Source organism: Anabas testudineus, chromosome 4 (assembly GCF_900324465.2).
Source record: "Anabas testudineus chromosome 4, fAnaTes1.2, whole genome shotgun sequence".
Taxonomy (NCBI): Eukaryota; Metazoa; Chordata; class Actinopteri; order Anabantiformes; family Anabantidae; genus Anabas; species Anabas testudineus.
Genome location: NC_046613.1, coordinates 7,596,601 through 7,710,438, shown reverse-complemented (window position 1 = coordinate 7,710,438; position 113,838 = coordinate 7,596,601). Strand labels below are relative to the sequence as shown.

Genomic DNA, 113,838 nt, shown 5'->3' with positions numbered 1-113,838 from the left:
GAGGCTCACTCCCACAGTCATGCAACATGGAGGATGATCTCTTCAATGGATGATTGCACACGACCTGGACACAGACCTTAGACACACGCACGCCTTCCACCTTACCCTCATGTCCTGTCTGTTGGTTTCGGCTTCTCTCCTACACTGATTTTCCTCGTGACTCACGTCTCACTTCAGTGTGTGGTCAGAATCTAGGTCCGTCCCTCTCTGATGACCTGCCAGGTGACCCCTAACCCTAAAACATCATCTGACACAGATGGCCCGCTTTGAGGAGGCCAGAGAGCAAAGGGTGCAGGGAGGAGATGCCGGACTCTCCTGTTTCTGCCGGCTCTTGTATACAGACAGCTGGTGGCACCTGAGGCGCTTGATGAGTTAAGTACTGTACGTGATTGATTTTGAAAACAATGCACAGTCTCTAACTAGAAAAAGCTCGGCAATAACAAAGTGAGGCTGGATGAAAGGTGGGGCACGTGAAATAAAGGGCCCAATAGAGCAGAGTAGGAGGAACAGCTGAGTAAAACCACATGTAAACACACATGTGCAGTATAAAGTAAGTGAAACAAGAAGCTCCTGGGAAAATATGACTGAGAAAGAGTGAAATTACAAAGAGGGGAAGGAGATGAGGTGCGTTAAAGCGTCTTCATTTTAAACCCTACTTCCTCCAGCTACTGACACATCCACATCTGACTGATCCATTTCCACTAGAGACGCTGAGCGCGTGTGTCTGACTAATGCTGGTTGGCACAGTGTCCGCTCTTCTCACTTTTACGTTTTATTCACTTTAATTTGACTCAAATAACCTCTGCTATGCCCGGAAACTGAAGTCATCTAACATGAGCCCGTAACGGACGACCAAAACATCTCCTGCTGCCAGCTCGGGTGTGTCTTCAGAGGGAGAGCGAATAAAAATATCTCCTTAAAGCACAACAATATAGTAAAGGTTTTTCCCGAGTTCTGATTTAAGGCGAAAGTCAGGTCCTAGTTTGTAATGAAAGCAAATGACAACAACGACAACAGCACGAGCTGTAACATTTTACAGTCATTTGTCCAACCAGGACTTTACTGCCCTAATTTCACCGCAGTTAAACAGGACTCAACTAACGGCACACAGGCATTCCCACTGCAGCTATATCAACTTTTAAACAAGAGTAAATGACACGAAACGACCTCCGCCTGCTTCTTCATCTTCAAAGCTGAAATAAAAGCCAGGCCAGTTGAATTTATACTCTGTCAGAAGGTTTAGGCAGTGATGGCTGAGCAAAGGGCAAAGCTGTCGCTGTGTGTTTGCATCCACCGCCCTGTGAGGACAAGAGTAGCAGCTCTGTCAGAATAATAACGCTTTGTCTGCTCCATCCCCTCCAACGTCAGGACCACCTTAGGATTCAGCCCAGCCAGTAAAGTCACTGGCTGATAACGTGGTCGGGTAATTAGAGGAGGGCGAGAACGGAGGGACGGCATTACCATTTGTTTTCTTCACCTCTGTCACTCCTCTCCCTCAGTTCCCCTTTCATCTCAAATCTCTGATTTTTCCATTTTTCTCTAAACTAACTGATGAAACCAGACTGAAGCCGACAAGCACACTTTAAAATCACTTTATTACAGAGCCAAAAGGATCAGTATATCACAGTCTTCCAATGCAATGCCAGAGTATTGTACATCATTACAGAGTCAATATTTACAGCTAAAATAAATTACATTAAAAAGAATAAAATGACCATGTATTATACAGTTAATTAATTCAGACATAATAACATCTAGTTTTGTTTCACAGCTCGACTTTAATCTGGCACTACTTAAATAACCCCTCCTTAAATGCAAAGTAACAGCACAGCGGGATAAAGTTTCCCTTTTGTGTTGATGAAAATGCCAGTTTCCATACAGAGCATCACACTGAGCAGCAAAAGTAAAAACTTAGTGAAAAAAAAAGAAAGACAAAAGCGGTTTTAAAACCATACAGAACCGTCTGCAGGGTGACAAACGGTTTAATGTCACTAGCAGGAAAGTAGGACAGCCGTGACCAAACCGGCCCAGAGCTCAGCACAACCGAGGAGGAAGGTGAGAGGTTCAGAGAGGAGAGCTGTGAGGAGACATTCATAACCTGGACGTTTTGGTATGACGGGGTCCTGCTGCACAGTATAACAAGCTATCAGGGGGCATGTGGAAATGGAAAGCAGTGATTGTATGTAGCAGAATCAAGTCTGAGCCGATGGCATTCAGACCACAATCATTTGCACTTTAGAGGAAGTGGAATCAGCTTCTGCGAGATGGTCTTATTAAATGTAAAAGAAGCCACTCTTGACTGTGCAGGTGAGCCTCAGATGTTGACCTCTCCTTGTGTCAGTGGGACGAAGCACACTAGGAATCGTGTGTGGACATCTGAGGTTCACGTGGTGCAGCGTCTTTGTGTGAAGGGTTGAGGCAGCTGGGATGGATTCACTGCCTTTACAGTATCTGGAGTTTTCCTATTATGGATGGCAAAGCCGGAGCTCTACGTGTGATATGCACCATGGGATGGAGTACTCCTTCACACTGACTAGAGGGCTGAGAGTCAGCGCTTTCTGCTAAGCTGCATGAAAACATCTCCCCAGTTCGGTCTCCCCTGCTCCTTTTCTGTAGCTTAGTTTTAAGCCAGGGATCAAACTGAGCCTTAGTACCGACCTCACAGAGCATTTGAGTAGAAATGCCAACAGTAAGATTTGTACTAAGGGCAAGTTGAGGTCAGATCCTTGAGGATACACAGGCTGACACTGAGGAGGGTGTGGGAAACTGGCTGGCGCCCCCTAGCTGGAGTGGAGGACTGTGTGCAGAGGACAGACAGAGAGGATACAGCCTATGTCCTTGTCAGACATTAGCGATATCGCAGGATCACCGGAACTGAAAGAGAGAACGCAGAGAGAACGTTAAAGGAGAAGTTCGGCATCATTGTGCGAATATCACCAGTGCTCATGTGTTTAGTCCGGTACTCACTTATGATAATGAGCAGGAGAGCGACCACGACCAAGGCGATAATCATCTTCATCTGTGGAATAAGAGACACACATAGTAAACACATCCAGTCATAATCCTAATCCCACCTCTGGCTCTGGAGACGACACCAAACACACCCCACCTTCATGTCTCTCCACCACATCCTCCTGTGCAGCTGTTTGGCTCGGCTACTGAAGGCGGACGCGTTGTCCGATAGGCTCTCTGGAGCATCACGTGACGGCGGCAGCAGGCGGACGAGGACACGTGAGGGGAAAAAAATCATTTAAAGAGCATGTTAAATTTAAAAAAAAAAAACATCTGTTCATCTTAAAGTAAACAATGACCCGGCAAACGCTTTCGCTTTGATGAGTGATAAGGCCGACCCAACGGCCTGGCTCTGCGCTGTGCATGTGCACGCTGATGCGTTCGAGTTATGTAAGTCTTAGCTCTGCTGCTGAGATCATTCCCATGAACGCCCCCTGTTTTCAAAAAGTTAACTGTTGGCATGAAATGTTGAACAACAAATTGTCATATGTACACACAATAGAGCAGAAACACGTTTCTTCCAGCTTCCTCTCTTGTGTCCCTGTTGTGTCATCACTCTCCAAACTGCTCAGCACCCCACTCTGTGTCTTTCTGTTTCTTGGATACTGTTGTTAACTGGATGCTTATGCATGTTAACAGGTTTCAGCTCCTGAGCCTGCAGAGCTCTACTTGTCCAAGCTCTTGTCCCTCCATCATGTGTCTGCAGTTTCCATGTCCACGTGCCGGTTAACGACCTGACACTACTCCAAAGAGGTGCGCCCAGACGGGGCTTCTGAGAGGCTGGAATTTAACAGGAGGTTGCCCACACACTGCAAGTGTCAGACACAGGGGCGTATATTGCTCACATAAAGACAACTATTAAGAATAACAGGGGCTGCAGAGACACGTAAATACAACAAGACCCGCAAAAGCCCAAAGACTCTCGTCCTAACATGCCACGCAAACGTGTTCCAGATGTGTGTCATTGTCTCGGTTAGCTGCTCGACATGACAGAGACAAGCTGTTATATAACTCTGTGCGGATGTCAGGACGCAACAAACACGAGCGCCTCAGCCTCGTCGCTTCCTCTGTGCAGGAGATGAAGCAGACGGGTGGGTGCCTTGTTGCATGTGTGTAAAGCTGTGTGAGGGAGCGATGTCCGACACACCTGCTTCGTATTCACAGACTGGAAAAGGAAAGTGCGCTTTTAAAAAGCTCCAGACACGCACACCTGGTAAAACACTAAACCTGGGTGTATCATTTACACCTTTAAAGTGTTTCGACGTGGCCTACATTCACAAAGTCTGTACAAGATCGTTTAAGTGTTGGACTACACCTGGAAAAATGAGTGGTGTTAATGTGACGTGTAAAACTCCAAATGCTAATATTGGATTTTTGTATGTTGGTAAATGGAACATCACTGGGTCTTGGTCTGTTGGTCAGGCTAAACAAAACACTGGAAGACATCACACTCTGGCAGTCTGGGAAATCATAACAGCATTTTTCACAACTTCAGGACAATGTGGCGTTTGTACTGTAGCTGCAGTTAGATAAACATGTCGGGTTATGATTAATTTACAGCCTGACAAAGAAACGGTATATGCAGAAAAGCTACAAAGCCAGAACACATTGGACAGAAGCCTCCAAATACAGTATTTCATGCAGATCATTCGCCTGGTCTTGCTTGAATCTGGAGTTTCCATGACGGAAGACGCTTTGAGACTGATGCCAGTGATCCTGGCAAGTTCCCAAGAGTCATATTTATTGATTTAAGTAGGAACAATCTCTGTCCTTCACTAATAATCACACTGAATGCTACGGGCGTTACAAATACGTTTTCAATGCTGCTTCTGTTGTGTTACTTGTTAAACTTCATTTTAATTTGCACATGAGGACAGAAACAAGCACTCGCTGTTCCACTGTGACCCACCTGACTTGTCCTGCAGGTCGTCAAGACGTTCGCCCCTCTCTATCACCTTGGAGATGTTCTCCTGCATCACGTCGATCACCTCATCAACCTGCGACTGCACCCTGAGGACACACGATTGGCGTGAGACAGACAATCAGAATTAACAGAGGTAAAGTATTAATAGGTTGAATTTGTCAGCGATTCTTTTTTTTTTCTTTTGGTAACCGAGCGCAGCACAAAGCACCTGTTTTTCCACTATATCCTCCCGTCTATATCCACTCTTGTCCAGTTGGCAAGTAATAAAAAGCCTGTCTAATGGCTTCAGCCTCACTGTGACCTGTTTGCAGCTGTTGAGTATCTGGAGAATTATGCTCAAATTTTTGTTTTGCTCACATTACCCATACCTGAGCATGATATGACTAGTCCAGATTTGTATAGTCTAACAAACGGTCACATTTTCCAGCACCGTTTAACTGATTGTTCCAAACAAAGGGCTCCAGGAAGGGATCAGTCTTTTAGCTTCAACTTGATTACATGTTGAAAGCAGCAATGTTAAACGTGCACAACCACGGCCGGAGCATGAGCTGCCACAAACACATACAAACACACTTTGAAGACTTGGCCACAGAATGACGGCAGTACAGACCCCGAGCCCTGTGCACAAACCACTCCTGGAATCCGTCCTGGTGGCTTCTAGTTTCATGTGCTCACAACAATGACAAACAGTGAGGTATGAAGGGAGAATGGAGAACGACTCTATGTGCCAGACGGCCTCAACAATGATCTCCTCTGTTCCCTGTCTGTCTCTGACCTGAGGGTTAATGTGGAAACAGACTGTGGAGGGACCGAGACGTCCTGAGAAGGTTGCACAACAACCTGCACGCGACGCATTCTCTTTTACAGCTTCTGGTAAACACGGCGGCTCACAGTTACATAACCCCATCACCAAAACTCACGGTGCTGGTAATACAGCTCTGACCTCTGGCTGTTAGCTGTAATGAGGCATGTGTTAGTACTTACTGCTTTAGTTTGTCATTCTGTGGTCCAAACCTGGGTCCTGAGGGCCCTCTCCTAGAAAACAGACGTTCACGAAGCCAAAGTTACCAAAACTTTATTTTCCTGTTGATTTTGTGTTTTTAGGTTTGTGAACTTATATATAAGTTCACAGTTTTAATATTATTGCACAATATTGTTATTTTATGAATGATGAACTGTAACGCTGCTATTTTTGTGTTATTGGGATGTTTCGTCACAAACTCACAGGAAGAAGTCCTCCTCTTCGTCAGAGTCCTCTTCCAGCAGGTTCCTCTGTAAATAAGAACAAGGTCAGAGGTCAATCAAGGATTAGCTCTCCCTGCAGACAGAAAGCTTTTCTGCTGTTATGGAGCGAGTTCTGTGTGTGTCCACATTTCCATTGTTCTTTCAACAATTCTGGACGCCTGATTACAACAACTTCAAGCTCTGGTGAAGATGAAACCAACCTGATAAAGACCAACAAGTTGAAAGGGTCAAACTAATGGATGTGAGGGATTGAACTGTTTCGAGCACCAAAATCGTGTCCATTTTGATGAGTTTTGGTCAGTCAGGGTAGATTCCTGGCATTCTTGACTAGGTATAAAAGAGGCTGCGCTGACTCCACCAGAGGCCGTTTTGTTTCTGTACTAATGCTTTTTCCGTCTGTCTTTGAAAGACTGATAACGGTCTAGAACTCCTGAACATCTAACCCTTACAAGGACAATCGCTTTATTAAGAATCCCTAAAGGATCTGAACAGATTCAAACAAAAGAACAGATCATTCCTTGTTCTTCATTGAAAACACCGCAGCGATTACAGCCATGTGTGAAGCTCCGATGGCTTTAATAAGGGCAAAAAGCACCCTGCTTAAAATGCTATTCATAGAGAATAGCATCTGCATTGAATTCTCACAGGAGCAGTGGACCAGGAGGAGCAGGAATTAATCTGTTTCTCATTGGATGGCAGACAGCTGGACTGCAGGGGGCAAGAAATATACTGAATCTTTGGGAATTATGTGCATTTATGTATAGATTTGGGTCAGATCCTCATCTAGTAACAGTTATAAAGAAACTATTCTAAAATTCAGTGTACTCTAATATAACATACATAGGTGAAATCTCCACCCTTTCATTCATGGTAACTGTCTCCATAACATCCAATCAAGACCACTGGCTATTCCTAAACATTTATTTTCTAGTAAATACACTGTTATCAAAAGACAAACGCTGGGAGGATGGTGGCCACATGACCATAAACAACTTTATACGTTCTGGCAGCACCAGCCTCAGACTGTACAACCTCTATCATTCTTTCCACTGCCTAGGATGAGCGACGTGAAGGGAACTGTTAGCTATTATCAGAGGACAAGAGGCAGAGAAGAGAAGCATGGAGGTGGAAAACAGCATTTCATGATCCTAGTCTGCCCGTAAGCATAGCTTTGATCCTAGTTCAACACGAGAGCAAAAACAAGATCACACGGTGGAAACAGAGTACTGAACGAAGAGTCGGAGGGAGGAAATCAGAGGTGAAGGCATGTGGGAGGGATGATCACACTGATGAGGTCCAGATCATCTGCCCACAGGAGTTTCTGGAGTTTATTCCATTTATCTTTTTGAATACTCACACCTCCTGTTTTGTTCTTTGTTTTACAGCTCCACTGTCATTAGTCAGTAATGAAACACTGGTTACTAGGGATGTTTTTAACAGGATGTGACACTGCTTTCATCTGTGTATCTCTCACCCTCTCACTGCGAATGGATCCCGTGACCTCGTCGTCATTGAGATGTCGTTTAAACTTGGGAGGCATGTTGTCTTCAGGCTGCTCCTCCCGATCTGGTTCCCTCTGTAGGAGAGGAAGAGGAGAAGGCCATCAGTTGGGATGTGCAGCAATGTTGAGTGCTTCAACACAGCCAATCAGACACCTGCACTGAGCCACAGTGGTCCTGTTGTTCTTGTGTGTTACGTATGGTAATTTGGTTTTTTTGAGTATTAATGAAAGGAAAGGTCATCGTTGCTGTTTGTGCCTTTGGACAAATAACTGAACTGGGATGTCGAATGTAAAAAACATGCCTCCAATTACACCCGCCCAGAGTCTATGTTTGGGTGTTACAATATGTTCCAAGCAACTCAGAACATAATGGTGCCTCAATAAAGTGCCTCTGTGACGCTGAACTAAACAACATGTGATCCTCAGGCCCCGCTGTAATGAACAGGGGGAAACACAGAGCTCTGATCTTTCATTCACACACACAAACTAATCCCAATCCAACAGTACAACTTATACCATTGACTCCAGTTCGCTCTGACACTGTGGGTTTCTCAGCAGCGTCCTTTTCTGGCACTGCAGTTGGAAAAAGGCCTTTCAGCGGCCCGGAGAGGAGGAGAAGTTTCCAATAAACAGAGGAGAAGGGAAGCAGCGGACAGGGCTGTACGTGAAGCAGCAACAGCATGAAGAGACACAGAAAGAGAAAGAGGAGAAGCCAAGTCTAACATGTTAAGAGTCGCAGAAGGAATATGTGGAAAACTATTTACAATAGAAATGAAAAAATAAGCTCAGTAAATAAAAAAATACAGCATTATCTCCACATCGAAGTGGTGATTTTCAGGACTGGATATAAACAGAAATCATGGAAACCAAAAGAGAGGACAGTAGATTATTAATAACCACAATCAATTCATGAATTGGACCTTAAGAGAATGATTTTTTATAGAGGATTTCCTATTAATGTGATGTTTAAAGTCAGAACATTATGTATTTAGAAGAGGAAGTAACGTTGTTGTTTGAAGCTCAGCTGTGATTATATCACAGCCTTTGACTGGTTGGCTGTATATCTACATTTAAGCACATAAAACACGGAAGACAATGTTATCTACCAGACGTAGCTTTAACCAACACTACACCACAAATAACTGATATAAAGGAACCGATGTTGACTCCACCGTCTCCAGCTACTCGCTCCTTTTACTGTTTCTGACAGGCCGCTTGGTCCATTGACATATTCATCTACCCTGCTAAGCTAAGCTAAAGCTAATGGTGCTAACGTTGCCAGCTACCTTCTGTTTCCGACAAGATCCGATGCTCGATGCAGGCGAACACTAACACACAGAAACTCGAGTATTAAAGCGAGCTTTTGAATGGCTTCCTGGTGTTATCTGATTTATTTTAAGCGCTGTCCGGACGAGGAGACGGGATTATCATTATGGATGCTAGGTGGATGCTGATCCGTCCTCCGTGTCTGAATCAGCTGACCAGGAAATGGTCACAGAGACAGCTGGAGGAGGAGACACGCTGCTACAGATGCTTGGCAGCGTCGTATATGTATATGTATATGTTCATCGTCCTTTTTATTTGTCGTGCAGCAAATATCCAAATTCCTTGTATAAAAATATGCTAACTCGTTAGCAATATAGCCTAAATAAATTGGTACATGAATTGAAGTCCTTGTACTTACCTCGATTATTTCAATTTTGTTGTTTTTTCCGCTTATTCTGATTTTACATGTGAGACCCGATCAGTTAAAATCTAATATATGAAAATATCTAACATTATTATAGAGTATACTCAGTATAGTTTAGTTATACTCAGTTTATTACCACTCACAGGCGCAATTTTCTGTACTTGTGCTTCTGATACTTTAAGCAACTAGACTAATAAATAAAAAAAATATTTTTTTAAAAGTTACTCAAGTACATTTAACTTTAGCAGATTTGCTTGGGATTAAACATTTTATTCTGCTGAAGCTCGTTTCACCTGAGTGGAGTCTCTGCTCTCTACCACCGCTAGTTTGGGCAGTTTGTTTGTTTGCCTGTAGGTGGCAGCAGTGCGCCCGGCGTGTGTCTAGCGCGCTGGAAAATTGACCTGAAGAAGAAGAAGAGGAGCAACTTCGGAAGAAGGCACACGCTGAGCATCAACGGGGTAAGTTATTTGTTTGTAACACTGTTTCTACTCATTTTCTGCTTTACTTCTTACACAGGAAGGGCTTATGTAAATACAGATAATCGCCAACAGCCCCTGTGTTTGTTGCTGTTTCTTCAGAGCTGGTGATAGAGATGCAGAGTGTAGGAGGCAGCGCTGATCAGGCTCGTCCCCTGTTCGGAGGAGCGCTGTCAGCCGTCATCCCCCACAGCGCCACAGACATCAGTGATCTGAGGGAGATCCCAGACAACCAGGAGGTGTTTGCCCATGCACACACGGACCAGAGCCTCATAGTGGAGCTGGTGGAGTACCAGGCTCAGGTGGCAGACCAGGATGCTGTCAAATACCACTTTGAAGACATCGCAGGTAGCAATAAAGCTTTAGAGCCTGGTGCTTTTGAAGTTACCAGTGTAGTGGCTGTGCCCAAATCTGAGCTGTCACTGTCACAGTGCAGCTCAGCATGGATGCTGACTGGGACACAGTGTGTATCCAAGTTCAATGAAGAGGCGAGGAACACAGTGACCCTTCACCTGGGTCTCCTCCGCCTGCCACAGTACTCCACAGATGTCCTGATCACCTTCAATGACCCGCAGAGCATCAGCCCCGACAGCAGCAGTGCCGCTGCTGTGGGGATATCCAGGGAGCCCTGGACGGTGCAGGACTTCCAGCGCTTGTTGCAGACGCTGACTCTGCATAACCCTGGGCTGTTTGGATAGAGTAACTACTATCCCCACTTGATCACACTTAGTCTTTCTCTATTAAACTGGGAAATTAAAACATGCTGGACATTAATTTGCTGTTTCTCAATAAGAATCTGGTCTGCAACATGCTTTGGGAAGTTATTCCCTAGACCAGCAGTTGTTCCCCTGCCCTAACAAATAAGACTACATGCTCTGTTCTTGACTGATGTTGTTGACTTTGTACTGGCAATTAAAAAAGAACAAAATCTGTGAGGACAATCCACATTCGACTTTGATTCTTCGCTCTTCTCTCTTTCTTTTCTTTATTTTACTTAAACAGTAACCACATCCTTAAGCGTCTTTATGCTTACACAAGTAGGTAAACACAACACACAACTTGCCAGTATATGTAATCCATAAATGTGTTCTTACAGACCTACAGTGTTCATATCTCCGATTTGTTTGTTCAGTATGATCATGATGAAAGCATGCAAGTAATGGAAAAGTTCAAAGCAGGAGTCTGAAGGTTAAAGGTGTCATCCCACATATAACTTCCCCCTGGAGCAGTTAAAATACACGCAATGGTCACAGAGCCTTTAGGGTCTTCAGAGTGACTTGAGTTTGGTCATAAACAGTGAAAACTGAGAGGACAAGCTCCAGCAGGGACAACCATTAGGTCAACTGTTTCTGTCATTCACTGGAGTGGCCTCATGGTTTAATAATTCATTAGCCTGAACCTTGAAAAGTCTTAGAGAGACTTCATTCATGTATGAGTTTGGTGAAATACTAAATTTATGGAATGTAAAATGACCCTCATTACGAGCTGCTTTGAAGTTAAAACCAAACCTTTAACATTTGGAAGTCATAGGTCATACAACATGTAATGGAATCTGTTTTTCTCAGTTACATATTTCAAGGAAGGAAAACATCTGAGGTTTTAAGCTGAGAGTACCGTTTAATAAGACTCATCACAGCAGGGGAACTCAGGTAAGTCCATAAGAGGAAGCATAGTCTGTCTCCGCCAAAGCCACATCAAACTCTTCTCATCCTGTGGTGCAAGCACAAGGGATTAAGATCTCATAAAATCAGGCATCCTTTCCACTCAGAGATACCATCACATTCCTTCATTAACCACAGCATTTAAAGTGTTGCAACAGCAAAGGAGCCTTTCAACTACCTTGTTGTTGTAGGTTCTGTTCATAATCAAGTCTGAAAACATCCTGTCTTTTAGACCTGATAAGAGTTTGGAAAAAGTCAGACAGTTTTCCTAACACTGTGGACTTAAAGCTTTTTCCAGGTCCAGAAAATGGACTATTATAGAGAGCCCCCTGGGGAAGTAATAGTGCTGTGGTCTCACAAATGCTTTGGCTTGTGATACTGGTCATATGCACATGCATATGTAAAAGTAGTAGTAGAGTAATGGCAGAGAGATAAAAAATAAATGGAAATGAAAAAAACAAAACAAGATTGATACTGCAAAACAAAATATAAAAGTTGAATTTGATCACTCTTCTAAAATATTCCACTAACTAGAGTATGACTAAAGTATGACAGTATTACAGCCCAGCCTTATTCTTAAATAGAATAAATTGATTATTTTCCTCAAAATTCCACAAAAACATTTGTTTGAAATCTTTGCAAATTCATTCAAAATAAAAACAAAAAATTATCTTCCCCTTGATCCAGACTAGTCTCCCAGTTCCTGCTGCTGAAAAACAGGGATGGTATTGGCCAGATGCTGAGCAGTACCTGGTTTTCTCAAGACATGACGCTTGACATTCAAGCCAAAGAGTTCAATTTTTCCTTATAAAGCATGTTGTCCTCTCTCCACAGAGAAACACTGGAGCTCTTTCAGAGTGATCATCGCATTCTTGGTCACCTCCTTGATTAAGGCCCTTCTCCCTCGATCACTCAGTTTGGCAAGGTGGCTCTAGGAAGAGTCCTGGTGGTCCCAAACTACTTCTATTCATGGATGATGGAGGTCGCTTTGCTCACTGGAACCTTCAATGCTGTGCCCTTTCCCACAATCATATATTGGAGGTCTACAGACATTTCCTTAGACTTCTGTACTGACGTGCACTGTTAACTGTGAGACTTCATATATTGGAATAAGGCTATAACATAGATGGAAATGTGGAAAAAGCACTGTGAATACTATCTGGATGAATTACACTTAACTATATTATATATCTGTCAAGAAAGGTATCACAATTGCCACAAACATATGTTTTTTTCTTTAATCCAACTCCCTTTAAGACATCCCCACCGAATGCTACAACGCTGACAGTAACTGTTTACTCTTAGTCACAGAGGAAAGAGGACGGACGCCTCCTCAGCAAAGCTTCTGACCTCTAGTGAACTGAAATCTGGCATTACGAAGTCTCAGTGATGAAGACAAATGCAGCTTTCCTGTTTCTCTTCACGGGAGCCTGCTGCTTCCTGACAAGTCCCTAAACAAAGCTAGAGGTCCAAGTATGCACTGAGTGGTACAATCATTTCATGACCCCAAGCTGTTTTTTGTGCAGAATTTGAAAATCTTCAAAGAATATGAATATATATATGTATATATATGTGTATATATATATATATATATATATATATGTATATATATGTGTATATATATATATATATATATATATATATATATATATATATATATATATATATATTTATTAATATAATAGTATGCACTTAAGTTCTACAAAATGTGTGTTAAATAGACTCAAATATTTGACTTGTAAAACTGATAAGTTGTTTCTTCTGGTCTTAGGCAGAGGATGTGAGACATCTTCCCCACATCTGGGAGGCATCAGTTACAGGTGTATGCATAGTTCCTGCTCAGAGACTTTAAGCTCCAGGGTCATTTATTTCCTGAACTCCCCTGTTATCAATGGTCTCTTCCCTCCTTCAGAGGCCCCCTCCTCCCACACCCTCTCTCTTTAGACAGTAACCCTCAGCTTTCCTTGCCAACTCCTGGAGCTATTCTCAGCCACAGAGCACAGAGTCTGCTGCTCTCATCAGGACCCTGGAGCTCATCTGTTTGTTTTTTTTTTATAATAAATGCTCTTCTACATGTCTATTTTCAAGCTTGGATGCAGACAAAAGGTTGTCTTAGAGATACCACTGAAAGCTGAATAGACTTGCAACAATTTTTATATCTTTCCATTTTACCTTATTATGATGCTCAGTTCCTAAAACGTACAGCTACACACACAGGGGAAATCTACAGCCAGCATAAAGGAGAACACTGGAAATGACTTACAAATTCACAAGAGGTTTATTAAAAAAGGTTTAAACACGCAGCACTTTTTCCACTGCAGTTTCTATAAGCAGACACAAGTAAGCACAAATCTGTCTCCCTGGTTTTATAGAGAATACCATTGGCCTAAAATGACAGTTTAATCCTCCTCCTCCTCCTCCTTCTTCTTCTTGCTCTGTGGTGAGGTATTGTTGGTTTGACAGAAGTGCTCAGACATGGCAGCCAGTGCTCGATAACGATGAGAGATTGAATTCTTCACATCCTTTGGCAGTTCAGCATAGCTGCATATCAGAGGAAAGTCAGTAGTTAATAGGGAATGTAAATGTAAAATAATAGAAAAAAGGATAAAACCCAGATGCACAGCACATGGAAGGAGTAAGAGGAATAAGCTAAATCATGGTGAAACCCTTGCAACACAGTGTGTTAACGTCTGGCTCCACCTTGTGGTATGAAGAGGAAACTTTAGGCATGGTCTTACGTTTTATCATATCCGTCTGGCTGGAAACATGGATCCCATCCAAAATCTCGAGGTCCCCGAGGTTCCACTATGTGCCCCTTAAAATACAAAGAGAAAAGTGTGAACAGAATATAAAAACACACACAAACACAGAGACAGTGAAAAAGATCCACTCTGACCTCGGTTTTTCCTCTGAAGAGCTGTACTGGTTCATCTTTCCCAGCACAGAAAGCAAAAGTGCAGAGAGCCCATGCTGATTTATCCTCAAACCCAGTTAGGAGCTTATACAAGCCTACAACAAAACATTTGACAGATTAGAGATGCTGGACAGGTCACTTCACTTTTTCTATCCAGCTCTAATACAGTATCTCAGAAGTTTTTCACTGATTTCCTACCTTCTGGCTTGAGTTTATCCAGGAACCATTTTCTATGAAAACAGAGTGGGGATGTATGTGTTGCAGTTTATTACCACTAAAAAAAGATTATGAAGCAAAACACATTCCTCAATGGATGTAAAAGTGGGTATACTAACATGTAAGGACCAGGCAAGCCTCCTAAAGCCTTGAAACACAGGCAAGTGTCCTCTACTATGACTGGTCCTTCAACCTGTAGGTGAAACACACACACTACATCGGTTTCAATCATTCAACAGAGGTGTACATATAGAATATTTTGTTGGATGGCAGTATAGTTACTGTACCTGCCGTGCAGCCTCTTTACACTTCTGAATGGAAATCTCATCTGGCTCCCCCTGATACTCAGGCACTAGAAGTGAAAATGTACAGTCCCTTCATTTTTCTTTTTTTTTTTCATAATTGTAAACCAACAAAATGTTTGCCTGAAAATCTAGACTTAACGACATAATTAAAAACAAAATTAAAGAAATAAGACCACTGTACAGTACACTGCACTCGTGGTCTGTCCTTTTCATACTTACAGTCAATCTTTTTAGACACTAATTTGTAGGGAAACCTGTCTCCCAGGATCTGAATCACCTGATGGATATAGAACACAGAGAAAAGCATAACACTTACTGATTTGGTTTTTTTGAATGAATGAGAGCTGTTGATTAGATGAGAGCTGTTGATTAGATGACATGTGTTGCTCACTGCCTATTTTTAGCAAGTGTAGTCTAGAAAAGCAAAAAGAAAATAGGGGTATAAGTATCCTCCCTGAAACTATTTACACAGAACAGCACCACCGTACACACTCCATGTGTCTCGGTCAATGTTTGTCTCTTACCTCTTCGAGTTTCTTTGCGTTTCCAGTCACAAACACCACAGTCCTTCCTGAAGGTACTGCCATGATGAACGAGGAGCCCGGGGGACTAATGACGAACCGAATACTTCCGGCTCAGCAGCGACCAATAAGAATCAGCTGTGAGAGCTTCAGCGAATCACAAAGCAGGACGTAGCTCCTCCTTCTGTAAATACACCAATCAGGTAGCGGTGCTGCCAGTAATGCTGTCCGGGTTGGGATATCGGTGCAAAGTGCCATGTGGACAAGTGGCTGTAAACAGACTCAGTCAAAGTAAAACGAAACGCTTTGGATATTAGCTACAGCTGACAATGAGTCTTTTACCTCGTACTGCCGAGGAGTTCAGCTCTGCAGAGTACTGGGAGAGATTTTTTAAGAAGCGTGGAGAGAAGGCGTTTGAGTGGTATGGAGACTACAACAAACTCTGCGGCGTGCTGCATAAATACATCAGAGTGCAAGATAAGGTAAAGATGTTGTGTAGAGCGATACACAAAAGGTCAGGTTGAATCAATTTGTAATTAATATGTGTCAATTTCATATAGCCGTATTTTACTATCGCCAGTGCCAATTACTCGATATATTTCTGTCTGTCAGGTGTTGGTAGTCGGTTGTGGTAACTCTGAGCTGAGTGAACAGCTGTACGATGTTGGCTACAAACATCTGACTAATATTGACATCAGTGAGACTGTGGTGACCCACATGAACCAGCGAAACGCTGGGCGTCGGCCAGGCCTGACCTTCCAGCAGGTGGATGCTACACAGACTCCATATGAGGATGCCAGCTACCAGGCTGCTCTGGACAAAGGCACGCTGGATGCCATGGCATCTGAAGAGGAAGGAGCTTTGGCCAGGAATATGCTCACTGAGGTAAGAAACCAGTTAGTCAGGGTCTGTACAGTTGATTATCCATATGCATCTTAGCAGTCTCCTCACAGCAGTTTACTTATATCTGCAGGTGGGTCGTGTGCTAAGTGTTGGGGGGCGGTACGTCTGTGTAACGTTGGCTCAGGAGAGTGTGATCAAGTTGGCAGTGGAGCACTTTGTCCAGCTCGGGTGGGCGGTGAGGCTCCACTGCCTGCAGGACGAAAGTGGGAAAGAAGAGGACTCGTTTGCTCTGCCTGTCTTTGTTCTGGTCTGCACCAAGTTTCGTCACCCTATGCCCGTGCCTTTTCTGGAAATGTGTCTTGGGGAGGATGGAACCCCAACGCATCTCACAGAAGTTTCAGAGTTGCTGTCAGCTGTGAGGGAGCATCAGGCCTACTCTGTTTTGAGAAAGAAGCTCCGCACAGGAACAGATGCCAGTTCGAACCTGTCACTTGTTCTCTGCCACACCAAGACTGGACTTCCCAGATACACTCTTACAGTGCAAGACTGTCCCCCTGGTGCCAAGGTGCCAAGATCAAACCAGTTTGCTGTATTTATTGGTGAGCTATTATGTTCTGTCATCATGTTTCCGCCTTCCTACACAAGTGACACTACCTCTACTGTGTTCTTCTTTGATGATTTTTGTTGTCTGATTCCTTCTACCCTGTGCTTCTTCTGTCAGTGCCTCAGGGCAGTGAGACAGCTTGGCTTTACAGCTCTAGCGAAGGGCGAAGGCAGCTGGCGGCTAGTGCTAACTTTCGGCGCCTGCTTATTGTGACAATGCACAGAAACCAGGAGTACACAGACATGCAGGCTGTCCAGTCTGAACTCTCACCAATGGTGATGGACTTGGCTCCCCCGGGTATGCCGGCCAATCAGCAGGTAAACACAAAAACACTGTTTACATTTTTATCTCACACTATAGGTGCAGCGGTGCCTTACTTTGAACTCTCCCTTTTCAGGTGCCATTTTTATCAGTTGGAGGTGACCTGGGTTGGCGAGAGGAGATCAGCAGGGGTGTGAGTGAGCTCAGTGGAGAATACTGCATAGAGAATGTCAAAGGAGAAGATGGTGAAATGTATCGCAGACTTGTATTTCTGTCCAATGCAGCCCTGGTCCAATCAGAGAGCCGCCTTGTCCCGTCAAATACCAGTGCGTTCTTCATTTAATTTAACTTGTTATGCCTTCTTTTCTTTGAGTTGATTCTATTTTCTTTATGATTACTATTTAAATAACTAGATAATTGTTACTAATGATGTACATTGACTACATATACATTTCAATGATGTTAAATGCTTTTTAAATTTATATACAAACCAGAGCAAGTACAGCTGTCAGTTGTACTAATGCATAAAGATAATAACTGACCAAATATAGCAAAAATCAACAAGGACCAAAATAAAAAATTAAACACAAAAGGGAAATCAATGACATAAACAATAAAAGGAGAGCATTATAATTATTTAATTTGCAGTAGATGTTACAATATGGCTGTAAATGGGTAAAATTTGTTTTTCTGTAGTGTCAAGTCACAAGAAGAAGAACAAAAAGAAGACCAAGTCAGCAACTCCTCTTACGACATCTTCTCTGTCAGTGGATAGTGGATTCCTCTGTTGTGCTCACCATGAGGTCATGGTGGCTGGTCTTACCATGCTTGGTGTTGGCATGCCACAGAATAAAGGTGTGTGTGCCAGTTTTGTAGTGGGTAGAGGCAGATGACAGAATGAAGAACTTCAAACTAGGAGTTCATATTAAGCACGTCATATAAAATTTCACCTTTCATTGAGTTTCACCTGATTATTTGTGCGTACCTCTTTCTTCTTTTTTTAGACACTCCAGTGTCAGTGCTCCTGATAGGACTCGGTGGTGGAGGCCTGCCTCAGTTTCTGCGGGACTTTGTGCCTCATGTTACTGTTGAGGTTGTGGAACTAGACCCTGTTGTGCTGGATGTGGCAAAGGAATGGTTTGGGTTCAGACCAGATGATCGTTTGACCGTCACACTTGGAGATGGCCTTGAACACATCTGTACCCTTGAGAAAAAAGGTCAGTGAAGGAGGAGTGGAAGAAAAGGCAGTTATATACACTGCCTGTCCCAAAAAAGGTCACAACTCCAATATTTTGTAGGACCGCCCTTAGGTTTGATTATAGCATGCATTTGCCGTGGCATTGTTTCAATAAGCTTCTGCAATGTCTCAACATTAATTCTAGTCCAGAGTTGCATTCATTTTTCACCAAGATCTTGTATTGATGATGGGAGAGTCAGACCGCTGCACACACTCTTCTCCAGCACATCCCAAAGATTCTGAATGGAGTTAAGGGATGGACTTTGTGGTGGTCAATCCATTTGTGAAAATTATGTGTCATGCTCCCTGAACCACTCTTTCACAATTTGAGCCTGATGAATCCAGACATTGTCATCTTGGAATATATCTGTGTCATCAGGTGGAAGAAAATATGCATTGATGGAATAACCTTCAGTATATTCAGGTAGTTAACTGACCTCATTCTTTGGACACATAACATTGCTGAACCTAGACCTGACCAACTGCAGCAACCCCAGATCATAGCACTGCCCCCACAGGCTAGTATAGTAGGCACTAGGCATGATGAGTGCATCACTTCACCAGCCTCTCTTCTTACCCTGATGTGTCCATCACTCTGGAACAGGGTAAATCTGGACTCATCAGACCACATGACCTTCCATTGGACAGTTCTTAACCCAGTTTTAGTAGTTTCATAAGTCTCCTTAGATTTCTTCTTTGTTTGATTCAAATGAGAAGCTACGCACTGCATCAGTTAAGGTTAAATAACTTGTCAGCTGAAAAAAACCAAAAAAAACAATTCATGCACAAATTATGTGGGAGGCTGTTACTTATTTGCTTAGTTTAAATCCAGGTGGTTTCTCTGCATGGGCAGTGTATTAGCAGAGATATTTATGATGCCACATAGAAACCTTTTTGTTTTCTCTGTAGGTGATCGTTTGATTGATGTCATCATGTTTGATGTAGACAACAAAGATAGCACTGTGGGTATGAGCTGTCCTCCTGCTGCCTTTGTAGAAACCTCCATCCTGCAGAAAGTCTGCAGTCTGCTAACTCCAAGAGGTAAAGAATGATTCATAATTTTTGTAGTTGTCAGTCTGCTAGAATGTGCCATTCATTCTCTACAGAAATATTATGTGTTGTATATCCCTTATAAGAAAGTTTCACTAAAACATAAATATAAAAAATGCCTGCTTATAAATGAATTAGAAAACTTTAAGGCACTTACTGTTAATAAACTGTTTTTATTGGTTTGATTCCATATGTAATTTATAATTTTTTGTTAGAAATATATGTTATGTTCACTATTTTCTTCTCTTTCCATGTCTCCCTGCCATTCAACTAGGTATATTTATACTGAACCTAGTGTGTCGTGACTCAGTCTTAAGGAAAGAAGTGCTGGAGCGCGTCAGTGGTGTGTTTCCCACCATTCTCTCTCGAAAGATTGAAGGGGAGGTCAATGAAGTCCTTCTTTGCGCTCGAAGAGAAAGGGAACAATCTAATGTCGCTGACATCCTTCCATCCCTGAGTGAAGCGGCCAAGAGTTTGCAGAGTGCACTGAGCTCTAAAAGGACTGGGACCAACTGCAGCCCACATATAGACATTGTGGAGTTGTTAAAAGATCTGAAAGTAGAGTAAAGTTTGTTGGACATTAATGAAATGAAGCAATAACCACATTTACTTTGCCAGTCAGTGCAATGTAATGAGTGTTATGATGTATATCACATACAATCACAAGTAAAGAACATTTTATCCTTACATCTTAATGTAGTTCCTATGCAGAAATGAACATGTTGAAGTTGTTGGATCATGAGTTGGTAGTTGGTAGTTTTGAATGCAGCCTTTAGTTTCCCTTTCACTTGCATGTAGTATCCTGTGAGCTACATGCTGCTCCCTCATTTCTCATTGCTTAAGAATGCAGCTGCGTTTTTTCCAGTGGATGAACCCTACACTCTGGTTCCGGTTCCACTGTTTATAGGGCTGCAGTGGAGCCCTACCCACATTGGATGAGTGGGATTTTAAATAGCTGTGAACTAGAGGAGGGAGAGAGACTGTTTGCCAGGGGCATGATAGTCGGGCTACTTCCAGAAGTGGCTACGAAGTCTGTCCGTCTCCTGCAAGAGGGGAGGTGAAGATTTTCAGCGCATGCGCACCAAACTTGATTCCGTTAGCTGTCAAAGTTGAATGTTTTCCTCCCAAACAGGGACCAAAGTCGGCGCGGGCAGCAGCTTCTAGCTGCTAAACTGTATCCAGAGTTTACGGGACACTACACATTACGGACGTTTCAAGTTTTAAAACGGCTAAAATGCCCACAGCGAGCAGTCTTCGGAGACGGGAGGTCTGTAAATACACAGCTGGACTCTTCCACACACACTAACGGTAACGTTAGCGTAGCTGAGGCTGCGGACCTGTAAGAGTTGGCACCGACCTCCAAGAAAACCTTTATTTATTTTACCTTTGTACGTTTCAGTAATGAGAATAGCACATTTCTGATTAACCAGAAGCTATGGTAGCTACTCCATATACGGGTGTAGTCAAGAACCGGAGTTAAACAGGATTTAAAGGAGCTGAACAGGCAGCTAAACCGCCTGTCCCGTTGCGATGGGCAACCGCGGGATGGAGGATCTGATCCCGCTGGTCAACAGCCTGCAAGATGCTCTGAGCAGCGTGGGACAGAGCTGCAGCCTCCAGCTGCCGCAGATCGCTGTGGTGGGCGGCCAGAGCGCAGGGAAGAGCTCCGTGCTGGAGAGCTTTGTGGGCAGGTAAGTCGCACAGTGAAGTCGGGGTGGACTGATCAGGGAGAGCAGGAGACTTTCTCAACTTAGCTTAGGTTATATTAACTCCAAGAGGATCGTGTTTAGATGTCATGAAGAATGTTGGTCCAACTTTCTAAGTAATGATCAAAACCCATTAACCACATATTACACATTTGCAAGTAATCCACACATTTCTATTAATGAGTTACTAACATTTGTAACGACATTATTACTTATACATTACAATTACATTATTTCCAAATACAAATGTTGCATGCTCATAGCATCTTTTACAACTTGACAGAGTCTGTATAAATAGTTATAACAAGTGGCGAGGAGGCAGATGGGTATTCTACACACTGTTGGCAACCTGATCTATGTCACTTGTTTAATGCACAGTAATGTAATGTGGGACTCAATTATTTGAGTATTTTGACAGCTTTTTACAGTTCAGATTGAAATATTGTACTTTTTATTCCACCATATTCATTTTGCCTCTTTAGTTGCAAATTTCTTTACAAATTAACATTTTATGTAAGCAAGAACATATGGTAAGAGAAGGTGCAGACATAAGGAGACAAAGGCCCCTGGGTACAGAAGCCCCCCCACCCCTCCTACATAACAACAAATCGTACATATTGAAAGAGTCTCTTTGTGGCTGTCTCTTTTAGCCTTTTTCTCCTCATGGTAATTATTGTCTATTTTTGCTTCTTTGAGTGTCTTTGTATCAGTATGTTGGTTGTTCTTGGTTGGTTCTTATTTTGTGTTTCTTTGGGGTTGTTTTGCATCTCTTCATGTGTGTTTTGTGTCTGTTTGTAATTCTGAAATCTGAATTTCCAGCATTAAATATTAATACTTTATACAGAGGCTCTAGTCCAGAGGGCCCCGTGACACTTTGGGTCCCTGAGCCTGCACCAGTAGTCTAACCATGAAGGCAAGGAACAAAAGCCTCCTGTTTACAGTAAATGTCACCACTTCAACCAAAAAAGGTTGTAGCAAACACACATTTTCACATTTTTACTGATGTCTGTGGGACATTAGGATACATTAGTAGCTGAATATGTAATATTGTAAATTTCCTGTTAATCAATGTCAACTCTGATGAATTGGAACATGCATAATACTCAAATACTGTATCTCTGTGCAACTGTATTAAATCCAGGATTTACAGCAACTACTAATGTATTTACTGCAATCATTTCATATATCTTGGTTGCCATCCAACACCAATGATATGGCTATATTTACTAGTCTGAAGTGGTGGATACCAGGGGTGGGAGTGTCTCAATGATAGTACCCAGTAACAGCTTATCACACTGACAGGCTCTGTAGGTGTTTATAAAGGGCAATAGATTAACATAGCTCTTTAAAAGAAATGTGAACCCCAAACTAGTCAGGCCAACCACAACTGAGCATAAACAGAGCTTTGTTGAGGTGCATTATCCTTTAAAAGATTCTGAGCTCCCAAAAATAATACAGTCCGCTTATGAATGACAGTATTGTTTGGGTAAAAAATGTCAGTGCAAGTAAGACACTACCAACCTTTCAAAGGAAAGTTGGAGGGTTATTCAGTAGTTTCCTATCTTTCTCCCAGCCGTTGTTGAGACAGTGAAGCTCTATAAACCGGAGGATAGATACGCTAGTTATTGTGCACCATAGACTGTTCAGGCCTTAATTTGTAACACTGCCAGTAAGTCTGTTGCCTGTTGTAAGCCTGAGTGTGTATCGATAATTTTTCATGTACATAAGTTCTTTGTCTCAGCCATGATTGTGTTATGACACTCCTTTTGTGGAATGGAGTACTCTGCCAGCTGTTTCATCTGGGACAGGAAGCATTAAAATAAACGTCCGGAATCTGATTTTAGCAGGAAAGAGGATGTTTATTGTTATATTGTACAGTCTTTATAGTTACCCCTACATTTACCGTTAGTCTCATACTGTATATATCTGGTAGTACTAATCATATGGCAAAAGGTTTCTTAGCCTTGCTGATAAAGTTGCTGATATTTTGCATACTCCGGGGCCTAATCAAAAACTAATCTACAACTGACTTTTAGTTCCTATAGTGCTTTATTTTGCCAGTTTCTACTAGAAAATTATATTGTTTTAATATAGCGCAACATAGTGTGTGTGTGTGTGTGCGCGCATGTGTGAATCTTCAGTTCACTCTTTCTTAATCAACAGAGACTTCCTTCCACGTGGCTCAGGAATTGTCACTCGCAGACCTTTAATCCTCCAGCTGCTTAGTGCTAATACAGGTATATAAAACACTGTCATGTTTTATGTTCAGAAAGTAAATGTCAATGTAATTCTGAAAAACAAAGCTGCCACCAGATGGCAGTATGATATTTCACATTGATTAAGTCCTACTGGCGAGAGAGTAACTCCAGATATATCTAAGACAGCAGGGTTTAGAACTGAATTTAGAAGTATGGGAACTGGAAGAATACAATTAGAATATATATGTACTTGATTAAATAAAGTAGAATATATTAATCCTGCGGTAACCTCATGTTGTGTTATGTCAATGTTGTGAAGATTAACCGATATTCACAGCATTAATTTGTCACTGGGTTGAAAATGTCTTGTATTTTTTCAGAGTATGGTGAATTTCTTCATTGTAAGGAAAAGAAGTTCACAGACTTTGAAGAGATCTGCAAGGAGATTGAGGCAGAGACATGCAGAGTTACAGGATCTAATAAGGGCATCTCTCCTCTCCCTATCAGCCTTCGGATCTATTCACCACATGGTAACAGTGTGCAGCTGTGTGTGTTCCACATTACACATACATTTAAAAACAGTCTATTTCTCGAGAGCATCCATGACGTATGTGGTTGTGTTTATGCATGTATGTGTATGTTTGCAGTGTTGAACCTGACTCTTATAGACCTGCCTGGAATCACTAAGGTTCCCATTGGTGACCAGCCAGCTGATATAGAGTACCAGATACGAGACATGATCATGCAGTACATTTGTAATGAAAACTGTCTTGTCTTGGCTGTGACACCAGCCAATACTGACCTGGCCAACTCTGATGCGCTTAAACTGGCCAAAGATGTTGACCCACAGGGTAAGTTGTGTTTTGGAGTTATCATGTCTTAAAATGTGGGTCTACATTCCGGTGTCCTTGTAAGAATAAATTTTCAGAAATATTTGTGATTATAGGTTAGCAAGATGTTTTTTTTTTTTCACCTTACCTTTTCATTGTTATTCCTACTCAACAGGTTTTAAAGTCACTTTTGTCCACAAAACTTCCTCTTTTTTTCTGTCTCCTGTAGGCCAGCGTACTATTGGTGTAATCACTAAGCTAGACCTGATGGATGGAGGAACAGATGCCCGTGACATACTAGAGAACAGGTTGCTTCCACTACGCAGAGGTGGGTTACTTGTCTGTGCTCATGTGTGTGTATGTTGAGTCATTTTGCTGCAAAAAAGTAGTCACACCGGGACCTTAATAATGGTTGACACTGTATTATCTTCATCTCATGGCCAGCCGAAAGCAAAAAAGGCTATTCTCTTAATATGACACCACAGTAGGACCATTGACAATGTGTGGATTTTGTTGTGCATTTGTTTTGAATGTAAGTGATGCAGACAAAGACATGTATATTATTGGCTGTATTAGTCTGTTTAACAGGGATACTGGTAGGTAACTGCGTGGCCGATTGCTAGTGAATGTTTGTGCTGTGTGTGTGTGTGTGTGAGAAAGAGAGACAGAGAAACAGAGAGAGAAACAGAAAAAAGGCAAGGAGCCAGCATGTTCCCAGTGCAGTGTACAGAATGGGTGAAGCACCACCAGATGCTGGCTCCTTCATGCTTCTCTAACAGTTCTAATGCATTCGCCATGGAGGCCCACTGAAAGAGCTGCCTTAGTAGCAGCTTAGAGGTGAAGCATTAGATATGGAGTCTAGTGCTATACCATCTATTGCTGTATTAAATAAGGGGTTTGGCCCACCCTATACCACATGCTCTGCTGTTGCACAAACACACTAATTTCCTGCTTGTATGCTACAGTCTTAATGGAACAAATGGCAGTCTGGGAAGAGTTCCCAAGGACACGTCACGAAATGCAAGTTGATTCTGTCTTATATCAGAGTCCTTGATTGTTCCTTTCTCTTGTTGTAAATTATCTTCCTTACAATAATCACATGTTGTTCATTTCTCTCTTCCCCAACAGGTTACATAGGGGTGGTAAACCGCAGTCAGAAGGACATTGATGGAAGAAAGGACATTAAAGCAGCTCTGCTTGCAGAGAGGAAGTTCTTTCTATCTCACCCGGCCTACAAACACATGGCTGAACGCATGGGCACACCATATTTACAAAGAATACTCAACCAGGTTAAAATGCACGCAGACACGCAAGGAAGTAAATAATGTGTTTGTATGTATTACTATTGATAATGTTTGTTTGCAGCAACTGACAAACCACATCCGGGACACTTTGCCAACCTTCCGTAGTCATCTGCAGAGCCAGCTCCTGGCCTTGAAAAAAGAGGCTGAAGAGTACAAAAACTACAGTCCCGATGACCCTGCACGTAGGACCAAGACTTTGCTACAGTCAGTCATTCTGTGTCTGTTCTTGTCCATTAAAGCTTTTTGAATTTGTTTATTTAGAGTGGCAAGAAAAAGTACAGTAAATAAGCAATTTTTAATTTCCTGGTTTTCCACATTAATTGTTCATGAAATGTGATCCGATTTTCACCAAAGTCACAAATATAAACGAACATTTTTCTAAACTGATAAAACACAAATAGCCCTGGTCTTTCACGACCATGACTATATTGTGTTTGTTTATACAGTATTTGTAATTTTGGTGTATAGACATATACACATATTTCATGCCATCCAATTTTATGAAACCAATTTATGCGGAAAACCACTGTCTCAGTGTCTCTGCTAGTCAATCTGTCTCTTCCTGCTCTCTAGGTTAGTTCAGCGCTTGGCTGTCGACTTTGAGAAGCTAATTGAGGGCTCAGGTGACAAAGTAGACACAGTGAATTTGTCAGGAGGTGCTAGGATCAACAGAATCTTCCATGAGCGGTTCCCTTATGAGCTGGTTAAGGTGTGTGCTATTTTGCATATGATGTTGTCTGTGAACATACATATAGTATCATAGTGCTACTCAGCCAAATCTTTAGCTCTTACTGACAGTGCACTGTGCTCTGTGCTTGTTTTCAGATTGAGTCAAATGAGGGGAACCTGCGGCGGGAAATCAACTATGCCATAAGAAACATTCATGGTGTCAGGTGCAATATAGTGTTCTGAACATATCAGATGTTTAAAGATTTATGATTTATGATTTTGTTATGAGATTTCTTTTACCCCACAGGACAGGTCTGTTCACTCCTGACATGGCCTTTGAAGCCATAGTGAAGAAACAGATATTGAGACTAAAGGAGCCATGTATGAAATTTATTGACATGGTCAGTCAAGAACTAGTGACCACTGTGTACCAGTGTATTAACAAGGTATATATATATATGCATACATATGTATGTGTCATGTACTTATACTGTACATTTCAGGGTATTGAATGAACATAGATTAAATCTGACATTTGGTCTTTTTTGTCTGTAGCTCAGTTCCTTTCCCACACTGAGAAATGAGACAGAGAAAATTATATCCACCGAAATCCGAGAACAAGAGAGTAAATGCAGAGAGCAGGTCATTAAACTTTGCTTTCATAGATTAATATCACATAACTTGAATGATTTCCTTTTGGTGGTTTATTTCTCTCCACTTAATGTATGTCTGCACTTTTAGGTCATGTTGATTATTGACATACAGCTTGCCTACATAAATACTAAACATGAAGATTTCATTGGCTTCACTAAGTGAGTAACATTTCTAAAATTAAGTATAAATTCTAACATGCTGACAGTAAATAATATGACCTCTGTCTCCCTCTCAGTGGCCAGCAGACGTTCAACCAAAGCAATAAAAAAGTAGTTGCAGGGATGACAGGAAACCAGGTGAGACTTTCAACTGCAGTGCATTCATTAACAATAATATGAGAAGTGAGCACACAGCAACATAATGCAGTATAGTTTTAACAAAGCCTACAGTATTGCATAACTCCAACTCTTTGATCAGACTGAAAGATTTTGGCAAGAATTTTATGACTTGCCAATAAATTAGAGACGTTTAACTGCTGACTACAGTGCATAACCCAACTATATCCCATAATCTAGCATCCTCAGCCTCTGTCTTATTTAGTATCACTTTGGGACAATCAAGCAAGACATTTATGCATTTTGTGCAAGTGTTCTCTTCATAAATGATGATCTATGAAGATCTATATGCTTAAAATGTATATTTTGCTGCCAAAAGTTCTCTGTATTACAAGTGTGCATGATAATGAGCTAAACCTTTCTCATCAATCTTTTTATTTTTCAGTGAGCTCTCTGTCCCATGTGTTATTCATTAAGCAACATTAATCAGCATTCATAGCTGCAGATAAATGGAAGATCTCTGTTGTTCTATGTTTTTTCAAGGGGATTTTGGGTCCAATCATGCAACCAGAGTTGATCTTGGCCTTTTGCAGGAATGCAGTCATGCAGTAACAAGGGATTTTTTGTCTCAATTTGTTATGATTATAGTGTAACATAATATTTATGTGACACATTTGAAAGCAGAGATAATTAAAAGCACAATCCTACTATAACTGTGTTTGCTCAGCCTTGATATGTGATGGTCATATTAAGAGAACAGTAGTGCATTTTACCCACAGCTTAAAAGGTTGCACGTTATTTACACAATTTCTCATGTTGTTTTGACAGTAGTTCTCCAGTAAATAATCAATACAAGTGTCACCCCCAAAAATATTAGATATATTTTTAATATGATGAAAAACTAAATTCAACTTTAATTTACTCCTTTATTTGTTTTTCTCCAGGGTGTGGCCCCTCCCTCAAGTCTAATAGTAGGAGACCAATCTCTTTAAACCTTCTCACTCCCTGCTGCCTCTATTGGAAATATATGTGATTGCTTGGGTCAGGCTTAAGGGTTGTGGCTTGGCATGCTACTTTTGTTGCTCATTGTAGCTTTATTAATCACTTATTTCATAATCTCTAACTGATACACGTTTCCTGACTGTTACAGATTACAGTTTTCTCTGTATACATCACCCTAATCATATTCAGTCTTCAGGATCTATATGTCACATCTTGAGAACATATTGTTATGTCCTACTGTTCTCCTACTCAGCACACATTTTTCTTTCCAGCCTCTGCCATGCTGCTTCCACATGTGTTTGATCCCATCTTTTCTATGCTAACGTTTTATACTTTGTCTTTACATTTAGTTTTAGTCTTCATCTTTTTGACCAGTTATGTCCACTGGTGGTCAGAAATTATTTTGTCATTGTCCTGCAGACTGCATAATCTGTGCACACTTCCAAAAGTCTTGTTTCTCCTCCAGAATCAACTGTTTCTCACTTTCACTGTTATATTCATCAGGAAAGTCCACTCTCACTGTGTGACCAGCTTTGCACATGTTCACATGATTTATACTTCTATCTATTTTCCATAAACATGTCCTCTCTACAATACCATTGTGATGATCCTGTGAGTCCTGCCATCTGAACTCTTTACCCTTGGCTGTTGTGCAGGTAATACGCAAGGGCTGGCTGACAATCAGCAACATCAGCATCATGAAAGGAGGCGCCAAGGAGTACTGGTTCATCCTCACAGCAGAGAGCCTGTCATGGTTCAAAGACGATGAGGTGAGGTATTCATGTTGATTCCCTTTTCCCCTCATATTGCAATCAAGATATGTACACATTATTCCAAAAAAGTTGTAATTTGGACTGCAATTTTAGTTCCAAAATGAAGAGACTGAAATAAAAACACAGCAATTGATATAATTAATTTCAAATTTATTAAATCACATTTCTGATTGAAACCCCCTAAAAAATCAAGAGCTAGTTCAATAAAAAGAATAATCTGATATCTCCATCAATATTCAAGTAAAGTCACTTGAACTTTATTGAAGTAAATGGAAAGATAGTCGCTTTTTGTTTTGGTGTCAGTGGGGCTGCCATCTGTCTGCCTGTCTGTGCCTGCTGTACAGGAGCAGAAGGTCTGCACAGCAAGTGTAGACAGGCAGACACACCACAACAGTCTTATCCTGTCTCAGCTGATGTCATGGGAAGAAGGAAGGGCAGACTACAGGAAATGAGTTCAGAAGAGGAAAGCACATTGCAACATTTGTATATGGATACAAACAAGCACCTGTCAACATTAACATCTTGATAAAAAAAAAAAAACTGTAAGCAAAGCAGTTGTGGATGAGTTGAAGTGAGTTGGGTATTGTTTGGCAAACATAATCCAGTGGTTGGTATTTTACATTCTCCAGTATGTAGAATGAATTTGCAAATAAGTTATTATTCTTGGTAACCACACTGGAAGAGCTTGAAGGCCATGTTGTGGCTAAAACAAAACAAATTGAGCCTTTCTGTATAGAAGCTTCGTGACGAAAGACACCATTAAATGCATAACTAAAGAGTGTCTTTAAAAATTATCTCTGTATCCAGCTAACCATTTTCTTCGCTTTTCTTCCCTGCCACCTGGACATGCAACGGAGCCCCTCCATTTCCCCCATTCATTCCTCTGACACCCCCCTCCCCATTCGTCCCGCTCACTGCTCACTCTTCCCCTTCTACTCCCCCTTTTCTTCCTCTTCTGGGAGTTCAGGCATTTGGAGTGTCTCACTCTGACACAGCTGGAGCTGCCCCAAGCCAAACTAAGACACACACACATGCGCACGCATGCACGCACAAACACATGCAGTGGACAAACTTGTATATACAGTATACAGTACACATGCGGACTCTGATGTAAACAAACTTGCATGCAAATAGTGGAGAAAAATATACACTCGTTCAGACAGACACACAGTCATTTTTCAGATAAACAATGGATCACTTGAACAAACTGTTCCCAGACACAGCCCCAGGCATGCATATTGTACACACGAAGTGTTATAGGTTTCCTCCTGCTGTCATACCCTTACTAAGCATTTACAAATCAACTAGCACATACACACAGACTGAGCACATCTGTAACAAAAAATACAAAGAGAGGCAAGCAAATATCTTGTAGAAACTACAGAACAACAAACATTTTCTGCCTGCAGATAAAGAGACACGTATGTTTCACTACATAGATTAAAGCTAAAAGTCCTTCTTGGATCAGTTGGACTGATGCCACAGCCTGACACAATTGGATATATTGTCATTGAGTAATCTTCCACCCTGATACTTGGCTGTTCATGTGTTTGAAAGGCCAATTACAGTGATCTATATTATTAGAGAAGTTCACATCTACAGCTCTTCTACATGTATGTGTGCATGTATCTGTGTGCAAAAACACACACGAATACAGTCAGACAAGCCGAGCTTCTGCTTCTTCTCTCTTACAGTTCCCGCTCTCTCTCTCTCCCCGCCCACACCACCTCCATAGACATTTCTTTTTCTGCGACTGCTGCCACCCCCCTTTATTTTCTTTTTCTTTACCTCTGTTGCCTTTTCCTTCTCCCTTTCTCTGTCTCTTTCTCTCTTTCTCTGACCCCCCTCTTTTTTTCTCTCCCCCTTTCTGTGGTTGGCACTCTCCCTGGGACTGTGCACATTCCTGGCTGGAAAATCTGAAGCTTTGTCCAAACACCATCTTCCAAGGTCTGCCCAGAGAAATCCCACATGGCTGTTTCTACACTGCAGACCTCCCCTTTTGACTCCCCCACTCTCCTCTCAACTCCTCCACAGTCTCTCTCATGAATACCCCTCTTCCCCCCTCACCCCCTATCAACTCCCCTTTTAACCTCCTTGCTTCTCCTCTATGTGGATTGCTTCCATGCAGTAACATTTTGTAACTCCTTCTATTACTACAGTTGTATCCAGCACTGACTTTATAATGAGAGTACATAATAATTCAGAGTTTAATCTCAGTAGCACACTGAACAGACATACATTCCTTCATCCCTCGACTGCCAGAGCTCCGCCAGGCACCCTGAAGAAAAACAGACTCATGCCTATACACTTAATCTACACGCTCCCCTCACTGTGTATGCGTATGTGTGTGTGTTTATGTGTGTGAGGCCTGTTCCATATCTCAAATCCATTAGTATGTATGAAGGGCACAGCTTTGGGCATCATACATCAACTCTGATGTATGATGCTCCACGACCTCCCTGACAAATGTAACACACACACAGATGCATGCATGGACAAAGCAGTGCCATAATGTATGTGAACATAACAGTCATATTGCCGCATAGATGCACATGCAGAAACTCAAGATACCCAGTGAGTGAAGCACAATATGAAAAAAAAAAACAAAAAAAACAGTTAGTTTAGAAATTGGCTAGTTTGTATCTTTTTTGCCTTGAATATTAGTAAAACGTCAGACTCACAAGTTGCTCACTTGGATATAAACCTCTCAGCCTTAAATGTAGCTATCACTTTCCATTAACAGAGACACTCAGACAAAATGCTACAAAATGGATCTCATAGTGAGTGACTTAGTATAGGGTGTGCATTTTAAGAGCCAAAAGCTGGCGACAGTGTGTGTACGTTTAAAGACATTTGCAAGCTAGAAACATTATTAGAATATTAGACCCTTGATTTGCCTCAAGATAGAGTACATGCAGATTTTTATATTGTTTTGAGCCTTGCTGTGGAAGCACTTCCTTGCACAGTCTAACCAATGTGCAGACTACTGTACACCAATAAGATCCTGAACAGGTAGTCTGAACACTGGGATGACGGAGCAGGACCCTTTCTCACTTTCTTGTCAGTCTTGGGTCTTCTGTCTCTGGTTGTTCACTAGCAGTCCTGCCCATGGGGGAGAGGAGTCAGCAAAAGGTTTCCGTTGTTATTCTCTTCTTTCTTGTCCTATTTCGGTGCTATGGTGCAGGGTGAGGGGTTGACGTGCGCATCAGACATCCACTCCTATGGGTGTCCCTTCTCCAGAGTTGTTCATGTATCTTGAATTGGGCGTCCGCAGGGCTGTGTCCCGGCGTAGTATCCAGTCTTGACGTGGCACATTCAGTCATTCAGCTAGGGATCTGCCTGTTCACTCGGAGAAGGCATAAGGAAATAAGGGGAGTGAGAGAAGGAGAGAGCGTTAGGGAGGAACTTAGCAGCCATATATGGGTTGATGGGACCCATGGGGAATCAACTTTGGAGTTGTCTTCAGTTTCTCTCCACTTCTCCTGCACACTCTATCCTGCTCTCTATGTTCCTCAACTATTCCCCATCTACTCTAGCAAAATTCACCTCCCTCTATCCTTCTATCCACCTCTATCCCTCCTCTTCCTCTCTTCATCATTTCTACTTTCTATTTCTACCCATCAGAACACCCTATACTCTCCAGTCTCCTCCCTCTCTGTCCAAAGCGATCCCAGATGTTGCTGTATGAGCGCCAGTTGAGTTCTGTAATTTTTTTCAGACTCTGTTACAGGAAGTGGGCCCCTTTGGAAAAAAGGAAAGAGGTACGAAGGAAGAGAGTCGTAGGGTTCAGGGGAGCACTGAGAGAGAAAAGACCAAAATGTCCTACTAGCTTACATCCCATATCATGAGTGTGCAAATGCTGTAATGCAAGCACACACACAGGTGCATCCATATGTACAGATAACATCCAGGACTTATCCCCACCTCATCCACGGTTGTTCCTATAAGCATCATTTTTGGAAGCCCTTTTGTCAAAGGTTAAAAAGAGGGAGCAGGCCGTGGAAGAGAGTTGAGGGGGAAGGGCTTCACTTGTGGAGAAATGTTGTGTTAGAGCTTGAATCTGAGTAATGACTTTCACATGTGGGCCCGGCCTCTCTTGCTGTTTTTTTTTTTCATACTCCTTCTCTCATTCCCTGCTTCAGTTCTTTGTACCCTGCCTCCGTACTGTCTGGTTCTCCTCACTCTGGCCATTCCACTCCTCCAACTGTTCTCTATCATTCATAAGTCCCCATGGTGATGACAGACTGTAGTCTTATGGCATCTCTTTTTCACTTCTCTCTCTCTCTATCACTAGTTAGTGGGTTGTTAATGTCAGTCAGTCTGATGTGCAGACACTTTTGATATGAACTCAGATGTACCTTTTGCACCTTTTCTGTTCACCTCACATTCTTATGCTTTTCCTAATACAGTTCAAGCCCTTTGGTCCCTCTTTCTTCTCTAGACGTAGGCTAAAATATCTTCACTACCGGTGAACTGTCTCCAGTCTCTGTTGTTTTTATTTTTTTTTGCTATCAACACCTGTGTTACCTCTCTGTGATATCATATTTTACTCTGTACTTCTGTTTATCTTCTCTGTATTCCATCTTTTCCAGGAGAAAGAGAAGAAGTATATGCTTCCCCTGGACAACTTAAAGCTCAGGGATGTGGAGAAAGGCTTCATGTCCAACAAATGTGTCTTTGCGATCTTCAACACAGAGCTAAGGTTTGTATGTGCGGCTGACGGCCTGTGTTTGTGTATGTGCATGTTTGGTGAGTGAGCGTGTGACTCAGAAAAGGGAGTTTTGCTCTTGTCACCTGCTTGTTGAAGTTATAGTTATATTTTACAAGGGTGGACATATTGAAGGAAGAAAGGGAGGAAATATCAGACTTGTGTTTTGCCCTTTCTTTGACCTCTTCCATTTAACTTTGACACAGGAAGTGAAAGGATATCCAATGAGTACTGCAGTGGGTGTAGTTTTTTTGTCTCCGAGTATATGCCAGACCTTTGAGGGCAGGGCAGGGCAGAGCTTGACTGTGCTGGCTTTAAGTGTGTGAAGCAGATTGAGAAAGACAGAGAGACAAAGAGGCAGCATAACAGAGCAAGTGAGTGTTTAGGAGTTGGACCTGACCCAAAACCTGGTTGATTGTACCAGACCATGTGGGCTTTGTTTATAATTCTGTGTTATGTTGCATTCGGACTCACACTGGATCTGTGCGTGCATGTGCATGTGTGTACATGTATGTATGTGGCTTTGTGTGTGTGTGTGTCTGTATAGACCACAGCATACCGACGGCAGGCTCATTAAGCAGCTAATCAAAGCCAGAGAGCTTGGATCAGAGATGAGGCTGCTCTTGTTTGGAAAGAATTGCTCGACTCGCCACAAAAAGGAGGGAGAAAGAAGAATTGGAAGGGTTGAGAGGAGAAAGAAAGGCGGGAGAGAGAGTATCAGAGCCATCAGCCAGGAATGTGTCAAAGTCTGTCCTATGGCGCCCCCCTTTTCTCTGCGCCCTCACTCTCTCTGTTTCTCTTTCTGTATTTGTGTGTGTGTGTGTGTGTGTGTGTGTGTGTGTGTGTGTGGGGCAGACATTGCAGTGGTCTTGTCCCTGTCTGACAATAATCAAAAACGTCAGGAAACTCTTTAAATCTAAAGCACCCATGGTTCTACAGAGGTTCTACGATGAGCAAAAGAACTAAGACTGCATGAGCTGACAAGAGGACAGCAGAAAAGATGAGGAAAAACAATGTATACAAGTTATAAATCAGTAGAGAAATTAGTTTGACTGTGTACTCACTGGTGTATACGAAAGCTAGTGTCTTGATCCTAGAGTAATATCGCTGTAGTATTGTCATTGTTGGCCTTGCTCCCTGTCTGTTAGCCACCACGCCCTAACTTATTAGCCTCACCCATTCTAGCCTGGCCATAAGCTGACAAACTGACAGCCTATTTCTTGATCATCTGTAGAGCCCTGTGTTGCTGCAATCTTTTTTCTCTCTCTATTTCTTATGTCTCTCATCACACACAAAGGTTTCACATATTTGAGGTTAATTACTGTGTGTTCTGAATGTGAGAAGGGAACAACAAAAGGAGGAAAGAAATGACGAAGTGATTAAAGAAAAATGCTTAACAGATGGACAACAGTGTGCTCCAGATCCTTTGCTTGTTTCCTACTTTGCTGTGCTGCCTCCACAGCTGAAGCACAGAGTTGGTATTACAGCATGCAGAGGAAAGTGTGAGGAAAAATAGAAGGGAAAAACAGGGAAAGTCAGAAAATAGATGATTTATTAGGTTATTAGTTGCAGTGAATGTAAAGTGTAATTTTTTAGGTAAGTCTGCCTATTTGAAAGTTCTTATGTTTGTGTAATCAACATTACATCGCAGCAAATCCCTCTATATCATATATATATATATATATTACGTGAGAAAAATTTTGAACCAGCTATTTTGTTTTCCCATAACCTTATATTTAATCTATATTTCGTCCATGACAACAAAATCCATCAAAAAGCATAATTATTTGCATTTCCATAAAGAAAAGTATTGATTCCTATCAGCCTCCAGGATCTTATACAGGTAACAAGCTGACATTGGCAGCCCTCTCAGCTCGTTACCTGTATAAAAGAGACCTGTCCACAGAAGCAATCAATCAATCCAGATTCCAAACTCTTCACCATGGCCAAGACCAAAGAGCTTTCCAAGGATGTCAGGGACAAGATTGTGGACCTACACAAGGCTGGAATGGGCTACAAGACCATCGCCAAGCAGCTGGGTGAGAAGGTGACAACAGTTATTATTATTATTCGCAAATGGAAGAAACATAAATTAACTGCCAATCTCCCTCGGTCTGGAGCTCCATGCAAGATCTCACCTCGTGGAGTTTCAATGATAATGAGAACGGTGAGGAATCAGCCAAGAACCACTGGGGAGGAACTTGTCAATGATCTCAAGGCAGCTGGGACCATAGTCACCAAAAAAACAGTTGGTAACACACTACGCCGTGAAGGACTGAAATCCTGCTGTGCCCGCAAGGTCCCCCTGCTCAAGAAAGCCCATCTACAGGCCCGTTTGAAGTTTGCCACTGAACATCTGACTGATTCAGAGGAAGACTGGGTGAAAGTGTTGTGGTCAGATAAGACCAAAATCGAGCTCTTTGGCATCAACTCAACTCGCCGTGTTTGGAGGAGGAGGAATGCTGCCTATGACTCCAAAAACACCGTCCCCACCGTCAAATATGGAGGTGGAAACATTATGCTTTGGGGGTGTTTTTCTGCCAAGGGGACAGGACAATTGCACCGCATCAAAGGGAGGATGGATGGGGCCATGTACCGTCAAATGTTGGGTGAGAACCTCCTTCCCTCAGTCAGGGCATTGAAAATGGGTCGTGGTTGGGTATTCCAGCATGACAATGATCCAAAACACACGGCCAAGGCAACAAATGACTGGCTCAAGAGAAGCATATTAAGGTCATGGAGTGGCCTAGTCAGTCTCCAGACCTTACCCCCTTAGAAAATCTGTGGAGGGAGCTGAAGGTTCGAGTTGCCAAACATCAGCCACGAAACATTAATGACTTGGAGAGGATCTGCAAAGAGGAGAGGCCAAAGTCCCCCCTGACATGTGTGCAAACCTTGTGGCCAACTACAAGAAACGGCTGACCTCTGTGATTGCCAACAAAGGTTTTGCCACCAAGTACTAAAGCGCGTTTTTCAAAGGGATCAAATACTTATTTCCTTCATGGAAATGCAAATTAATTTATAACTCTTTTTGAAACGAATTTTTCTGGATTTTTTTTGTCATTGTTGTCTCTCACTGTTCAAATAAACCTACCATTGAAATTATAGACTGGTCATTTCTTTGTTAGTGGACAAACTTACAAAATCAGCTGGGGTTCAAATAATTTTTTCCCTCACTGTATATATATACACACACCAAGTAGAACAAAAACTTTTGGGAAGATTGGTCCAAGCCATTTCTTTTTTCATCATGGACCTGTTTTCAATCTGGTACACAAGGCTGGCCCATGTTACACAAAATCCAGTGACCTGTATAACCACCCTATCATAAATTTACTCGAGAAATCTCTATAGAAGTCTATATACCGCACATTATACACTATCGAAAAAAAAGCCACTACCTGAATTTTAATAAGCAAATGTGTAAAAGCCTCCCATTGGATGATTACTGTATGAATTGTTTTTTTTTTTTTAGCTGGCAACAAGTAATTTAACCCTAACTGATGCAGTGAGTAGCTTCTCATTTCTTAAACAACCATGTTGTAAGACACATCCTGTGGTCGTCGAAAAAATATTAATCTGTTTAGGAAGAGTCAAATTATTGGCATCAATCAAACAAAGAAAACATCTAAGGAGATTGATGAAACTACTAAAACTGGGTTAAGAACTGTCCAATGGAAGAAGGTCATGTGGTCTGATGAGTCCAGATTTACCCTGTTCCAGAGTAATTGGCGCATCAGGATAAGAAGAGAGGCTGGTGAAGTGATGCATCCATCAGGCCTAGTGGCTACTGTACAAGCCTGTGGGGGCAGTGCTATGATCTGGGGTTGCAGCAGTTGCTCAGGTCTACGTTCAGCAACATTATGTGCCCAAAGAATGAGGTCACCTTAACTACCTGAATATACTGAATGACCAGGTTATTACATCAATGGATTTTATCTTCCCAGATTGTCACAGGCTTATTTCAAGAAGACAATGCCAGGATTCGACACAAAAGAATTATTCTATTCATACAAAAGGTATAAGGATTGTGAATCCTGGCATTTTCACACATGATTCAGCCACATCCAGACCTTAACCCCATTGAGAATTTTTGGGATGTGTTGGAGAAGACTTTGCACAGCAGTCCGACTCTCCCATCAACAATACAAGATCTTGGTGAAAAATGTATGCAACTTTAGACGAGAATGTTGAGACATTGCTTATCAGAACGATGCCACAGTGAATGCGTGCTGGAGTAAAAGCTAAAGGCGTCAAATTTACTGAATATATTATAGAAAAGACTTTGATCTTCACCAAAGTCACAGTTGTCAACAAACAATAATTCCTACCTGATAAAACACAGTTGTCAACTTTCATGTCTTTATGAACACACCCTTTAAACATACAGAGTAATGATAGAATAAGCAGTGGCAACTTTGTTTTAATAACTGGTTGAACCACCTTTGGCAGCAATGAACTTAAGCAAGCGCTTTCTGTAGCTGAGGATGAGACCTGCACAATGTGCAGGATCATTCTTCCTCACAGAACTGCTTCAGCTCAGACATATTCTTAGGACGTCTGGTGTAAATGTAAATGACTCTCTTGAGGTCATTTCACAGCAGTTACTTTTTCCACCATTCTTCTGTATTTTGTCGTAATGGTGTTGTTTAATCCAAACATGATAGATGATAACTGTTTGTGTTTGTATCAGCTTGGATTATTCTGTTTGTTGTCTGTGACTTTGGTGAAGCTGAGATCACATTTCATGACCAAAGTATGCCAAAAACCAGGAAAATGCAAACAGTGCCATATATTTTTATTTTTCTTGTGACTGTATCATTTATATGCAAACACAAGAAATGTATTATGCCCACTAGTGACCCAACATGATGATTGAGATGAAAATTGTTTTAAGGGAATGTACTGTACTTTCAACATTGGTTTTGTACATGAGCTAAGGTGAGTTTGATGTGCCTGGAGGCTACGGAATCACACAGATTTACTGAGACTACATCTTATTGTGTTGTTAGTTTAATGGAACACAGTTAATGGATTCACATGTGATACATCAATGCAACCTTGTTCCAAAAACATTTGACTTGTGTACAAAGTGGGTCAAGAGCTGGGGAGAGAAGAAGGGGTATTACGAAATTAGAACACCAACACCAAAAACATTCATGTGGTCTTGGTACATTTTTTACTCTTGACTTGATGACTTGTTTTATATACACTACTACTCGACAGCATTTTAAATGTTATAGCTCTCAGGATAAGTGATAATTAAATTGACTCATATGGCATGTGGTTGAGTTTGACAACATTTTGCACAGGACACGACCAGAGACTCTCTCTTTCCATTAGATGTGCAGCAACATGTTTTTTCTTTCTACCGGCTAAAATCACTCCAAACACCTACACTACGTTTATCAGACAAACTAGTAATGACATTTTGTTAGCAAAGGCCAGATCTCTTATGTTGTCATATTTGATCATGCATTTGTTTAAGGAATGTAAGGTTATGTATTTATTCATGTGTAGTGTAGAAAAAAATATGATTACTGGCTATTAAAAATACAATGTCAATATGGCACTGAATTGCAGGAACGTATATAAGGACTACAGATGCCTGGAGTTGGCCTGTAACTCCCAGGAGGAGCTGGACAGCTGGAAGGCTTCTCTGCTACGGGCTGGAGTCTACCCTGAGAAAGTCACAGTTAGTACTCTCACCCCAATTCAAGCTAATTAAAACCAACCCTGACCTTAGCTGTGGGGAGCTGCACCTGTCTGCACCTTACCTTTACGTCATGTGCACAAATTGCCTTTGGTAACCTTAAATCCTGGCTGTAACCCCTTACCCCTCTCTCTTCATGTTCCCCCTTCGCTTCCCCGCCAAAGCAAAAAAGCAAGTCCCCCACCCCTTCCATCTTGCTCTGTTGTTGGCTCTTCAGCACAGCATTCTTGGCCAATGATGTCACTACAATATGTGTGTGTGTGGTGTGTGTGTGTGTATTCTAGTCTGTTTCTAATCAGCAGTTCCTCGTCTCTCACCCACTCCCCCTTTTCTTTCTTCTGCCCACTCCTCCTTACCTCCCTCTTTTGCATTCCCTCTATTCTGTTCTCTGTGATACTATACTATTGGTCATATACTTGTTCTCATCACTATTGTGGAAAAAATGAAGTTAAGAGACCTAACCTTGCATCATATTATATTAGCATGAAATTACCAGCTGTGTTACCTCAGCAATTGCCCTAGCACATTTAACTAGACTATACATCACTGGTAAAAAACTGTTTCACAATCTGAACAGTGTATGTTGCAATTACACCCGGCTCTATCTTGTGTGTCACCTAGGTGGATGAGAAGGGAAATGGAGCTCCTGAAAACTTAACAGACCCCCAGCTGGAACGTCAAGTGGAGATTATTCGTAGCTTGGTTGATTCTTACATGAATATCATCTATAGGACCATCAGAGACTTGATACCAAAGACCATTATGCACCTTATGATCAACAGTGTAAGACACCCATCTGTTTCTGTGCACCCTTTTTAAAGTGGGTCTCTCAACTTGCCCATTTGAACCTGTATTCTTTTATCCACCATACAACTGTTATGCATTTGAAGCACTACATGAGCATTTCCAATGTCTTGAAAAAGAGAAACCAAAGAAATATATATATATGAATTTCAACACCCTGTATGAATTTAGAGCCAAAATCCCAAATCAGAATAAAATATCACATTACAGAATCTAACTCTTTGACTTGTCACAGCTGTTTATAATCCTTTTCCATAGGTGAAGGAGTTCATCAGCTCGGAGCTCCTGGCCCAGCTCTACGCTCTGGGAGAATGCTCAGCGCTGATGGATGAGTCACCAGAGCAGCAGCAGCACCGAGAGGAAGTGCTCCGCAAACACACTGCCTTGAAGGAGGCGCTTGATGTTATTGGAGAGTTCTCCACCTCCACCTGCTCCACCCCTATGCCTCCACCTGTAGACTCCTCATGGATACAGAGCTCCAGGTACAAACATACATGTACAGTTAGACTACAGTGACACGTGCAATAATCAACACTTTGCGGGTGATATTGATGCCATATAAGGTTCTCTTCCCTCCTCAGTCCAACACTACCTAAAAACTCAGTGACCGGCATCAGGCCCGTGATTCGTGGCCATGCCCCACCAGTTCCTCGGGTGCACACTCGCACTGGACCCCCTGCTTACCCGAGTACCAATGGCCTTAGGAAGGCCACTGGCCACCCAAACCGTGCTCCCAGTGTACCAAGGTGATTGGATCCTGTGACATTATAACGACATGCAGTCTGTGACTCAAACATGCACTGTTATACATCTATGCACGCACACAGTCAACGTTGCACTAAAGAGGCACATGGGTAGAAGGAATTGTTATTTGAGCTGGGTGGGGGTCTGCTGGAAAATGTGTTTCTCATGTTCTCTTTCCCATCAGCCACAGTAGACAGGACTTCTCTCTATGCAGCTTTCTACTGGAGCCAGAGACAACAGGCTGAGCGCTCTGTCAAGTTTTTATCGTTCTCTCTTCTTCATCCCCCCTTTTCCCTTTCTCCCATCATGTATTTTGTTTTATTGCCTTCCTGAGTTTCCCTCATGCAATAACCGTTATTTTCCCTTTTCCCCCCGACTTTTTTTTCATGTGTATTTCTTGACTTCTCCTCTTTCACTGGTTCCTCCCCAGCTTTTGGCCTGTCTCTCATTTTTCTCTCTGCCTCATTTCCTCTGTGCTCTCCAATGGTTCTTTAGGTTCTTTCCTGCATAGTCTCCCTCTTTTCTTTTTTTTTCTTTTCTTGACTCTTTCCATCCAACCTTATGCCTCCTTTCTTTCTCTTTGCCCTATAGATGTACTATGCTTAGTTCATATCAAAACTTTTTTAAGTCAGTTTATTGTGTTCTCTGACCAAAATAAAATCTGACCAAATAAAAGTGCAAAAGATTTACTCTATACTTACGAAAGGTTTGAGGATTGTGAATCCCGTCCCACATGACTTTGGATTAGCTCTTCTAAAGAGTCTCTCATCTGTCATGTTCTCTTGTCCATCCTGTACTAATCCCTAATAATTATTCTTTCCTCACATTAATTCACCAATATTCCCCTTTTCTTTTCTTCTGGAGGGCAAATACTGGTGCATGATGGGTATTTTTGAGATATGGGCCTGTCCTTGAGGTATTTGTATGTGTTTAAATATGTATGTATTTATTCAGGATGAGCATATAAAGCTAGAGGTGTCAGTCTAACTAGGTCTCATGTTCTAATAACCGTGCAAATTGAGACAGAGAGACAGTCAGGTAGTGGATACTTTAGAAATGATTAGATGGTGGCTGGGTCCATTTCTTACGTCTTCTGTTAATACCTTTACAGTATTTTTAGCTGACCGATCTGATCTTATTTACAGGAGGCAACCTCCAGCTGTCCCAAACGTTAAATAGCAATGATGTCTGCTCAGAACTTCATTACCCATCTGCCCCAGTGATACACCCAGCTGCAACATCTACTCAGAGACACCCGTGACCTGTGTGATGTGCAATCCATCTGAAGCACTGTGCTAGGCTTCTGTATCTTCTCTGGGGATCTGCTGTCTGCAAAATCTACTCTGTCTTGAGCCTGTTTTACACATAATATCACTGGCTATAAATGCTGGAATGTGCTCGACCGTCTGCTCACTTATTTCAGCTGCCTGAGCGTTGTGTAAATAAAAATAGTAATCTATTATAGTAAAAAACAATATGAATAAGCACCATTTTGTACTGTTTTTGAATAAACAGGTATTTTATTTTTGAACATGTGTCATGATTAGTCATTCTTTGATGAGTTGAGTTACAAGTGGACACTTACTCAAATGAGATTCTGTCATTTTGCAGATAATGACTATTATCTCTAATTATTAGTTTGTCAACAGTTGTAGATGCCAAGATATATTTTAGTTAAATATCCAAAACACAATCTCTCGGTTTACTATGGGTCTTTCTAGAGCTCCTGTTAATTCTCTGACGACACAGGGAATAAAGTGACGCGCTGTTACGACGTCGCGCTCTTCGCTGGTGTCTGTTCGTGTGCGGCTTCTCTCCGAGCTGCTGACACCATGGAGCCGCAGCCGCAGCAGGCGAAGCCAAGTGGAAAGCTCGCCGGCACAATGTGCACCAAGCCAGGAAGAGGAGAGGTGAAGGTACGACACCTAGCGTCCACCGCACACTGTGTTCACGATGGCCGGTCTCAACCTGCGCCTCGGTTTAAAACAGCATTTATTTCAAATATGGTCGCACAGTCGGTCCAAAGACACTGATTTAACAATAGTGCAGGTGTGTTTTTACCGACACACGGTTTCGTGTTGCACTGAAACCCGGAATGATAAGACAATGTGTAGTGGGTCTTTGATATCTAGAAAGAAAAACAAAAAAATTAAAAACAAACACACAATTCCAGTGTGGTTCACAGTGAACATTCAACAAAATGGAGGACCGGTTGAACCCAGGTGCTCCGGTCCAGTGAAGCTGCACGACTGCAGGTGGTTTTCATCAGCTGACGAGGGGAACCGGGCGGCTGTGACGTCACCGGGCGGGGTGTGGCCGTGAATGCAACACGGAGGATGATGATGATGAAATGATGATGATGATGATAACAGCCTATCTATACTATCTATTTATGACGTTTTCTTAAACAGCTTACAATGTAAAAACACTCAGTGTAAGCTTACTGAGAAAAAGTTTCAAATCTTAACATGCTCATTTTTAAATATAGTTTGTAATTTAATAAGAGCCCTTGTCACTTGCAATCAGGCCACTGTGTTAAACAATACACAAATGTCCATTTATAAACAACAACAATATACTATAAAACTATGAATCCTGAAACGTCTCCCACAGATTAAAACTGATATCTATATATAAGTACTGCATAGCATCAGAGTGTGTCCAGTAACATAAGTCAGCATTGCACATTAGTTGATACATCGTTTGATACAAGGTCAACAGTAGTTTGTTCAACGTTATAAAAATGTCTTCATTTTCTGCAAAGTTGTAAGTTGTCATCACTAGAACAATATTAAAACAGTTAACATCTGTCTGTTTACACGTACAGCACCAACATAATACTGTAGGCTGACGATTCATTTAATATTCTCAACTGGCTCAGTCTTTAAATGTCAGTTTGGTCAGGGGAACCGCTCCGTCCATTAGTGACGCAAGCGGCTGAGGTCCTCATGAATCTCAGCCTCATCCCAGGGTCCGTGGATGTTGTCCTTGTGCCTCTGCAGCCTGACTAGTAGCAAGGGACATAGCAATGTAACACTTCCTAGGGCCAGGGCCAAAAGCACCGCTCCCCCAGGTGACTGGGACCCCAGACCCACTACTCCTCCTAGACACACTCCCACACACACCCCAGTAAAATGTTTAGGGGCATTCTCCCTCAACTTCTGTAGCAGACAGGGCCACAGGGCAAACACCAGCAGGGCGCAGCTGAGCATGGCAAATGTGTGCAGAGCCCCAGGCAACCTTGAGGCTAAACACACAGAGGCAAACAGCGCTGCATTTAGGGAGAGACTCCCTGGGGGTGAGGGCTGGGCGTAAGGGAATGACACCAGGTGGGCCAGCAACATTACTGCAGACATGGCGTACACTGTGTCCGTACTCACAGACTCTGTTAGTGTCTTTAGAACCGGCGAGAATCCAAATGTGAAGGAAAGAAAAATGGAGGCACTCTGTAAGTCAGCAAGATGAGTCCGGGGCTCACAGTCTGATTCAAACTGAGACATCAAAGCTTGATGCAGTCCGTAACCCAGAAGTGCACATGCAAGACTGGTTGATAAAAGCATCTCAGGGGACAGAAGACCCTGCCAAGAATGCAGAGGAGTATTACATATTTTATATAATATATATTACATTATATTATGCATTCCATGTAACCCATTCACAGTAAGGCACAGAGTGAGGACCAGACATCTTACCTGCTCCATGTAGAGCCACAGGGTGATGAAAATGGCCACACATGACAGCTGCTGTCCCACAAAGCCTGCTTCTTTCACTACAGCCCAGTAGTGATACTGCCGGATGCCTTCATTCCTCCTTAATTCTTCCAGGAACCGCTCATCCACATAGTTATCAGGGAAAGGCTGGCGCTCCCAAAGCACCTTCTGCCAGGGCACAGCAGGTCCTGGGGCACCGTCTGGCCCCATCACCCTGACCACAAACACACACAGACACAAACACTCATTTGTGGGTTGTGTCAAAATCTAGTTTCGAAACCTTCATTATTTCAATGTTGCGGTTAAACGTTGCATATTCCTAAATTTCTCTGTTTAATCACAAACTATACCTAGAACCAAGCAATACCCCTGTGTTGGAAAACCTTGTGCTCTTAATAAGCGTTTTTAAAAACACATTATTGTACTCATCACAGTGAGTTATGTGAAGATGTTGGATCTTTCTAGATGTCTTTATTGACCTCAGCTGACCTGTGTCTGCATCTGTAAACCAATGACCTGCCACATACTCTGAGGTTAGACACACTACTTCCTCTTAGAGACTTAGATTGTTTTAATTAGCGTTGCCGTGTATGCTTGTGTGCGATAGTCGTTTGGGTGAATAAATTATATTGTTTTGAATATAATTTATTCGCAGGCTCTTTTGTACAGGATAAAATGATCTCAGAGATCTCCCGATGAATTAAAGCTGAATAAACTAACCAATCAACAACAGAGATTTTCAGATTTAGACCTCCAATAGCCTACGTTAGCATCAACCTTTCGACAGCTAGTTACACGCCATTTGATCACATATTTACAATAATTAAATCAACAGCTAGGTTACATCCGTGCTAAACAGGCGCTGGTCTTGAGTCTCACCTGGACTTTCGTTTTAACTGTCATGTGAACCTGTTCCGAACCGGACCAGGAGAACGAGGCTACGAAGGCTACGAAGAAACTACCGATACTTCCAGCTTAACGGAGCAGTTCAACGAAAACAAGACACATGACGACCTGATGACAGTCGACTGAACTATTTCCACAAAGGTTTTCACACGTACCTGGGTTCATGAATGAATGTTGTTGAGCAGCTCTGATGTCGCACGTCACTACCCGGAAGTGAAGCTCTGAGTCAGAGCTCACAGCGCCCCCTGTTGTTTGGCTGTTGTAAAGGCGTGTCGCCAGCTGTTTGTCACATCAATGCTGATTATTTCCTTTTTCCTCCTTCTTCTCTCACAAGGTGTCTGTGTTGAACATATGCAGCCCTTTTCCTGCTGACATTATAAGACCAGCCAACATGCAGGCCAAAAGGTATCGTAGCATTTCAAACTATTCCCATGATGATGAGGGTTTGTCATTTTAAAGACTCTTATCACGCCGACATTCATTAATAACCTGATGTAACTTTCAAATAGCAGTGCCACAGTGTTTAGACCACAGCCTCCCGTCTCCCATGTGATAAGGAAGTCAGCCAGTGAGCCTGTCAGCTCAAAGACACCACAAATACCCACCATGGTAATTTCTACCAACACAAAAGCTTGTTTGGGAACCGGGTTAGGTTTAGGGTTAGGTTATGATTAGGCATCTGATACATACTACAAATCTATCTTTGACTCTAGTTTCAGGTTGGATCTTGTTTTAACAAAAACAGGGTTTCCCCAAGGACTGAATCATCCACACAGCATCTGATAGGCCAGTAAGAGTTGTGTACCAACATGTAATGACTGTAAATACGAGTGATAATGATTCTGACTGCAACCCACAACAAGCTCAATACCATTTTCTTTCAGGTCTCCTGGGTTGCGTCCGCTGTGCTTGGCAGGAGTGTCAGGTTGTACACTGAAAGAGTGCCTGATCATCAGATCTCTGCACCACCAGATCCAGAGTAACGCACCAGACAGACCAGCAGCTGTATGATGTAGTCACTGCAGTTTAATCTGAGCTGCTGCGAGCTGGAAGTCAACTTGACTTTTCTGTAGGTAGATGCAAGACTCTTTAATACGCTGTCTGCATGCCTATTAAAAATAGAGGTTTTTGTTCAGTAGGAACAAAGCATAACAAAGACATCAGAAAAAAAGTATAACTGTTTAATTAATACACATTTACAACTACTTCATTAGTCATGTAGCGCCACATCCCCTCTTTCTCATTTCCCCACTCTAGAGACAGTGTAGCTGATGTATAACATTCTCCCACTCAGTAACAAAATAGTTTTTTCAAATGTTTGTGGTCTTCTGTTCTTGCAGAAATGTGAATGAATCAAAAAACACTTAACTGTAACTTTATATAACCACTCTATCATTTACACAACATACAGAATCTCATCAAACAGTACTTAATTGAAACACTGGATATCACAGTGACATTTTAGGCAGACGAGTAAACCATGGTAAGCAGTGTAACAGAGGCAGTGGACGATCATTTCTTACAAGCAGACGTCCACAAAACAAGGTGTGATATAGGAACATACTGCATGGCAAAAATGATCAATTTCAAACAATTACACTAAACAAAGTTTAATTTCACAGCACCTAACACCAGGCTCTTAAATTATGAAGTCGTGAACTCACTGTATAATATTTATCTTCCAGCATGGGGGAAATTCAGCAGACGACAATGAAGAACTTCCTGTCAAGGTAGCGAGCAGCCAGGTTTCAACTGTGGAGCTCAGTAAACACCAATAAAAAAATCCTTTCAGCAACTGTCACCATACCATCTTAATAGTGTACAAACAACCAATGAGATAAAAACCTCTTCAACTGTGCTGCTTTGCCCAAACACTAGCACAAGCTGTTTTTTGTGGGCCGCAATAATCAGATGAACAAATCAGAACACAAAATGTTAAATTATGTTTTATGATGAAAAGAAAACAAAAAAAAAGAAGAAAAAAAAGAAAAGTTGTTCTATGGCATCAGAGGCAGTGCAATGATCAGATGTTAGTTTGTAATAATAAAATGTGAATTAAATACACAGATGAAATAACAAAAACACTTATGTAACCAAGGCAGGGAATGGCTTAGTCATATTAAACTGAGCAGTGCACCCATGTAGTAGTGGTAATAACCTTCTAGGAGTCAGTAAGATAGAAATAGACTTCTGTCACCAGAGAGAAAGGAAGGCTCAACATCTTCACACAGTAGTTGACTGTAAGCAGATACCTGCCAGCAGCTGTGAGGCTGCACAGTAGTGAAGTAAAGGAGCAAGTGGCCATTAAGGCCACTAGCCCCCCAAGTCATGGTTGAGGAAAGTAGGGCAAAGATTCTAGGGAAGGGTAGAGATTTAGAGATGGCCTGTTTTCATTTTACCTGCTCCATGGTCTTTTAGTTGCCGAAGAACAGCATTAATAAAGTGGCCCTACTAAAAGACCTAACTTTTCAGTACTGCAATAAAAGGTAACACGTGACATAAATGTTCGTGGCAATAGGAAAAATATTCAGAGGCCTCAAAGACGGGCAAAGAGTAGCAGCTAAATAGAAAACAACAAAGACATCCTAATAACTTAGATCTTTGTGAATTCTCCAAACATTTTTGAAAGTAATATATGAGAAGACATGCTGACAGACTGATCTTCCCACTCCTGTTCGGTAGAAATACATTGAATTCTTTAGGCACTATACCATTTCTTCTTATAGTTTAGATTAATAAAAACCATCCAATAGAAAAGAAGACATTTTAACAATTGGCCTTGTAATATTCAGTTCTGTTAGAAAAATATTTATATCATAAACATGCTCATTATATGACTTCCTTTGAAGACTTACAGCAGCTAGCGGGGGGACCTATAAAACAATATACACATTTCAAAGGGTTTTTTTTTTTTGAGTAGTAAAGAGATTGAGGCCACAAATCAAGTTCCTGTTCCCAACCGGGTACTCCTGCTGTTCCACACACTCCAGAAGACTGAAGACCACAGTAACTATTTTGGCAAATCTGTTATTAAGAATATCAAAATGTCTGTGTATTTATGTATTCATATGTCTGTGAACAGAAAAAACTTTTTTAGAGTCTGTGCTGGATCAGCTGGAAAAAAAAAACTTCCAAAGGTGTCTGTGGGCAAGTGTGTTAGTTTCTCTCTCTCTGTCCTTCCATGTAGGGTGGCGTTATGTACGAATTTTCCTTTTATCTTCAAACAGCGAGCGGACTAGGTAGACCTGAACTCCCGAAACCAACACCATAACAGTGAGATTGACCACAGACCAAAAGTTGACCCTGTCAAAGTTGCTCTCCTGGAGGTTTCGATCACGAGCCTCGAATGCACGCAGCAAAGTCTGGATCTGCACACTTTTACCCAGCCGAGCCTTCACACTGTTGATAGTGTCCTGAAGGAGAGGAGACACAGGGGTTAGATTAAATAAATCATCATGTTAGAACCTTTCTATACCTGACACTAAATCTTTATTTATATGGCAGAGTAATTAAGCCAAGAAAGCTTCAGGTCTCTTTAGGTGCACTTTTGACTTTGGAAACAAAGCAACTCAATCAGGTATTGTCCTTCCTTTGTGAAAACCTACTTCCTCCACAGCTGGAACATACATTTCCCGCCTCTGACCACGTGATTCATGTGACCTCTGACACAAAATAAGGCTGTTTCTGGTGAAGAGGTGGTGCAGACTACTGTGGTGCAAGTTGAAACAATTGGCAATACTCAGGCAATAGGTGACAGTTCATGACATCTATTCTTGTGACACTATCCTTGTGATTTTGTTAGCTGGGTCACTGTGCAGCCCCACTGACAAATATCTCAATGACAGACAACAGAGGGACAAAGTCTTTAACACCCAGTGAGAGTAAAATAATTTCACTTTTATTCCTTTTAACTTCTCACTAGTGCATTCAGATTCAGAAATCTATCTCAGACTGGCTACATTCTCACCATGATGTCTTCCAGCTTCATGTCTAGCATGTCTGTGCCATGCACATATTCCTTCCAGTCGTCTGGCTCCTCATCTGTATCCATGTTGTCCAAGATCAACTCAAAGAAGATCAACTTCTCAGAGACTGCACTGAATGTGTTGTCAAAGCAGAACATGTAGTCTCCATCCTCTGTTTCGATCCTGGAGGGAAATAGCAAGGCTAGCATGTGTGTCTGTGACAATAATACACATACATACACATATCTGTCTCAAAGATGATCTATGTTACTTACGTGTGCACTCCGTCTGATTTGCGATAGTCACTGAACAACACTTGGCCAGATGGAGAGGAGATGTAGAAATCTACATCGAGGCCTGCACCATCTAATACCTGTGGACAGTGTAAGAAACAAGAGGTAAAAAAAAAGACTGATTCACAGTAAAACAATTCTTGAAGTTTGCATCAGCTGATCTATTCTCCAGTGTGCATAGTTGGACTTCATACTAGTTTATTTGTGGGGAATACTAGCTTTCCCTTTCAAGGTCTCTCTCATTCTCCACTGGACGAGATACGCCTGGATACCATGCCCTCCCTGGTAGACACTACAACAGATATATGAAATGTTTGGGATGTCTCCCACTAGGAAACAAGTGGCAACTCCCTGACACGGTTTCAGTTGTAGACACACCAGTAATTCCAACTCAGCAGTTCATTCAGTGCTGGAAATTGCACACTGACTAGCATAACAGGTTCAACAATGATTTCAATCAATGTCAGTCACCAACCTAAAGGATCTCTTGTGTATATTTAATATAACGTAGTAACATAGTGTACCAGTGTAATTCGTATGAATGAATGTTGCCTGTAAATGAGAACTAGTTCTAACTAATTCTAACTAGTTTGAGTCATTAACAGGAGCCAAAGTAAAATGATAAGCTGATCAACAGGTCTGACAAGTGTAAGGATATTAATAATGCCGAGGTTATCATTGATCTGGCTCACGAAGACAGCTACGTTTTGATTTGCTCGAGTAACATTTACATTTCATACAAGTTCATGCCAGTTTTGAGAGTGTTTGTGACCTGATATTCAATCTCCAGTGAGGCATCTTTCTTCATAGTCTGGTAGAAACACTCCTTCCGACCAGCGGGCAGGGTGAATGTGAAGTCGCTGTCCAGGGACTGAGAGAAGGCAGCCAGCGCAACGAACCTGTCCGAGACTAGAGCCACAAACACGGACAGCACACACAGAAATACCCGGACTAACGCCATTCTGCCTGAGTCTGAGAGTCTAAAAGCCCAAGAGAGCCGAAACGGTGTCACGGTCGTCCGCCACTGTGTGGAGGAGGGAGCCGCTAAGTAGCTAGCTGTGTTCGTCCAAACTTCACTTCTGCTATTGGAAGTGTTCCTCAGTCCTGAAGACTGCCGGGAGTCCAGGACCCCGCCGGTTCAAAAAACAAAACAAAACACGTTTTAATTTAATTCTTACAAGAATGCCTAGTAAATGTAATGCTGAACTTCACATCGTGCTAAACTTGGTATTTCTGCATTGTAGTGGCCACTTGGTATTTATTAAATACACCCTAAAGGCGCAGGCAATTGTATTGTCCTGCTGTTTGAGTTATGGGATATGTAGTTCATTTGCTCCATGTGTCCCAAACAAGAAACCATACCATATTAGAACAACGGATTATTTCTTTTCATAACAGAAAAAGTACATTGATCAAGTTTTAGGAGGCAATACGTGAATATTTAAACTTGTACTTTTAAGATGGGGATTTACAGACATATTCCTACCAGTCCAAAAAATATGACGGGTATGTAATGACATATTATTTTAATAAACTAAAAAAATGTGCCTGCCATAGTACATGAAACAATAGGAAAATTACATACATTTTGATAACAGAAACACACAGCAGTAATACAATTATGATGGAATTCAAGACATTTTAATATACGTTCAATAACAAATCACTCCACACCTCATAACAATACTTGTCTTTGCAAACCGAAGGTAGTCGTTGTAATAAATCGTCTGATATCCCATGGTTGTGACATAAAATGTGAATGTTGCATTGCTTAACGGGGGTTTCTTATCAAACAGTAGGTGACGCGTCCTGCTCCACTGTCTCCAGCTCATCAGGGGGCGGCATCCTCTACGCTCACTTGTAGTCTCCTGTGATTGGTCGGCAGGATCACGCAGCTGTGAATTGATTGGTCGGAGGTGGGCAGGGGTTGAACTGACCGACGGTCGGCTAGCCCTCAGCAGCAGTAGCTGCTAATGCTGGGAAAGAGGCGCACTGCTGGTCCGTACAATGAAAAATAGCACCGCTCAGATGTTGGTTTTAGCCACAGAAGACTGTCGACTGTTGATTTCTAATTAACACAGACCCCCAGCCAACAACAACAACAAAAAAGCTTGTCTTCGGTGTTTTGTGTCGCTGCGAGAGATCAGAAAAAACCCCAAAGAGCGAGGATGTTGGTCCCCGCGGGAAGATAATGAAGAGGCTGCGCGTTTTGTTGGTGTGCCTCATTGTAGCTCTCCTGTGCTGGTAAGCTTAGCCCGATATCTCCATTTACATTATCACCGAAATGTCAGGCAGATGACAGGTATAACATTATGCGAAGCACGTTTCCTGACAGTCTGGCCGTCCGTCACGTCGTTCATCATCAGTGTTCAGTGACATGAACCATCCCTGCTACACAGCTAACACAACCAGCTAGTTCCACTGTCAGGTTATGGTGGTATGTTCAGGTGACCTGTAACTCAGGAGAGTCGTGGGCGTCTGTTTCGTTTATTGAGAAAACTGGTTGATAAAGTTTGTTGTTTGTCTAGTTCTTGATGGTTTAGCTAGCCAGCTGTTGATTAGCGGCACAGCTAGCTAATGTCGTTGCCTGTCTGGTGACTGATAACGTTCATGTTGACCGAGAAACATTGCGACAAGCTGTTTTCTCTCAGAGACTTATTATGCTGCACGTATAATGTACTTTGTACCCTAATGTTTTCAACTGCCACTACTTCAACATTAGCTCTTTATCACTTTCTCGAATTATACATTTCAGAAATGCCAAAAATCCAGTCAAACCCACTTCACTAGCTTGTAAAATCTAAACTCATATTACTTTCAGATTGGTTAATTTAGGATATACACCTAGATTTTTTCCCTTTAAAGTTATACCAACTACTAAGTAGTTGTATGAAATTATAAACATAACAACACAAATTTTACTTAAATAGGTGTAACAGATACCATCTGTTATTATATTGTACAGTACATGTATGTTGGCTTGTTAAAAATAACTCTTGCATGTACACAAATGTGACATCTGGTAGATCATCTCAAGTCATGAATTGTCTAATCCCAGATGCACGGAGCAGTTAACAATACACAGGGTTCATGAAATAGGATTAACAGGCCAGCTAACATGCTACCTTTATCCAGATTGGTGACTCAGGAACTGCCAACCATCCACTGTGGGGTCTGCCTGCTCTTATGTCTTAGTCATTTGTTTCTGACATCTATTCGCTGTCATCTTGATGAGATTACTTTGATCGACAGGAGACTGAGACTGAGATTTCTCCAAGATTCTCATATTAATTATTTTAAGATATATGCTGTTAGTCTATTTCACTCTTCCCATATTAATTATTTTAAGATATATGCTGTTAGTCTATTTCACTCTTGTGGTCCCTGATCATTATCGTCTTAAACCAGTAGTGCTCCTCTCTGCCTCCTGAAGAAAAGAGCGAGGACGATATTTATAGTTTAGATGTACAATGTACATTTAAGTAAGGGCCAAAGAACTATTGAATTATAAGTTAAATACATGAATGAGACTGCCTTCAGTTCTTGCTAGCAGCTATATTTGTTTACTGCCTTACACCTCAGGTGTTTGCTCGCTAAAAATGTTGCACGGTGCACTTTCTCACTTTTCTAAAAACTGACTAATGACCATGCAGCCACACGCACAGACTTCATTACTAATGCAAACCCCATTTAGCATGCTTCTGTCGGCTTCTCGCTCCTCCGTGCCAACTCTCACACGTCCCAGTGGGAAAAGAAAATGGGGAATGCAATCCTTGCAGTAATCCAAAGGTTTCCAAGGCAACAGTGATTTTAGGTGTGGAAAAATTAAGCGATAGGTACAACCATTGTTGTTTCCCGTTCAGAATCTGCCTTTTTTATGTGTTATGTGAAGGCTGTATATGACTCTGCTTTACTGTTTTAGGTGCCTGTGTAGAGATCTCAGTGCTGCAGTGCTTAGTGAGACACAGCTGAATGGATTTTGTGTGCGTCATGCTCCCCCTTCACGACTGTTGTCAGAAACAGGGTTCTTACTGTGTGTATGGTATGCTGGGTCAGACTGTTGACATCAGCACCACTGGATAAAGTGTGTGAAGGTGCACTTTTCCAGCCAGGTTGATTGTCAGTAATGAGAACTCACCACAGCCATGTTTTCTCTGCATGCTGACTGTGCGTGGCATGTCAGCACTTCTCTCTGTAGTAACACAACTTGTGTTGCAGGTTACAAACTGAAAGAACTTGCTACTGCTTCTCACTACAGTGGGTGCCTTTATGCAAATTATGTACTCTAAAACTACCCAAGTGGCAAAATAAACAGTCGGGCTTTGATCAGTGCATTTGTACAGAAACATGCGGAGGAGAAAGAACTGCATGTCTCATCATCTTATTCTATCCCTGTGTCATAGGCCTATTAGTTTGATAGCCAATTGAAGATTATTATTATGTAACATGATTAAGACTCATGAGATAACAGCCAAACGACCAGATGGGGATTTTATATTACATTCCCCTAGACTGCAGACACTGTCTAATCGCGAATAGCTTAACAAAACTCGCAAAGTAACTCTCTGAGCATATGGGGGTAGAATGAAATTGTTCACCTGATGTAATTGAACTTTAATTCTGCTGACTTGCCTGCATAACAAAGTGTTTGTCCTGTTGATTAGTTTAATAATATGCGATTAAACAACTCTGACATAGTTTTAATATTATGATGCGCCTCTGCTTCTGGCAATTATACCCCAAGAGGTGTTTGATGTCTGTGCTGTATATTTTTACACAAACCTAGAAAAGGTTACGTTTCCTAAAGAATCTATCTGATGAGAAGCCGTAGAGTCACAAAAAGAAGTACTGGGATTGTTTGCAATTTCTTGGTTTTCTGCATAAATTAATCATAATAATTAGATCTGATCTTCACAATCTTTCATGTGTTCATTGAATATACCAATTACACATTCAGAGTAATGGTGAAAAATGTAATTGAAACACTGTTTTGATTAAAGGTTAATCCACCTTTGGCAGCAATAACCTGAAGCAGGCACTTCCTGTGGCTGTGGATTAAACCTGCACAATGTGCCGGAGGAATTTTGGACCATTTTTCCTTGCAGAACTTATTTGGCTCAGCCAAATACACCGTCTGGTGTTTGTTGTTCTTAAGGTAAACCCACATCTCTATTGGGCTGGACCACTAAAATATAGGTGGATTTTGTGTCTTCAAAGCCATGCTACAGTATATATCACCCAACTCCTGCTGAGCTTCAACTGGTGCACAGCCACCTTGACGTTATCCTGCGGGATGTCTTCTTTAGCCCAATAGCAATGCTATGAAATGACCTCACGCCAGATGTCCTAAGAATAGGCCGAATGGTTCGAAATTCCTCCTGGATGTTCTGCAGGCCTAATCCACAGGTAGAAGAAGCTCTTGTATTAGGTTATTGCTGCCAACACTGTTTTGCTTACTTTTTCCACCATCACTCTGGATGTTTAATAGGTGTGTTCGATATAGACATGAAAGATCATGACTCTGCTTTATCAGCTTAGAAATATTGTGTTTGTTGATATTTGACATTGAAGATCAGATCACAGTACCATTACTTTTTTACTTTTTCTTTCCACTGTAGATGTGCTTTCACTTTTCCTCTGCTGCCAGGTCACAGTTTCCCAACAACAGTTCTTAAGCAATCTTTTGTATTTTGTACATTTAGTTTTCTGTGTTATAGAAGTGTTGAATATACAGGGCACAGTGTGTGAGCAGGGACATGGACTACAGCCTTGGTAGGTAAAGTGATATTTATTTATTTTTGTTAATAAGCAGATGCTTTAAACAGTGTCTTAACTGTGTACTCCTTTGTCCTCTTCCACTTGCCTAAAGGCAGAGTGAGCACAAGGAAGAAGGAGCCTCTCGTTGAAAGAACTGTGTTCAGCCCACATCGTAAAAGTTGCCTTTTGGGGGCAGTTGTTACATAAGTAGATTCTCCTTGTGTTGCCCACATGCATCAACGTCCAGTGAGCCTGTTGTCACTGATAGAGCAGCTTGTATTTCTCAGCAGTAGATACTCACCAACAACTGTGCTGGGCACTGAGAGTAAATGACAGAGCGACAGAGGAAGCTCTGTGTGTGTTTTTTGCTGTTGCCGCCATAAAAGGACAGTGGGATTAGAACATGAAACCTCTCTTGGTTAAAGCTGACTTTGTGTACTCAATCTTTTTCCTGAAGCTCATCACCGTCAAGCTCTTGATTTCATCCTGTGGTCTTCTTATCACTTTTGGGGTTCTGTTATATCATGTGGCTGCTGTGATTTCCGGTGTGTGGGGCCATTCACATGCCCTTAGTTACGTGACCCTTATTTCGCTACTGTCCCTTTGGATGTGTGGACCTCTTGTCTCTTGAATTAAGAGTGAAGGTATAATTTAAATGTGTCTTTTAACAGCACACTTCCACTTTCTGACTTCATGTTGAGTCATTTTTGGATGAGTGTGTAACCCAACCTAAAGGAATTGAAATACATCTCACAGTCAGCCATCATCCTATATGATAGTTAATGTAGTCTGAGTGACATTATAACTCGCAAAGAATGGAATTGCATACATTTCTTGAGTAAAACAAAAAATAAAAGCCACAAGATCTGTCAGAGCAAATGTGACATTTGACTCCTATGTACCTGTAAAAAAACAAAAAAAACAAAGTCACTCTTTTACACAAGCAAACAAGACCACTTCTGCTCATAAGGAAGATTATTTATTGTTTGCATATTTACTCATTAAGAGACTGGGTCTAATCAGATACCAGGGGGTCATTCTTTCTAGTAAATCCCTGACTTAGAATTTAGCAACAAAATATTTGTTTTCCACAGTTCTTGGCTTAGAGACTAGAAGCTCAGTAACTCTGAGCCCACCTTTGTGTTGTTGTAGTAGACCAGGGTTTAGCTCTGCTGGCTGGTTGCTCTGGACAATATATGAAGAGACAGAGTTAGTCTGGCACTCCTCAGCACGCTATTGTTCCTGCCCACTTGCCATGAAACTGATGAGCACACTGAGCTCTCTTGTCCGCTGGCCTTCCTGTCTCCCAGCTGCACAACTCCTATAATAACGCTCTATTCTCACACCTTTTTCCAACATGAGTAATGTGAAGTACTCAGGGGGACCCAACACCTGAGGTAGATCTAGTGTTAGGTGTACTGAATACGCCACAGTCTTGAAGCTGAGTGTGTTGTGCTGCAGGGTTGGGTGATGAAAATGATCTCAAATCTAGATAAAGATAGAAAGGGTAGCTAATGGCAAATTATTTCAAACACTGCTTTTAGCAAAAATGTCCTGACTCAGCAAAGCGTTAACAAGCCTCTTCTGAAGATTACAAACAGATATACCCATTTTTGTTCGGTGGATATTATGAAATTAATATATATATATATATATATATATATATATATATATATATATATATATATCTGATATATATATATATATATATATATATATATATATATATATATATATATATTACATTTCTTTAGGTTTGTCGCTAGAAAGAACTAAATGTGGATTCTTTAAAAGCTAATACTTGTCTTTGGTGAGACATTTAACAGTACAAAGAGACTCAGTTATGATTTTCTGGAAGCAGGAACTTCTTTTCAAAATCCTGTTGCTTACATAACATCTTTCTGGAAACAGGTTGTCTACAGTGTGTGTTGAATACGTGCCAGTGGCCTGAGGCTCTCTGTGTTTAAAAGAAAATACCACTGTTTACCATGTTAGTGAAGAGTACTCTGAGGGTGGAGAGTGTTAAATATTGAAGGTGGAGACTTGCGTCACACTAGCAGTGTTTTATTACATGTGTATGCATGTATGAGAAGATGGTATGACAAGGGGGAGAACTGATTATTGTGACACAGCTGTTTTTTTCTGTTTGAATGATTTGTGGTTATATGGGTAAAATATTTTCAGTGCAATCGCTTTTTAATTATATGTTTTTAGTCTAAAACAATTCAATGCATGAACCTCTCTCTTCTTCAGTGGTTTAAATGTCTCTCAGCATGAATAAAAGCTTGACATTGTCATGACATGTGGATCATTATTACACCAAAACCAGGAGTTGCTTTGCTTTTTCCTGGCCTCCAAAAGAAATGGAAGACCCCCACCTCACAACTCACATGCGCTGGTTGCTTCTCTTCCCCTCCCCCTCTCTACTTCCCTGTTCTTCACTGTACCTGCAGTTACCAACTAGCTTTTATGCAAGTCTATTTCTGTTTCTTGCTTTTTTTCTTTGTTGAAGTTTTATTTTTCTATGGAACTACTAGGTACCTCCTGCTAAATCCCCCGCCGCCTCATTTTAATTTAGCTTAACCTATAAATATGAGACTTAATTGGCCATATGCAGTGAGCTCATTGATTCAGATTTTCTTTCAGCTTTCTTTGCTCTAGGTGCTATAGAACTATCAGAGTATCATAATGTTCATATCAGTTGCAGTGCTTGATTTTTAACAGCGCTCGTTTAGAGGCCACTTTTCACCATAGTATACATAGTAAATGTAAATGTTTTACCAGGGCATTAATTCTCTTCAGGGTGAGGGTTTGATACTTACTTAGTCATTGATGATACTAAGCTGATTTAAAATTTGTTTGATGGTCAAATGAAACATTTTGAACACATGAATACCTTGGGTTTGAAACGTTTATCTGGATATTTTTGCTCTTAATTTCTTAAATTATTTTAGACCACTATTGCTATTGAAGTTTGATCTTCTGAGTTGTTATTTCAGTCAAATAACTTTTCGAGCTCTCTATACATGCAGTCATTCTTCCAGCTGGTTACCTGGCCTACTTAGCACCACAGAATAGCATCTGAATAGAGGTGTGCCTGTTCATTCACACTACATCCTTGAGAAAGGTTCCTGTGTAAATTTATGGGTCACGGAGCAGGTGTGGCCAAAGAGGGATCCTTCCAGATTGGAAAGATGCACAAGTAGCCTAATACAGCTAATGTGTATAAGACTATGCTTTTTAATTGTATAATTTTTTTTTACCACATTGTGAATGTCAGGCTTTGAAATGTTACCAGTAATGTTGTGGCATTCCACCAGGAACTACTGGCTCTGCATCTGTGTGTTTGTATTGGCATTGGCATTTTCACAAGAATAATAAAAAAAAGCCACCAATCAAGTTATGTTTAGCTAGAAACATGACATCAGTTTGTAGGACTTTCCACTGGTTAAACAGTTTGTCATTAATCCAAACCAGAATAGGCAGGTTTATTTAAAATAAGCCATTGATTATTGTGTGTGCAGAAAATAGTCTGAGGGAAATGTGTCAATAATTTGGCATACTGTCTGGGCTTTAATGTTTAATTATATCCCCTGCCTTTGGCAATGCCTCAACATTCCAAAGTTGCATACATTTTTCAACAAGATCTAGTATTGATTATGGTAGAGTTGGACCGCTGCACAAAGTCACAAAGCCCGATGAATCCTGGCATTGTCTTCTTGAAATAAGCCTGTGACATCTGGGAAGATAAAATCCATTGATGGAATAACTTGGTTCAGTATATTCAGGTAGTCAGCTGAGCTCAGTTTTTGAACACATACCATTACTGAACATAGACCTGAGCAACTGCAGCAACCCCAGATCATAGCACTGCCCCTACAGTCTTGTACAGTAGGTACTGGACTTGATGGGTGCATCACTTCACCTGCCTCTCTTCTTACCCTGATGTGTCCATCACTCTGGAACAGGGTAAATCTGGACTCATCAAACCACATGACCTTCTTCCATTGGACAGCTCTTAACCCAGTTTTAGTAGTTTCAACAATCTCCCTATTCCTAGTATTCTTTGCTTGATTCATGTCAATAATTTGACTCTTCTGAAACAGAATAACATCTTTTCTACAACCACAGAATGTGTCTTCTGACATGGTTGTGAGAAATGAGAAGCTACTCACTACTCACTACTACTCATCAGTTAGGGTTAAATAACTTGTTGCCAGCTGAAAAATAATCATCCCTGCAATAATTATCTAGTGGGATACCTATACCTTTAATCAATATTAGGTTTTGGTTAGAGTAAAGTTTAGAGTGAGGCAGTTAGTTGTGATTGGTAGGGTAAGGCAGTACAGGTGATAAATAAAAAAATTGAAACAGAGTAGATTAGCATGGCCTACACAAATGTGTGTGTCTGTGTGTGAGAGAGAGTTAGAGAGAGAGAACCGTTCACCAGTTTAACCAATATGTCCTAGCTGCCCAGGGCATACTGCTTCAGTGGAGAGGATTATAGCAGATCAGTAGGCTTTACAACAAACTGCAGCTCTACATTATTCTGTGCTTCATTGTGGAGGAAAATCGGAACGCAAACATCCACACGCAAACACACTCAGTCATCTGAGGCTGGCCTTCTAGTCTTTGCCTCACCACCCCCCACTTTTCCTCAAACAGTGACGCCATGTTTTTGTCTGCCTGGCAGATGCACTGGCCTACTTTGCTGGTGAGCCCTGGCACAACTCCCTGTCCTACAATCCACCTCTGCCCATGTGGATCTTGGATCCTCTCTTCTCAGCTCTTCGTCTCTGTGCCTGACTGTTTTTCCTTCTGTCTGCTCTGCTGAGTGTGTTGGGTCCACTGCATCTTTGAAAGGTTTTTTTCTAAAAGGTGTCTCAAACTATCTCTCAGATGTTGCTCTGGCAAAAAACAGCTGTATTAGTGTGTGTGAGTTCAATTTAAAAGGAAACTTGCACTACACCATCACACTTAGCACCACATGCTATTTATCACATCACAAGACTCTTCTCTGCCCCGGGACAGACAGAGGACAGACAGTTGTACTGTTAAAATCCTAATCAGGTGAATAGTAACATTGACCTAGTGACTTGGTCATGTTGTCAACAAATCTGTCTAATTTACTGCACTTACAGCGACTTGACCCACTTTTTAAATTCTTTTTCATCCACCTCCTTTCTGTATTTTATCAGCACAGTTGACACAGTGACGCTCATTTTTTTAGTTTAAGAGAATTAGGGACAGTAATGATGTCACATGCTGTTGGTTATTTAAAGGTTGTATGTGTGTGCGTGCGTGAGAGGGAGAGAGAGAGCGAGAGAAAGGAGTTATTTATGTAATGGACAGCAACAAGCCAGTTTGAGATCTAGACCAGGAAAACGAAAGACGGCAAATAAGCAGTCTTGGCTCCCGTCATATGCTCTGTGTGTATACAAGAGAAACTCTCAAAAAAAAAAAACAAAAAAAAACATAAACAACATATGGCTTTGGAAACATTTGGTCAGAGATCAGAGCAAATTTTGCATGCCATGCAGCCGCTGATAATATTTAAATCCCAGCTGGAAGATAGATCTATCCTCAGTCTGTTGCATCTGCAGTTTTGTGTCAGCTCAGGCAGTTGGTACAGTACAGTTGATTTGGCTGATTTACAGCATGTCCACTGAGCCTGAATGGCCCTAAAGCCAGCAGGAAATATCAGGGGATTTAGCTGCCTGGAACTAGCACAGACGGTGTACGAGGACGTATAGACAGTATGTCTGTGTGCATCTTTGCACTTCTTTGTTGTTTTTAATTGTGCTACATTAAATACAATGACAAGAAAAAGTATGTGAACTTTATGGTTTTCTGCATTAATTTGTCAAAATGTGATCTGATCTTCATCTAAGTCAGTATTAACAAATACAGTGTGCCTAAAATTATAACACCAAACATTTGATCTTTAACGTCTTTATTGAGAACAACCATAAAAACCTCATGGTGCTAGTGGAAAACGTATGTGAACTTTTGGAATTAATTACTGGTCGAATTTTTGAATATACTTGGGAATTCATATTCCCTCCCTCACTGCAAACTGGCCAGGCCCTGATGTAGCAAAGTAGGCCCAAATCATGATGTTTCCTCCACCATACTTTACAATTGGGATGATGCTTTCATGATGATAAGCAGTGCCCTTTTTACCCCAGATGTAGTGTTGTGTTCTTTCCAAATAGTTCAATATTGTTTCATCAGCCCACAAAACATTTTGGAGTGTCAATGTGCTCTTTGACAAACTCAAATAAAGACAGAAAGATCAGAATTTCTTTCTGTCTTTCTACGTTCGGCACATTATATTTGTTAATACTCTTATGAGAAATAAAAAACAAAACAAAAACAACAACATGAAATGGGCTTACATACTTTTTCTTGTCACTGTATTTCTCCAATTAGTTATATGAAAGGCTTCAAAGTAAAGATTGTCTTTTCATACAAGACACAGAGGAGCACTTGTGTGGCTGACCATGCACTGTCAGGTTCCTGTTAAGGACTACAAGCACGTTGATAATTTCCTCTTTAGCACTTACAACAGTGTGATAATGTACTAAAATTTTCTTTTCCACTGGACTTTTAACTCATTAAAACACTCAAATATGCTTATTACATAATGACTGAGCTGCTTTTAACACACGTAAGTGTGAAATGGTGCGATCGCTTCTTTGAAATTTCCAGGTGCTTCAGAAATGTAACAAGATGCAGCGTGAGGAAGAATGTATTAACAGGCTGCTGATTCATCAGTCTTGTCTCACGCTCATCCTTCATTAGCTCGGCATTAAGCCACAGCTGGTATATAACGTAGATATTCTTACATGCATTTATTATTTTGGTGATCTGTTTCGTTGTCTCTATTTTTGAGTCCTGAATTCCCCCTCCCACAGTTGCAGCACCATTTGAATTAGGAAGCAGGTCAAAGAACAAGACAAGCCTAAAGACAGATCCTCTCAGAGCAGCTCTCTCTTTCATCTCTGGGAGGAATGTCAACACTCAAGTCTTTTTATTCATTCATGTAGATGACGCAGAGCGGAGGTGGCAGGATATGGCTCCTACTTGTTTCACAGTTTGGACTTGGGTTAACGTGTAACTCCGTGAGTGCAGGACATGTGTGGTCTTGCATTGCTCCACATACTTTAATCTCTGTATTTAAATATTAATTATTTGACTAGAGATCCGTGACTTGGAAGGTTGCAGTTTAACATTGAGGAAGCCATCTGTATTTGCATTCAGGATAGTTTACTCTGTGACGTGTTCACTTTCGCCTGCATTTATCACCCATGCGTGTTTACGTGTGTGTTTAAGTATGTGTTTATGTTGCTTATCTAAGGAATTTAAAATGAAAAAGGAAATTTGCAAACACGAACACAAAATAAATGAAATTCCTTTTTTAAGTCAGTGTTGACTATTGGATATTAATGACAAGTGTAAATACACATATAAGATTATAGTTTTTAAAAACAAAATAGAGGAAGCTATAGTATAGTGTATGTTAAGGACCTTTTGAGGTTTTAATTTATCTGAAACTAGACAGTGAAACTAGACGACGATATTTTCAAGCTTTCGGAAAGCATTTAAGAAATGTGTCCCTTTTATGAAAAAGAATATAAATATTTAGCAAAGTATTCAGACCTGGCCATGTGTAACATCCCAGACATTTCACCAGTGGTGAAATCCTGAAGGCTTTGATTAAACCATTTGTGCAAATATTCAGCAGAAATCCAAGGATAATGTGACCAAAGAAGGATGAATTCTAGCACATTGACGCTTGTCTGAAACCCAAAAACACCACGTTCATAGAGTTCATGGTGACTTTCCTCTGCATGAAAAAACACAGCCCTTCCATTCCTTTTGAACTGGGAAGTGGGTTACACATCAGGAACTGGCACCATGGGGGAGCTCCAGAATAACAGCGTAGTAATCTGGTTCATCTTCTGCACAGGCTTTAACAACAACAATTGTGTATTCAAGTGTACATTCTCTGCTTTTTAGCATTTTTCAACATTGCAGATAAAATGGCAGCTGATTTTGTTTTTCCAGACTTGTAAAATCTGGTTTTCTATAACTAACCAGTGTGCTGTGCTGTGCTTTGGCCTCTAATTAGGTTGGAACACATAAATCTGTCACTTTAACTGGACTTTTTTTGGATCGTATTTCAGCGATCGGTAAACCAACACAGTTGCTTACGCTGTTAATGTTAATGTGAATATCTGTGTGATTGAAGCCTTACTCTGTTTGCTTACTCTTTTCCTTCTTTCTCTGTCAGACGATGCCTTATAATCACACTTTTGTTGCGGCTTCAGGTTTTATTTTTTACAGTGTGTTCGCTCTGCAGTTTATTAGTGCCTGTGTCTTTGCTTATCAGCACTGTTCTTCTGTATTTCATAGCCTGTAATGATATTTGGATGTGTCGTCTGTTATTTGACACAATTTAAGAACTTTTGGAAGCAAACATCTGACTTCACTGAACGTCTCATTCAACAATGATTTAATTGATTTAAATTTATTTGTATTATTATTTATATATTGAAAGAATGAATCATCATTTCTGCAGTACAAAGATTTCCTGTTGTCTTCCTAACTTGCTGGCGCTGAGTTGTTACAGCCTTCCGTGACATAACATCAGTGAAATATGTGAAAGATGTCCTTTTACATTCATGTGTGTGATATTTGAAACGCAACACAACATAGTTTCAAGCTATGGATCTAAGTTTAGCCAGGAGCCTATATTTGCTCATGGTTCATACTGTATTTACTGCTCACTGCTGTTCACCACTAAGATGTTAGGTTCCCCTCTGTGTCTTTGCAGCACATTTTGGATGAGGGACCAGTATGAGGTGTTAATGCATAGAGTAACACACACACCCCTTTAAATGACAGGGGTGAAAGTCATGTCTGGGTCGGAGGCAGCTGTCTCTCACATTTGAGGAGCAGGAGGCTTTGTGCAAGGCACACACTTGTCCCTGTACAAGCAGGGACATAATCCATCATAGACAAAGATGTTTATTACATATTTATTCCTCTGTTAAGCTTTTCTCACCTTTATTGCGAAGCGGGCTCAATTTGGTCAATGACCTTCCAGAACCGATCAGGGATAGCTTCAGTATTTGTATTAACACATTGTCTTATTGAGTTCTCATTTGCTCATAAATCATCTTGTTGTCTTTTTATCTCATCATTCAATCCTCAACCTCGAATGTTAATAGACAGAATCCAGCCGGAGAGGCTCTCTGAGTGACAGCACACTGATTTGCACAGATGGTTTCCTCTGTGTGATGGCGAGTGTGGGTGCTCACTACTCATCTTCTTCTGACAGCCTGGCTGACAGGGTGCTAACATGACTGTGCATGTGTCCCGCTCTCTGCTGACTTTAATATTTGACCGCTCAAGGGTAGCCACTCCAGTTACACAATCACATGTTTTTTGTTTCTCAGCTGTGTGTCGTTGCGTCTTTTGATGTCATGGATGCATGGTGATGTCATGCCCTGTTTGAGTTTGCTTTTTTTTTTTTTTATTTACATAATGTATTCAGGCCTTCGAAAGAGCAAATGAACAACACGCATGTCGGTGCCTGCAGTTCCATTTTATAGAACCTGTACAAATCTTTTTTTTTTTGTACATCAACACATATTAAGTTATTTAATATATTTTCATATTTTCAGTCTCCAGTCCTTGTTTTCCTACCTAAAGTACAGCGTTAGAAGGTCTTTGCTTGAGTCAGCTTTTTAGCTCAAAAGCAGTCTGATGACTGACTTGTTAAAGAAGTGACATGTAGATCTAATTTGTGGAACAACAGTTTGCATCATAGCAGAGTGAACATGTTTAGACATGAAGTGCTCTTCACTTGCTTTATTCCTCACTTCATTTCGGTTTCACTGATAAGGGAACTGACTGAGAACCAGCTGTCCTGCTCTCTCCTGTATCTCTAGCTCTGTCTCATCTGATTTTGTATTATTTTTTTCCTCTTTATTTTGCATTCTTTATCATCTGCTATCTGTTACTGAGAATCTTCGACCAACACTAAATGTCTAAATGTTTTTCCCAAACAACCGTACATCCAGTAACATAGATATAAAAGCAGCAGTTCTCATGTTTTTACAGGGGCCCTGTTGTCTGGGATAGATAATGTAAGTTAGTTTGTGGTCCAGACCTCTACACTCCATTGGCCCAGTTGGCCTTGAGCACACTACATCTAAAACGTAGCTGTGCTTTTCTGCTGTGCTGTACTGTAAATTATGCATATCCTTGGGAATAGTGAAACATAATCGGAGTGGACAGAAAGCCAAGATTGAGTAAGCAAAATATGCTGCCCAAAATGAAAAGTTGGTATTGTATTGGAGTAATGCTCTGGACTCTGACAGAGCTTGTGGGCAGAAAGAAACAGGGAAGGGGGAGGATCTCTCTCTTACTGACAATTATATACCTACTTTCTGTCTTTTCTTTCTCTCTGTCTCCTCAAGTGGAACTAATATTACCCTTTACCTCTTTGACTTCACACACACATACAGCTTCCTTTGCTTTACTGCAGTCATAACTTTCATTGCCTGTGTCCCACCTGAGAAAAGAAAGGATGTGATCTAGCTCTGTTTCAGCATTCATCTGATTCTAAGGCACCTGTTTCTTACAAAGCGTTGTGTTGTGGTGTGTGCATTTGTTTGTATACAGTGGCAAGAAAAAGTATGGGAACCTTTTGGTGTTTCATGGTTTTCTGAAGTAATTTGTCATAAAATGTGCTTTGAGTATTAACAAAAGAAAACAAAAATAAAACAGATCTTTCATGTTTTTATTGATAACAACCATAAAAACCTCAGCTCTACTTGATGATGCAAAAGGACAATGATCCAAAATACAAATAGATGCTATGGAATGACTTGAAGAGAGCCACACACACGAGACGTCCAAAGAATATGACGAATGGGCTAAAAATCCTCTTGTCTGTGTTTCAGGTACCCCAGTCAACATGTGTATTGTTCAGAGCAGAGCTCGTCTGGCCAAGGTCAGTCTGCCAGAGACAAAAACCCTGATGGCCACGAGCAGGAGCAGGATTCCATGCAGCACAAGGTTAGTGGTTTTGTGTTTTCTGCAACATTTAGCTTTAGATATCTTAAAATCATATCCACTAACAGTTGACACAGTTTTATTAATATCTTAAAAATTCCAAATACATTGCACAGAAATGATTTTCCAAACATCATGGCCATAGTAACAAGTTTAGCGTGGTTATCATGGATGATTGATATTTTTGGATGGCTGTGCAGTGGTATTAGTAGACTCACTCCTTGTGATGAAATGTATGTGTTGGCAAAACCAAGTTGTGGTGGGAGTCGGGTCATGCACTAAGTGACCTACTAACACCTGGTGAAGAGTTGGAGGCATGTAGAGTGGAGGAGTAGCAACCGTATAGCGCTGGCATCAATGGTCACGCAGGCCAGCCTGTGGATGGTGGGAGGGTAAAGGGTGTTATGTAAGTCTTTATAACTCCCACCCTTTCTCTTTGCCTCTGTGACTTTACAACCACTAATTTAATTATGAAATTGCTGAATTGTGTTTGCAAAATATGGCCACCGTGCTCATAGGTTGTGTATGTAAACTTGTACAGGTGTTTAAATTTGTACAGTAAAGCATCTACCGTTGGCTGGAAGGCAGCCAAATAATGTTGGAGATAAATCCATTCTAAGTTAGTTGCATGTCATCCTTTCTATTCACAGCAAAGGGCAAAATGTTCTCATTAGAATAAGGGGGTTATGGTTAAATATTTGATACCCTCAGCTCTTATGAATGGGCCCTTAAAAAAGTAGTGTTTGTGGTTATGTGTGAATAGGGATCAAAATGAATGGTTATTTGGGAGGAGAGTGTCTTTTTGTAGGCATGTGTAGGCACAGGAGAAGGAGAATCATTGTTTGTGGTCCAGCAACAAACAGGCGTCCAAGGGCAGTTCAGCAAGCCTGGCAGTCTGTCATTTGCAGTATAACACAGTCTTTGTCCATCCACAAAAGGCTTTTTCACTACGGAAGATGCAAAGACCTGCTACATTTGACATTTTCACACAAAAATGTATTTGTTAAAATAAACATAATCCATTGGTATTGTCTTGCTAACAGTTTGAATTGTGCTGCGATGGTGCTCCATTGTCAGGCAACAATCTTTCTTAGTGCTTAACTATTTATGATTCCTGTTTAAGACTTAAGTGTTTCATGTTGTGTTTTGTTTCCCCTTTTCTGTTTTTTTTTTCTCCTTCTAGGTGGAGGAAGAATGGTCGACACACACATCATACGATATGGGACTAGAGACAGAAAGAGCAGCACTAGAGAAGCTGACAACACATGACAGCATAAACCCAGAACAGGTAACGGCATGTTTGTCAGTTATTAAAATGAGTGCACTGCTGACTAAAAGAACCACAAGAGGTTCCTACACTTGGTTAAAGTTTAAAAAAAAAAACAACAACAGGAAAGTCATCTGGGACACTGCACAACGTTTAATTATTTATGTATTTCTAGTGTAGAGATACAGTACATTTTAACCTGAGACAGCTCAGTTTATAAAAGGAGCATTTTTCTGTTTATGAGCTTAGTTTTAAATAACAAGAACTCAGTAATGGGAATAAAAATTCTCTCGTATAAACATGTTTCGCTGATGTTTTGTTTTTACATGTGGATTTTTTGTGTTTTCTTTTTCCAGACTGTGAATCCTCGGGAAGTTGTGGTGGAAGAGACCAAGCCAGACCTAGAGTCTGATACTGTACATGTTCCTTCTGAGCCGGAACCAACCTCAGACCCCCCAGCTGGTGTGGACCAGCAAACTGACACCCAGGACCATGACCAGAAAGTCCCAGTGTCCTCCACTCCTGAACCTGTTTCAGTGTCCACAGATGCTTCGGTGTCAGCAGAAATTTTCAGTGACAGCTCTGCTGCACATCCCAGCCTGGACCCAAACCCAGCCACATCTCCAGATGAAGCTGAAAACACACCTACCTCACAGAGTGCTGACCCGACTCACACAAGGTAAGACAACATTCATTTCCCTTGTTTCAGGGACTTGGTCTCTGCAATTAGAAGTTGACTGTGACTGCAAGACAGTTGACGGTCTGCAAGACGGTCTTTAAGGTCAATGTCGACCTAATCTAGGTTTACTATGGTTAATTCTTTGGTCAGCTTTTTTATTATTATTTTTATTTTTTATTTTTTTATTGCACATTTCCTGTATTTATTTATTTTTTAACCATCTGTTAAGACAGTCTGTAACTTTTGTTGCACTTGTTTATTTAGTTTTTTTGTAATGTAACCAGTAAATGACTGATTGAGATTAAGAGAGGCACTCAAACGAGAGCTGGTCTGACATCATGGATTTTTTACAGACCCTATTGGCCACTACTGTAAAGTTATACTGCTCATGCGCGTGAATTTCTTTTCCTCACAAACTTTGCAATGAAAATTTATGGAAAATCGACTGTGACCCTCAGCAATCGACTGTGACCCTGTTGTGCCTCCATCTCTCTCTTCATGCTCTCTCTATTGCTGTCCCCACACTCTGTATATATTATTTCCTCTACTTGTCCCCTCCCCCTCTCCCATCATGCCTTGCCCTCTCTCCTCTCACATGTACGGAGGTGTGGTAAACACCATGTCCTTTTTTTCCCCTCAGTGCAGTGCGGGTTGCCAGTACAGGAGAGGAACTCCCAGTAGACAACTTTGTCTTTGCTGAGCACTCTGATTCACAGTGCGAGGTCATTCCCCCCGAACTGGCAACCTGTGAAAACTCCCCTTTTGGCAGCCCTGCCCTCAGGTGAGTTTCTAGCCCCCAGAACCCAATCAAAGCACAGAGACAGGTAATCAAGAAAGAAGCTATACCTCCCTGTTGTGCGCGGTCATCGACCACTGATCTTGCTCTCCACTTCAGATTTTTTTCTTTTTGTCGTTTTGCCAGCTGACAACCAAACGACAATGTAAACTTATTTATGTGTTCAACATTGTGCACTCATTTGTTTTTTTTTCTACCCCTCTGTTTCTTTATTCTTCTTTCCTCCCCCTCACTCCTCTCTCAACCTCAACCCCACTGGCCTAATCCTGTGCTGCAGTATCGATGAGGCTAGCATAGAGGACCAGCAATTAGACCAGAGCCACTGTTCTGGTCCTAAAGCAGAGGTCCAGCCCACTCCAAGTCATGTGGACCAGGAGCAACGACAGGAGCTGGAGGATGAGCCACCAAGTTTGGACCATGAAAGCAACACCTCCCACCATCACCACAAACAGCAGCTTGTGGTTCCCAAGTATTTAGACAAAGAAATTCAAGAGGTACGATTCCAAGAAATAAGAAGTAGCCACCATTTGTCTGAATTATTCTGTCTATATAATTCTGTATGCAGTTCTATTTTGTAAGGTCTTAAACCTTAAACACTTTAAAGTGCTTTGAGATGACGGATCTGTTGTGATTTGGTGTTATACGAATAAAATTGAAACTGACAAAGGTAATAAAAGAAAAACAATTCTAAGAAATAAAAATTTGACTGAAATCTTACTTTAGTCAGTTTCGCATTATTTCAGACAATTTCAGACGGTGTTTTTGTTGAACCAACAAATTCATCCACATCTGTGAATGTTCCACTTTCACAGAGAGACTGAGTGGAAAACACTGCTGTCAGCTTCCTGTTTAACTCTGTACTTTTTGTTGATGTAGAGTAAGTAGTTCAGGTGATGTGGTAGGCTGATATGCTTCCCTGCTAGTAAATATGTCCACAGTTTCAGCACAGCAGCTACTGACAGTTCAGCAGAACAAAGCGTGATCCATGGTTCAAAGGATGCGTTAGTTGTTCCTTTCCTCCCTGTAAAATAGTGCACGTATTACTATACTAATAACTGTTGTCTAGTTAGCCATTAAAGTTATACATATTCAGTGTGCACAGCTGTTGTAGCAAAGGGCAGCTTGTGCTGAGTCAGCTTGCTTTCGGTTATATGGTCGAGGGATAATGAAAGACAAGTGTATCCGGGGGAATGCACCTACTTTCATGGGGATTGTGTGCACTGTGTATTTGCATATTATTTAGCTGTATTGGAGCCAGGGTCTGCAGACTAATCTGTATGTGGCTGGTAACGACTCCTGTTGTGCGACTCGAGTATTTACATAAGAGGCTGTCTGAGTTGGTGGGTTTTTAGGCTCAGACTCTCTTGAGGTCCAAAAGGGCGCTTATATAATCCATTAAAACATTATTCACAGCTCAGTGCATTTCAATGCTTTAGTTGCCAGGGGCTAGCTGACTACCATGAGCTGTGTATGGGAGCCTCTTGACTATTCATCAGTGCTCATAGCGTGCAAGTCACATAGTGGCTCAGTGATGTTATCCATATAACCTAGTTAGTTATATTTGGCATTAAAAAAAGGCTAAATCCGCTTTAGAAGGTGTGAAGGTCCTAAATTCAATTCTGACAAAAATATTAATTTCCTGCCACAGGCCGGAAGCATCACAAATTAACTAAACTCGATCACTGCTGCTAGTGACAGTAAATTTGATGTTCATTGTCCGTTGTCCTGTTCATTGTGTATTGTGAAAATTGCATTAAATTGCATTCAGATTAATTTTCTCTGTGCCTCACATGTGAGCAGATTTTCATATTAAGGTGATTCTGGTTGTTTTACAGTTCCTGTGTGTGGCCTTTGTGTTTCAGGCAGGGGATGTCAAGGAGACTGATCCCTCAGTGCCCAGCAAAGAAGACATTCCCACCTTCGATGAGTGGAAGAAACAAGTCATGGAGGTGGAGAAGGAGAAAAGTAAGTGCATACATTAAACTCATTCAGATACACGTGTACAAATGGAACAACATCCACATGGAAAGTCTCAATGCCAGGTGTAAGTCCAAAGCCCGTCTAAAAGGTATCTTTAAGGATAACTCAGGATAGTTTGATGATGACACAGTTTGCAGCACTGCCTCTTTAGACAAAGTAAGCCTTTACGTTTTAATCTTCATCTTATTGCGTGTTTGTCCTTCCACTTTTTTTGTCTTACATGTGCTGTGTTCCTGTTTATCTTTCTCGTCATCTCCCTCTCGCTTCTCTCTTTTTTCCAGTGCACGCAATGTGCAGTGGTTGGCGGAGCTTGTGTTTGTGTTGCATAACCTCAATACTTGTTCCTCTCTGGCAACACTTTTTCCAGGCTCTCTAATGGGTCTAATGTATCACTCCCTCTGTCCAGGTCAGTCACTCCACACCTCTGCCAGCGGCAGCCCCCATCCAGTAAAGAAGGTCCAGAAAAACTTCAAGAATAACTACGCCTCAGTGGAGTGTGGTGCCAAGATACTCTCTGCCAACAATGAGGCCAAGGTAAAAAAACAACAACAACAAAAAAAAACCATCATCCCCATCACCTACGCACAAACACAGCTGAGGATACAGATGATATAGTGAAACCTGCTTCAAAGGTTTTTGCATTTAGCATTTGCATTGAAGTTTCAGGAATGCTAACAGCATTTGACTAACTCAACATTACTATATAAATTGAAATAAATGTTTTGCAGTGTTGTCAAATGCTAATATTCTTACACTCTCCTTCCATCTCTCATCCAGAGCACTTCTGCCATTCTTATGGAGAATATGGATCTTTACATGCTAAATCCTTGCAGCAACAAAATCTGGTGAGTGCACTGCCACAATACCATTATGAAGTTTTTATATATGACACATGTTTAATCCGTATCTGTATCTTCTCTCTTTACTTCACCAGGTTTGTGATAGAGCTCTGTGAGCCTATTCAAGTTAAGCAGCTGGACATAGCAAACTTCGAGCTCTTCTCATCTACACCTAAAGACTTTTTAGTTTCCATCAGTGACAGGTATATTCTCTTTGTTGCTTGCATGTGCACACGATCCCTCATAGAGTGGCAGTGAAATTCAGACATTCGTGTAGGGATTACAGAAGGTCTCATGCTGCACACTTAATCTAAAGTGGAGAAACTCACAACAGAAAACTTTAATGAAAGGATTCACTTTGGGCGATCAAATCATCACCACCCCCTCCAAGAGCACCAGTACTCATTAACATACTCTCCCTTTTACTGTCTCACCAGTTCTAACTTTAGTGCATTTAAAGCTAGTGTTGTCTTTGTTTTAGATTTTACCATCAGAATTTATTTCTAGCATCATCTCATACCACAGCTCATAAATTCCACCCTCTGGCACTAGTGATATAGAGTGCAGTGGCATCTGCACCCAGGTTTTGAGAATATGCCATATTTCATATTGAGTATACACATGCAGCTTACTTTTCCCTTGTTCTGTTTGCAGATATCCTACAAACAAGTGGGTAAAGCTGGGTACTTTCCACGCCCGTGATGAGCGCATAGTCCAGAGTTTCCCACTGGATGAACAGCTGTATGCAAAATACGTGAAGGTACAGCCTTTTTTTTTTTTTTTGTTTTTTTTTTGTTAGATCAGTACATTTATGTCTTAAGGAGAGGAATGATAAATCTAATGGAGGTGTTGGGCTGATTATAATTTGCTTATCATCATTAATTGGGCCAAGTTGGACCAAGTCTGTTGCAATTTGGACGAAGTCATACAGTGTGGGATGTTGAAGGGTTACAGTTGTTGGTCTTGTGCTCAGATGTTTCTCTGTGAGATAGTTTAGTTCTTTAAACATTTGTTTTTTACCACTTCTTTTACTACTTCCCACATCTCATAACCCACAAGAGTTGTCGTGTTTCCGAGTGTGTCAGTCACTGTATGCATTTATTATATGCTCCATTCTAACAGGCTGAACACATCAACATTGTCTGTTAGTGGAATAAATGATGGCTTTCATGTTGCACAATTTTAACTTCCAGTTTTCAGACCTTTTCGTGAGTCCTTTTTTAGTCTCTCCTCTCACACTTCTACCCTCTTGGTTGCTGATTATATGTGTCGTTGTCAAATTAAGGCTATTGAATGCCCTTTTTATGTGGTGAGTGTGGGTGTCGTGTGGGTGCTTACTGTGATTCATGTACTCTATTATGAAATAATAGTGTTTTTATTACATAAACTGATTTTTATTGTCTAAAAGGTTTCAGGACTACCTGCTTCGATATGATCTCAGCAGTTTAAATCTCTTATGTCTTATTCTAATGCCCGTCTTATCTGTTCTGTCTGACTTATGGCTCTTTCTCACTGCTTACTTGTAACATCTCTTCAGTATCTTGCCTGTTACAGAACAATGATCCAGCTTACAGAACATTAGCAGTGTGTGTCTTATGAGAGCCAAACTGTAAACAGATGCTTGTCTTGCTTGTAGCTTGAATCAGTCTTTACTGATTTCTTTTTCTCTCTCCTTCTGTCCTTCTCCTGTCTTCCTCTTGCATCAGATGTTCATCAAGTACATAAAGGTTAGCACTCTCCTCTCTCTGCCCGGATGTTATTATGCGCTTTAAAACACCCACTTTCAGTGGTCATATACTATAATGGGTGAGCTGTGACAGAGCAGTCATCTTTAATGCATGTGGAACATACTAAATAATTCACACAACCTGTTTTCCAATTCTTGATCATTTTACTATTATTTGCACGATTGGTGGATTACGAGTTTTGGAAGTGGGCACTTACCTGTACTGTATATATCTTACTGGGATTGACACTGTTGTTAAATTGTGGGCGATAATTAAACAATTTCAATTTTAAGAGTTTGTCCATGTTCCCTGCAGGTTGAACTCCTTTCGCACTTTGGTTCCGAGCACTTCTGTCCCCTCAGTCTCATCAGGTAAGACAGAAAATATTTGCCCCCAGTTAAGGTTATTGTCCTTTTTTATTTATGTAAGGAGAAAGAAACTGTGGGAGAACAGGATATTTAATGCAACTGTACTTTAAACCGCACTCTTTATTTAGCCAGAAACCATTTTCAACAAGTCATTTGACTTCGACATAACACTGGTGACTGGACCGTACACAACGTACACAGGGCCTTAGGGGTAAAGCAGCAGCCAAATTGATTGAACCAAGGCTTTGTTAGTTTTTTTTATTTGTGTAAGGTGCAGTTTTTTGCGCCAAGCCAAGCTTGAGGCATACAGTAACTATGCTTTTTTCCCCACACACAAACAGACTACATGCCTGTCCCAAATCATGAGGCCCGTTGGGCTCTTGTTCTACTGTTGGAGGTTGAAGGAACCTGTAAAACACATTTTTACAAGAAGGTCAATGTAAATTGTCTGCAGCTCTTGTGAGAGAGAGAAACCTGGAAAACCAGCCTCTATAGAAGCCTTAAATACTGGTAGAGACCACAGTAACGATTATATAAACTTTAAAGCTAAAGAGACACTAGACACAACACGCTGCTGAGATATGATTTCAAGGAAAACAATCAGCATCTTGATAACAACGTAACCTTTTTCCTGTGCGTTGGTTGGCAGATGTAACACATTAAATGTGTGTGTTTTTTGCAGGGTGTTTGGTACCAGCATGGTGGAGGAATATGAGGAAATAGCTGATTCCCAGTACCCTTCAGAAAGACTGGAGTACTTGGATGAAGACTATGGTGAGATGTGCCCCCTTTAGGTTAACTAATAGAGGAATGACTGGACATAAAAATGTAAACACTTGTAATAATTCTCCTGATCCAACAGCACATTGACTGTGAATCCCCATACTAGAAAAGTCAGGTTACATTCTTGCTCTTCAACTTAGTGAATAAATACAGGATCCTGAGACAGATTATTAATAATCAGTTGACCTTCTGCTGCTGGGTTTCCTTTATCAATTCCTGGCAACACTGTGCTGTGTTATTGAACAAATCTATAAAAGATTTAGACATTAATGTTGGATATGTGGATGTTTGTATTATGCCAGAAATAATGAAGCTGTGTGTCTTTCTCTTTAAGATTATCCTCCTGGTTACCAACCATCAGAGGACAAGGCCTCTAAAAATCTGCTTGGCTCAGCAACCAGTATGTACACACGCACAATTATAAAGATACCTTAATAAAGACTACAAGACAGCAAACTGTAATAAAGAATTATTACAGTTTCCCAACACCTGTGGGCCATCAACCCAAGCAGAAATCTGTGCTTTATAGGTTCTCTCAGAGAGAGATTAATTCCTAGAGGGGCAGGGTTGAATGTTTCCTCAGTGTTTTAACCCACTTGGCATCACACACACTCATAGATGGAGACTGAGGTTCAGATTGTGGAAATGTTGCTGTTTGCACTAGATGTTTTTTCTAAAAACCACACACATGCGCAACTACTGTGGTGCCCTTCTGTCTCCTGAATGAGACTGGCGCAACACCCACACTCAAATATACTGTACACACCACACAAATCTTCAAGATCTTCAAGCCTCAAACCGGAAGAGCACAGTGGTTTTTTTTTTTCCTTTTTTTAGACCGAGGGGGGAATTGGCTAGAGAAAATGGAGACTGAACAAAAGTTGCAAGCTAAAAGAAAGTTCATGAAAAAACGCACAGGAGAGGAAATAATGTTAAAGCGCTTGAGCATCAGAGAAGAGAATAAAGAAAAGAAATGTCAAAGCCTGTGGTTTCACTTAAATGTGTCAGGCCTCGATCTGCTAGTCAGCTGTTTCTTTAACCATGAATGTCATGTTCTCCAAAATAACTGTTGTGTGTGTTTTGTTTTGTTTTTTTTCCCTTTAGACGCAATTCTAAACATGGTAAACAACATTGCTGCTAACGTGCTGGGCAGCAAGCCAGAGCTGGAGGGTGAAGCATCAACAGGAGGTATTAATCCCTAATTCCTTCATCCACCCTGCTTCTACCTTTCTGTCTGCAGCTCCCTCTTGTAGAATATGGCCGAGATCTGTACCACACAGACGGTATACTGTAGACAGAGTTATTGCTGCATTCATATATGTGAAGAGTAGCGTGTACTAGTGGATAGAAGTATTTTTTATTTTACAGACTTCACACTGTTCAGCTGCCTTTTTCCCCTCCTTTGTGTATCTCTGACCACTGGTCGGTTTGTCTGTCCACATATTGTTTAGATTAACTGTTCTTAAAACCGGGTCTCTTTATTTCCCTCTTCTAAAAGTCAAGCTTATGTGTAGCCTGAATGGTTATGTGTATATGTGCTGAGAGGGCCAGATGTTTATTTGGCTGTTGGCAGGAGGTCTCCAGCAGCATTTCAGCAGAACTTTGGCTCTCTGTGTTTTAATCTTGGCAGAAAGCTCGGATGAATTAGTGCTGAGGGGGGGGCATGTGACGCCAAGCCTGCTCCTCGCTCTGTTTATCACACAACATTGCATCAAAATGAGCTTTTTCCCCATGGCATCAAATTAAGCAAAAAATTTTGCTTGAAAACAGATTCCTCATACTGTAATTTATTTTTAGATGTGTGTTTCACTGCTTAAACCAAGATTATACAGAATAATGAAGTGCTTTATTTTAATGGGACTCTACAAAGTGTTTTCACCTGTGGAATAAGGGAGAGACTGTAGGAGAGTTCTAGGTCAGTTCTAACTGGACTAGACTGGTTCACAGGATTTGACATAACCAAACATGGGCTTGCGAGCCACACTGTGCAGGGGAAAGGGTCTCTGTTCTCTTACAGCCACATACTGTAGGTCTGGAGAGCTTAGAAAATGCTAAGTCACACAATCTGCATTTTCTTAAAGAGCAGTGAAGTGTTATCAAAGTCTTGTGAGTTTATTAATTCTTGTGTTCCTCTCCAAACTCAAGATAATACAACAGAAGAGGGGAACGAAAAGAAGGAAAGCACAGAAGTGACACCTGAGCTGGCTGAAGCCATTCACGACTCTGCAGAGTAAGAACAGTTACACTAGTGAGGTTTAAATACATTTCACTTTACTTTTATAGCTGTCCAAAAACGTTTGCTCTGCTAAATTTGGATCGGTGTCTTTCCTTCAGACTGGAGTCGGCAGAACCACAACAGCCTGCAACTCAGGAGGACTCTTCAACGCCTTCCCCCACATCATCTGACTTACACGAGGACAGACAAATTGTCACTTTGGTAGAGGAGGAGGAGGAGGAGGAAGAAGAAGAGCCCAGACAGTCTACTGTTACCCTGATGGAGGAGGAGGGAGAGGAGGAGGAAGACAAGACAGAAGAGGAGACGAGGAGGGAGGCAGACAGGAACCAGTGGGAGAGTCAGACATACTGTCCCTTCTCCTCTTTCTCTTCCCTGTCTCTGTCCTGCATGGCCACCCTGCCAGAGCTGCTCCATCGATGGTGCTCCGCCCGTTTGGCCAAGGGGAGACTCCGTAGCCTTAGGCGGAGGCAGTTAAGTTTTCAGACACATAAGGAGGCGGACACCCTTGTCCTCACGCACACACCGTCACAGATTCCTGTCGTGGTCCCCACATCTGTTAAAGAAACCCTTCCCCTCACAGAAACGGCTCCAGAGCTCGAAATGACAGAGGTCAAACCTCTGAGTGAGGTGCACGCTGCTCACACACCTGAAGCACACACTCCAGAGCTCAGCATCCTCCTAGAGCCAAGTAGAACATCCACCATCCCCCCTCACAGTTTCTCTGACATTCACAGTTCTGTGACACAGCCGGCACCCACCACTGAGGAGAAGCTACTGCCTCCCTTTAAAGACACAGACCCTGTCCCAACTCCACCCCTCCAAACCATCTCTATCCCAGAGACGCAGCAGGCCAGCAGTGCCACCCCCACCCTTACTGTTAGCTCTCCCCCACAGCCCTTGTCATCTGAGACAGCACCTCCGGTTGTGGTGTCTCTTGTCAAAGAGCAGCCTGTTCAGCCCCTTCCCACTGCATCGAGGCCTGAGGACCTTATCTCCCCTCCCACTGAACTGCCATCTCTTACCGACACGCACACAGACACACTGAAGTTAGGTGCAGACAGTGGGGACTCACAAATCCAAGGAGAGCAGGTAGACTCTCCCACTCAGACAGGGGACCCCCAGCGGGCAGAGGACACGGTGGATGAGGACCTGCTGAATAATGGGAATGGAAACGTCCACCGGACAGCTACTGACTTCTATGCAGAACTGCAGAATGGGGGAGATTATAATGGTGGGGCAGTGAATGGAAATGTGTTGTTGAATGGCGGAGCGGTGCACGGCTCCAGCCAGAAGGAGAGTGTGTTCATGAGGCTAAACAACAGAATTAAAGCTCTGGAGATGAACATGAGCCTGTCCAGCCGATACCTGGAGGAGCTCAGCCAGAGGTAAAAACAATGGATACTGAGGAGTACTAGTAAGGACGAGTGTTTTTAAAACAGAACTACTCTATAAAGATCTTGGAAGTGGTTTATGATTTATTTCAGACAGTTAAAATTCAGAAGGTTCTAGTGTAATTTGTGCATTTGTCTTTTTCAGATATCGTAAGCAGATGGAAGAGATGCAGAGAGCGTTCAATAAGACCATCATCAAACTGCAGAACACCTCCCGCATTGCTGAGGAGCAGGTAAGCTGGCATTACCTAAATCAGACCAAAAGAAGCAAACCTATCCCAAACCTAACGGTCAATAATCAGTTGTATTTACTGAATATCGTTTGCATATTTTCAGGATCAGAAGCAGACAGATTCCATACAGGTCCTGCAGAGCCAGCTGGAGAACGTCACTAAACTGATTTTAAATCTCACCACTACAGTCAGTCAGCTGCAGAGAGAGGTAACCGCTTTTTTTTCCTCCCAGTGAATAAATACATCTGTTTATCACATATGTGCAAATTATTGACTATTTCTTGGTTATTTCATTTTCCTGAGGAGAATAATGGACGACACTGAATGTAGTAATACCACAGCACTTGTTTACTATCCACACTTGTATATTTATGTTCGATACACGTTGCAGTTGAACAGACCATATAGAAACCATGAATAGCTGAAAGTTTGAGAAAATGTGACTAATTGTGGAAAATGTGTGTTCAAATGTTATTATCTGAAGTGCCTCCGGACAGCTTTTTGATGAAGAGACATGAAAAAATACAAAGTTTGTTCATGTTGGCAGTTTCAGAGTTTGGGCCGTGTATAGATCAATAGTGAATGGTTCAACTATTTTTACATGTGGACCAAGCAAACATGACTTTCATTAATCGCAAATATTTTGGCTGGTCATTCCCAGAAGTATTTTGTTTAGTGGCTGACTTCAAAGGGAAAAAGTCCTGCTGACCTTTGCTGAGAGCAAATAATAGCAACTTGTTTAGCCGGGAAATCATCCACTTCCACTAAAGTACATAAGGAATCAAAACATAGGTTTATGAAAAATAAAAGCATTGAATTAATGAATGTAACTGAATTTATTTGTTGTCATCCCAGAGAGGAGATTGAATGTTGTTTGTTGAATGTTTTTTTTTTTTTTTTTCTTGCAGGTATCTGATCGTCAGAGCTACCTTGTGGTCTCTCTGGTTCTGTGTCTGTCTCTGGGCTTCCTGCTGTGTCTTCAGTGCTGCCGCAGCTCCTCTCCCAGCCCCAGCACCACCGCTGTTGCCGCCCTCCCTAAGAGCAACCACTACCCGAGCCCCAAGAGGTTTGTCAGGCTTGCATTTTCAAACCTGTCATAGTTCCCCACAATAGATTTATGATCCTTCTTTTGTATAGAAAAAATTGGATCAGGTCCATATTTAGCTTGGTATCTGCTTGCCTAATGCTGTCACTCCTGTCCTGCCACTAACTGTAGGAAACTGAAGTAGTGACAATAGAAACACTTAATAAATGTCAATATTGTTTTTGCTTGTCAGATGCTTCTCCTCTTATGACGATATGAGCCTAAGGCGTAGAGTTACCTGCCCGCTGGTTCGCTCCAAGTCGTTCCACCTATCCTCTACAGAAGGTAAGAGCATCCTAAACACTATACACAAGTCTCTCATAAAACTATACCTCTCTATTTCTCTATCTATTGTGTTTTCCTCTCTGCCTTTGTCACTAAAACAAAAGTCACATCAAGATGCTAAGCAAGTCATAGCTCATTGCAAAGATCATCTTACTGCTGCTGTACTTCCTTTTCAAGCTTCATGTGCCAGAAAGTTGCAGCTCTTAGCGCATAATTGTCCGCATCCAAGAACCACCCAATCTGTCCTCACTCTTTTCCACCTCTCGCTAAATCTATCTCTCTCCAATGCTTCCTTTCACACATGTTGCATGACTTTATCTTTTGTGTTGCCAGTGCATTGAGCAATTCAAGCCTACAGGAAAAGGCTGGTGCAGGCAATAAAAGAATAAAGTCTTTGACTCACGAAGCCTAACTCCCCTGCTGTTCTTTATTCCTCAGGTGTGTGTGTGTGTGTGTGTGTGTGTGTGTGTGTGTGCGTGCGTTTGTTTGTGTGTGCGTGCGCTTGTGTGCGTGCGTGTGCGTGCCTGCTTGCGTGCTTGCGTGCATGCATGAGAGCGAGAGAGAGGGACAGTTTGCCCTTGAGGCTGAGAGGACTGTCATTGCCAGCTTGTGTCCATATGTAGGCTTTGAGGAATGTAATAATAGAGCACGATGCTTTGCTGGCTCACGGTAGACATTTGCAAGTAGTGCCACATAATAAAATAACTTCTATAGCTTCTATGTGACTTTATCTTAATGTTATTTAAATGAAATTGTATTTACTGTCCTCTTTTCAGATATTGAGACCCCCCTAAATGATGCACATGCATGTTTATTTAAAACTACTTGCAAGGTCACTTCATGCTTGTTACATGTATGTACTCCTGTTTGCCATTCCATCATTAACCTGGCCCCTCTCTCCCCTCCTCAGTAGGTCCAGATGACTTGTACATTGTAGAACCTCTAAGGTTTTCTCCAGAGAAAAAGGTACAGTGTTTGTTCTGACTGCTGCTGTTGGCTGTGACGGCCGCCTTACTTAAAGTCCTGTGTGTTTTTCTAGTGTCAGTCAGTCTGTAAAATAAGTGTGATGAGGAGCTGAGGAGAGTTCAACACTCTCCACATACCTGATATGTCTGTTAACCACTTCTTTGTGGACACTCTGGACTTATTGTGTCATTTTGATGACCAGTGTGAGCTTCAGTGTGAGTCCTATGCACATTCAAACGTGTCACATGCCTCCTTTTTTTTTTTTATTTTTTTTTTTTTTTTTAAGTTCAGCACTGTTTGGTGACCTGATTAAAGTGTGATGTGCTGTGTTTTATATCACAGTGCTGAACTGGGGTTAGCTTTTAATACTCAAAGATAAGTTATAGTTTCAGTAATGTGTTTATTTCAATCCCTAGATTTCACCATTCCAACTTTTCCCTCACTCATTTGTGTGAATTCAGTGTTGAGCACAAAAGTGGTTAATATGACTATACAGTATTAAATGTTTTGTGGTTTTCTATGAATGTGCCGTTAATTATTTTCTACTCTCTTTTGTTTTTTGATTTTCTGTAGAAAAAACGCTGCAAGACAAAGTCATTGGACAAATTTGAGACTCTAAAGGCATCTGATACCCCTGTTCCGCTCACAAACGGGGATCCCAAGTGCAACGGCTTGCACCCATGCCTACCTGCGCCACCCACAGTCCTTCCCCTTCCTCCCCCTCCTCTTCCTCCCGCCTTGCCACCACCTCCCCCTCCCTCCTTAGAGGATGTGTCATCATTGGCTACTTGTACCACCAAGGAGCTCTCCTCAGAGACCAGCAGCTGCAGCTCATCCACCCATTCTGAAGAGTCCTTCACAAGCCGCCTCCCCCCTCCCTCGCCCATCTTCCCCTCCGCTGGCCTGTGCAACGGCCACAGCCTGAATTTCCCCCTTCAACAACCTCCTACCAAGTCCCGTCAGGAGAAGCGCACCATGAAGCGAAGGAAGTCGCGGCAGACAGAGCTTCAGTTCCCCCACGTGCCAGGAGGAAGTGTTGGTTCTTTGCCCAGCCTGCAGCAGCTTATGAAGGGAAACAAAGAGATTAGTGTCGGGACCATCGGGGTGACAGCCGTCAGTGGACATGTCTGAGATACTCTCACTTCACCTGTACACATTGTAAACTTTGTATTCACAACAACACACACACTATTTGGTAGCAGACTTATGAGGAGATGAGCTTACTGCATCCCAAAGAACCACATTTCCCATGAGCACCCAGGCGCACCGTGGACCTGAAGCGGCAATGGCAGCAGTAGCTTAACATCATCCACTCCCTATCCACTCCTGTCAAAGACCTGTTTACGGTTATGTGCCTTTATAGCTGTTCTATGGTCAAAAACCTGAAATTTAAAGAACTGTTATTGAGAGAGATGCTGTGGTGGGGAGAGAAACATTAATACAAGTCAGATGTGTTGAATTGAAGATGGTTTTTTTTGTACTGGAAAAGCACATTGTCCTGTCACAGCTGAGCACCAGTGAGCTTTTTTTGTTCTTCCCACTCTGAGCACAGTAAAGAGAGATGCTGACGTCTACGTTCATTAACAGTGTTGCTCATCTGGGATGAAATGTGTCATTATGAGACAAATTTAGAGCATGACAAAGTGCTGCTCTCATCTTTATTTCCTCCTGTTTTCCATTGCCACTGTTTTATTTCATCTACTCGTTCTTAGTGTTGCATCCTAACATGACTGCAGGTGTTTGTACGGGACCACAGTGTCAAACTTTCATGTACGCCAGACTCTCCTCGTTCCTCGCCCTCTGTCTCTGTCAGTCTGTTCCAAACCTTCCGTCAGAGCTGAATGAAGAAAATGGCGTGTAACAGTCTGAATGTGAGTCCTCTCAGTGTAGTGTCCTGCTTAACCTGGCATTACATTTACAATAGCAGCAGTGCTTAGACCATAAATGTGCACAATGAATTGTGTGCTCTGCTTAGTTATATTGGGCTGTGCCCAAAACATGTTGCTTCCACATCACTTGACTGTGAAGGTAAACCAATTTGAAAGGCAGGCTGTATTTATTCAGTTTCTTGTTCTTTTCATGTTTTATTATTTCTTTCACTGTAGCTGTAGCTGAGTCATGCGTCGCCCTTATTAGAGCCGGTGTGAATAATTCCCACATCCGGCCTAGTTGAACAGGCTCAATGTACTGTACAAGCACATTGGGTAGCAAAGCTGAATGTTTACACTTCTATCTCACACACACACACACACCCTACTGTGACCCTGCAGTCGAGTCTGACAGACCAGTTTTATTTATCTATTTATTTATTTAAATGACTACAGATTTTCTAACATAGTTACTGGCTTGTCAGCCTCCGAGTCCTGCAGTGTCACAGAGGTTTGTCCATGCAAGTTTGTTTGTTAGAAAAGTTACAGTGAACTCAGTGTGTGTGTGTGTGTGTGTGTGTGTGTGTGTGTGTGTGTGTGTGTGTGTGTGTACTGACACACAGTCACAGTGGATGACTCAACTGCTTCTTTTTCTTTTTCAATTTTATCTGGGCTCTGATATTCCAATAGCCCATAGTTCAGTTTGCTTCAGCCCAAAATGTGAGACAAAAGTCTGAAAACCTGCATCAGTATATGTATCAAACATTTTTAGTATTAGAAGGCGACATGTTTATTAGGTACATCACACTGCTGCTATTTGTATATGTGGGGAGCCGCTGGGTGGTTTGAAGTCATGGAAAGGGCTAAAGTTGAGTGTTTCTTATTGTCCTGTCCTCTGTGTGTTTGTTTCTGCATCTTTATTTGTTCATGATTGTTCGTGCTTTCATGACTGTTCCCCCAGTAATATTAATTCTTAACTCTGTGGGGAGCTCAGATAAATGAAAGGGTACTCTTTTTTGTGTTTGTTTGTTTTGTTTTTAAATAATAAAATTTAACATTTTATTTAAATGTATGCACTTTCTGACTGGTTCTGTGTGGTTGGACATTCGACAGAGACAGAACATCATTACCTCTTGTGACCAGCCTCTACCGCTCTCTTTCCTCTTTCCGAAAAGGGTTGCCGCTGACCCCCACTGCACCACTTTCTCTGTGGCCGCGAGAAGAAAACTTTTAAACATCCTGCTTTTAGCAGTCACTCTAAAATGTTCCCATTAAAAACTTCCTCACTCTACGTACACGCATGCTTTTCTCACTTGCTTATGTTCTTTTTGCATCGTACTCCTGTCTTTTATTCACTTGTCATTGCTCTTTGACTTTACATGTGTGCGCCCCACCTTGAACGACAGAGGTGTTTTGAGCAGATAAAGATGTGAATTGTTATCAAATAAAGGGAACACAGCAAAGATGGGTATGATGTAGAACACTATTGTATTTCTGTATGTTCCACAAGCCGAGATGTTTTTTTTTTTTTTTTAAATCCTTTTTGAATGTGTATGATTTTTTTATGTATGTGTGTGTAACCTGTGTGCATGTGAGAGTTTTGGTTGTTGTTCTTGTGTATGTGTGTGTCTGTTAAGAGAAAGACTACTTTGACTCTACTTATCCCCGTACCACAGTGAATAGGGAGAAAGCCCTCAGAGAGGAGCTCAGTGTGCACTTTGTATGACTCTTTATGCCTTTTCATTTTTCTACCCTAAATGCTATCTTTTCTTTATTTCTCTCTCTCTCTCTCTTTCTTTCTCTCACCCTCTCTGTGTGAATACTCGGAAGAGTTGCACAGTATTTTTGAGCAGGAGTGAGTTACTACAAAACCTGTAGTGCCATTAGAAACTGTGAATTTCTAAATAAAACCTTTTTTGTTGTTGTTTCGTGTTTGTTGTGTTGTTTTGTTTCATATGAAGCTTTAATGTAGATGAATGCTCACTAGGAAATGAATGAAAGTAAACATTCAAAATGTCTTGGGTGTATTAGTAAAAGATGAAAAGCCATGTCTAAACCTGAACCTAAACACAGCAGATGGGCTGTTACATCATTCGGAAGGATATAAACCAAATGCTCTTACTGGCAGAATTTAATCTGGAATTTGGAGAAAATGCTGTCAGATTGATCAGCTATATTCTGAGGCAAGACTTGTAAATATTAGACAAACTAGGGCCAGCAGTCCTGAAATGAATATAATTACATTTTTTAAATAGTTAGTCAGTGTGTGCAATCAGAAAATGGGGGTATACTCAAATCATTGCAGCATAATTCAGTATCTGCAAACAGGTTTTAGAACCTGAGGTTCCTGCTCCTGGTATGAAATCAAAATTAGGGGCCAGTGTGGGGTTCTCTCATTATTTATTACACCAGGTTAAACACTGAGCAACGTCATTACCCTGTGTGTAAATGGCATAAAATATCAAGATGTGACATTTTGAATGAAACGCATTAACTATAGTAGCTGAACAACAAAAAAACTATAAAAACGATGATCCTTCAGTCACAGATAAATAAAAGACCTCGCCTCATTCTGTATCTCATGGTAACTATGATGGAGCTGTCTTTATTCAATAAATGAAAATGGAAATACTCCAGTAAAGTACACATACTTCGAAATATTCTACTTAAGGCAGTATTCAGTATTTCAGAAAGTTTAATTACCACCTGTGTACACTGCAGCTAGTCGTACATCCGGCCACAGGGTGTCGCTGTGGGCACAGCTCGTCTCCGCTTTCCCCGGTGACCCCGCTCCTCCGCTGTGTTTACGTTTACCCGACAACATGGAGGACGAGGTGGATGTTGACATCGAGGGAGACGAGTTTGAAAGCAGTATGAAGTAAGACTCGTTTATTCTGGTGAATTACCATTCAGGCTGCATGCCGTGCGGTGGACGGGGTCCTCCTCTCATCGTGTGTTGTGTTATTGACGGCCTCTTTTTCTTGTGCTGCAGCGAGCTGGACGGAGCAGCTTTAGCCCAGGAGCAGCTCCTACAGTCTGCGTGGAAGAGCAGCGCGGAGATACTGGTATGAGTGAATGAAGCTCAGCTCAGCCTTCATCCAGCTCCACTGTGGCTCTGACACTGTCTCTGTCTGTCTGTCTGTCTGTCTGTCTGTCTGTTGTGCAGCCGTGGGAGTTGGACAGCTCCATCAGCCCGGAGAACAGAGAGGTGATAGAGAGGATGTTGCTGGAGGAACAGTATCCTGTCACTCATACCGGTGTAACTTATCACACAAGTGGACATAGTTTTTGTCTCAATTATATATGACATTTAATTATAAAAATGCACAATTCACTTGTACACTGTACCCTGTAGGGAAATCATATGTATCTCTGCACTTAGCGGTGAAGTTAAAGCTTATAACAAGAAATCAAACTTGTTTATGATTCATTCAAGTTGCAGTTCAACAGACTATGGCTCAGATACTTTGAAGTGTTGGTCCTAAACTGCTCTCACAGATACTATCTGACAGGTAAGGCGATTCCCGATCATATTTGGGAAAGTGATGCTAACAGCAAGCCCAAAGTGAAGAAGTAAGTCAGTTCTTGCTCCAGTCTGCAGCATTCACATGAGCACTGTTCACCTATTGCTCACGTCACGTTTCTGTCTGTTGGACATTCAGGTCTCCTGCCAAGACTTCAGCCTCGGGTTCGTCTTTTCGCTGGTCCAAGCAAGAGAAAGAGCTGTTCGAGGAAGGACTGGTGAGCCTGTCAACATGCTATTGCTTTGCTATTGCTGCTCGAGTTTACAGGCTTCTAACACCTGCTGTTTGTGAAACTGAGTGCATTGTCTAAAGGTCTTAGGTGTGTTTTTTTGCAGGCTCAGTTTGGTCGAAGGTGGACTAAGATTGCCAAGTTGGTGGGCAGCCGTACTGTTCTCCAGGTCAAGAGCTACGCCAGACAGTATTTCAAACACAAGGTGAGGCTTCCCTTTCTACCTGCTGCAGAGTAAGTAGCATGCAGGTCTGCTGGCAGGTAACAGCTTGCAAATGTAACGTATGCTGTTCATCAACATACTTAAACCTGTATTTTCAATCTTTCATAACCAGAATGCATTCAATGGGAACATTTGGGTAATCACAGTGAGGAATAAACAAACTCTTTCATCATCTCCCATAATTTTCTTTCAGGCTAAATCAGAACCCAAATCTGCAGCTCCCTCTGCAGATCCTGTCCTTCAGTCTCCGCAGACTTCTTCCAGTCTTGATAGTATAGTAACCAACACTGTTCGTATAGAGAAGCTTTCTAATGACGAGGATGAAGAAGTAGACATCACAGATGACACGAGTGATGACGGAGATGCTGACAACAAACCGCAGGCTGAGGTGAAAACCGAGTGCTGTGAGGTGGAGCAGCTGACAGGCACTGAGATCCAGACAAATAGCCCCACAGACGAGCAGAAAGAAGGAGATCAGAATGAGACAAAGGACCAACACAGGCACATCTTGCTTGCTCCTGCACAAAGTCCTCAAACCTTATCTTCACTCTCCTGCTCAGAGGAGCGTGCTGTAACTGAACTAGATGAGAAAAGCGACCAGGCAGAATCATGCATTCTGAAAAACCTTGAGGAAGAAGCACGGTCGGACTCAAAGCAAACGACAGGTGCTAGTGACGACCAGTGTTCCCAGTCTGTGAGCTCAGCAGAGACCGGTCAACTGGAAGAGGCCTGCAGTGATGGCACAGGTACAAATCACACACTTTATGCAACAGTAATGCTTCTATTTTTATGTGAAGCTCCCCTGGTTTCATATTTCTCTCCCAGATTCAGTCGATAAAACTGAGCAGAGTGTGACTGGTGGAGCAGAAGAAGACCAGGAGGAGGAAGAGGAAGAGGATGAGAATGATGAAGAGGAGGAACTTAAGATACCTGAGCAGGAAATCGAGATGGATATGGAGACCATCACTGAGGACGAAAAACAAGCTATCCCGGAGTTCTTTGAGGGACGACCTTCCAAGACCCCTGAAAGATATCTGAAGATTAGAAACTACATCCTGGATCAGTGGTAAAACTGATTTGGTTAATTCTGAATGACCCTGTTCGCAGCTCTGCGTTTACTGTTAAATGAGCTAAGGGATTAATGTTGTCCTTGTTTGACAGGTTGGAGAGCAAACCCAAGTACCTGAACAAGACCTCAGTTCGCCCCGGCCTGAAGAACTGCGGCGATGTCAACTGCATTGGCAGAATACACACATACCTGGAGCTGATCGGAGCCATCAACTTCAACTGTGGTGACTTTACTGCTCCAATGGCAGCGCATAATTCTGCTCTGTTTTTAAAATCTTGCCTCCGTTTTCATTCATCTTTTCCTTCACAGAGCAAGCAGTATATAATCGCCCAAAGGTGGTGGACCGCTCCAAGCAAAAGGAGGGCAAAGAAGTGCTTGACGCTTATCAGCTTGCCCAGAGACTGCAGAGCATGGTAGGTCCTCAGAAACCCACACGCCTTATCCCTCAGGCATCTGAACTGTGAGTTTTCAGGACCTTGAACTAACAAACAACTGATTGGTTGTAGCGGACCAGGAAGCGCCGCGTGAGAGACCTATGGGGAAATTGGTGTGACTCTAAAGATTTGGAGGGACAGACATATGAGGTCTGGACACACACACCGACACACACACTCTCATAGGGTGATTCACATCAGTATATTCACTGATTCCTGTGTTGTTGATGTTTCCATCAGCATTTCACTGCAGCAGAACTCGCTCTGCAGAGAGAGGAGAGGAAGAAGCAGCCTAAACCCTGCAAGATGTCCAGATACAGAGGGTGAGAACGACAAACTGAGGATAACATGTAGTGAATTCCAAAGCCTTTATTTAAACATATGAAAATGCTTATGATCGCACTTCCTCTACTAGGTCCTTTGATCCATTCCAGCTGATTCCCTGCAGGTCTTTTGGGGAGGATGTACAGGTCAGTGGCAGTCATTCCATCATTCAGTGAGCAGCAGTGTAATCCATCAACCTCCATACTCTGTCATCACTTTAAAATTTTAAAACATGCATTCGTTTTGTGACAAAATCCAGTCTTTTACACAAGACAGTATTTAAAGGAAGGAGCATCGTGGTGCTAAATTGGAAGCCATGTGTATTCACTAATCCTACTTGTATGTCTGTAATTTACAGTAAAGCGTACAGTGACCATCATATATGTTAAATGTTCTCAGATATAGCCATCATTTGAATAAAACTGTTCTTTTTTCCTCAGGAACCGTTCCAGGTTATTGTTTGTGCAGAGACTCTTCTCATCATGGACATGGTATGTTAGACACACAAATACATATAATGAATTATTGTTGTTAATATCCTGTGGGTAGTTTATATTTATGTTGTTATTATCCTCTGGGTAGTTTATATTTATGTTTTGTCTTTCTTTGGTTGGTTGTGATTATACTGTACTGTATAAAGTATATTGTCCATTAAATTCTCATGCTGTTTTTTTGTGTTTTAGTTAAAAACACAATTTTTTTTTATGTGTAAGTCGGCTGAGGATACAGTAAAAGGCTTCTTCAGTCATCTGTATACATCAATGGTTTATCAAGCTTTTATTTTTTATGTTTTGCCTGCTTGTAAGACTGTATTCTCTCTTCCTGCATGTTCCTCAGCATGCCCATGTGTCACGGGGTGAAGTAATCGGCCTGCTAGGTGGAGCTTTCAACGAGGCAGAGAGGATACTGAAGGTAAGAAAATACAGCGGAAAGCAGCAATCTGCAACATGAGAATTTGATTTACTATGTATTTTGATATTTTTATTTAGACACAAATGATCCTTCATATTTGCAGATCTGTGTAGCAGAGCCATGTAACAGTGTAAGTACAGGTCTGCAGTGTGAGATGGACCCGGTCTCTCAGACGCAGGCTTGCGATGTGCTTTCGTCCCTGGGCTTCAGTGTGGTGGGCTGGTACCACTCACATCCGTCTTTCCACCCTAATCCTTCAGTACGGGACATAAACACCCAGGATCAGTTCCAGGTAAAGAAGAATGAGAGCTCAGACAGGATTTACAGTGTAATGGTATTTCATATGTGAACATATGATCTGATTCTCTGTTTCCTAATTGTTCCAGAGCTATTTCTCACGTGGCGGAGCTCCCTTCATTGGGATGATCGTAAGCCCATATGACCCAGCCAATCCCTCCCCCCACTCCCAAACCACTTGCTTGTTGGTGAAAGAGAGTCAAGAGCCATCAGGACCCCAGAGTGTGTATACTTCTCATACTTCAACACACACACACACACACACACACACACACACATAAAATAAAACATCCAGACTTAATACTTAAGTTAAGATCAGTTAAGAGGATTTGAAACCAAGTTGATATTGTGGATCAGTAACCACAGTTCTCTGTTCCTCTGCAGAGCTGCCCTACAGATTCGACTTCTTGCCATCACAAGATGTTCCGGACTGGGAGCAGACAATGAGGAGAGCTCAGTGGATCATCCATAAATACTCAAAAACATCCGGGTGAGTAAGACTGTGTACACATTAGACATAGTCTAATGCTGATCTCACTTTTTTTGTCATATTGAACAATTTAATATTAAGTGTCTAAAGTTATTTCCGACTGTGGCCGGTCAGGAGTGTGCAGATGAACAGATTTTTCCGTAAAGACTCTCATCTCACCTGTCTCGAGAAGGTCAGTCTAGGATGTGAGCACTACTGATTTATACATCCAAATGACACAAATAAAAAGCACAAATAAAGCACAAATAAAATGATTTATTTGTGCTTTATCCATCTAATTGTCTCTGCCTTATTTGATTAAACTTGCTCCCTCCAGATGCTGTCCTCTCTAGCCAGGTACCTGGAGCCCTTGCCAGATGAGGAGGGTGACACCTTTCTGACCCAGATCCAGGGCCTTTTCCACTCAGACTTTATTGTCAAGCAGCAACAGGAAGAGGGGGAATCTTTAAACACTTCATTCAGACCAGAGGACTCTGATGACCTTCCCTTTGATCAGCTGATAAATGAGGAGAGACCCCAGAATGAGGACTCTGACCAGGATTCTGGCAGAACTTCAGACAACGGTGTTCAGACCAAAACCTCAGACACAAACAGCAACACAGTGTTACATCTAGGCTCAGTGTTATCATCTGAACATGACTATTTACTGTGATGGACCATACTGCACCATCCTATTGTTATTTATCTCAGTAGTGTTTCAAACATTTATGTAATTATTATAAAGTTTTTATATCAGTATCACAAACTATCTCATTTACTTTGTAATATATATTTTTTGTTAAAATAAGATTGTGATAGCATAGTTCAAATCAAAGCCCACTGATTGATCCAAAACATGTGCTTGTTTGAGTGAGACAGCGTGTGTGATGTGAAGCTTGCTTTTAAACAAGAAGAATAAAACGTATTTTCATATTATGTGTTTTTTCAGAATCAGAATCAGCTTTATTGGCCAAGTTTGCACAGGACAAGCAAGGAGTTGGATGTGGTCTGACTCCGTTTTTTTGTACCCTCTGGTTACATGAAACATTAATTATTTACATACTTAGTTGTAATTATTTACACAATATACAGGACACTATATCACATGGAGTTATTCCACTGGGTCCTTGCTTTATGGGATTGGAGAGTTCAATCCTATTTTTCTAACAGTCACATATATATTTCTATATATATTTCAGTCGTCCCACTTTAAGATGACGTTGTTTACAATACTCCGTCACAGCCATACCATTGTTTACTTCATAAAAGGCAATGTCGAACAGTAATCGAGTTAATTGTATGAATTTGTCTACGGGCTTTTCATAACAATCAGCTTCATTCATATAATCAGTCTTACTCGGGACACTTGAAGGCGGAACCTTTGTGTCGGACTTGTTTCTGGGGGGACTCGTTTTGGCAGCAGGAGTCTGGTTCATGTCATTGACGTTTCAAACCTACACAAACATTCAGACTACGGCTGCTGGACTGTGCTAACCGAGCTCACCTTTAGCTAGCGGCCACTAGCAGCAGTGAGGGTGACAGCTGATTGATAAATACCGACAAAACAAACTAAATGATGAAAAGGTAGCTGCTGTGTGTTTCACGGGATGAGGGACATCATGAGATAACAGGCAGGTCAGTCGTGTTGGCGGCGACTGAACTTTGACTAGCTAGAAAATTAACTTCTTTCCCCTCCAAGGACAATGGTTTTACTTAGTGTTACTCTTTTACGGAGTCGAACATGTGCCCTGTTTGTACACCTGACACGAAAGGTGCAGGTCCGTCCACAAGCCGGACCTGCTCAGACCAGGACTCAGTGTGGGTCCTCTCAGACCAGCTGTCACAGAACAACTCACTCCGTCCACTTCAGACCCGCTCCCGCTGCAGCACCTGTGTTTTTCTGTGGTCATGCAAAACCAGTGTGTTTCCAGATCCAGGTAAAACCCAAAACCACCTTGTCCCTGCAGCCTGGTCCTGTCCTGAAACAGTGCCGAGACCACCTCCACACCTCAGCCCCTCGGAGGGCCCTGCCCGCTCCTCTCCTGTGGATGGTGCTCAAACCTCTGCAGAAGCTCATTGCTATAATACTGGGCAGGTAGGAGAGCAAGTAGAAGATCAGGCATATTAACAGTCTAACACTAACGATACAAGTAAATGTGTTAAAGTAATTAAGCACAATTTAATTATACTTAACATATTATGTGTTCATTAAATCATTCTCACATGCAAAATGGTTTTTTATCAACACTTGTACTAATTGTTTTGTTTAAATGAGAACAAATCAATTATTTTACAAGATGTGGCCATGTTTCTGTTAATTAACTGGTAAAAATGAATCACTGAGGTAGAGTATGACTGTGTTGGCATCATTTGGCGCACATGAGACACAATAACAACCCCCATCAGTGAGGATTCATTAATTCATTTTGAGTTTTTCTGGAGCAGAGAAGTGAATTTAGGGAGCAACATTTTTCAGCCTCCCATCATGAAACTGCCTGCAACAAAGAGAGTTGTTTTGTTTTGTTTAGTCACTGTTTCAGCCCACTGGTCTGCCTTAATATTTGACTGTATCCTCTGGGCAAACACAGAATGGCTAGTCTTTTTATGCAGTACATTGTTTTGAACATATTTTTGCATGTTTTGATGTTTTCTTCTTTGCCCGGCCTCCTTTGGAAAAGAGAGTATTGATCTCAGTGGGTCTTCCTGGAGTCCTACATTTCTAAATTGAACTTGCACATGTTTCTACTTGTCTTTTCTGCTATTTTTCAAAAATGTGATGAATTTTCCTGACATGAAAGGAGCTTCAAATTATTATTTTCCTTTCATTCTTGCACTGTTGGGCAGTGTATGATTTTAAATTTACTGTGTGAGCTACATACACAGACATCACAGACTTCCTTCTGCATACAGGAGTATAAGGAAGTGGTGGACATCCCTACCAGACAACCGCCGGCAGCTCATGCGTGAATGGACCTGGCAGCACCGCTGGCATTTGGCAGCAGGGACAGGTGTTGCTATGGTAATTATAGCCCTCCTCCTCCTGACTCACCTGGATGAGTCCCCACTGACAGGTCGGACACGCCTCCTGGTGTTCAGCAGGGATAACTACATGGAGTTGGCAGCTCTCACTTCAAAAATGGTGAGAGATAGCATGACCACATATAGATAGAAAATTACCCTTTTTCTTTTTTTTTTTTTTTTTTTGAAAAAGCACTGAAAATGGTGATGACAACTTGATATTTAGTGACATTACTGAAGTGCTTGTATTTGTGTGTGTGCTTCAGTACCTGGAAGAGTTTGCAGAGCTGCTCGTTCCAGTCACTGATCCTCGTCACCAGGCGGTAGAGCTATTGGTGCAGCACCTGGCAAAAAGTAACAAGGACATCCCTGAAGTGTCTGATATAACCTGGAGCATCCACGTGGTGCAAAGTCCCAACATTAATGCCTTTGTCCTACCGGTTAGTGAGCAAAAAAGGATAAAGCATTAGAAGTTTTGCTGTATTTTTACATTATGATGGTTGCATCCTTAGTGTTAAGTTTAAAAATGGACATATATAATTATTTATGTTGTAATGTGCATATTTAATGGTACAATATGAGCAAATCACAAGTAAATAATTGATACTGAACATTTACTGTAAATGGTTTAGCTTTTTATACTATTTGTATACATTTTGGTTATTGCCTTATTTTTTTGTACCTGTGAAGAAAATCTGCAAAGACCATTAGATCAGAATTGGATGGTACTTTCCTTTCCTTAGAACGGAAAAGTGTTCATGTTTACTGGGATGCTGGACGCCGTGGCCGATGTTCACCAGCTCACTGTCGTCCTGGGACACGAGATGGCTCATGCAATATTGGCACATTCTGTAAGTACCTAACCCTCTGCTGGCTGTTTTGTAAAGGCATCACTGAAAATAAAGAAACCCGTGTAGATTTGTGAAAAGAAAGAAGAAACTTTAAGGTAGTCTGCCAGGTCCCTCTCACACAAGGTTGCAAAATATGTTTGTAGACCTCCTTTAGGTGTGTGAGTTATAAACAGAGAGCCCTGACGATTGTTCTCCAGCCCTCCACTCTGTCTCAGAAGTATAATATTGACTCAAGTGGCATCAGTTGCACTGTTGTTGCATCAGCCGGTGATAAAGACTCACTGACACTTACCTCCAAAAATCTAATCCTGTCTGTGCTATGATGACCAGAGTCCTGTCGACCTAGGGCACTGTCGTGCTTTATTAATTCTTCACAGATGGCTGTTTTAACTTCAGCTATTAAAGCCCATTCTTCTTCTTCTAAAAAGTGTCTAATGAAGTTGTGGGTATTTCAAGACTTTAAACGTCCTCAGAGGAAATGCTTGAAGGAGATTTTAATTAGATGAAGGGAATGAGCATTGATGGGGCTCAGTATTACCCAGTAGGTGTGCACTATTGGATTGGCTGTTAAAACCTCTAAATCTGTAACAAAGTAAAAGTTCCACTAAAATAGATGGGAACGATCAATATGTTCCAGCTCCCTTATTCACCTCCCCAAAAACTTTTTACCTCAATTTATCTCTCCCTATTCCATTTCTCTTCCAAACCTTTACTTACCACATCTCTCTGCTCCCCCCACCCCCAGGCAGAACAGGCCAGTCTGTCTCATGTGGTGGACCTCCTTTCCCTCATTCTTCTGACAGCCGTCTGGGCCGTGTGTCCTCGCGACAGCCTGGCAGTGCTGGGACAGTGGGTACAGAACAAACTTACAGAGGTGGGCACATTTCATATACATTGTATGACACTATTTTAAATTCCACCTTTGCAAACATATATAATAACAAGGCATAAAAACATTTTCATATGTTACTGCAATGTCATTGTTATTGTAGATCTGTTGAAAAATGACATTGTCTCTCTCCTTCAGTTGATGTTCAGCCGTCCCTACAGTAGGAAACTGGAGGCAGAAGCAGACCAGGTCGGATTACAATTGGCTGCTAAGGTATCAGCATCTCTAATATGTAAAATGATTAGAACTGGTTTTATTTGTGAAGTTTGGTTCATTTTCTTTGTTCAGTTTTTACTCTTTTGTGTATTACTCCCCGTGTCTTCACGTCCTTTTCCTGTCTCTAACCTGTTTTTGTTTATTTGTTTTCAGACTAGAATAGAATTTAACATTTTTTAAGTGTGTGGTTTAAAAAAGTGGACATAATGCTTATATGTGCAGCTTGACCAATACAGTATATTAAAAGTTAGCACGCCTTGGCCTCTGTTCTATGGACATTTTTAAATGGTCTCTTGTGAGTTTCTTAGTTTTATGTAAATTCAACTCACAATAACACAAACAATACTTTTAAACTCATGATTAGTTGTCAAAATGTATTAAAATGTAAAATATTTTAACATTACAGAAGTACTCTTCTCCAATGTCCCTGTTCTATTTAGTTCTGTAATCTGTCTGTCCTGCACTAGGGGGCACTGTTGTCAAACTAAACTGAACTGATGTCAAGCCAGTAAGGATTTTTATCTCAGGAGTAAGATGCCACGTTGTGTCTGTGTTTCTGATTCCGTGGGTTGTGTATGTTTCTTTCCCAGGCCTGTGCAGATGTGCGAGCAGGCCCCGTGTTCTGGCAGCAAATGGAAGTCATAGGCCAGCTGAATGGGGAGCCCGTTTTACCTGAGTGGTTGTCCACACACCCATCGCACAAGAATAGAGTCAATCAGCTGGACCGCCTCATACCACAGGTACAAACACACACCGTCCTGATTCCCTACTCATTTCAAATAACAGCATGGATTAGTAGCTCTTACCTGCAGCTGTGATTCATCTGTTTGTCTAAAGTAAAAGACTCTTTGATCCCTGTGTGTGAGGAGAGAGCCTACACCTGTCTGTTGTTTAGAAGAAAGCAAAACCGCTTTAGGAGCTGTTGGAAGGAGTCTTAATAGAACTAATGAAGCGTCTGGAGAAAAGTATATCCACCTACAGACATGGGGAGAGGATGGCTGAGAGGAAGGAGAGACTTGGGGAGGAAAGGAAAACACGCAGGGTTTTAGGAAGACAGGAAAAACATTTTGGCACACAGGGGCCTGGATATCTGCTTAACTAAAACTTTAACAAAGGCTTTTTGAGCAGTTGAGGACAAGAATGAAAACAGCCCCACAGCTCAATAACACACACTCTATGCTAAGACAATCAATGGTATCTTAAGGCTAAAAGGAAATCAACAAGCGGTTAAGGCAGCAACTTTTATGGGAAGAGTCAGCATCTGCAACCATTACGTCTCACGTGTGTGTGTCAGAGGCAGAGAGACAGAGAGAGAGACACTAACAGTGTATTATGCAGCAAAGAATTTAACCTTGAGCGCGAGTTGGACTTTTGTTATTCTGTCAAATGCTCCAAGCACAAAAGACGAACAGATGGGTAAACCACTAATTGTCCATTAGGTGCCTGTGTTGTTGGGTGTGTATATGTTCGGCATATGTGTGTGTTATACGTATGTGCTCGTGCATCATATCATATCCCTGTGTGGTAGATTGACCTCTATCAACAGTTGTTGTCGAGGCCAGGCTGTAGCCACAGGCACCGAAGTGATGAATACTGTTGTTTGGGGGATTCGTCTGCCTGTATTCGGCGTGTGTGCTGAGAAAACTCTCCGGCTCTGGCGTCTGCAATGCTCTCCTCACCCCAAACCGTTCGATCCAGCATAGCAGCGCATATGAGCCAGTTAACAGCTGAGCTCAGTCGGGTGAAAGTGATGCATAATGTGACGTTTTGAACCTTGCGAGGGGTGACAGCATCAAGCTACTTAACCCGACTCTTGCGAGGGCACTCCACCTCCACTAGTGCGCTTATCATCCTTAGGCAAAGCGCATTAAGTCCAGCGGTAGCATGAGAGGAAGAGCATGTTGAGTGGGAAGCTAAGTGCATGTGTGTGGCCAGAGTCTTGTAGGTGATACTAAGTGAGAGATTAATGAGTTGTGTGTGGGTGTGTGTGGGACAGGAAGAGAGGTTCTCTCCAACGGCTGGGAAGTGTTTAAGGTTACGGTAATGCATTGCTTGAAAGCAGAGAAGCCATATTTTTAGCCATGGTAGCAGCATGGCTCTATAACTCTGTTGATCAACTGTTCCACTACTTATATATGAATACTTGGTCCGAACAAATCTCTATCAACTAAGTAAGCAACGTCCAATTAGTATTTACACAAGGCTAAGCTGTCATCTGGATTCACTGTAGCAGTAAAATAACATGTTAGCATTAGCTGCACTGCTTTAGCTTATCACATCCCTCACTACTGAAACAGTGCTGACAATGCTGCAGACTCTTAGTGCTGTTGATTCTCTCTGTGGTGTCCTATTTTGTTTCTGTGTCTTTAGCTCAATGCATCTGTTTATCTCTGTGTTTGTGTTTTGGTCCTTCAGATACTTCTCTCTCTGTCCTTGCATCCATTTCAGTTCACAATTGTGTTGTATGTATTTATCATAAAGTAAAAATAACACACTGCAAACAGAAACAACAAATAGAATACATTTATCACGTCTTGTCATATCTATCTTTGCACTTCTACCTGTTAAAGTGTCTGTGTCTGTTCTTCATTGTCTGTCCAGGCTCTGGATCTGAGAGAAAGTTGCGTCTGCCCCGCTCTGCCTGCTACCGACCCTCGTGTTGTTTTCTCCAAGAGCGTTCGTGTGTTGCTGGACCAAGAGAAAGGAAGGCCAGAGGGGGCAAACATGCCCCACAGCCTGGCAGCTCCTCTTGCCCAAACTCTGCTTCCTGCTTCCCCCAAGTTGGCTCAAGCGAACAAAGGTTCAATCCCAGTAAAAATCTCAGAGACAGATGTACTCATGCTGAGGGGGACAGACCACGATGCTAGGTGCACAACACCAGCTGACAAGAGACCTTGAATCCACACAAACCTCAAAACTGATTTTTAAAAAAGCTTTTAATCTTTGTATTGTTAAATTTCAGTGCCTCTGGTTGCACATATGATGCAAATATCATAGACATATAGGGTTTGTCCTGACTCATATTATTTGTGATGTGACTCTTCTAAATGATGAGAAAAACGTGGAAGAAAGTAGAAATCTAAAATCCTCCTCCTACACCACAATGACTGAACTACAGAGAATGTTATCCATGCCTAGTGACTGCAAATATGCCACATTAATTAGATAACCTCAAACAGGGAAATGCTGAATTAATTAGTAAAGCTTCCATACATTGCAAGATTAATATGTGCATTATTCATCAACACACGGCTGCAGATGAGAATAAGCACTTTATATGTGCATGTTGAAGGCCGCGTCCATGGCAGGCAGCAGATATCTGCATTCTCATTATGACTGGTATATTCACATGCCACACACACACACACACACACTCACACTTCCTAGTCTGAGGACTTAATGGTGTGAATTTATGCTGGGTTGTTTGCATGTTTTTCAGCCTACTGCACAGGAATGCCAATATCTGCCATCAAGCTCTGAGAAATCTTTCATGGGATTTTGTAAAATCTCATTTAACAAGGCAAGTTGACTGAGAAAACATTCTTATTTACAGCAACAGCCTGTGGGAGCAGTTGCACAGCGAAGAGGGGAGGCAGTCTTGGTTTATATCTCGGTAATCTTTTGTGTGTGTGTGTGTGTGCTACAACAGAATAGCACACTTGGTTATACTGTGAAATCAAACGGGTCCTACTGTGTTTTCATTCGGGAGGAATTATTTTATCTGTGTCATGCTTTTTAGGTGCTAAGACTGTATCAGCAAACCGGGCATTCGATTCTGTGTCTGTGTTAGAGTAAGTAGCCAGTGATTGGTTTTGTGAACAGTGAAATGAAAAGGCCGAGGGAATAATTTTTGCATATCAATATCTCAGCAGAAATGTGCTCCGTTAGCAAGTGGCAGGCAAAAGGATAAAGAACCTTGGAATGGGGAAAAAAATGTTTATTGTCTTCAATTAAAAGATCCACTCAAATTCAACTTCAAATTGATACAAGATGTACATTCATCACTAGAACAATCATTGTGAAAAGCATCAAATGCCTCCCATTGTCAGAGGATGAAATATGAGAAGAGATGCAGACCGGTGCACCGTGCAGCTTCTTCTCAAGTGTGCATATGTGTATTTGTGTGTGTGTGTGTTTGGATTAGCAAAAGTAATAGCAGCTACCCACTGATGCGGGCTTCTGGGAAAATTTCTCACTGGCCTCTCACAGCTGATCAGACAGATGCAAAGTTTGGAAATCTCATAGACAAGATTACACCAAGCCAAGTGTAATCAAATGAAAGCTGATGGAATTCCCATCAGTCTGCCTCACTGCAGTGTTTTTGTAATGTCTGCCAACTGTTGCAAGTTCTTGCTTGTTGAATACAAGATCAATCTTGTGATATCTCTGTGTATTGACGGGACTTTGGGCAACATCCAGTTTCCTCCTTTCGGACGTCCTTGCATTCTTCAGCAGCAGACAAGAGCAAACTGAATTGAATCTTGAGGTTTTTGCTCTTCCTGGTGACACACTTTTTTTTTTTTTTTTCTTCAGCATTTTTGTATACACAGTTTTCATTCACTGTAATGATGACTTTCCATTTTCTGCTCCCATTGTTTTTGTGAATGCTGAAGCATCTGGATGCAGCTCCCACACCACTCAGTGAGAATTTGGAACATGAGCAGGCAACAGATGACACACTCACACCCAGAGGTAATTGTAATGAGTGTGATACAATACACACACACACACGCACGCACACACACTGCGCTGAGTAATTGTTGCCTACTGCTGGAGTCTAAACAATACTGCGACACAGGGCTTAATCAAGGAAAACAAAGAGACAGCAGTCAGATGGATTGAAAGGACAGAAATAGAAAATAGACAAAGTGGAACCACGGGGATTGACAGGAGAAAAGAAAAGGTTTTGTTTCAAGTGTGTGAAAGAGAACATCTTTCCTGGTGTGATTTACATTTAAATCAAACATTAGATTTTTAAATATACTTTAGCTTTAGATGCTGGATGGAAAAGTCTTCTTCTGTGTGGTTTCTCTGTTCACATACGTAGCCTTGGGCAGGATAAGATCTGTTACTCGAAGTGAGTTAGAAATCAGATGTCTTCTTTGTGTCTCTAAATTCACCTCAAGTCTCACGTCGTATTCTGTTTGTATATTCCTCCGCCCACTAGAGACATCGGGCTGCTTCCGACAAACTGCTCGCAGGTATTTCAAGGTATTGACAAGTAGAAGAAGGAGCAGTAAAGGCAGAACACCACAACAGACAAAGCAGTATTCATTACACAGTAGACGGCAAACTCAAGAGGCTGTTTCCCCCAACACGAACACTCCCAGAGAGGGAACACATCTGTTGTGTAGGTGGCTGAATGATGTCCCACAACTCAGTCTGGCTACCCTCTGACCTCCCTGTGGATTGTTGCTCCAAGTGGCTCATCCACACTTCCATTTCTTGGATCCGCCCCTGAACACACACACACACACACACACACACACACACACACAAATACATAGGCAGCAGCTGGCTGCAGTGTGTGGAGGGAATGTGGTGATGGAAATATGTGCATGAGTCTGTGTGTGGATGTGGTAAAAGTTGCTGTGTCCTTCCGCTGTGCATTAATTATACATGTGGCATGTGGGTGTCTGATTGAAATGAATATTTTACTGCTTTTAATCACTGCCATTGCCAGAGTGATGGAGCATCTGGCTGTGTTACCTGGGTAATTAAAGAGGCTGTCTCACACACAGACATGCAAGTCTCAGAGGTTGTGTCTGCAGTATGAGACAGAGGTACTCCAGAGGTTTACTAATGAGTCAAAATTAGATTTGGAATGTTTTTAAAGCAATGGGACCCAGAAAACTAAAGATCGCTCTTTCTTTTAGTTTGTTTTTTTGCTTTTGTCTGATTCACATTTCCAAAAAGCTTTTCAAACAGACCTGGGGATAGTGCAAAGTCTTTTTCAGGTCATGTGGCTTCAATGTTGAGCAGAGAAATATTAGTAAGTATTTTAAAAATACCAAGGTACGTTTGCTGTAGTTAAGCCTGACAGCATACTGTTAGTTTCTCTAGTCATGCAGAGCCGCAAGTCTTGATGAAAAATATGACATATTTGTGAATAGCAGCTTGAACAGCAGCACAAAATGTGAGATTCATCTCTTAGGCTCTTCTTTTTCTGGATAAAACACTCTCTTTCAGCAGTCTAGGAGCAAATTTGTATTTCAGTCCTCAATTTGTCACTTCCTGTGCACTAAGAAGATTTCCCCCACTGAACGCAGCATACCTGGCATCAAAATTTTATTTTTAGCAAATAGGGCAAAACTGCGGTGCTCTGGAAGTCAGAGAAGATGGTGATTCTATAGTGAGATCTAAGGTTGATACCACAGTGCTTATCTCCCCATATAAACACCTTCTCCAGTGCCGCTCGTGTTGGAGCTAATGCCTGCATTAGTCATACAGTACATATTGAACAGCCTGAGTGAGCCATGATTCACTCAGTGAAGCTTAAAAATCTATCGCAGCGAGTTCATAAATGAACACAACCACGGATGAGACTCCACTCCCACTTTCTACTTAACTGCAGGGAATGTAATAAAGTTGGAATTGTTTCGCGTGGTGTTTGGGTGGTCAGTGGTTTGATCAAGGTAGCCGAGCCTCTGTTGTGTGAAGCGCCTTGCACGGGGTTATCAAAGCTATCTGGGGATCCTCTTTCAACACAAAATACAGGTCTTGCTCTAATGGCTCCTCATGTCCTCCCCTGTCTGTCTTATCTCCCTGATCTGTGCTTGTCTCTGTGAGTTTGTGTGTTCATGGTTGAACTGGTTGAGGTTTTTTCACAGTGCGGCTGCTCTGATGCTATTAGAGATTAGGATGTTAACACAGTCCCTCATCTCACTGCATCGATCCCAGCCCTCGCTGTGGAATGACATTAATACTAACAGCGTCAGGTACAAGCTTCGGAGCTCTCTTTACCCCCTCTCTCTCTTTTTACATCTGCTTCTCTGTCAGAGTTGATTTAAATTTGAATAACCAGCTTTCATCCCAGTCTTTCAACAAGCAGAGGGTGCAGTCTAATGAAGGGAATGAAGGAAGAAAGATTGCAGAAGCAGAGCGGGACAAGAGGATGTAGATGAGATGATATGAAATGGTTGAACTCAGTCTTTCTCAGCTGCTTTGACACCGGTTGCGTCGAGTGTCGGAGCGCACACATCAAGTTACAGCTGAGGGTAAGAATATTAGGAGCAGCAGTACAGTTTACTCCAGGGCAGATAGTGACAAGTGAGATTAAACAAACAAAAAAGATGTTCATATTACATTAAATACATCCTGTGAGTAAGTAAGTGGAGGCATTAGTGTGTCTACTGATGCAAACAAAACAAAAACCAACACACACCACGTTTCCCCCCCATTCCCCTGTCCGTCAGACATTATAGTCCTGCTCTCACCTCCTCCGTGATCCCTGTGAATCCATCAAGACAACACAAGAGAGAAGAATTCAGATCTGAACACCGTCAGTCAGCGTCAGGTAAATTCATCTGACTGCGACAGACCTGGCTGGGACACAAACACAGTAGGTGTAAGTAAAAGTATTAAGTGTGTGCTTTAAAATGAAAAAGTCTAAAAGTAAGAAAGAGAGTTGTCAGGATATTCGGAGTTATTCTAAAATAATGATTTTAAGTACTGCTGAAAAATGCTGTTGAGAACATGAATGTTCACTTTTAGTGCAGATTTGTTTCCTGTGTGACTTATAAATCTAAGACGTTCAGGCCTCGTTCATTTTGTGTGCGTGTTTTTAACGTTAATTTGATTTATTCTATTCAGAAATCGACCCAAAAGCAGCAGAATGAAATATTACTGCACTTTATATGTGTGAACATCTCTAATGTTGCGTCTGCTTAAGGTGGAGCTGATTTGAACAGCTTCATTTATTGACTGCTGGTTAATCAATAATAATACACCAGCATTTATTTGGTGATTATATTTAGTAGTAAGTATCTGAATCTGCAAAGTAATAGGTAAATAAAATTGGTAACTAATTAAATAGTAACTAAATAAATTTACTAGCAAATATACCTCCCACCTATAGCTACACCTAAATGTTAACTGGTTAATCGAGCTAAACATGCTCAAGTTATAGTTCATGTTTTGATACAAAACACGTGGCGGGAAATCATCTCTCTAAGTTACAACAATTAGGATCAAGTATTATAAAAGTTATTTGTTAGATTATGAAATGTATCTAACAATAATAGTAAATAATAATTCTAATTTTAGAATAAATTATATGAGCATACCTTGTTACTTTTGATACTAGGCTGCTGTTTTTCTGTCTTATCTAGAAATAAGAAAGGAAAATGTGACTCTTCCTAGTGGACTTTAGGCATTACTGTATCCGTGTGTGTGTGTGTGTGTGTGTGTGTTTGAGCTTTTGAGACTGACTGAGTGTGTATGTTGCTTACAGCTACTTACCAGGGATATTATGAAGGATTAAGCCTGGAATAAATTAGAATAATTTCACATTAATCCCTGAACGTTTGTTTCTGTGATGTTTGTTTTAAATTTGACGTTATAATTCCAGCTTACTGCCGGCGGAAACCAGCATAACTTCTGAGGAATCCTTAGTGCCAGATACCATATGCTGTTAGCTAAACATGCAGCGGAATAGTTTGGTGCCAAAGTCTTAGTGACTTGGAGATGATGCGTGCTTCCCTTTGGTTTGCGTTTAGCTGAGTTTCGGGGGCTGTACATGTCTAATGATCAACTCTGATTCATGAGACATGGAAATCGTGAAGAAAACCCCACAGAGCTCCTGTTAAACCGAGCACCTACTCACATAATGCCTTAAAATCCTACAAATCGACCAAGAAAATGAAATTCCACAGTCTGCTAGAGTGTGTGTGTGTGTGTGTGTGTGTGTCCCATTTAAACATCCATGTTAAGGTGTTAAATCTTATTTTTGTTCTCCCACACATCTTCTTATTTCACTTCCCCTTCAGTCATCCTCTCAGAAAACCCCATCTATCCATGCATCTGTCCATCCTCACTGAGCCTAAGTTGTGCTGTCTGTTCCCTGTCTCGTTGCCATGGTATCCATTAATGCTTCCTGCCTGCTCCGGTTTGAAGGACAAAGTGCTGATGATGGTTAGTATAGCGAGAGAGAGAGAGAGAGAGAGAGAGAGAGAGGCTCACAAAGTGAATAGTGTGACTACGTGCTATATGTTCACTGGTTGTTTAATGTCACCTCTCTCCTAACGCACACAGACACAAAATGGTCTTCGAGCTGCATCACCAGGATTCCAGGGAAGGTTAGAAAGGCATCTCTACACCTACATTCCCCTTGGTGTAAGATGTTCAGCTCTAGCACGCCTTATCTTTTAACTGATCAATAACTAGGCGCTGTAGCGCTCCTTCCTTCTCCTCTCTGCAGGAATGGCTGCACCGACCCAAACTAACTTGCAGCAGAGCCGTGTTGTGTTCGACGACTGTGCTGCACTCTGCCTGGCAATACAGGGAACAACACATAGCTGTGTAACGTGCGCTTGTGTGTGAAGTCTTCAGGCTGTCAGAAATGAGGCTAAAACCACAGACTTTATTTAGCTGACCTGGTTGGAGAGTGAGTCAGTGGAGTTGAGTTTGGGGGGGTTGGGGGTGATGTGGTCGGACTGTGTGTATGAAAACAGGGAAGAAAGAATAGAGTAAGGTAAGGATAGAAAGAGCTTAAACTCAATCCATTCTCCACCACACACATCACCCCCTCCCCCCCAGCTCCCTATTCTTATAGTAAGGTTCTTAAGGCCTTCCTTAACTTTTAATAAGAGTCTTTAATAAGTCCCCTGATCATGGCTCGGCCAGCCAGGGCTTCCATTTCAACACGGCTCTGCTTAATCTCACCCTAAAATAGATCTGCTCCCTCTTCTCTTACGCTTAGGCCCTCTGCCTTCACCGCATTTCTCCACAATTTTGTAAAAAGTATTTACAGTAATAATCTACTGGGGGATAAAGCAGAGTTGTATTATCATGTGTGGTGCGTGATTCAAAGGCACTATATCAAAGAAACAGCAGTAACGGGACCAGGAGGAATGTTTTTGAGGGAAAACACCTCAGTTGCCACAATGAGGGCACATTAGACAATGGTGAAGTAATTTTGGTATCAGTCTGTGAGCTGATGACAGCCACAGTGAAAGTGCAAACTTCAAGTCAGAATTAGGCTGTTTTGAATATCACTCGGTTAATTGTCGCCGCAGCCAGTGACACGTTTGGCCTGCTCTGGGACTGTATCCATTCGCCAAGTGACTCAGCTGTACACATGAGCTCTACATTGCTACAGCGGCTCCTCAAACGTGTTATTCATGCTCGGAGTTGAAGTTCCGCGGTCTTCATGGAGATGCTTTGGTGCGTCTGTGTGTCATGCTTTAGTTTCAGTCTCTTTGGCCTACTTAGATGTGTTGTAAGTAGCACACTGAGCTCCTTTTCCTTTCCCTGTGGACTCAGACTGAATAATTGAGTGGTGCTGAGGCAGGGTAATAAGCTGCACGGCCGCTGTAATAACCTGCTGGACAGTGTATGTGTGTCAGACATTGCTCGAGCGCAGTAATGAATGGTGAAAGTCGCAGGCTGGGGAAGCAGACACATGTTTAAGGAAGCAGACATGTTAGTGCATAGTGCTACTGTATATGTGTGTATACGTATGTTTTGTAACGTTTATGAGCGTGTGCAGTGACGGGAAAGACGGGAAACCTCTCTCTGTTTATGTCAGACACTTTGTTAAACTCCCAATGCAGATATTTTATTGTATGCTTTTATTTTATTGGCTGTAAATGAACCCTACCTGCTTTATCATTAGTATCCAGTTCAGTTACAGTGATTCACTGGATGCTCATCATTATGCGGCTCCACATGACCCACCTTCATAGCAATGTTAGCAGAAATGATTTTGATACTTCAAAAGGGGAAATGTTTCTACAAACAGTTTTCAGCCTGCCCCCTGACTACTCTGCTTCCTGCTTTTTCTTGTGTGCGTGTGTCTGAGAATTACCCCCCACTGTCAAATAGTACACACAACTCAGCAGTTTACCCTGCTACCAAGCACCAGTAACACTCCACGGCTGAGTGAATCTCCCTGCTGCTGTAAAACTAAACCAGCATCACTTAGATCTCATAAATTCTTAACGCACAGTCTTAAACCTGAAACATTTTAAAACCACCCCCCATTTTCACTCTGGCCGGTCTTCTTTCATCTCTCTATCTGACTGACTGACGGATGGGCTGCTTGTTGGACCGATTTGCTGATTCATATTCAAAAGTAAATGATGAGCAACCTTTGACACTGTATATCAGACTCCCTGAAGCCACCATCCCTTCTTTGCTTTGTACCTTACGCAGATGAAAGCATTGCCTCGTGGTTACTGAGAAATGACAAATCAGCGGGGGAGTTGAAGAAGAGCCATTTATCAAAAAGTTGCACTTGACAACTGTGGTTTTCTGCAGTGTTGCACACAGGTGAGTCTGTGTTTTGTGTATACTTTGAAATGCACGTCACTTGTTCTTGAATCTAGAATTTCTGTTCTCATGCTACTTGCACAGCCTGCTGCAGACAGACATGCAGCCATGCTGTCTTGCCAACGTACGTCACTCTCCCTCTGTCCTTCTTGTCAATCTGTTCATGTCTCCATTTTGTTTTCTGACATCTGTCCAACCTTGTGTTGACAGCCAGTAAAATACTGTCATTCATTCACCTTGTTGCTTGGCTTTGATGGCTCCGGTAACAAGATGACCCTGTTAACTAACTTGTGATATCTCGCACTCACTGAGTTAAAGCTGTCCATGTGATGGATGTGCCCTCTGAGACAGAACTGCTGCGTGTTGCATCTTAACCTCACGCTACTAAGGCAATACAGAGTGTGTGGGGACTGTTTGATTGTGACTACTTACTAAGTAAGTAAAGACAAAAAACACATGGAGATACCAGGAGACTTCCCCCATTTCACTCTTTCACTGTCTCTCTCTCTCACACACACATGCGCACACACACACACACACATGCGCACACACACACACACACACAGACACACACAGAGGCTCCTACTGGCTGATAAAGACCTTTTTGGCAGAGGCTCTCCTCTGTGCTGTGGGCTCATTAATGCTCTGAGTGTGTCCATGTTACTGATGACTAAGCCCTCAGCTCTTATCAACAACACCAGGCCTGGTCGGCTACACACACACACATACACACACACACACACAGTGGATTATGAAGAGTGTGGATAAGTTGGCAACATCGATATGACCTGTCATGGATAGGTCATTTTTGTGTGTGTGCTCGATAGAATAGGGTGTGAACCTGGATGTGTCATGTGTCGTGTTTTATTATGTCATCAGCTGATGACATAAAAGTTATATTCACTCAAAGATTTGTCCGACATTAAAACAACCCAACTTAATGTGAGACAGTGACGTACATCCACGGACGTCCAGATGGAGTTATCTCTGGAGTGTCATCCCATCAGAAGCTGTTTCATCTTTGGTTGTAGTGATGTGGAGGTAAATGGCTGAAGGACAGTATTTCTGTTACAAAGCCTCCCACAAGCAATGTGCACTTCACCAGGAATTTACCTCTTGCTGGATGACGTCATGTTGTGTTGCAGAAGAAGTTGAACCAGATCCAATTTCTTCTCTTTCCCTGAAGCAGTGTTGCTTTGATCTAGGCCCCCCTCACGGTGCCAGTCTCCGCTGTGTAAACGCATTCACGAGTGAATTAAATTAACTGGGTGTTAGTGCAGTTACAGGTCTGGCTCAGTGAGGACAGTGTGGGCAGCTGGTATTTATGTCTCTTAAGTTGCGTTGTGTGCAAATTGTTTCTCATGTATTGTCTGAACCTTCAGGCTGCACCGTCTCAGCTCTCAGTGTATTATTACTTTATCCCCAAGGAGTGCAGAGGTGACGTCTTGCAACACGCAGTGCCCCCCCCCCCACCTCTCCGTGCCATATCCCATAATGCACGCATTCATACTCTGCTATGCATACTGAAGATGTTGCATATGTGTTAACAACACAAGGACATGGAATAGCCCTCTAGGAGTTATAGGAAGCGAATCTTAAACGTTGTTTTCATGATAATGAGAGAACAACATGTTTAGATCCAGTCTTTAGAATGGCTTCTTTTACTGTAGTAATGTTTCTTTCCAGTGTTTTGTTAAAAAAATTAAAAGAAAAATGTATTATTAAAAAGTCAGGTTTTCAGGAATGTTATGCAGTGACCTCATTTTCAATTTATGTTTTAACAAATGTTATTATGGGCTCTGAGTGGATTTTATTGCCCCCTGGGGGTCATGACAATTGTTCTGCTTGTTAAAGACCTTTAAGTAAAAATATGCAAATGACTAAAATTGTTTAAACAACAACAGTCATATTCTTTTACATCCTAGCGCTCTCACTGCTCGATTTCAGCCTCAGGCTGTTTTGGAAGATGCTGGGGACTGTTCTTGCATCAAATCACTTTTTCCCCTTCGTCCTTCGTCTTTACTCCTACTAAGAGCAGCAGACGTCGAATTTACAGCGCACAAAAATATTTTTATTTCATTCTGAGCTTTTTAATCTCAGTTCTCTGTACGAGAGAACAAGTGGACCAGATGTCCTCTGGTGGGTTCAGGTCTAATCACGTTGAAAGGCAGCCAGTGTAGCCTGCAGCACTCGATAATTGGTTGACCTTAGAAACACTCCAACTCTTTCTGAGGATTTGATATTTTACGGCTGATACTAAAATGCAGACAGTTGGTACTAATGATGGTTCTCCCTCCTTTACTGTCTAATTCATCAGATTGTCCTCCCAGATTTAGACCAGTCAGGCAGCTGGCTACTTATTCATAGGCTAATTAAAGACTGCACCTGGGACCTGGAGACATCAAGAGACAGAAAGGTGGGAAAGCACTGTCAGTCATGTAATACTGTAGAGGGAGACAAACTTGATACAAACTGAAATTATAGTTTGTCACTGGTCTCAGATTCTTTTGCACACTGCAGATGCTACAGACTGTAAATATCTGCATGTGTGTATGTTATAGGTGGTTGGTGAGTGGATAGCATGTGGATGTGTGTGAGATTGAAACCCTTCGGCGTGTCTGGTGCATGCATGTGTTCCTTTTGTCTGCTGAAGGGGTTCAGAAGCATCTCTTTAATTTGGTCTATAATTGAATCTGGCCCATGGGTATGCCATGCTCTTCTGAGGGATGGCAGCAGATGAGAAGGGGATGAAAAAGAGTGGCAGGGGAAAGGAGAGGAGGACAAGAGGAGAAATGGCAGAGCAGGGAGGGAGCAGAGAAAGACGGGAGATGGCATATGGATGGAAGATTAGAGTTTACAGGGGGAGGGGAAATGTAGGAGGAGGCTGGGGGAGGACACAGCATTGCATCCTCAGTCATCTGTGAGACTTCATAAGTACTGGGTGCATGGGCGAGTGGCTGGCAGTCAAGTCAATATGACATATGAATATTGCAGGAGCCATTCTCTCCCCTCCCGCCCTCCTCAATTATTAATGTCTGGCTCAGAAAAGGCGCAACTTTTACTTTAGGCTTTTCTCTCCACTGCTGCCGAAAACAAGTGAGAAACACAGACAGATGGACGAACAGACATAAAAAACGGAGTCCAACAGACAGGTAGATACATACCACTAAGGATGTCCCAGCATGCAGGGAGGAGAATGAGACAAGGTTTATCTAGTCATATTTTATGATATCATTTCTTTCTGCAAGAGGAATTGTTTTTAATAGCTATTATCTGATGTGCATTGTCATTCTGAAATGAAGAAGAGGTGTACTAGTACTGCATGTCAGTGGCCATAGGCATGTCTGCAGGGCCTCAATAACAAGCTGCTGAAGAAATGATCATTTAATCACCTTCATTAGATATACATGCTGCCACATCCAGGAAGCACAGCATTTCCACATTTTTTCTACAATGAGGTAAATCAAATGAGAGAACACACCTAAATACCCGAATGTGTTAAAATCAAATCCTTTTGCCTTTGTGAAAATCACAGCTGGAGTTGTGTAAGGTTGCTCAGGGTATATCGAGTTGACAGGGAATTGTTGGTGAAAAACATCAGCGTCTACGGTAATTGTTCAGCCGTTGTTTTGGTGTTTGTCAAGCATGGCAGATGTCTTTGGCTTCTTATGGTTTTGAAATAAGAAAATATGAAACAGACACAGTCATTTTTGCATTGGAGTTGCCTTTCCCATAGTTTCTCTTTTTTGCCCAATCGACTTAAAGATGAATCATAAATCAAATAAACCAATTGTCAGTTTTGCTTGAACAGTTATTACTGTGTCAGGGAAATAAATGTTCAGGCATAGTCAGCAATGCAACCGAACCTTTCTATTTCATTTGTAACTGTGAGCTGTGAATCTGCAGAGGATCCAACAATCAATATACTGAAACTATCATTTTACAAAAGTTTCATATATAACAATTACAACACGTGAGGTACAGTGGTTATTCAGTCCCTGCTGGGTTTAACTTCAGTTGGTCCTTCTGTAGGGACAGTGTGGCTGCACTGGTGATACACTAACTGCTGGAGGATGACTATTCCTGTTAGGAATATTTAAAGGCACAATAGTGTCACATCAGATATGTGAGAACCGATAACACTTAATGCAGTGAGTGCACGACATAAAGTTTTGAATAGGTCAAGACGTCTAAACTGATACCAAGTGACTGTTTGTCCTTGAGCGACTCCTTCGCTGGGCAAACAGTTACCATGACATCAGCTAGGTTGCCCACATTATGGCTCTTGTTGCCCTCACCAGCGGGTGAGGATGAGGAGAGTGGGCGAATATGTTCGTGTGCATAGTTTGGAGGCCAGTGGGTGGTCTGGGTCTTTGTGACTGACAGGGTGCTGACGTCAGCAGGGCAACAGGTTGATCAGGGTGCAGGAGATCTGCCCTGACCGTGCATGAGAACTCAAAAAAGTAGATGTCAAGGTCTCCTATGTTGTTTACGCAATCCACGCAAACAGTCCCACACACACACACTTATGCATGCACAAATTCACACACATACACACACACACACACATGCTGCCTGTGTTTTGAATGCTGACCTTGTTGGGCTGACAGTTAGCAGGAGCAACACCTCTCTTTGGCAGCATCATCTGTTTGCTTAGAGCACTGCAGTGTGTGTGTGTGTGTGTTTGCACTGCCTGTACAGTTTTTGTTGAACTCCCAATGCACTTGGTGAGTCATTAGTTACATGCAAGTTGAGAAATAGATTCAAGGAAATCAGGAGGAGAGGAAGAAAGAGGGTAATAATAAAAAAAACAGTGGGTTGTAATGGATGTTGGTGGATGTTTAGAGAATCAACGTTGGCTAGAAAAGAGCAGAGATTCAATATATTCAGTCTTTGAACTGAGCTGATGAAAGAAACAAATATAGGTTGAGCAGGTGCAGGTGTAGCTATTGGACATGTATCTTTATGTAATACTTACGCTGCTCTGATTAGATTCTTGCACCCAGAGTCAACCTGCAAGTGTGTTTTGTTCCTGAGTGAAGCCCCGGAGGCAGCATACTGAAAGAAGTGGTCGTTGAACAGCATTTTGTTAATTGAAAGGGGAATTGTAGTGTAGTAACTACAATTTTTATAGTTAAATTAAGTTAGTGAAGATAAATTCCAACTCCTAATGAACACTGAGATTAGTCTGAGTGCTACTTGTGGTATATTACAAGCAGAAGTTAGAGTCTAACACGTGTGGCTGCAGAACTTTTCTGCGGTTTTACCTGCACCTGTGTGCAGCTCTGCGTTTGTTGAACATGTGTTTGCATGTTCAGTACTGTATGAAATGAGTAAGTGTATGTTGGTGTGCTCACACAGTGAATAAAATACCTTGGTGTGTGCAGCAGTGTCCCCGCTGCTGCCGTGATGGACGAGGAACCGTGCGTGTGCAGTCGGAGCAGAGCTCAACCCGTCTGACTGATCTGTAAATATTCCCTCTTTCTGCCGCCTCAGCAAGTCTCTGCTGGAGCACAACACATGGATCACATTGGCAGGGTACAGGTAGGGAGAGAGTAAGGGATGTGGTGAAAGCTGGAACAGAAAGCAAGTATAGGGGAATGAGATGGGAGCTAGGGAGAAACTGTGGGAACTGGAGGGGAAGTGTGGGGCTGCAGAGCTCTCTTCATCAGAGCTGCAACATTGCGTCCTCAGGCCCTGCTGGACCACAGCCAGAACCACACAGCAGCAAACACAGAGGATAGACTCCCTCTTTCTCCCTCTGTTATTCTGTGGTTCCAGGCTTCTCTGTGCCTCTTTCCTGTGTCCTCTCCTCTTAATCTACAGTATCTGCCTCACTACGGGTAACAGATGAAACAAAGAGAAGCCAATAGACGGGTTCCCGGGGACTTTAAACAGGAGTTTGTTAATCAAGAGAAATGAAGGCAGAATCAAAACATGAAAAATTCAAAGCAGGTCAGAACAGGACGTCGTGCCTTCAGCTTTTGAAGAGTCCATCTCCGAACACAACACAGAGCCCCTCACTGACGAGCAATTTACCTCATGTCAAACTTAAGTTTTACTTTTGCAGACACCTGAACTTAATTTGAATTCTGCACCAGCAGCTAAACTAAGCGTCTCTCTTGTCCTCTGTGTTCAGCCGGTCTCTCTCAGCAGTGATGGTGAGAAGTGAACGCTTGGCTGCGGTTGAAATGGGCATATTGATACTGAAGGCCAGTCCTGCAGTGCAGAGTTACTGGGTTAATTTTCTCAAGTAAAATAACACATTAGTCATGACCTTTATGAATCTGTTTGACATTTCTCTCTGATGCACACATACACTCACAGCAGTGACATGCCGAGTGTTTGGGGCAGAGCTGATTTTTTTTTTTTTAAAACCACTTTGCGAGTCTGGTCCACTGGTTAATTCCATTCAGTGTGAAATGAAATTGTGAGCTTCTGCGAGGCTGTCCCAAGTCTTGATTCACAGGCCTGCAGCTCCTTTTAAAGGAGGATTTAAAAAGAGCAAAGGTTTGACACAAAGTGGCTTTGTTGATTGCGTGAAATTAGGTCCTGCATATGAGCTTTTTACACTGCTCCGCTCTCATGCAAGACCCGTTCTCCCTCTTACTTATATGAAAGCCCACTAGCATTTCCATTACTCTTTTGACAGAGGCGTATGACAATAGTGTTCCTGTGTGGTAATATGATTACATTAACATGGGGGATGGAGCCAGCTGCTCCCAGAAAAGCTCAAATCAAACCAGCTGCTTCACTGCATTTAACAATAAAAGACAAACACAAGCGGACATCTCCAGTGTAGAACTAAAATAGTGCAGTTTTTTTTAAAACG

The 113,838-nt window shown here is 41.8% G+C and overlaps 10 protein-coding genes across 20 annotated transcripts; 6 read left to right on the top strand and 4 right to left on the bottom strand.

Moving 5' to 3' along the window:
• Positions 1–1,576: 1,576 nt before the first annotated feature.
• Positions 1,577–9,154, bottom strand: vamp4 (vesicle-associated membrane protein 4). 2 transcript variants are annotated; one of them, XM_026346226.1, is made up of 9 exons: positions 8,969–9,154; positions 8,199–8,340; positions 7,656–7,757; positions 6,162–6,208; positions 5,921–5,971; positions 4,922–5,022; positions 3,110–3,189; positions 2,968–3,019; positions 1,577–2,874 (listed from the first exon to the last, which is right to left on the bottom strand). In XM_026346226.1, exons 2-9 carry the CDS (start codon positions 8,199–8,201, stop codon positions 2,849–2,851), a joined length of 462 nt encoding a protein of 153 aa, XP_026202011.1. In that variant the 5' UTR covers positions 8,202–8,340; positions 8,969–9,154; the 3' UTR covers positions 1,577–2,848. The 2 variants fall into 2 exon arrangements, with proteins under 2 accessions (XP_026202011.1, XP_026202012.1); XM_026346227.1 differs by lacking the exon at positions 8,199–8,340.
• A 627-nt stretch (positions 9,155–9,781) lies between these two features.
• On the top strand, positions 9,782–10,905 carry rangrf (RAN guanine nucleotide release factor). The gene is made up of 2 exons (XM_026345952.1): positions 9,782–9,830; positions 9,951–10,905. Exon 2 carries the CDS (start codon positions 9,965–9,967, stop codon positions 10,544–10,546), a length of 582 nt encoding a protein of 193 aa, XP_026201737.1. The 5' UTR covers positions 9,782–9,830; positions 9,951–9,964; the 3' UTR covers positions 10,547–10,905.
• A 2,847-nt stretch (positions 10,906–13,752) lies between these two features.
• On the bottom strand, positions 13,753–15,552 carry itpa (inosine triphosphatase (nucleoside triphosphate pyrophosphatase)). The gene is made up of 8 exons (XM_026345950.1): positions 15,469–15,552; positions 15,164–15,221; positions 14,927–14,991; positions 14,759–14,832; positions 14,622–14,653; positions 14,406–14,518; positions 14,248–14,324; positions 13,753–14,050 (listed from the first exon to the last, which is right to left on the bottom strand). The coding sequence occupies exons 1-8, from the start codon at positions 15,529–15,531 to the stop codon at positions 13,909–13,911; spliced, it is 624 nt and encodes a 207-aa protein (XP_026201735.1). The 5' UTR covers positions 15,532–15,552; the 3' UTR covers positions 13,753–13,908.
• Positions 15,553–15,706: 154 nt separating this feature from the next.
• Positions 15,707–20,136, top strand: mettl13 (methyltransferase like 13). Its single transcript, XM_026345364.1, has 9 exons — positions 15,707–15,947; positions 16,078–16,350; positions 16,439–16,907; positions 17,030–17,229; positions 17,310–17,499; positions 17,870–18,028; positions 18,178–18,390; positions 19,320–19,451; positions 19,735–20,136. The coding sequence occupies exons 1-9, from the start codon at positions 15,795–15,797 to the stop codon at positions 20,025–20,027; spliced, it is 2,082 nt and encodes a 693-aa protein (XP_026201149.1). The 5' UTR covers positions 15,707–15,794; the 3' UTR covers positions 20,028–20,136.
• Positions 20,137–20,433: 297 nt separating this feature from the next.
• dnm3a (dynamin 3a) lies at positions 20,434–47,290 on the top strand. 5 transcript variants are annotated; one of them, XM_026345358.1, is made up of 26 exons: positions 20,434–21,151; positions 23,330–23,403; positions 23,745–23,894; positions 24,012–24,215; positions 24,424–24,522; positions 25,323–25,483; positions 25,560–25,702; positions 26,072–26,207; positions 26,324–26,391; positions 26,475–26,613; positions 26,723–26,809; positions 26,909–26,979; positions 27,057–27,117; positions 28,041–28,067; positions 28,755–28,868; positions 33,464–33,573; positions 39,163–39,274; positions 39,914–40,075; positions 40,355–40,578; positions 40,678–40,842; positions 41,986–42,756; positions 45,791–45,861; positions 45,969–46,065; positions 46,170–46,246; positions 46,341–46,525; positions 47,142–47,290. In XM_026345358.1, exons 1-21 carry the CDS (start codon positions 20,991–20,993, stop codon positions 42,017–42,019), a joined length of 2,502 nt encoding a protein of 833 aa, XP_026201143.1. In that variant the 5' UTR covers positions 20,434–20,990; the 3' UTR covers positions 42,020–42,756; positions 45,791–45,861; positions 45,969–46,065; positions 46,170–46,246; positions 46,341–46,525; positions 47,142–47,290. The 5 variants fall into 5 exon arrangements, with proteins under 5 accessions (XP_026201143.1, XP_026201142.1, XP_026201146.1 ...); XM_026345357.1 differs by having other exon boundaries at positions 45,966–46,065; XM_026345361.1 differs by lacking the exon at positions 28,041–28,067 and having other exon boundaries at positions 45,966–46,065.
• pigc (phosphatidylinositol glycan anchor biosynthesis, class C) lies at positions 42,341–45,669 on the bottom strand. 2 transcript variants are annotated; one of them, XM_026345399.1, is made up of 3 exons: positions 45,612–45,669; positions 44,533–44,764; positions 42,341–44,418 (listed from the first exon to the last, which is right to left on the bottom strand). In XM_026345399.1, exons 2-3 carry the CDS (start codon positions 44,758–44,760, stop codon positions 43,762–43,764), a joined length of 885 nt encoding a protein of 294 aa, XP_026201184.1. In that variant the 5' UTR covers positions 44,761–44,764; positions 45,612–45,669; the 3' UTR covers positions 42,341–43,761. The 2 variants fall into 2 exon arrangements, with proteins under 2 accessions (XP_026201184.1, XP_026201183.1); XM_026345398.1 differs by lacking the exon at positions 45,612–45,669 and adding an exon at positions 45,430–45,605.
• On the bottom strand, positions 46,716–51,457 carry tmed5 (transmembrane p24 trafficking protein 5). Its single transcript, XM_026345404.1, has 4 exons — positions 50,487–51,457; positions 49,697–49,794; positions 49,424–49,604; positions 46,716–48,869 (listed from the first exon to the last, which is right to left on the bottom strand). The coding sequence occupies exons 1-4, from the start codon at positions 50,673–50,675 to the stop codon at positions 48,651–48,653; spliced, it is 687 nt and encodes a 228-aa protein (XP_026201189.1). The 5' UTR covers positions 50,676–51,457; the 3' UTR covers positions 46,716–48,650.
• Positions 51,458–51,689: 232 nt separating this feature from the next.
• suco (SUN domain containing ossification factor) lies at positions 51,690–84,993 on the top strand. 3 transcript variants are annotated; one of them, XM_026345328.1, is made up of 24 exons: positions 51,690–51,958; positions 66,448–66,562; positions 67,743–67,847; positions 68,183–68,505; positions 69,146–69,286; positions 69,579–69,795; positions 71,164–71,266; positions 71,688–71,815; positions 72,059–72,126; positions 72,216–72,323; positions 72,775–72,880; positions 73,827–73,847; positions 74,163–74,218; positions 74,898–74,989; positions 75,333–75,398; positions 76,103–76,186; positions 77,144–77,228; positions 77,333–78,619; positions 78,771–78,858; positions 78,962–79,066; positions 79,767–79,924; positions 80,136–80,227; positions 81,138–81,193; positions 81,767–84,993. In XM_026345328.1, exons 1-24 carry the CDS (start codon positions 51,906–51,908, stop codon positions 82,322–82,324), a joined length of 4,215 nt encoding a protein of 1,404 aa, XP_026201113.1. In that variant the 5' UTR covers positions 51,690–51,905; the 3' UTR covers positions 82,325–84,993. The 3 variants fall into 3 exon arrangements, with proteins under 3 accessions (XP_026201113.1, XP_026201115.1, XP_026201114.1); XM_026345330.1 differs by lacking the exon at positions 69,146–69,286; XM_026345329.1 differs by lacking the exon at positions 73,827–73,847.
• Positions 84,994–85,871: 878 nt separating this feature from the next.
• Positions 85,872–91,478, top strand: mysm1 (Myb-like, SWIRM and MPN domains 1). Of its 2 annotated transcripts, none has more exons than XM_026345348.1 (20): positions 85,872–85,939; positions 86,054–86,126; positions 86,228–86,298; positions 86,560–86,634; positions 86,724–86,802; positions 86,921–87,019; positions 87,231–87,783; positions 87,863–88,103; positions 88,199–88,329; positions 88,416–88,519; positions 88,613–88,690; positions 88,781–88,863; positions 88,956–89,010; positions 89,305–89,355; positions 89,702–89,776; positions 89,880–90,068; positions 90,163–90,295; positions 90,458–90,563; positions 90,678–90,735; positions 90,880–91,478. In XM_026345348.1, the coding sequence occupies exons 1-20, from the start codon at positions 85,884–85,886 to the stop codon at positions 91,213–91,215; spliced, it is 2,646 nt and encodes an 881-aa protein (XP_026201133.1). In that variant the 5' UTR covers positions 85,872–85,883; the 3' UTR covers positions 91,216–91,478. The 2 variants fall into 2 exon arrangements, with proteins under 2 accessions (XP_026201133.1, XP_026201134.1); XM_026345349.1 differs by having other exon boundaries at positions 90,678–90,748; positions 90,880–91,033.
• A 477-nt stretch (positions 91,479–91,955) lies between these two features.
• oma1 (OMA1 zinc metallopeptidase) lies at positions 91,956–98,733 on the top strand. 2 transcript variants are annotated; one of them, XM_026345379.1, is made up of 8 exons: positions 91,956–92,177; positions 93,453–93,681; positions 93,827–94,000; positions 94,304–94,411; positions 95,157–95,285; positions 95,439–95,513; positions 96,107–96,256; positions 98,118–98,733. In XM_026345379.1, exons 2-8 carry the CDS (start codon positions 93,502–93,504, stop codon positions 98,412–98,414), a joined length of 1,113 nt encoding a protein of 370 aa, XP_026201164.1. In that variant the 5' UTR covers positions 91,956–92,177; positions 93,453–93,501; the 3' UTR covers positions 98,415–98,733. The 2 variants fall into 2 exon arrangements, with proteins under 2 accessions (XP_026201164.1, XP_026201163.1); XM_026345378.1 differs by having other exon boundaries at positions 91,956–92,637.
• Positions 98,734–113,838: the final 15,105 nt, after the last annotated feature.

What these genes read in the sequence shown, in the direction of transcription:
- vamp4 (XM_026346226.1), bottom strand. An exon ending in GATCCATTCGCAGTGAGAGG is followed by an intron (nt 6,209 to 7,655) that starts GTGAGAGATACA and finishes TCTTATTTACAG; the next exon opens with AGGAACCTGCTGGAAGAGGA. An exon ending in TCTCCTGCTCATTATCATAA is followed by an intron (nt 2,875 to 2,967) that starts GTGAGTACCGGA and finishes TCTCTCTTTCAG; the next exon opens with TTCCGGTGATCCTGCGATAT.
- rangrf (XM_026345952.1), top strand. Translation starts at nt 9,965, where the DNA reads ATGCAGAGTGTAGGAGGCAGCGCTGATCAGGCTCGTCCCCTGTTCGGA.
- itpa (XM_026345950.1), bottom strand. Translation starts at nt 15,531, where the DNA reads ATGGCAGTACCTTCAGGAAGGACTGTGGTGTTTGTGACTGGAAACGCA. An exon ending in GGCTTGCCTGGTCCTTACAT is followed by an intron (nt 14,654 to 14,758) that starts GTTAGTATACCC and finishes CTGTTTTCATAG; the next exon opens with AAAATGGTTCCTGGATAAAC. An exon ending in GGATAAACTCAAGCCAGAAG is followed by an intron (nt 14,519 to 14,621) that starts GTAGGAAATCAG and finishes GTTTTGTTGTAG; the next exon opens with GCTTGTATAAGCTCCTAACT.
- mettl13 (XM_026345364.1), top strand. Translation starts at nt 15,795, where the DNA reads ATGAGTCTTTTACCTCGTACTGCCGAGGAGTTCAGCTCTGCAGAGTAC. An exon ending in CCAGGAATATGCTCACTGAG is followed by an intron (nt 16,351 to 16,438) that starts GTAAGAAACCAG and finishes TTATATCTGCAG; the next exon opens with GTGGGTCGTGTGCTAAGTGT. An exon ending in CAGTCTGCTAACTCCAAGAG is followed by an intron (nt 19,452 to 19,734) that starts GTAAAGAATGAT and finishes CCATTCAACTAG; the next exon opens with GTATATTTATACTGAACCTA.
- dnm3a (XM_026345360.1), top strand. Translation starts at nt 20,991, where the DNA reads ATGGGCAACCGCGGGATGGAGGATCTGATCCCGCTGGTCAACAGCCTG. An exon ending in GCTGCTTAGTGCTAATACAG is followed by an intron (nt 23,404 to 23,744) that starts GTATATAAAACA and finishes GTATTTTTTCAG; the next exon opens with AGTATGGTGAATTTCTTCAT. An exon ending in AGGACCAAGACTTTGCTACA is followed by an intron (nt 25,703 to 26,071) that starts GTCAGTCATTCT and finishes CCTGCTCTCTAG; the next exon opens with GTTAGTTCAGCGCTTGGCTG.
- pigc (XM_026345399.1), bottom strand. Translation starts at nt 44,760, where the DNA reads ATGGGGCCAGACGGTGCCCCAGGACCTGCTGTGCCCTGGCAGAAGGTG. An exon ending in TGTGGCTCTACATGGAGCAG is followed by an intron (nt 44,419 to 44,532) that starts GTAAGATGTCTG and finishes CATTCTTGGCAG; the next exon opens with GGTCTTCTGTCCCCTGAGAT.
- tmed5 (XM_026345404.1), bottom strand. Translation starts at nt 50,675, where the DNA reads ATGGCGTTAGTCCGGGTATTTCTGTGTGTGCTGTCCGTGTTTGTGGCT. An exon ending in CACTGGAGATTGAATATCAG is followed by an intron (nt 49,795 to 50,486) that starts GTCACAAACACT and finishes CACTGTCCACAG; the next exon opens with GTATTAGATGGTGCAGGCCT. An exon ending in TGAAGCTGGAAGACATCATG is followed by an intron (nt 48,870 to 49,423) that starts GTGAGAATGTAG and finishes CCTCTCCTTCAG; the next exon opens with GACACTATCAACAGTGTGAA.
- suco (XM_026345328.1), top strand. Translation starts at nt 51,906, where the DNA reads ATGAAGAGGCTGCGCGTTTTGTTGGTGTGCCTCATTGTAGCTCTCCTG. An exon ending in TCTGCTTGGCTCAGCAACCA is followed by an intron (nt 75,399 to 76,102) that starts GTATGTACACAC and finishes TTTTCCCTTTAG; the next exon opens with ACGCAATTCTAAACATGGTA. An exon ending in TCAGTCAGCTGCAGAGAGAG is followed by an intron (nt 79,067 to 79,766) that starts GTAACCGCTTTT and finishes TTTTTCTTGCAG; the next exon opens with GTATCTGATCGTCAGAGCTA.
- mysm1 (XM_026345348.1), top strand. Translation starts at nt 85,884, where the DNA reads ATGGAGGACGAGGTGGATGTTGACATCGAGGGAGACGAGTTTGAAAGC. An exon ending in AGCTGTTCGAGGAAGGACTG is followed by an intron (nt 86,803 to 86,920) that starts GTGAGCCTGTCA and finishes GTTTTTTTGCAG; the next exon opens with GCTCAGTTTGGTCGAAGGTG. An exon ending in TGGAGGGACAGACATATGAG is followed by an intron (nt 88,691 to 88,780) that starts GTCTGGACACAC and finishes TGTTTCCATCAG; the next exon opens with CATTTCACTGCAGCAGAACT.
- oma1 (XM_026345378.1), top strand. Translation starts at nt 92,246, where the DNA reads ATGGTTTTACTTAGTGTTACTCTTTTACGGAGTCGAACATGTGCCCTG. An exon ending in ATTGCTATAATACTGGGCAG is followed by an intron (nt 92,638 to 93,452) that starts GTAGGAGAGCAA and finishes TTCTGCATACAG; the next exon opens with GAGTATAAGGAAGTGGTGGA. An exon ending in TACAGAACAAACTTACAGAG is followed by an intron (nt 95,286 to 95,438) that starts GTGGGCACATTT and finishes TCTCTCCTTCAG; the next exon opens with TTGATGTTCAGCCGTCCCTA.